The following is a 117,318-nucleotide window of genomic DNA, read 5'->3' as shown; positions in this document are numbered from 1 at the left end:
AAAGAAAAGGAAAGAAAGAAAGAAAGAAAAGAAAGAATTACAGAGAAAGAAAAAGAGAAACTAAAGGAACAAAACTGAGGACAAGGATGAGATTTGAGATCTGAGAATAACAGGACACAGGAGGGTTTGAGAGCTGGGCCCAGCCAAAGGCAGGTCCACATTGCCTTCTGTGTACTGTTCATGATATTTATCATTTCTGAAGACACTCTGGTGTAGCTGTGGCCAAGTGAAACAGCATTTACAGGAAGTCCTCACTGAACGTCATGGAAAGTTCTAAGATTTAAGTGAAACAACAGCACAAAACCAGTTTTTCCACAGGCTGCTTGATACAAAAGAGAGGTAAGTTCCTACGGCGTCTCAGCAATGTTGTAACCAAATAACGTTGAACGAGATGATGGTATTCAAGGACCTGCTGAGGTTTCATTCATTCGCAGTGGAATAGAAGCTTGCTGGAAGCCAAATGCCATTCGAAGGAAAAACTAGACAATCACACGATGAGTCACAGAGTGAGAATAGCACAGGTCTTGTCCCTTGCCCCTGGAGAATACCTGTGGACTTTAGTTAGTGCCGAAGAGAAAACAAGTGAACCCTATGTCTTAGTCATGCCACTTCTGTACAGGTCAGAGACGTTTGAAAATGAACCAAAGAATCATGAGCAGCCTTATGTGATTTCCACCAACCCTGTATGCTCAGGCAGTGCACACTTGGAAATTCACGAATGCCCCCATTTTAATAGGTGAAATATTTAAATAATTATCTGATTGATTTTTTTAAACAAATAGGAATTTAAGCTGATGCTATTACCTCTAATGGGATAAATGATTTGGAATACCCTCATTACTGTAATATTTACAATATTATAGCAAAAATAATTAGTGAAATGAAAATTTGTTTATGCCGTTACCTATAGAACTTGAATGTGTATAATAGCTTTATTTGTAATCAAAAACTGGGAGTAACCCAAATATCCTTCAACTGAATTAATCTTGGTAAAGTCATTCAATGGAACAAATTACTTATACCCGAAACCACATGGATGAATGTCAAATGACTTCTGTGAGTGAAAGAAACAGTCTCAAAAGGCTACGTATTGTATGCTTCATTCATACAACATTCTGGAAAAGGTCAAACTGTGGAAATAGAAAACAGCTCAGTGGTTTCCAGGGGCTGGGGACACAAGGTGGGATGGACTGCAGAGGAGCGTGGAGAAATCTGGGGGGCGATGGAACCGCTCTGTGTCTTGGTCGTGGTGGGGGCTACACAGCTGTATGCATTTGTCAAAACTCGCAGAACTGCATACTAAAAGGGGTGCATTTTACTATATGTAAAATGCCTTTGAAATGAAAAAAATGGGAAACAAAGCAAATGCTCAGCAATACGGAACTTACGACACGTGGAACATCGTGCAGCCGTTAAATATTTATTTTTAGTCGAAGCATATTTAGGGACATGAGAAAATGATCGCGATCAAATGTTAAGAGAAGGAGCAGGGCACCACACTACACTGACAGTACGATACCCATTTTATAAAAACACATACACTATGGTGACAGTGACAACAAAACACATGTACATGTGTATGTGTAGGAAAAAGACTAGAAAAACTACAGGACCCCAGGCGTCAGCAGTGTCGCCTCCGGAAGTCAAGATAGTGGATGACTTAATGTTTTTCTGAATACTCTCGCTTAGCTTCCAGATTTTCATCTGAACTATTGTTCCTTTTACAATTAAGGAAAATAATTAACATCATTATTTGAAAATATTATAAATGGTCAGGAGCAGCCTGGCTATCCTGACCCAGAAGTGGCCAGTGAGCTGCACACAGTCTGCTGGCAGTCAGTCCCTCTTTAGTGAGTGAACGCCATTGGGCTCAGGACCGTTTGTCTTCATACCTCTTGGCTGGACACTCAGGTTCTGTGGCTGCGGCTGTGGCATCGGCTGCTGCACCTATACCCTTTGCTCACCTGAGTTTTAGCCGCTAACAGCTGATGTTCTCTTCCCCTCAAAAACAGTGATGTTATCTATGCAGTTCGTTTGTTCATCTGTTCCTTCCCCTTACCTTCCCTCCCTCCCTCCCTTCCTTCTTTCATTTTCTAGCCCTTTCCACAAAGGATTCGAAGAGGTCTAAAACAATATGCTGACGTGGTCCCCGAACGACAATGATTCGACTCACAATTTTTCAATCGTCCGATTTTCATCGTCCGATCTGACGATGGTGCGAAAGCCGTAGGCATTCAGCTGTAGGGAACCGACTCGGCTGAGCTGTGCTGTGAGGTGGGTTAGTGCACTAAATGCATTTCCGACTCAGGATATTTTCAGCCGGCAAAGGGTTTATTGAGATGTAAGGTGTCACCCCAACATAAGTCGAGGGGCACCTGTAATCTGAGTTTCATTGAATGGTTCGAAATCGACTTTATTTTTCATTTCTGTTCAGCTCCACGAGCTCTGGGCTAGAGAGAAGACAGGCCACCCCCTGCGCTGAGGTGGCGGGGGCGACAGACAGTGACCAAGGGGTAGGGGAGAGCTGTGAGGCATTGCCCCAGAGCACAGAGGAGGACCTTTCGGGTCCGGCAGCTCCGCAGTGGGGTCAGTGCCGTCACGGTGGGTGTCATTCACTGAGTGCCACGGTGCATTGGCACATCCTCGTGCTGAGGCCAGTGCCCTCCCTGTTCAGCACCATAGCCTAGCAGGCAGGCCCGCACCGCATGGCCCGCATCTGAATCAGGCACGCAGCTGTGTGGCCCCGTCACACCCTGGGCAAGCTACCCCACCTCTCTGTGCCTCGGGCCCCTCACCTATAAATGGAAGAATAATAATATTTACCTAGTCAGTGGGGCCGCTGTGAGAATTCTGTGAGTTATAAATGTTAAAGAGCTCAGAACGGAATCTGGCACCGAGTGAAATGCAAATGTTTACTGCTATTCCATTTTATGGGCAAGCAGACCAAGGCTTAGAGCAGTGAAGTATACTCGAGGTCACACAGCTCAGTAAGGTCACACAGTTGGAGCCAAGTGTGAGTGCAGGAAATATGATCTCACAGTCCATGCTCTTAATTATTGGCTTCACGTTTATGCCTTTGTAAAACTGTCGTGAGATTTCAGAGAAGAAGAAAATCTGTCGTCAGGTCTTGGTGTGGAAAATCAGCTTCCTCACGTAGTTTCATCTGTGGTGGAGGATGTGGCTCGGGGAGCATTGGTGCCCAGCGCCTGGTGGCAGCGCTTGGAGCCTCCAACTGGGCTCTGCAGGCTTTGCGGTAGTGTTGGTTTGAGCTGGGGCGGGGTTCGCGGTGGAGAGGACCTTCATAACAAGGTCCCCGTACTTGTGGGCTTTATCAGGCACCTTCACAGCTGCAACCTCGTGTGGTCATGAGCAACGGGAGACAGGAATCGTTTCTGCATTTTCCAGATAGGGAAATTGAGGGTCAGGGAGATGAAGGGACTCGCCGAGGACACACAGCTCATCATGTGACGCTGGCGGGGTGCTTCTCCCTAGCTGCCACACAGCCCTCCCTGCCCCTGGCATTGGAGTCAGAGGAATGGCCCAGGACGGGATGTCACATTGGCCTGTGTCCTTGCTCCCTGGGTTCTCTTTGTCCATGCTGTCCCTACCTCCTTGGCCGTGGCTGATCAGTCTCTGTGTCCCCAGGGCCAGGTTAGGAGTGTCTGCTGGTCATCTGAACAAACCAAGGAGCATGTGCCAGTATTTTGACTTGCTGTTTGGCCCGGTGGTTCTGAGAGTGTGGTTCTGGAGCAGCACCTCAGAGGACTTGATACACAAACTCTTCCACGTCCCCATCCAGTGGCTCAGAAACTCAGGGACGCGGCTCAGCGAGCTGGCTTGCAACAAGCCTCCAGGTGTTTGGGAACCCGCAGTTCAGACATCAGCACCTGCCATTGGGAGTCAGGCACAAAGTTCAAACCTCGCACCTCCCCTAACTTGCTGTCACTCTACGGCTTGACGCAGGCCATTCGTCTCTGGTGGGTTTTCTCACCTGTAAACTGGCGCTCACAGGCTGTTTGGAGGTGGATATGATCCTTTGCAGGAAAGGTGCTCCACTTAGGGCCTTGCATGTAGCTGATAAATGTTAATTAAGCCCAAGGTTTAATTTGGAAACAGTAGGCTGAGAAGCTACCTGTCCCCTGACAGTGCCAGGGTCAGCCTGGCTCCTGTGCTTGGCCTTGGCCTTGGCCCTGCCTGGCAAGGGATGAGTCTCAAATCTCAAACACAGGACAGGCCATATTCGGCGCTGCCTGGGCCTGCCCTCACAGGGCCGTGGAGCTGCCTCCATCCCCGGGCCGAGAGTGTTCACTGGGGCGCTGTGTCCTGGCCCCTTCTGCTTGCTCCCACCACAGACCATAAAGGTCCAGCCTGGAGGTCCCTGCCCACCCTCCTACAAGAAAACCGATGCCCAGAAAAAGGCACACACTTCCTGCAGGTGTGTGGGGAAGGGGCTGGGGGCGCAGTTCTATGTTCCTAGGGCAGAGCGGGCCGGGAAGGCAGGGCAGAGGAGGCAGCCACCACCCTGGGGACAGCTGGGGCCGTGAGAAGGGGCGAGGGGGAGGTGGGGAGGAAGAGGTGACTTTTAGGCACCTACAGGGCAGAGACTGGCCTGGCAAGGTCTCCCACTTCCGGACACCCCTGAGGTCTTCCTCACTTGATAGACACTGAGGCTTAGAGAGCCTCGGGCACGCACTTGGGCTTCCGGTCCCTCAGGGCAGAGTCCTCCCCAGTCTGTCTGCGGTCCAGCCTGACCTTCTGCCTAGGCAGTGGTGCTTCCTACTGAAGGTGGGGAAAACGGCTAAAGGATTCCCTAGTGCCTCACCGCTCAGGGCCTTGGGACCGGGTTAGGAGACCCCGTCTTTCCTGATTTCCTGAGGCTTGCAGGCAGGCTGCCCTCCAGAATCCACCACGCACACTCTCAGGAGACCATCCTGTCCCTGCTCCCTGGCTGCTCCCACCCTGGTGTCAGAATGACTCCATCCCTCCCTGGCCTACTGGAGTGCCCCAGAGGCAAATATGGTCCCTTCTTCATGTCTGTCCTGGCACCACCAAGTTTTGCACACAGTAGAGGCTCCATAAATGCTTGGTGAATGAATGAAGCTCGGGAACAGATAAGGAGGGAGTGAGCCAGCTGTTTCCTACCTGGAGGGGCTACTCAGGGTCAGGGCTCACTCAGCTCCCCCAGCCACTTGCTTTGTGACCACAGGCGTGTCACTTCTTCCCCTCACTTGGCCTCAGTTTCCTCATGAACGAGGAGGGGGTTGGTCAGGTGGCACGTGGGGGCCTTTCTCAACCTTCCCTGTCTGTATCCTGCTTGTGAGCAGGTCTCCCCCAGGCCCTGCGTCGGCACAGCCCACACCCACAGACCGCCCAGCGCAGGCCAGGCCAGGCATAGGGAGAGGCCTTGCGCATGTTTAGGTGGATAAACACCTAAGCAAAAGCCAGGCCGGACCCATCCTCCATCTTAAGGGACCTCAGAAGGCCCAGTGTTTTAGCTTAAGCTTCGGTAGACCCTGCCCAGGTCACTTGTCCTGGGCTTGCTTGCCCTCCAGGCATTACCAGGGGACTCGAGAGGGAGGATGAACCCCCCTCACCCCAGTCCCTGCTGAGGACAGGGAACTGGGGCAGGCTGTCGAGGGCCCCCCCGAGGGTGGTGCCAATACAGCAGTGATCAAGGGGAGAAGGAGGACCAGCCTGACCTAGACAGTGGCTGTGGGGAGGGGCAGGATGGAGGGGCAAAGAGGACTGGTGGCCAGCAAGGGCGTGGGGAGGGTCCTGGCTGGGGAGCAGAATGCGGTGTCACGCATAACCGGTTAGTTACCACCTCCTGGGTGCCTGTGGCCTTTTACCCCTTCCTTGAACTCTCCAACTGGGAAGGCAAGCACCACTCTTCTGGGGAAACTGAGGCCCAGAAGGGGAGTAAAGGCTCCTAGCTCGCCCCTAAGGGCCAGGAGAAGAGCAGCAGGTGCGCAGTGAGGGCCCTTCGGACTCTGCAGGAGCCTAGGAGCGGACGGGAGGCTGAGAAAAGGGCCTCGCGGAGCAGAGGTGGGCCCACCCGACTGAGGCTTCCTCCCACTCGGCCCCCTGCTCCTCATCGCCCAGTGCAGGGATCGTGGAAGGGCCTGCCCTTAAGAATCCTGCAGATGTGAGTTTGAATGGCATTTCTGTCATGGGACCTCGGGCAATTCACTGAACCAGTTTCCAGGCCTTCTGCGTGCTCTTCTGCAAAGGAGGTGACCCCAGCCTCCACCACAGGCAGTTGGGACAGTGCAGGTGGCCCGGGAACTTGCTCTGAGCCCTCCCTCCGCCCCGTCCTGCCCGTCTCTCCGAGGCTGCCCGGGCCAGCAGGCAAAGCAGAGGCTGGTTCTGCCCCGGGCAGCGGGTAGCGGGCAGCTCGATGGGCTCCAGCTCCTCCTCAGAAGCGGAGAGCAGGGGGCCCGTCACCTATCAGACCGGGTGGCTAGATGACAAAGCTTTGTCCTGGGCCCTTGGTGAGCCGGGCAGTGATGCTGCAGTGGCGGCTGCTCACCTCACCCCTCCTGGTGCCTGTCGAGGTGCCCATATGGGGCACTTCTCTGGGCAGTTTTACCAGGTTGGGTGCGGCAGCTCGCACACCTCCCGTTTCTCGCCTCACCCCGGCCTCCTTTCTCCTCACCCCACCCAGTGAGGGTGCAGGGTCCCGCGGGGTCCCCACAGGTAAGCCTGGCTCTTGGAGCCTGTTTCTTGCTGTCAAACGGAGCTGTAAGAGGAGAGCACAGGGCCCCACGCACAGCACGTGTCCAGGAAATGTGTTCACAGGAGCCAGGTGACAGGTGGTCTCTGGTCCCGTCTTGCTGTTTGGGTCTTGGGGAGGGGGGAAATGCCAGCCCGCTGCCCCCAGCGGTGAGGCCCAGGCCACACGGTGGTAGGGGCAGGGGGCCGGGCACAGAGCCACTTGGGCAGCAGTCTGTGAAGGATCTCAGCTGGGAAGTGCTGACGAAGACAAGTCTACCGGCTGATACGAGTGTGAGGCACGCATGACACAGAGACTGTCATATTCATGAGATCAACTGTTTATTGATTTTTTTCCTAAAATACTATACATTTAAAGAAACTCCTGAACCGAAAAGACGACTATTTTTGGTAATCTGTAGCAAAGGAATAAGGATTTCTGCTGGTAAGTCTTCAAGAGAAACACATACACACATTCACTTTCCAAGCAAGACATCGAGCTCCCTGGAAACATCGCGTTAAATGCATAGCTTGTGATGGCGGTGGCCATTTCACCAACGTCTGAGTTACACAAAATAAAAGTTTTCCCTCCCTCCCATGCCCCGTGAGTTCAGTGTAGCTTCCTGTGGCAGTGCGTCTGCTCCCTGATGACTTAGGGCGCCCAGAAGAGACCCCTGTGCTATGGGGTGAGACCCAGCTTCTGTTTGCTCACGAGGAATACGGATGACTGAAATTTGCAATCACTGGAAAGACCTGGGAGTTTTTCAGTGTTCTGCTACGGAGGGGACGAAAGCTGGTTAGAAGCTGGACGCACAGCTGGCCGGGGAGGACAGACCACCCTCCAACCGTCTTCAGAGAGGCCCATGGGGGCCCATGTCCCGAGCCCGGAGCAGGTCCGGCTGACCCGCCACGCCTGTGCCCGAATGCCACGGCCTTCGAGCAGTTTAACCAATTAAACCCACTGTCAAGAGCCTTTAATCTCATTAAAACAGTAGACAAGCTCTTTAGATTCTCTGAATATCAAATAATATATACAGATATACATGAAGACATGACTTTATGTTTATCATAAAGCATCTTAATCTACAGATGCATTTGCCTGAAAAGTTAGTCTTCTCTCTTTTAACCTCCAAATCACTGCAGAATTGTTAAGAGTTAACTTTTTTGCATGAACAGAGTACAAACAGGTTTTAAATATGGTGACGGGGGGAAGCATGGCATAAGCTTATCTCTGAAACTCATGTCTGGGCGCCCACGGGCACAGAGCACTCAGCATCAGCAGAGACGCAGCCATGACACGTCCCAGAATTCCCTACTGCGAACTCTCGCCTCACACGCCGTCTGGCCAAATAAGCCGGGCAGTGGCGTGGCCAATCGAACAGTACGACACGGGAACAGAGGTGTCACTTCCTCAAGCCTGGTGTACATCAATCTGTGCCATAATTTAAGTGTAAATGAATGGAGGAACAAGTATATAAAAAAGTACAACCGTACACAGTCTTTAAATTAAAAACCTCAGAAAATGACATGTAAATTTGTTCATTTAAGTTGCGGGTGATGAGACGCATTCAAGAAGGGATCAGTGGAACAAGAATCAGTGTAACCCACCATTGACGCGGAGGAGAGGCAGAAAGACAAGGTCAAGAATATACAGATCCATGATAAGCCAACACGCACACCGAGCAGGGGAGCGGGGAGGGGCGGGCGATGTCTGTTGTACTGGGTCTTCCTGTGTTCAGATCTCCGTCTGCACTGTGGGAAGGCTGCAAGTCTCAGGTGAAATGACCGGCTCGTCTGTCTTCAAGAGACACCATGAAGCCAAGAGCAACGGAGCCATCATCTTTTACAGGAAAAAGTGGATGCCCACACAGCTGGCTGGAGGCGCCAGAGGTGCTGCCCAGGCCGATGGCTAACGGAGTTCCTGGGGCCACAGCCTCCACCCCTCCGCCAGCCAGCCTACGGGGCTGTCACTGGATCGTCTCGACATAATTCGCTGGGTACAGGCCAACCTGTCCGTTGTCCAAGCGTCCCTTGCACCAGCCCTGCTCATCCTCGTCCTCCATCTTGGTCAGCTCGTCCCCTGCAAGACAGAGAGGGGTCTTGATGAGCCGGTAGGTGACACAGTGACTACTGGGTCAGTCTCCCTCATGTCTTAGCCCCCACCCCCGGCCCACAGAGGGTCTCTGACTTGGGTAGGAGGGGCAGGCATTCTCCGGGGGGTAAGTGGAGCAAGGACCAGTTATTTCTCTACTAAATTGCATTTTAAGCTGCCTCTGCAGGGGCCTCTGAGAAGTCGGAGACCTCTCTCTCAGAGTGGCTCTCTCAGATGCCACAGCGGCTCCCGGAGACTCTGAGGTTCACGGCTGCCTGTAGTTCTGTGCCTTTCTGACCACCATCGCAGACTGGACCGGGTCAAAAGAATCCTTCACAGGGTCATGCCACCTCTCCCTCCCCCTCCACTGCTGTCCTGCCTCCCCTGGGCCCAGCCCACCCACTCTTATTTCTCTTCCGGCACTTGTTGCCTTGGCCTGGGCCGTCATTTAATCCGGGTCCAGACGGCAGGCTGTGGGGTGGGCAGCACCATCATTCCATCTCCAGTACATAGCTGGGGCATGTCCTCTGGCTCAAAGAATCAACCCTTCCTGACACTTGGATGGAAGCCATTGGCCTCATTCTGGAATTTTCCCATGGCTCTGTGTGTTAGGCGGTTTGATTTATGTTGTTTGTTCAAACATGAAGGAACCTCTACCATGAGACAGGCCCTGGGTGGCAGACGAGATACGGAGATGAGAGACAGATGGAGCCCTGGGTATTAAGGAGACAGACAAAGGGACAAGGACCACAGGTGTGATCGGGGCTGCGGTGGGGGAAGGGCCAGATCTGGATTTCCTGTTGAGGGTGCACAGAGCAGCTCAGAACCAGGGAACAGGCGAGGAGCCGCCAGGTGCTCTGGCCAGTGAGCACCCTGCAGAGAGGGCGTGGGAGCCACCAGCTCAGGCTTCTCAGGGGCAGGACAGGGTTGGTAGCCCCGGGCATGGTTTTGTCTATTGTTCTGTTTGCCGCTTTGTATTTCTCGTTGGCATTTTGGTCCATTTTTCAGGCATTAGCTGCAATTTTTCCAGGCTGTTATGCCTCGTTTAACAACACTTGCCTGACTGTTTTATGCTGCAGCAATACTGATGAAGATGCCTGGGGGCCAGTACCCGGGCTGCTAGGCTGCCGGGCTGGAATTCCAGAGCCGCTGCTCACGGGCTAAGAGGCCTGGCAAACTGCCCAGCCCCCTGGGCCCTGGTGGACAAGGTGCTGTGGGGACCACGAGTTACAACATGAAAAGACCCAGCACAGTGCCCAGCACGTGGTGGGAGCTGCCATTACTCCCTTATGAGATGGTAATTCCTCCTGGAGCCAGGGCCCAGCTGGGCCCTGGGCCACCTCCTCAGCCCCGGCTCGGCTCGTGTGAATCAGACTTAGTTAGCAACAACCTAGTGCCTGCAGGGGGCCACAGGGCGAGTGACACGAGGGGCAAACCTCTTCTCCGTCCCTTCTGGCCTGGGTGCCCCCGGCAGGGCCCTCGCCGTGAACACTGGCCTTTCTCTCTTCCTGTCCTTGCAGGCCACTAGGCCCCCGGGCACACAGCGAGACACCAGCAAGGTGATGCTTCTGCGTGGTGGAAAGTGCACCTAAGACCCAGAGGAGTGGGAGCAGCCAGAGCCCGCTACAGACAGAAGAAAGCAGCGCTGGCCAGGAAGTAATGTCACATCGTAAAAAAGAAAAACAACACAGAAACCAGACAAAACTGACGAGAAAGCTCCAAGTTGTGAAAATGTGAACCGGTGACTAGAAACGGTCCTTTCAGTCAACTTGCTTCTGACAGTTCATGTGAAGCAGAAGGAAACATTTGAAATCTAAAAAACTGCCGAAAAATCTGATAGGTAAAACTGAGAAAGAATTAGAAGTTAAATAAATAAATCAGCAAAGTAAGGGGCAAACGATACCAACCAACGACAGAAAACTAGGCAGAACTTGTTCAAAAGCACAAGACAACTTCCTACAACTGGCTGGCACGCCTGATGGCCAGCCCTGGGGTCGAGTGTCCGGGGACAGCTGGCTGGCCTGCTGATTGTAGAGGGACAGAGGCTGAACCCACCTCTTCCTTCCCAGGCTCTGTGGGCCCCGCCCCGTCACCGGCCAGCGGCACCGGGGTCAGATGTGGGGGCCTGTCCCAGAGGTGTAACTCGAGCGGAGGGGCATGCGCCAGCCTTTGTGAGTTGATTCTGGCCCAGCTGCCCCTTGGAGGGGTGGATGCTGGATCTGGGGTGGCTTTGCAGAGGGGACAAGGCCGAAGAAGGAATCTGGTTCCCCTTTGAGCCACTGAGGCGCTAAGCGGCTCAAGCCTCTAAGACACGAGCTCTAAGTCTTTTCAAACCGAGTTACAACCCATCTGGTGAAGTGCAGCCAGTGTTGAAAAGTAAAAAGACACAGGACAGAAATCGTCTGCGCGCAGAGCCACGTAACCCGAGCGCAGACTGCTCTGTGAAACCGCGGTTTCGGTGACCGGCACGGAGCTGTGCTAGGGTGAACGTGAATAGAGCGTGGCTGCAGGAAGAAAAGTGGAAGACGCTAAGACGAGCCTCTGCTGGCCCAGGGCACACACTGAGTGTGACTCCGGGGTCTGGACAAGGTGGCTCTGCCACGGGCGCCTGGTTCCAGTGCCCGGCCATGCCGTGCCCTGGCTCGGGGCAGCGCCTTGGGCAAAGGCACAGGGCACCTGTCTTCTAAACTCTGGCACCGAGCACCTGCTACTTCTGAAATGGGGCAGGGCCCCCCACAAATGAAACTAGCCCCATTGTACCAGGCTTCAAATCAAACAAGCCTCCCCCAGCAGGGTGGGAGCATGCGCCTGGGTGCCACTGGGGAGCCCGCCTACCGGCCTTGAAGCTCAGCTCGTCATGCTCCTGGCCCTCGTAGTCATAAAGGGCGCGGACCCGCACTTCGGTCCCCGAGGTGGTGTCCTCGTCGAATGGGTTGGAGTCCCCGTTGGCATCCGTGGAGGAGAACGGGTTGTTAGACTCGTCGTCCGACCAGTCAGTGGGGCAGCTCTGCGCCTTGTCGTAGCTGCTCACGCTGCAAGAGAGGGGACCCGGGGGCCTGAGCGTGGGGCTGGCAGGGCCGGGCCAGGGACTCCTGCAGGAGCGCAGCGCCGTCAGGTCCCCGCAGAGGCAGGGCCGGCCGCCCAGCAGACCTGTCTTCCTGTGCGGGGCCTTGACGGGGGTTAATGGAGGTCAGAGAAAAAGCAACCACAGACTGTTACTGGTGCCCCCCTCCCTGAGAAACAAAAGCCAGAGTGTCCAAAGCTGGCCGCTGGGCCACCGCCTGCGGGCCTCATGCATTGCTTTGAGTGCCGAGGGGCCGAGGCCCCGGACAGAGGAAAGGAGAAAGAGCGAGCGAGGCGGGACCCAGAGGGAAACATTTGTTCACCAACGTTTTGGCCTTAATGTCCTCCTTCTCACTGACGGTGCTCCCCGTGTCGTCCTCATCCTCGAAGGGGTTGTAGCTGGACAGTGACTGCGCTGACCGTGTGGGGTTGCTCGGGACACTAAGGTCGCTACGGGGAGAGAGAGAGCTTTCAGGGGACCCCAGCTTCAAGGCCCCTGCGATCCGGGGTGCTCCTGGCTGCAGGATCATGGGGCCAGGGACAAATCGGATGGGAGGAATATGTTGTTTAAGCAAAAAAGGTTCTTTTGGCAAAACACTTGGCAGTACTTTGGCTATTAAACACGCTCCAAGTGTGTGAGAACGAGACTCCATTCTCCGTCCTTGCGTCTGGATGCCACGTGTCCCAGCCAGGAGCCCTGGGATGGAGCCCACAGGGATTCTCTCCACGGTCCTCCCTACCTGGACCTCGTCACCACTGCTGTGAGCTGGCAGGCCAGACAGCCTGTGGGGCTCTACCTGGGGAGGTGACAGCCTGGGAGGCTCGGAGCCCCACTGATGAGAGCTGAAGATAGGCTCCTGGGGGCACAGCACACCTCTCCTGCTGACTACCAAAGGGGGTGTCCTCCCTGGTTCTTCTGGGCCTAGAGCTCCTAAAACCAACACCAGGCCTGCTGAACAGTGCTTTCTCGGAATAAAGAACCCCTCCCGTGCTCCCGAGAGAGACTGCACAAGTGTGTCAACTGCCTACTGTGTGCCAGGCCCCAGAGGACCAGAGAGAAATTAGGCCCAAGCCCGGCCTGAGGGCTGATGGCCAAGGGCGACGGGACGCAGCGACTACAGGTGTTAAGTGCAGGACAAGACCAGAGAGAAGTAGGACAGGCCCCGCGAGCCCGGCACCCCACCGTCTGACTCTGAGCGGGCGGACCTGACAAGTCACGGGACGGGAACCCCGGCCAGCACCGCCTCTCGCCTTCAGGCCCAGGGCTGCATGGAGCAGGCACTCAAAGTGCAGGACGGATGGCTCGGAGCTGGGGAGCGGAGAGGAGGAGGTGCTGCAAATGCCACCAGGGTGACCCCAGCTGGCCTCATCGGCTTCAGGCCCGGTGAGGGGCACTGGATCCAAACCTGCCCGCTGCCTGAGACCACCAGGCCCGCCCACCTCCTTGGCGCCTTTCTCCAGCTGACCTGCCGAGGGGTTGGTGGAGGGCAGCTGAACTTGTGCAGCGGCCCTGGTGGTCTAGACCCCACCCCCAGGAGGTCCTTAGGGCGGTTTCTCCTCCTCCCCACCCCTGCCCTCAGCCACACAGGTGCTTGCTGCTCTAGTCACTTAACCACACCCACCTGCCCAGATGGTGATAAAGCAGCTGAAAGATGACAGGCCCTGTCTGCCTAGGGAGCTTGGGTAGGGGCTTCAGTGACCAGGGCTACAGAAAGGCCCCCAGAACCTGCGCTGCCCCTTCCTAGGGAGCCACGATCACAAGACGTCATCGTCACACGGTACGAGGTGGAGGCCTCTGTGGGGGAGGGGGAGGCAGCCAGAGGCCACGGTTCTGTAGAGGGCGGCGGGGCCTACGAGGCCCGGAAGCGGGCCTTGTCTAGCACGCACTTTCCAGGAGGTTCTAATGACCTCAGTGCCACCTCTTCAATCCAAATTCAGCTTTTACAAACGTGAGATTAGAAATCAGCAAGGCTCTCAACAAAGAGGTGATTTGAAAAAGAACTGACGATGCTCTCCTGCCCGCCCCCGCCCCCGGCACCTGCACACAGCCCTGGAAGTAAGTACAAACCTGGCCAAGATACCTGAGCTCACCTGAAAGAAACCACTGACAGTGACTTCCACCTGCCTGTGTGTACCACTGAGAACACATGATGACCAGCACCTGACACCAGCTCTTCCCCTAGCTTGGGGCCTGAAGCACATTTGTAGCTAGCTACCCTCTGGCACCAGATGGACGGATGACCCTCCCTGGAGATGCCCTGGGGCCCTTGCCCAACAGGCAGCATGTGGACAGATGCTCACGGGGGTCCCTGGGAGGCCCCTAAGGACTCTCCCGGATGTCTAAGATGGGGGCGCCCCAGCCTTCGCGGAGGGCCCAGGGACCTTTCCCAGGGATGGAGGCCGCCTGGCACCCACCTGCTGGGCTTGTTCTGCAGAGCCTGGTCGCCTGTCTGGTTGATGCCTGTCAGGGTGACCCCATCAGTGGCCTTCTTCTTCTCTCTCCGGCTGAGAGTTCGATTCATGTCAGCAGACCACTCCTAATGGGCCCCAAGGGAGAGAAATTGAGAAGTTCACATGTTTGAGGCCGCATCAGTCTAAACCACCGGACTTCAGAGCTGAAGCCCGTTCCCATCTATGCCCCAAACTGTCTCAAGTTCCCAGGGTGGCAAGAGAGCTGGCTGCGGGCCCTGAGCAAGCCTGCAATGGGGAACTGGAACCCAGGGCTGCAAATGAAACCAGGGGCTGGGTGGCTACCACATCGCCAAAGGGGCGGATAAGCTAACCGACCACTCAAGTCTCCAAGGAGCGGAGCCCCCCTAAACCCGGCGCTCTTCGCTACCCTGGAAAGGTCCCTTTTCAATCTGAGCAGCAGGCTGAGTGGCTAACGAAGCAAAGCAAAGCTCCCAGCATATGGCAGCCTTTTATCAACTGCCCTGAAAAACACTAGGAGCAGAGAAAAGAAGCTCTAGCATGATTTTCCAGAAAAGCATGTGTGGGGGTATGTTTAATGAATTCTCCCTCCCTCGCGACTCCACCCATCATCAGACAGCTTTAACTGAATTAACAGCTGAGTCTCCACCTTTGCTCACATGTAGTTATAGAACCTGAAGGTTAGACTTCATCTTAGAAACATCTAGTCTAACCCGCCAATTTCTCAGATGAGGAAACAAGGCCCAGAAAAAACAAGTGCCTTGCCCACACAGACTGGGTGGCAGACCGGGCCCCTGACTCCAGACCAGGTCAACTATTTTTTTTTTTTAATTAATTATTCTCTCAATTGAAATAAGGTGACTGAGAACTCAACTGGAATTTCACAGTCCCCACAGTGACCTTTTGAATACAAATCGGTCCTGACTAGGTGGCTTGCAAGGGCTGATATGATCAACCCCAGGCTGACTTTGAAAGGAAGGGCCAGCTGTTAACTTGGACAACAAAATCAGCAAGCAGAACTGCTGCCATGGGTCTGTACCCAGCACGTGGTGCCAGAACCAGGCTGTGGACACCACACACAGACCCACATGGGCTGCATGCACCCTGTGGGAGGTTTGGAATTCAATGAGTTAGCCATCAAATAGAAACTTACTTCATCCTTGTGGCATGGAAAATAAAAACAAATAATTTCATTAGAGAAAGGCAAGCATGATCCCGTAAGAACCCCATGTGCCACCTACGGGCACTGGTTCCCAGCCCGAGAGACCCACAGAGAGAAGGGCCACCCATGGGCTCTGGCCCGGAAACCCGCCCAGTGAGAGCCTGTCAAGTCTTCCTTCTTAGATCACTCACTTCCTTTTCTGGGTACTGACTACTGACCCACAACCCTAAGGGATTGGGGTGTGGTGGGGGTTTCGTAAGCGATTCCCTGAGCATTCAAGAGAGCAGTAAACACCCCGTGGACACAAGAGATGTCATCAACTCCCTTCTTCCCAGTGTGGGGGTGCTTTGTCCTCTAGGTCCACTTCCTAGAGGCCCCTGAGCCCCTGCTTTGTCCCAATGCCTCTGTGGAAAGGGCACAGCCTGCTCTGGGCCTCCTGCTGGGAACAGATGTCCTAAAAATGGTGCCGGGGTGGGGGACACTCAGCTGCAGGGACCCGCAAGGTCATCCGAAGCACCTTCTTGAGAAGCTCCAGAAAACAGAGGCTCATGTGAGAAGTGACGATACTGCAGGCCAAGATGGGGCCACACAGGCTTCTGTGTGGTGGGCCCGGGGCCAGTACGCAGCATGGACCAGGTCACTGAACCCCCGGCCACTACTAGAGGAGAGGACTGCTACTGTCTTCCCAGTTCACACGTGGGAAAACTGAGTCACAAGGACAAATGACTTGCTTAGTGTCCCACAGCTGATAAAGGGTAAGGCGAGCCCTGACTCAACCTGGGCTCCGGCTGCTACTGTGTTGGGGAAGCCACTTGGCCCAAGTCCAAGGCAGACAGAGACAGTCGCCTCCAGCATCCTCCCCAGGACAGGCAGCAGCCACGCCCTGGAGGGCCCTCCCAGCCCTGCTTCAACACGAGGAAGACAGAATCCCTTCCCTCGGAGCACAAGGTGGCAGGACTTGAGGCCACTGCCTGCTCTACCACCATCCGGGTGGGAGGTGGGGACGCGGGCCTGGTGGCCCAGTACTAGAGCTGGCAAAGTCCAAGATCCCCAGGTATTTTGCACATAAAGATATTGGAACTTGGACCCCTGACAGTGGGGAAAAAGGAAAGTTAACCCCGAGCCTAAACTGGTTGAATAAACTGTCTGAAATGGAGATAAGTCCCCCAGCTAACACTGAAGCCACGCTCCCCTTCCATCCTGGACCAGAAGCCACTGAGCTGGTGCCCTTGGCCTGCCTGGCCTGGTGTTCACTGAGGCCACTCCCTTCCCGGCCACGCCCAGGGTGGGGCAGGCAACCGGGAGCCCTGCATGTCCTGTAGCTCCTAGGACTCACCGAGAGGGAAATGACAGCACTCAGGAAGTACCCAGCAAAGTCCCCAATGAGAAAGAACGTAACTGCACCTCCCTGGAGGTCCAGAAGGCCCTCGGAAATGCTCGAAGCCCCGAAACAGGGAGCATCCACTCACTTTCTAGCACAGCCGTGAGCAAAGGCCGCCCCGTAAACAGGGCGAAGGCCAACAGAGTTGGAACGAGAAAGACACTGAACCCGACCCTGTGGGCCCAGGCCCCTGCCAGGCCGACGAGGCCCGGCACTGCCTCCTCTTACCTCAAACTGCGGCCAGTTCATGGACATGCCCGGCCCGTGGTTGGCTCTGAACCACTTCAGGTCCTCCGCGGCGTCAGCAGCTTTGATGTTCTGCTCCAGGTCACGGTAAATGTTTTTGTAGCTAAATCGGAGAGAGAAACAGGACTCTTTCAGAAGGCAGGGATGGCCACCGTTCATTTGTTCTGGCCCAGCGCCTGGCCACAGCAGACGCAGAGGTCTGCAGCTGACTTCACGGCCCAGATCAGGACGCCCACCCTGGTTCAGCTGGGTGATCATCTGGCTTCGACATGCACAGACGGGAACAAAGAATAACCATGGTGTGGAGGTCACAGCTTTGGCTTCTGACAAATCAGCTTTAAATCACCGGGGGGCAACAACTTGGCTTTGCTGTGTCAAATAATGCAAAAGGCGCTGGCATCTGGGCCACATGGGGCTCCAGTCTGGGTGGTCTCCCTTAATTAGGTCCAGAGTCGAGTGTCAGGCAAGTTCCCCCTCATCCCTTCCAAAAGGCCGGGAGGTTCATACTCAGTTGCGTGAAAGCTGCGTGCTAAGACCAGAGCAGAGACCGCCTGCCATGGGAGCGGGGCGGGAGGGGCCTGTTTGACAGCTCACTCCAGCTCCCCCGCCCAGGAAGCTGACCGTGAGGAGAAGGAGTGTCCCTGCAGGTCCTGGATTTTTTCGCTCCTAATTCGTATAGCTGGCAAGTCACTTACTCTCTCTGGGTCTCGGTTTCCTCCTCTGCTGAGCGGGCATAATGCCACCTGTCATGGGCTGAATCGTGTTCTCCAAAATAGATATGTTGAAGTCCTAACCCCTAAGTACCTCACAATGTGACCTAATGTGGACACAGGGTCTTTACAGAGGCAATCAAGTTAATGAGGTCATTAGGGGTGGGCCCAACCTATGGACCGCTTTTTATAAAATAGGGGAAATCTGGACACAGACACACACACAGAGAAGATGGCCATGTGAATGAAATGACACGTCTACAGCCAAGGAAGGCCAAGGACTGACAGCACACGCCAGAAGCTGGAAGAGGCAGAGACAGTCTCCCTTAGAGCTGTCAGAGGCGGCGCGGCCCTGCCCTGCCCTGCCCACACCTGCATTTCAGATCCTGGCCTCCGGAACTGCGAGGGAATAAATTCCTGCTGATGTAAGCCAGCCAGTTTGTGGCATTTTGTTATGGCAGCCCCAAGACACTGCTATACCATCTACGTGCCAGGGTGGCTTGGAGCACTGAGTGAGGCCAGGCACAGCAGCCGAGGACAAGCACTCACAAGTGGGGACTGGTCTATGCACAGAAGGGCTTGACACAGGCCTGCCCTGCCCCAGCGAGCTGTAGCCTCAGGCAAGTCATTTAACCTCACCCAGCCTCAGCTTCCCCATCAATAAGAGGTAGAATAATGCCACCTACTTTACAGACTATCATAAAGATTAATGAAGTAGTGGGAGCATAGCTGTACAGTAATTGTTGCTTTCAAATTTTTTTATAAAGGAGCAAAATGGAATGTAATTTCCAGTTAACGAGCCTTGACTAGTGAGCTGATTCTAAACTGCTCTGCTCTATGGAGACGGAAGTCTACGTCTGCTGTTAGCCCAGACCTCTTCCCTGGCAAAGGCATCACAGGACCAAAGACAGAAAAGTACGGAAGAAATATCCCAGCCTCACGTCATGATTCACAACCGAGTCTCTGAAGGTCTGAGCTGCCTGGGCCTAGAACCACTGGAAGGACTCACAGGGAACCTCAAAGTCAGACCAGAAATGCTGGACTTGCGCCAGCTTGATTTCAAATATGCCGACTGTGGTCTGAGCTGCGCCCCACCCACCTTCCTGCCTAGCCCCAGAGCACTGTACACAGAGCTGGCCGAGCATGGCCCCCTTATCACGTGGCATGAGGCTGTCGGGCTCAGGCCAGTGACTGGCTGTTCTGGGCGGCCGCAGACAGGCTCAGCGGAAGGGCCTCCCAGGGCAGGAGAACGTAATGACCTTGAGAAACCCTTCTGACAGACCGCCGTCCCAAGTCTGCAGAACAGCAAGTGAGCTGTACTCAAAAGCAACCTTCCACTTACTTCATTGTGATGGGCTCTGAAGCTAAAGGGACACTTACCTGGCCACATTGGAAAGGTCGAGGTGCTTCTGAACCTCTAGCAAAACTTCCCGGAAGAAGCGCAGGCGCTTCTCCTCAAACTGCTGGCACTGCTCGAACACCTGCTCCATGTTCTCCATGTACTGGGGCGTGCCCTGGTCCAGCTCCTTCAGGGACTTCTCATACTTTTCTTTGGTCTGCGAGCAAGTCCAGATGCCACACGATGAAGGTTCATTGCCACTCAGCCCGGGTGCCCTCTGGCTGAGAGTAAGCGAGCTGGGCTCTCTGCCACCTGGGTCCTCACCCACCTCTGTCCTTCGTCACCACTTCTGAATTCATCGGTACCTAGACTTACTTATCAGGTGGCAATATTAAGCCAGCCCCTCTGGGTGACTTTATTAGGAATAAGCACAGAGAGGAGCTGTGACCCAGCACCTAAGGAGCACCCCAATCTATTTCCTTTGTACCCCCAAGTCCCTTGCCAGTGGCAGCCTCCACCCCCCACCTTTAGAACAGAGCAAAGCAGGGGTGGGGCGGGGACCCAGTGCACAGGCCCACGGCCTTGCCCACGTCGGCCCTCGCTTCCTGGTAACTGCTAAATTGAAAGATGCTGTCTCGTCTAAATCCTGTGGCTCAGGCCTTCCCGGCAGAGTGCCACCTGCATCTGTGGCGCCCTGCACGACCACTGCGTTTGCTCTTCTCACTAACCCACGGTGGTGGACAGTCTCCCCTTCGCAACAGAAGAAACGGAAGAGCACCCCAGATGCTACAAGCCTATTCACTGCCCCTGCCCCGCACCCTGAGCCCCTCAGCCTCTGCCTGCACCTCTTCCGGGCCTTCACTGCCGAGGCTGCTGCAGAAATCTTCTCCGCCCCCGGCCTCAGGGTTCCTGGGGTCCCAGTGCACTGGGCTCCCCCGCGCCCTCCCCCGGCCTCCACCCTCCATGGGCCCTTCGGAGTGGCTCTGGCCTGCACGCCTCCGCCCACCGCACCCCACTCGGGGGCTCCCGGCCAGCAGTGTCTCAAGAGCTTTATTTCATCTGACTTTCAAGGCCACTGGCAGTTTGGGGCCCAGAGCCCCGTGCCAGCTCGCACACCGGCTCCTCACAGCTGACGTGCCCACCTCCAAGTCCTGCATAAGCTCCTGCTTCCCACACCCCGCCTGTGGCAACCCGAGCCGCTCCCACGCTTTGCTCCCAGAGCCCAGGTGTCATCGGCCCCCAGTCCTGAGGTGGGCACACAGCCTCTGGTGAGGTGAGGTGCTCACCGTGCGACCTTCCTGAGGGCAGGAACGTGTCTTGTTGGTGGAGGCCTCCATCCGCCCATGCAACCCAGCGGCAACAGGGGCTCCCCGGGTACCAGGTGCCCTCAACACATACAGACGTTCAAGATTTACCTTGAGAACATCTTGCTTGCATTTTTCTATTTTGTCTTGAAGTTTCTTAAGCTGCTCAGGGTTGAGCGACGGGTCCACTTTGCTGTTGCTTTCTCGCGAGATGGCCAACTTCTCCTCCTTGCAGGCTGCGTGGTGGGCTTTCTTTGCTGCTTCGACCTACAGGAAAATGAGTCCCCGGACATCGTGTTTCTGAAAGTTCAAAATCCTGGCGGAGGCTACGCAGATGAGCAAAGCTGCAAGACCAGCGGAACTACGACCGGTTCCAACAGCGAGGCTCAGGCAGCAGATACTGACCGAACGCCCGCTGCGTGTCGGGCTCTGGTCTCGGCACCAGGGATTCAGCGCCAGACAAAGCAGCTGGGCTTCCATGGGGCTTACGGTCTAGCTGAGGAGGCATACACGGAGAGCGCGCCGGGCAGCGGCAACGGCGAGGGAGAAGCCTAACACGAGGGAGGGGCTGATAGTGGGAGGCAGGGTTGTCGGCCACGTCTTCCATGTTTTTGAAGGCTACTATGTATGTGCAACACACACACACACACACACACACACACACACACACACACACCCCAATGTGTATATTTACTTAGTGGAAGCTTCCTTACTTGAGACAAAGTCACAGATTTCAGTATAAGAGTAGAAATGAGTTTGTAGCCATGGCCCCATGAGGGGGACAGTGTCATTACAAATGGGGCCAGGGATGTGGCAAGAGCAGAGACAGAGAAAAAAGGAATGCCCTTTACAGCCCAAAGACCTGGGCGACTCTCAGGAGGAGGAGGAGGCAGAGCGGCTGCGTGAAGCCAGGTAGGGGAAGGGGGTAGAAGGAAGCGGCACCGCCACCCGAGCACCGGGCTGGCCACCTGCATGTGTGCGGGGGGCGTCAGCAAGTGCTGGGGGCGGGGGAGGGATGTGTGATGTCTGAGCCTCCAGCTGACCAAGGCTGGGCAACTCAGTGGCTTCCTCACTACTTTTGGGAAATCGAATCTCAGTATCATTTACAAATTTGAGAGAAAAACTCATATGAGAGAAAGAAAATTTAAAATTAATCCTTTCTACTAGCTCAAAGGGGCTTTTGAACCTCCCCAGCGGACAGCTGTCAGGGCTGGAGGAGGTAGTGTCAGTGGCTAAGAGCCGAGGTTTTGAGCTCCATCACGAGGGTGTGGTGCTGATGCCCGGTTTCCGCGACTGAAATGGGTGGATACGGATTACGTTTAAGACGTAAACTTGGGCAAAAGCTAGCTACCAAGGGCTTCTGGCCTGAGAGGAGGCCCGCAGGAGTTCCTGGGTGTGGGAGGAGGGGGGACACTTGTGGGACAGGGTCACCAGCGAGAGCGCTGCGCGCCGGCTGGGCGGGGGGCAACCTGCAGGACCCGCGCACCTCCTTCAGCTTCTTGGCCCAGGGCTTCTGCGCCTTCCGGAAGCCGTCCTCGGCCTCCTTCGTCTCCTTAAAGCCCCCCATCATCTGCTTGTGAAAGGCCTCCTTCTGCCAGTTCTTGATCTTCTCGAAGTCCTCGTTCATCAGCGAGGCCTTCACCTCCAGGTGCAGCTCGCTCACCCTCTCGGCCTCAGACATGACGGCCACCCAGGCCTTCTCCACCGTCCCATACTGGGGCCCTGCAGGGAGGGAAGTAGTGGTCATTGGCACTGGGGGTAGACAGGCCCCGGGTGGGGCTTTCCTGTCAGCCTCACTAGACTGTCGGGGGGCTTGAGGCCAGCAGCCCCGCTGTCTGGCTGGGAGGTTTCCTTTTGGTCATTTCAGACATTTTTTTCTCAGTGGCTGTTCCTTTTTCAGTTCCCGGGATGATGAAAAGGAGGAGGAACTGAAGCCGAATCCATTCAGACCCCTCTTATGAGGGACACTGGGGGACTGCACAAATTTCCTTTTTAAAAAGTCACTGGGCTCTTTAAAAACTCAAATTTCTGCATCTTGGGATTTTTAATTTGCGTAAGGCTGGCTGCAGGAGGGGCCTTCTGAAGTGAGCTGGCCTCTCTCCCCGGTCACTGAGCCCGCTCTGGCCTTTCCCTTCCGGGGGACTCCTCAGCACCGTGGCTCGCTCTTTACTGGACCGCACATTCTCCCAAGGGAGAAAGGACGAGGACGAGGGCCGGGACCTCTGTTATTCACCCCCAGGAAGAGCCCGGCTCATTGCAGGAACTAGAGAACTGCCTGTCTAACAGAGGACTGTCTCCTCAGCAGCATGGAGGCTGTGTTTTGGGGGGCTGGGGGGAGCGTCATCACGTGCTTTAGCCATTAAAAACACGAGGGGCAGGAACATGCTCTGGCCCCCACGGAAACCTCCAGACAGTGGTGTGCGGGTGCCTCACTCACCTCGCTCACCCTTCTCAGGAAGGAGACTCGAAATCTGGCCTGTCACTCTGCTGAGGGTGTGGGGTGGTGTGGCATAGGTGAGTGAGGACCAAGAGGATATGACAGAAGCTGGGGATGACAATGGAAGCCCCAGGTCCTGTCTCCGCAGCACTCGCGGGGGATGATCACTGTTGGGGCTGGGCGATGACAGAGAGGAACGGGCAGGAAGTGGGTGACCATGGGACGTGAGCCCCCCTGACCCTCTGGCCCCTCGTGTCTCTGAAATCGCAGCACCCTGTCCTGCCTAGGTGTGCGCCACCGTGCCGGGACCCACGGGGGGAACGGCAGGTGCTCATGAACCTTAAGCTCTTAACAGATAGCGGGGACTGTACTGACAGCTGGATCCTGAGATGTGACAAGAAAATGACAACAGCTACCACTTACTGCGGGAGATGACCCGTCCCCGGCCACCCCCCACCCGCACAGAGCTGCCCCACTCCCTGACACCTACTCCAAACCAACCACCATGCTACGCCCCACAGACCGACCGGTTCAGTATCAGGGGAAAAACAGACAGTTGGTCCCACCCTCTGAAATCTCTGGCTCTCCAGAACCCTCCACCCGAAGACCTAACGTACCCCGGGGGGCCCCTCCAAGGACAGAGGTCATGGCAGAAGAACCTGCCCCAAAATATACCCCGAGAAACTCCCACTAACCCGCTTCTGTCCCAGGAAACCCCCTTATCAATCAAGCTCCCCTCCCATTGCTGAGAAGAGCACACGGCACCATCCATACCCACGGCAGCATTCTGCCACTGAGCTCCAGAATCTTCTGAGTGTTTAGCTAGGTAGGGAGCAGGGCAAAACCTGTTATTCCCATTAAAATCAAAATTAGAAATCTTGGCGGGTATCACCATCCAGTCCCATCTGACTTGCTATGTGGCCAAGCTGACATATCAACAGGCCCCAGTGTCAGAACCATGGCGCTGAGCAGCCGGGCCTCGGATCGGATCAGAGCTCACTCGAGTCTGGGCCCACGGGGGGCTGTTCTGAGTTAAATGGGCAAGTGCAGCATGTCCTGGGACGACAGGGGCTGCCACGGGAGGCTTGGTTGCTGCTTACAGCGTAGACTGTGTCTTAAGGAAAGGGAAGGAAGTCTCAAGCAGCCTGTGCTTATGGGTGACAGCACCCTGCTGCTCCCCCAAAAGAATCACAGCCCTCAGAACTGCGAGAACTACGAGATGCACTCCTGCCCACTTCCTTGGAGGAAACTGGCACAGAGAGGTCACCGATGTGCCCAGAGCGCCTGGGGCCCAGCTGCCCTGGCCGGTGGCCTCCCTACCCTTCTCCACGAGCTGCCTCCAGCGCCGGGCCCACTCGGTGAGCTGCTGCGCGTACGCCTTCTCGATGCGCGCCCGCTCGTGCAGGCAGTTCATGAGGTCGCCGCACAGGCGGTGGCCATCGTCAATCCGCTTCACCGTCCGCTTGTAGTTCCCGACCTAGGAGATGGAAGCACGCGGTGAGGCTTGGGGCTCTGGGCAGCAGCCCACCTGCCAGCGCTACACCCCTACCCCCCAAGCATGGGACAGCCTGACCCTCACTGCTGTACAAACAGCCTCCATGCCAACCAGGCCCCCAGATGCTCATCCCCTCTCCCACTGGAAAGGCACCCTGCACCCTCGTTTTTACTACTAGCAGAAACATACAAAACAGTGATTCAGAGCTTCTCAACATCCACACAGCCAGGGTCCGTGCTCTGACTTGGAGGTCAGGGAGGGAGACGGACCAGCTCGGGAAGGAATGTGATGGAGGGAAGTGAGGGGCTGAGGATGCCCAAGAGGGCATCTTGGGCAGGCTGAGGGGCCAGGGACAGCTTCCCAAAGTAGGTGATGTCTACTCTGGGAACTCAGATTAAAATGATCTTACACTCTAGACTCTTGGCTAAATGATCATCGGGGATACAAACAGATTTCCAGGTGCCTTCTGCTTTGATGTCACCACACACTATACTATTATTGTTCCTCAATTATAGTACGTACTTACTGAGCACCTACTATGTGCCAGGCACCATAATAAGGTGTTCTACACCTTGATATATTGCCACTACCCTAACAAGTAGGAATAATTGTCCCCATTCTAAGGTGAGAAAACCAAGGCGTAGACAAGTTACGTTTGCCGAGAGTCCCACAGTCACAGACTTACTTGCTTTGACAAGGATTAAGATGAGTTTTAAATACTTTGCTCACATGTGAAAGCTGAGACTAGCTCATCTAAATTATAAATAATAAAAGAGTAATTGAGAAAACGTTAGTGGCTGACTTGGAGTGAAAATCAAGTGTTCAGTGTTTCATTCTTTGAGCCACTGATTTGAAAGGACACCATGTAGCTCACACTGGATATCAGAAATACATACTTCTCAGAGGAAACACGACAGAAAAATGGTCCATTGTATTTTCAACCCTTTCTTCTCTCTGTCTTCAAAAATCCTAGTCGACCCTTTGTCAGTTTTACTGGTTCTAAAAGTCTCTTTGTCTGCCCGACCACTCTCATATTCCGTCTGTTTCGAGTGACGCTGGAAGCTCCTGGAGAACAGGGAGTTCCGGTCCCCTCTCCTGCAGGGTACAGAGCCCTGTCTGCTGCGTAGGCTGCAGAGACCAGTGGCATAGTCTGATCGGTTCTGACTGATGAACAGTTCAGTTCAACCATGGGCGTCTCTCTGACCCTGAGCTGAGTTAACCAGGTGAATAGGAGGGCCCGGGGGAGAGGTGGTGTGGTAAGATCCTGCAAAGGCACACGACACACGGGCCCTGCGTGACGATGGGCAGTGGGGGGAAGGGACTCCAGCCCCTTCAGGAAGAGCTGCCCGAGCCCAGGGCTCTAGGCAGGCTGAGATGACCCCACTTCCATGGGGACAGCAAGGAGGCCCAGAAGTCAAGAGAGCCTGAGCGGCCTTCTCCAGAGGCCCATTATGATTTGCAGCAGGCTTGCTGAAGGTCATGAACGTGTCACCATCCCCTCCACAGACCCCTGCAGCAGCGCAAGTAGGGCCTGGCTGTTACTCCTCAGCCAGGGAATCTGAACCTGAACTCTCAACTCCAACCTTCAGCACCCCCATTTTAGTAAGGCAAAAGCAAGCATTTCACAACCAGTTGGAAGTGACACCACATGCTCACTTCCCTTAAAAGAGGGCCTTGCTGTCATTTTGAAATTTACAGCAGGATGAAAAAAATAACCAACAAAACACAACTCAGTACTGCTGAGCTGGGGGCAGGAAGAGCTCACATCACAGTTCCACGCAGACCCGACAGTCCACACACAGCCACCACGCAGAGCTGGATTTCATCTCCTGTTTCCAGCAATATTCGAATTGGTAATCTACATCAAAATATGTTGCTCCCCAGAAACCTGCCCATCTCTCTCATTTTCAAAACCCTTCTAAGATGATTTAGGGAAAAGGATGTTTCAATCCATCAGCACTTATTTAAATGAAACTCTCGGAATCTAAAAGCATCAAGGAATACAGGAAGGCTGTTTCCAGAGGCCCATGTTTTAGGTTTAAATGCTGGCACTGTGACCATTGCTGGGGCCAAGGGGAGAAGGGAATGCTCATGACAACGGGCACTGAGATGTGCCAGTGACATCTGCCCTGCTGTCCTTTGCTCAACGAAAAGGCTCCTTCCATATGGGCTTGTGACAGACCATCACTTTAGTCCAAGCATAAGGACATTCAGATGTCATTGTTCCCATCTCTATAAACCACCCAGTGACAGAGCAACGTGGCTTTCTGGCTCCCCTGAGCAAGACGCTGGCAGTCCTAAGAGCAGGGCCACTCAATTTTTCTAAACTGAGGTAAATCTGCATTCACCCTTTACAGTAAACACCCAGATGAGCTCAGATGAACGTACACCGTGTCCAGCCACCACCACAAGGGACTATTTTCATTTCGCAGCGAGTTCCCTGGCGCCCTCTTTCAATGTCCTCCCCTACATAGTCCCCTTGCAGCCACTAATCTGATTTATGTCCCTTTCTGAAGATACCCAGGGTAAATGGAATCACGCAGCATGTGATCTGGCTTTTGTGACTGGCTCTGTCACATACCATAATTCTTTTGAGACTGATCCATGTTGGTGCCTATATCAGTAGTTCATCCCTTTTTTATTGCTAAGTAGAATTCTACTGTATGAAGAGACTACCGTTTGATTATCCTTCCATCCTGTTGAAGGACCCTCTGTTGTTTTCGGTTTGGGGCAATTATAAATAGAGAAGCTATAAACATTCAGCCACAGGTCTTTGTGTGGAACATACACCTTCATTTCTCTGGTGTAAATAAATACCTGGGAGTGGGATTGCTATATGGTAACTGTATCTCTAACCTTATAAGAAACTGCCTGTCATCCAAAGTGGCTACACCGCTGTGCACTCCCATTAGCAATGTATGAATCTCAATTGCTCTGCATTCTTACTGGCACTTGTCACTGTCAGGTTTTTTAATTTTTTTATTTTAGCCATTCTGTTTAGTAGGTGGCAATATTCATTTTAAATTTCATTTTCTTAATGTCTAATGATACCGAGCAACTTTTCTTACTCCTATTTGCTACCTGTCTTCTTTAGTAGAGTGTGTTCTCTTTTTATTTATTTATTTTTCCCCTCTCTCTAATCTCCCCTCTCTCCTCTTCCACCCTTGACCTTATGGATGTTGCCATTTCCCCTTAAGAACTGATCTCTGAAGGCAGGGTGTCTCTTCCCACAGGCTCGCAGAGTGCACCTGGGGCCTGGTACGGTCTGTGGCTCCACCTGGGGCGTGAACCCAGGACCTTCTGCGTGTAAGGGGCCTCTCCTCCCACAGGCTCGCACAGTGCACCTGGGGCCTGGTACTCCCAGGGTATGGTCTGTGGCTCCACCTGGGGCACGACCCCAGGACCTTCTGTGTATAAAGCAGACGTGCTAATCACTACACTATGGAGCCACCCCCAGAGTGTGTTCTCTTTTTAACACATTTTTTTTTAATTGAGGTATAATGACAACAGGTTTTTTAAGTGCAAGAAAATTAATTTTCAAATATATGACAAATTGATCATACATTAAAGTCAGGATATATCTATTGCTAGCTATTTCTGTTTTATCAGTTTTAAAAAGCTTCTCTCTCGCTTTTCAAAATACTAGCTTGTTTCGAGCTGGCCAAATGGCAGAAACTTAATGTAGGAATTGAAAATAAGCTTTCTTCGAAACTTTATCGTCACTTGATTCATTCACAAAATGCCCATTTTTTAAAACCAGATCTAAAGCCATCTATGTCTCTGACTTCCTTTACATTCAGGCTTAGCCGCTCGGACACCGGAATACTAAAGACAGAGGCTCAACATGCATGCGCCCGGGTGCAGGGCTACGATGCCCGTCTCTTCTCCCTTAGGGACTGCCTGGCCATGGGAGGGGGGTGGAGGGAGGGAGCTATACTGCAAGCAACGTCCAAGCTGAGTGTGCAAGGACGAGTGGGGAGCCGGCCACATCACAGAGGCGGCGAGGGAAAAGGTTCCAGCAGAGAGAACAGCGCTGGCGAAATGAAGAAGGTGACAGCATGGGGACCTGTGGGCAGGTGAGACGGCTGCTGGCCATGGAACATGGAACACAGGATGCAGGGGAATGACTGGAGGCCTAGCCGGGTTGGGAGCAGTGGGGAGGGTGGGAGGTGGGGTCAGACAGCGAGAAATCTCACGGGTCAGGCCTTCGTCAAGGGTGCGGTGCTCGGGGACCAGTGGGCTTCAGGAGGGTAAAGCTCCTGGAGCGAAGGTGTGAGAGGGGCCTCCTGAGACTGGGCCCCAGCAGTGGGGATGGAGAGCCGCAGAACAGGAGAGAGGAACGACCCCGTCCTCCAGGCGGCAGGTGGGGGTGGGACAGAGGAAGCAGGATCCCAGCTCCCACTGCACAGGCTGGACCTCTCAGGCTCGGAAAAGAGCAGAACCTTTTCTAGAATCTTCCAGAAGCCGTGTTCCCACCTCCCTCCTCCCAACTGCCAAGCTCTGCCTTGGGAGCTCCGGAAGCCAGACCTATCGTGATGTCCCCTTAGGAATCCAAATCACGTGATCCCCTTTGCACCTACAACACCCTTCACCCAGGCCCCGAGCCCCATGGCTGGCTGCCTACCTCTCCCCTGCTCTAAGTCTGGCTGTCATCATCCCTCTGGCTGGCCTCTGCCCCGGGCCCTGAGAACCCAGCGTTAGACCAGCCTCGGTTCCAGTCTACTGAGTCGAGTCTGGGCTGGACTTGCAGGCGGTCCCTGCACAGTCGGGGATGGGAGCAGAGACACGGGGATCCGCCTGAAAACCGGGGAGCGTGTGATCACAGGGTGCTGGGAAGGGCTGTTCAGAAAGGTCGCACCAGTTCCTCCTTTGTCCACTGGGTGTCCACAGGCCGGAACTGCCTTTCACAAGGACAATGGAGAATGTTGGCGGCTCTGACTTTACAGCCTACTTATCTTGGCCAGCTCCTTTCTGTGAGACACAGTGGCCAAAGGCAACAGGACAGCTGGAGAATTTGGAAGCAGGCCAGTGAGACCTCTGGGACCCCTGGTGGGTGAGCGGGGAAGTGAATGCAGACCTGCAGCTCCTTTGAGCCTCCCAGCTGTTGGCCCCCCATGACAGGGCTAGGCCATCAGGTCAGGGAGACCTACAGGGTACCACAAACCGGTCACCTTACATACACGTTCCACGTTATTCTTTTCACTCTCCTCTTTGGTTGGTGACCACCAGGCCCATCTCACAGACAAATTACCTGATAATAACCAAAGTCCCACGGTGATCCCAGTGGCCCAAGTGAGAATGGAACCGGGTAGGACACCCCCAAAGCTCCCACTCTCCCACCCCGTGCTGCCTCAGATCTAAGGCACCCAGGAAGCAGGAAATTCTCCCTGCCCAGGGCTCACCACTACAAGGGACCCCCAAGGACTCGGGACTCCCCCGGGAACCCTGAGGTTCTGGCTGTCACAATGCAGACTCAATGCACAACAGAGGGAGGGAGGGGCAGCCATCACACACACAGTGTGCTCTCAGGCCTGTGCCCCAGACCACCCTGCCCTCCCCTAGCCTGGCCCTCTGTCCACACCCCCAGGCGGCCCGCCTTGCAGCCGTCCCAGGCCGGTGCAGACCAGAGCCCAGCCCGCTGTGCGCAGACAACATCAACCCTGAATACCTTCCGACTCGGTCCCAACAAGGCGCGGGCCTTTGTCTTCCTATCTACCGCTCTTTCTCCACTGCCTTCCACGGGGTCTGCCCCACGGCAGGCACAAGAGAAAAATATGAAAGGTAAAACCATAAGGTAACAAGAAGAAAATGTAGGTGAATATCTTTGTGACTTAGGGCAGGGCATGACTCTAAACGAAATTTCAACAGTAAAAGTTATAAGGATACACACGTGTGTGTATATAAAAAATTAATTTTATTACATCAAAAATTAAGGCTGTGTTTAGAAACCAATACCAATGACAAAGTTAACAGACAGAGAGCAAATATCATCTCCCAATCTGCTGTATCTAAATTGCCAAGGGAGTAAAATGCCAGGAAGCTCGACACATCAGCATGAAAAAGACAGGCCCTGTGGGAAGACGGGCAAAGGGTAGGAACAGGCGACTTCGGGGAGAAGGAGCAGTGCGGGGGGCTGAGGGCGCACAGCGAGGTGCCCACACACCTGAGCCTTAGGGGAGTGCCCAGGAGAGGTAGCTCTTCGCCCTTGCAGACGGGCAAACCCTAGAGAGCAGGAAATGCCAAGTGTAGGGCGGAGGTAGGACGAGAGGACACGCTGCTGTGGACGCTGGTGGCAAGCGGACGAGGCAGGTAATTAAGTCGTGACCTGCACACACGCCTTAGGACGAGCCAGCGACCTCCCTCCTGAGTTTTATCTCCATGTAAATGTGCGCTTCGGTCACAGGGCACAAGGAATCTTCTCCCTGGGGAACGCACCAGTGAACATGGGGGGCGGACCCCAGTGGGCACAGGAGGGAAAGTTCGGGACTCGGTGGAGACGCGCCAACCTGAACAGCGCTCGCGAATAGAGCGCCGTGGAGAAAAAGGAACAGAGTGACAGGGAGCAGCCGGTCCTCGCTGTGAATTTAAAACAGCTGCACGTGAAGAACAAGGGCACAGAGTTTACAAGAACGCACGCCGGCGCAAGCCCTAACGTTAGAAAGGGGACAGGGCCTAGGAGAAAGGGAGGAGGAGACGCGCGTCGACAGGAGCCCCATCCTACCTGTCCCCATCTCAGCTGTCTAAGGCTCGGCTCGTCTTCCCCACCGCGGCCGCCCTGACGCCAGCTGTCCCTGCCGGGTGGCCCAGGGGGAGCACCTGTGTCACCTGCACTTGCAGACAGGCGAGACCAATTCCCCACCACGGGCTCCTGCTGGCTGGTCCACCTGGGGGCCACGAGGGCCCTTCCAAGCACTGCCCCCATGCCCTGTAGTCACAGCTTGTGCCACATGGGTAACAAGCGCGCATGTTGGCCTCCCTGCCCCCGTGGACTGGAGGCCTCCTGGCAGCAGGCACCGCATGCTGAATGTCTTTCATCATCAGCAGCATCATAATACGGCATGTCTATGTTTTGCCAGGCAGTATGCTGACAGCTCTACGTGTCACTTTATTGAATCTTGTTACAATCCTAGACAGTGAGTATTATTAGTGTTCCCATTTTACAGAAAAGGAAACGGGTTTGAAGAGGTGAAGTCACCCATGATCATGTAGCCAGAAGGAGGCAGAGCCCATCTTCTAGACCCTTCTTCCGGCCGAGAACAGAGAGGGCATAGGGCAAAGACTTAACAGGTTGGTATCAGGTGATGTGTGTGCTTCCAACCTACCCCACAGGTTCAGGGAAGGCCACAGACAGAGTTCAACTAAGGCAACGCACGTCCCCGCCCCGATCCCACTGTGTGCCAGCGAGGCTCACGCTGGGAATCGCAAACCTGAAAACTACTAGGACCACTTGCCCAAGACGACCTCAAGTTTATCCTCAGAACGCTCGTGCCCTTTGACCTGCAACTCAGAAGGCCCCAGCCCCCTCCACACCCTGGAGGCACGTCCAAGGGCGAGCCAGCAGTGCCAACCTGAGCAGACAGGAGGAGCCCCTGGCGGTACAAGTCCACGGAGCCAGTCACATGTTTCACCCAAAGCTGATGAAGCACGCCAGAGGCTCCAGAATACTCCCAATCAACTTGAAAGACAATATGAAAGGCGACCCTTTGGGGCTTCCTTAATTCCAGTCCTGCAGATGGCACCAGGAGCAGCTACATGAGCTCGTCATCTTGTTGGGTCTGTCAGGCCTCCCTGACGAGGCCGCCTCCCCTCTGCCTTCTCTCGTGAGGAGGGCCGCCAAGGTCTGGCCCTGCTCCCGAATAACTGCCCTTGAACAAGTCTGGCGTCCTGCACGTCTGTCCCTGCAGCTCTAGCGTGGAATCAGAGCTGGCGCTGAGGACCGAACGCGCCGGGGCACGGCGGAACTACAGCAGAGCCGGGCCTCTCCCCGGTCAGCACACTGAGCCCGGCATGGCCATCGCTCGACAAGACCTGGCTGTTTCTTCATCTTGTTCATTCAGAGACAGAATGAAGAGGGAGGGCAGGATTAGATCACCTCTGAGGGCCCTTCTCAGTTCCAGGATTTCTAACTGAACAGTGTATCAACACCACCACCGGGCTGGCTACCCACGGACACTCGTAACTCAATTTTTGAGGGTCTGGCAACACCCTCTTGTCACTCACAAATACGTAATGAACACCTGTGCCAAGGACTATGCGAGGGACTTGGGATATAACGGTGAACAAACTGTCATGGTCTCTACCTTCGTGGGACTGACTTATGGTGACAAGTTCTGGAAGGAACGCCGGGCGGTCGGGCTGCCTGGGGGAAGTGATACTCGAGGTAAGAACCGAGGGAAACGCCGTGGGGCAGGGCCGCTTTCTGAAGGCTGGAGTTGAGGCGGGAGGCGGAGGCCCCGGGGGCTCCTGGGAGAAGGGCAGCCCTCCTTGGCAGCGCCTGCCACGCATCTAAATGCTTCTGCCTCGCCCTGAAGAACTGCAGCCCTGTCCGGGTTCAGACGCTGGTGCCACTGTTCGCTAGCATGTGACTCTGGGCTCAGAGAAGTGAAATAACCTGCTTGGTTACCTAGGGGTAAAGCGGCCTTGCCAGCTCCTACTTCCCAGGCCGGTTGTAAGGATCACCGATGACATCCGCAGGGCCGGAGTCCCAGTGAGTCCCGAGCCCGGGTGGTCTCACGGTGTCACTTCTCACTCTTTCTCAGCCACACACGCATGTGGCACGTGTGGAGATAGGCGAAGGTAGATGAAGCAGGTGGCCTCTCTTCCTGTCGGTGCAGGCTCACTCCTCCCCAACGGCTACTGTTCTAAGTGCCAGATAAAAGGTCATTCCGTTTCTTCCTGGACAGAACTGAGCACTCAGGGTTTTTTGCTGTCAAGCTGATCCTCTGAAGAAAATTTTAATTTTTCTCGTTTGATTTCAGTGATGTCAAAGTAACTCGTTTAAGCTGTGTAAGAGAAAACGCGTTCCTTGCCTACTCAGCAACCAGTAGAATTACATGATTTAGCACTGGAGGGGTCCTGAGTGTTCAGCTGGACTGTGGTGCTGTAGCTCCACTGAGACGTCTGGGGAGGGCATCGTGAAGCTGATGCTGAGGGGCCCAGGCCTGGAGACAGGGCGGAGGAGCTCGCGGTCCTATGCGTGTGTTTGTGTCAGGGGCGTTCACAGGAGTCACGAAGGGGAAACCGGGGATTCTGACGCAGGGGCTGAGGGCGGGCGGGCTGAGGGCAGTGACCTGGTCACTGGACACCTGTCCTTTGCTGGGCACGGGACTGAAGGGTGAGTGTGTGTGTGCACTTGTGCCTGGGAGACTGTGAGCTCCAGGCCGAGGTCTTAGAGGCGGGCGATGGTTCTTGGGTGGGGTGCCCACGAACGAGTCACAGGGCATTGCCAGGCCTTAATGACGTTGGAGCAACATGTGACGAGGGCATAGAGTACAGTGAACCTGGCTGACCAGCCTTAAGGAGTTCGGTTCTGTAATAACTATTTAAACATCCTTCCCCTCTCTCTACGTTATTACCTGTTCTGCCTTGGGAGTAAGATCTGAGCAGGTGCCTGGGCCCAAATCCTGCTCCGCCACCTACTCTCTATGAAGCTGAGCAGTGTCAAGCCCCCAAGCCTCAGTTTCCCCGCAATCTCAGAGGGCAGTTGTGAGGATTGAGAGCAGCCATATAAGCCAGAGCAGGAGTATGGCACAGAGCAGAGTGCGATCATGCTAGCCACGATCAGTTCCTTATTTCTAAACTTTCTGCTGTAGGTTACCATTCCTGCAGAGAAGTACCCAGACTATACGCATACAGCTATGTGCACACAGCTCGATGGCCTCCCAGAGTGTACACAGCCATGCAGGGGATACGGCAAAAAGGCGCACCGCCCACTCCGGCGGGAGGGTCCCCTTCCACATCCTCGGGCATTTGATCTGGACTGTTTAAGTCACTTTGTTTTAGTATTGCTATATGCCCAAGGCCTTAGAACAGGGCCTGGCACAGAGCAGGTGTGCTATAAATGTTTACCGAATGATTTCTGCTCAGTATTATGGCTATTTACATGCACGTTTTAATTTCAAATATTTATAAGCTTCTTCTGAGCAAGGCATGTCTTATTACCAAGCATTAAACCTCATCTTTTCTGATTCACTCATACATTCAATCAGCAATTATTCAGTGTGTCGGGTATACGCAATGTCTCAGACACCCTGGTGAGACTCCATCCTTGTTCTCAGGGAGTTCACAGCCCAAGGAACAACCTGCTGGATGGGCAGGCAGGATGCTGCCCAAGCCTGCCAGGAGGAGTCAGGGAAGGCTGCCTGGAGGAGGAGCTCCCTGTGAAAGAAACAGAGGTTGGGTTGGAAAAAAGACCACCACCCTCCCAGGCAAGGAGGCAACTCTTTCTGGAGCATGGGGGGTGAGGGGCTCAGCCTGGCTGTAGCCCAGGGCAGAGCTCCTCAGGAAGGGCCAGGCGAGGGCAACCCCTGTCTTAGTCATGCTAAAGAGTGTGATTTTACTTTGAAGGTGATGCAGAAAACTAAAGCTTCCCACTCAGGACAGGGAGTCATTCACGTCTGCTTTTTGGATGGGCTGCCCTGGCTGCAGAGTGGGAGAACAGACTGAACACAAATGCATGGGGGGGACCAGCGGCCCAACTCTTGGTCATGGCTCAGCAGATACTAGTTTGCTTGAAAGGACGAGTTACGGCTTCCGTTCAGAATCATTAGTGAACCTAAGGCAGCCTGCTCGGAGCTACGCCCCAGAACAGTGGGATTACAGGGAAGCCGATGCCACAACTTGTGCCTGAGGAGCCCACAGACGAGGGCTTCACACACACTGCCCCCACGGGGCTGACCCCCACAAACAGGCCATCGCACAGGTCTGTGTGTGTGTGGGAGGGGGCGTGCGGAACAAACAGAACGGATGGCGGCAGTCGAGTGTGAGGCGACATTTATTTTCACACTCCTCGTGCTTCCACTCGCAGAGCTCGCCTGTGACCCTGTGACTGCCCGTCACAGCAAACGTTGGCTCTGGGGTCCCAAGACTGTGCACTCGTCTCGGGACCCCAGGACTCAGCCCAGGGCCTAGGCCCTGGCAGGTGTGAAATCAGACGCCATGGAACCCATGAACATGGGGCAGCGGCATCGTCTACATAGTTTACCTACAGCATTGGTCTAGAAGGATGGGAAAGTGCACACCATTCCACACGGACGGCCTTCCAGGCAAAACGGCAACGCACGTGGTCCTGTGCTGTCTCCACAGGGCTCACAGTGAGAGGCGCCTGTAGGGAGAACCTTCTCAAAAGGAGATGGTAAAGACTGAGGGCCAAGTGCCAGTTCTTCAGGGCCGACACCCCCAGCACATTTTACAGCAAGATATTTATGTCCTCAGACGCTCTCATCAAGAGCTCCGTGCACGCAGAGAGCGCAGCACAGGTCATCAGCCCCACCTGGCTGCACCAGCGAGATGTGAGCTGTAAACGCAGACGCTGCTGATGGCGGAGCAGAAGTCCCGCCTCGGGGATGAGGCAGAGTGAGGGTTCCGTTCCTGAAATTAGCTGTTTGCCTTCCAAGTCTGGTCCCCCAAGAGCTCAGAGATTCGGCAGTAGCCCTCAGGCCCACCAGATCGAACCCACCACCATGTGCCCAGAGCCCACCAGGGGCAGAGGAAGTCAGGCTGTCCTAGGAACTGCTGGTGACACTTGAAAAGCCCCACTGCCTGCAACTAGGCTCTCTCTACACACAAGCCCCCAAGACAAAGACACAGAAGCAAGGCCTGGGAGCGGAGAGTGCAGTGGGAGGGCCCATCGGTTCCCAGAGGGAGCCAAAAGACTTGTCAGAAGCAACTGTGCCACCCACGCTCCGACTTGCTGAAGGAGCCGCCACTTGGGGCACAGCCTCCATTCAGCTGTATCCTACCCAATCATGCATGACTTCTCGCCTCCAAAATAGGCCCTGGGCTCCAAAGAGATCAAGGTCCTCAGCCCTCTGCAAGGCCATGCTCGTCCCAACCTCCAGACTTTGTTCCAGCCTGAAACGCGATCTCGTCTCCCTGCTTCCAACTCAAAGCCCAGCCCTACTTACCCCCTATGCCTTCTCTGGTGATGCCAGCCCCTTCTCTGAACTCATGTCACTGAGAGGCACAGCTGTGGCTTGGCCCTACTGCCCTCATACTCCATAGAGGCCACCGGCCTTTCTCCTCCCTGCTGTTATAAACACTTGCATTGTGGGAATCAGATCGCCCTCTTCTATTTTCCAAATCTTACTATAGTATTAGGTAACACAGAAAGTGACCCCTCTAAATATTCCTATTTGATATTCTGTCCTTGCGGGTCGTCTCCACCCTCCCCCACACCCCAAGCTCAGTGCCTGTTCACTCATTCATCTAAGTACCAAGCCTGTGCATCTTCCTGCCCCTCCCCCGGGAAAGCCCCACTCCCCCCCGTGCACCCCAGCACATCCTACAGCACCTTACAGTGATCTGCCTAGTGTCGGTGTCCTTCGAGGAGCTGACCTCCAAATGTCACAGCCAAAGACTCCCAGAGAGCAGGGCCATGCCCCGCCTGTGCAGGCACACGGCTAGCACACAGACGGTTCTGATGGCTCACTCCAGTCGGCTTTGGGTGGAAAAGAGTACAGTTAAGCACAAAAGACTCTTCCACCTTGAGACCATGTGGCTTTCTTTAGATTTGTGCACCCCATTGAGTGTCACATACACCACAGAGAAGTTGCCTTCCATGGGACAGAGGGAACTTGCAGGCAGCTGGTGGCGAGCACCTGAGTCACTCAGAGCCAGAGGGCCGGCTAGGCCTGAGCGATCGCTCCGCCAGTCAGCGAACATCCACAGCAACGGAGGAGACGACAGCACTGCTGATTGACACAGGCTGTGGGGTTAACTCCAGGGAACGCGTCACAAGACGAGCAGAGCCCGCCTGGAAAATAAACCCACTCGCCTTCGCATTCTTCAGGCAAAAGGCGATGTTCTCGTCTACTGACAGTATTGCGGCCAAGATTTCAGTAAGGAGCCTAAGAGCTTAAATCAGTGACTTGTTAAAGCTACTTGATTTAATATATGCTGACAATATGTACTGGCAACGTTCACCTAGATGTTTTTTTTACCAAGTAGCTGAAGACTTCTGTAATAGCACTGTTTAGCTACTTCATTTTTCCAGAGCAGTTTCTGCCATCCACTGGGTAATTACAATGATGTAAACGCAGTCTGCAGGAACAGATTTTATGTCGTGCGCGTGCGTGTTCTGGCTTGGATACTCACCAGGAAGGCTGTCACCAGCCAAGGGGCATCCTCTCTGCTTTTCAATTTACTCCCAATCCCCCAGAAGCCAGCTGCTTAAGGGTAGGGACTCAGACTGTCACATTCCTTGCTGGAACCTCGGAGGGCCTAGCACACAGCAGGTGTTCAATAAACACATACTTAAAATAAAATGATGTATTCAGCTAAAAGTCAGTACTGACCTTTTCCCAATTCAAAGGAAAGAAAAGTATTGGTAGAATTTTGAGCTCCTTGTCCATATTTTCTAAACTTGGTCACCTGTGATCATGTGTCTATTAGACTATGATAGCAGATGGTACTTGAGATCAGACAAAATTATATACCCTATCAGCCTAAGTCTATGAAACTACTCCATGCTTGTCCTCCTCCTCTCCTGCACCTGCTCTCTCGAGCCCCTTGTGTCAGGAAAGCGGCCACATGGTGCCACCGTCTACGTTCTCATTTCATCCTGGCAATACAGATGAAGACCCCGAGGTCCAGATCAGCCGAGCAACTTGCCCAAGGTCACGCAGCTAGTAAGGGCACAGCTGGGATCAGAACCCAGATCTTTACAAACGCAAAGCCGGCGCTCTTTCCACCAAGCCCCCCGCTGCTGGGAAAGTTAGAGAGTTTTGCCACAAGAATAAAATTTGATCAAAAATGGACTTTCCTTTAACCAGCAGGCAGGACAGTAAGTGGGGTGCAGGAGGAATGACTACCAAAACCCATGAAACAATCTAATCAGGAAAGGGGTTCCTCGCAGGCACAGACAGGAAGATGCAGTTTGCTCAGCCCTCTGGCCTCTGGCTTGCAATGTCCAGCATGATGTCCCATCCATCACCATTGTCCCTTTTTTCTATATAATACCCAAAAGCAAAGCTGCTTCTCAGGCTAAGCCCAGTGATTAGTGTATGTCACTCCAAGTCGCATCAGAGCTAAACATGAAAAAGATCAGAGAATGGACAAATTGACAAGGTCTCTAAAATAGCTCTAACCTCTTTGGGTTTCAGACTTTTCTAGCAAGGTGAGTTCACCATCTTCACTGATAGCCCAGCTGTACCTGCTGCCCACAAATGCCTGGCTGGAAAATTTGGGGGGTTTGTTCATCTCATACTCCCTTATCCCTGCCCCCCCAAAAGTCTATCAGCCTGGTCTCTGCACCGTGGAGGAGAAAACATGGGCATTACCTCCCAGAAACTATCGCTGGACACTTCTACTCCAACGGAATCGTCGTAAGTGACAGACATCTCTCCGAACGGTGAGGGAGCAGCAGGGGATGCTCAAATTCAGAGGTCAGCGTCAGATGCTCAAAATCCAGGGACAACCCTAAAAAGAAAAACATATCATTGTGGTGTTTAAACTGCCAAGGTAAAAGAGCAAGCCGTCTCCATCTTACCACTTCCATTTCCATTACTGCCTTCGTATGGAACAGTCTAAAACGTTTCCCTTCGGTGGGAGAGGCCGATAAACTCCAGATTCTGGGCACGGACACTTATGCGTTTGTTACATGCATGTATTTGTGCCAATACCAAGTAAACCTTCTCAACGTCTGGCTAAAGAGTTCAAAGAGCTTTCTGATGAACGGGTCATGTTCTTAGATCAACAGAATGATGCACTTCCTAAATGTTCTTCATCCCTCAGAGAAAGGGACAGAGAGCATGTGAGAACAGGCAGAGTCCCTGAATCTCCAGGCTCGCCCTGTCCCAGCCTGTCCTACCCACCCAGCAGGGCTAGGACCTGGGGTAAGATGTGAGTGGAAATAACCCCACTTCTGACTCCACTCTCCATACGGATTCCAGCACATTCCGACTGTGTCAGGCATTGCCCATCCCATCCTCTAATGACTGACTTGTCTCAGCCACTGAAGCCCCAAATTCAGACCAGTCTGTGTGAGAGCCAGCTAGAAAGAGTAAAAGACAAACAAGCTAGATTGACAATTTGAGTGCAGATTCGATGTTCTCGATCTAGCGAGGGTAACGGGGTAGTTATTCCCCTGCAGGAGGAAGAAGTTGAAGGACCCCCACGAATTCAGAAGTGCAAATCACTTTAATGGAATGACCTGTCCGCAGCCAGATGAGACAACCTGCTTCTTGTTGAAAAGGAGACTCCACCCTCCTTTCCATCACCCCGTGTTCAGATCATGCAGCCAGAGATCCGACTTTCCTAACCACTCTAGTGAGTCCCAAGCCACGGCTTAGAGATGGGAGGGAGCAGGTCAGGCGAGGTGGGGCGAGCGATCTATACGTTACACCTATGAGGTGCGAGACTTTCTTCCAGGTACTTTTCCATATGTTATCACATCTAATCCTCACGATTCCCTGTGAGACAGTCTAGAACCATAATAAGGAACACACACAGGCTCTAGAGTCAGGCTGCCTGGGCTCCAATCCCAAACCCGTGACTCACTGGCTGGGCGCCAGTGGGCAAGTCACCTAACCCCTCTGTGCCCCAATGGCTTTATCCATGAAAGAGAGACAATAAGGGAATCAGAATTGCTGTGAGGGTCAAATGAAGCAATACATACAGGGGCTTGGAACAATACATGGCCCATGGTAAGTGCTATGGACCTAGTAAATAATAATAATGCAATTATTAATATATAGTAATTATTAATATCATTACTTTGATCTCTACTCTATCTTGAGAAAACTGATGCTTGGGGAAGTTAAGTAACTTGCCCATGGTCAAATGGTGGAGACCAGCATTCGACACCAACTCTGCCTGTTGGCTAAAGTAATGTTCTTTCCATACCGAGATGTTTTCTAAAAACTATCTCCAATTTAAATAAATCAGGTATCCTATAGCCTAAGATCTAATTGCTAATTAAAAGGGCTTACTCTGGTGGGATTCAGAGCTTCCAAAGGTGAACACGGCATTGTAACGCCAACAAATTCAAAGTAGAGAATGGACTGTGGAACTTCGAAGCCACCTGCTCGCAAGCCGTCCGCGCATTCTTCCCGCCAGCACGCGGGCTGGATCTCTGCTCTGTGGTCACTAGGGCAGCCGGTTATTCTAACCACGGGGCTATCCCAAAGGCCAGACAGGCTACTCCGGCCTGGCCCTGGAGCCACTCACACTTCACAGCACCCCCTTTTTCCGTAGACTCCTGTGCCCTTAGCCAGGGTCCCCCTGGAAGCACGTCGGCCCATGTCTGCTGCAGCAAAAGATCTCCCCAGAGCAGCAGGTCTCTGCTCCAGAATCTTTCAGGGAATCCAGGCTTCTGGCTCAGGTGAATCTCAAAGTGGCGCAATCAAGCCACTGGGTGGGCTGCCGGGCCAGCTCCAAGGACCAGGTGCAGGGAGGAGTGAGCGCCTGCTCTGGACGGAGAAGCAGCTCGACACCTGAAAAGCTCAGGCAGAGGAATTCATTTCTGCCTGGGTTCAGCCGTGGTTTAGACACTAATGGAAGATCAGTTCTGCACGAGATTTATTACGTGCCAAGAAGTGGTTGCCACTGAGCTCGGCATGAAAAGACACAGTAGACTTCTGGGAGCGAGGACCCGAATCACTGAGAAGAGACGCCCTGCCAAGTAACAAGACCGAGACACACTGGAGCGGCAGAGGGCATCGGCTACGAGGCTGCTCTCAGCTGACCGGAGAGAACAAGGAAAAACCAACTTTCCTCGCCCCAGTCACACAGCGGCAACTTGCTATTTCCCTCAGTCCCTCAGTCCCCACAGCTCTATGCTCAGTGACTGCGACATTCCCAAGATCGCAGCTGTACGAGGGCCAAGCTGGCATCCTGTGTAGCCACAGCCCAAGAGTTGATGACTCCAGGAGGCTCGACTATCCTTGTGTGCTATTTAGAGTTCACTGTAAAGCTGAACCAGCTCCCTCGCACGAATCCGCCCGTTTTTGATCCCCGCCTCCCCACTTATCCATTCTCCAAGCTGACACATGAACATCATCATTAATCTAAGTAAAACCGAATCAGAAAGGCAAATCTCCTGCAAAACTGTCCAAGGCATTCTGGGCTTGACAGAAACGACACTTGGAAGCTCAGTACCATCTCTTCAGTTCTGACTTGGCTGTGGTTCAGAACTGACATTTTCCTCCTGAACCCTCGCAGATTTCACACGGGGTCGCACTGAACTGCTCATTCTCCTCTAAGAGGTCAGAAACCAGCAGACAGAGTCCTATAGAGGAAACTGAGGCAAGGCATGAAAGAACCAAACAGACAGAGAAAGTGAGAGGAAGAACTGAAGACCGCCTGCCCGACGAGCAGGTGAGATACTGCAGATGGAAGCCTCTGGTGCTAGCTCTCGGGCACCATGGGCACCATGACGAGCTGGGTGCCCATGGCAAAGCCACTCAGTTTCCTGAGGCCCCGTTTCCCAAGCTGCGCTCCACCAGGCTTCAGTGAGGGTTCAACGAGATGGGGCATGGAGGCCCAAGGAGCCCCGGCTGCAGCCCACGGCAGGCCTCCCTCAGTGGGAGCCTGGTCCTGGCTCCAAGTGTCCTTGCTATCTCCTTTGGAGCCACATGACAATTACAAGGAAGGCAGGCGAAGGGAGGGCCTGGGGGACAGGGGTCTGCACACTGAGAAAACCCGACTGTGATTAAAGCGCCGGTCCCCCTGAGGACTCATCTTTGACATTCACAGAGCAACACCAACCTGGGGGTGTGGGGGTGGGCTTCAGTTCAGGCTGCAGCCGCCCAAGTGAAGTCAGTATACACCCTAGAGCTCCCAAGGCCCCCTGCTTCCTGCCCCGCTCTGGGAGCTCTGCCTTAGGGCCCTGTCCACCTGCCCCTCCCGTCCCAAAGCGTGCTGCACCAACCCCGGAGATCCCGGTCTGTCCCAGCTCCCCCTCCGTCTGATGAACCCCACTATTCCCTTCTCCCCGTCGCTGGCACGCCCACAGTCCGTTCTTGCGGTCCTTCCTGCACCTCCCAGCAATTCTCATTCTCTCCTGTGACATCGATGTCACCGATAAGTGAGCAGCAGCAGCTCCTCTCTCGAGGGTCAGCCTCTCAATAAATTAAGGATGAGAGTATTTCCCTCACAGGATTAGAGACGAGGAATCCAAGTCACCTGGCACACTGCTGACACCTTAAAGGTGGTAGCCACTGCTCTTAAAACCACCTCCCAGCACCAAAAGGGAGGAGCGACGCCAGCGACAGGCTGGACGTGCTTTCTGTTTTCCCACTACTGTTGCTAAGCACTTTCGCCGAGGCTCCCCCACCACCCCAACACTGAGGAGGCCGGTCATCGCCTACCGCCAGGCAGCCTCCTCACGAACCAGACGCTGCGCTAGGGGCTCTGTACAGGCAGGCAGTCCACACGGGTGCTGGCCCTCCGACGAGGGAGGCCCTTCTGTGGGCTGCTACCTGGGGTCCTAGGGCCTTCGGTGAGTGCTAACAACCACTGTATGAAGGGACAATTGGCACTATGCTCCTGTTAAAGCTGGAGAACTGAGGCACAGAAAGGCAAAGGACCTGGCCCTGACAAAGGCAGGCTGACACCAGCCATGCTCGTGACCGCTGGCCGAGATGCAGTTATCAGCGCCAAAGGCGTGCATTTAGCTGGGGGCTCCCCCATGGCATGGCAGTGAGTGGGAACGGGCCTCGGCGCCACTGCTGTGGACTCATTCATCTGTCCCCTCCAAGAGCCCTGTCCTCCCCTGCGAAGCAAGGACATCACCAGCTCCTTACCTCCCAAGGTACGAAGAGGCTCGGGAAAGTGCAAAGTGACATACGTGAGTCTGTACTGCTCTTTTCAAGGATGGGGACGGAGTCTGGCACTTCTTCAGTAGATTTCACACTGTCTACCACCCGGCAGTTATCGGGTTGTTTCTTCCTAAAGAAACTGAACCCCAATACTCAAATATAATGCTGAATGAGTTCCATTAACTGAACAAATGCAACACACAGTGAATGTTCCTGTCGGATGCTCCTCCGGTGCAGGCTGGTTCCCCTTGGAGACCTTAAAATTCCAGTCGCCAGAGGGGCAGGGACGGCGTGCTTCAGCCTGGAACCTTGTCTGCCCATCAAAGGTGGATAAGCAGCAAGCCTGAGACTCGAAAGCAAGACAAGGCCAAACAGAAGGATGTACAAATCACCGCCTCTTCCTCCTGCCCTCCTGAAAAATGCATTTGCAGCCCCCCAGGTGTGTCCTGGCACACAGTAGACCCCGGGCCATATTTGCTGAATACACATTCTAAGAGGCACTTGTCAGCAATCCAAGAACCCAGGAATGACTGAGGTAGGGAACATGGTGCCAGATCTCTGGGTTCTGGCGACTTCCGCCACCGAAGTATATAAACACCAGGGAGTCAGAGTCACTCCTAAAATGGTGCGCTGAGTCTCAGAGGTCAGGGGAGGTTGACCTTGGCCCATGCTGGGAGCCAGTATAACCGCCTTCTTCCCCCGTGGGCCTGATAACCAGTACCAGGCGAACAAAAGGTACAAATTACATAAGTACATCTAGCTCCCTCTCAATGCCCTTAATTTATTCCAAAAAAGAAAAAACAGAACAGGTCATTGGGCCAAAAGACTACACTATAAAGCAAGGACATTCTGAGTGAAGGCACCATGCCACTTGGGTCTCGAGAGCAAGCCGTCTAGTCCTCTGCACCCGCACAAGGCACCCAGCAGCAAGGGTCCTCGCCACCCCACATACAATGCTGGCGCAGTTGTGTGCTGCCCCGCAGGCCTCAGAGTGAGCACACACTGGACCTCAGGTTAGTTTCTTCTTCATTACCGGGCGGGAAAGTCTTCATTAATTGGGAAATGACTTTAATCTCGGCTAAGTTACTGTGTGGCCTGGAGAGAGGGGAGGATCATTCCTTAAGTGGGGACTTATTTATTTACCCATTCATTCTACAAACACATGTCTGAATACCTACTATGTGCCGGGCACTCTTCTAAGTCCCAGGAGTGGGCCAGTGAACAAGACAGACATGGTCTCTGCAGGCCTGGGGCTGACGTCCTAATAGGGCAGACTGACGCACACTGGTGGGAGAACGGGAGGCTGGTGCTAGGGACCCCAGATGGATGGCAAGTGGGCATGTGAAGGACAGGGGAGGGGCCTGTCCAGCAGAGGGAGAGTGACAGCAAAGGTCCCAGAGGCGTGCTGGGGCCATCCTGACAGCACTGATAGCGTCGTGGCAACTCAGATTCTTGTATCTGCACTACTGGTTGGAAAATTCAAGCCTCAAGTACTTGTAAGATGTGCTATTAAGACCAAGCACGTGCATGCATACTTGTCCTTATGCAGTGTGACATGCCTCTCAATATGTGATAGATTTAACAACAGAAAACACCTAGCCTTCGACCCAACGATTTCTTCTAAAACTTTATCCTACAGACAAACTCACCCAAGAGTCAAATGGTAGGTATTCTCAGTGGCAACAAAATATCAACACTGAGAACCACGTCACTGTCCATAAAGAATAAAAAATGCCAGTGCCAGTCGGCCTCCAGAGAGGAACGCAGGCAGCCAGAGGAGGAGGGTGGGGAGGACTGTGTGTGCAGACATGAAAAGATGTGCCCACACATCGGTGAAAACGGGGGCGCAGCACGGTAGGCAGTCTGATCTCGCTATTAAAAAACAATTAAATGCCCACAAAAGCCCGCCAGTGCACAGAAGGTCCCAGTGGGTCTCACGCTTCCTTGGGGTGGGGGGCCGTGGGGGTACGGAGAGGACCTTGGCATTTCACCTCATAACCCTCTCAACTATTTGAAAATTTTGATTATTGGCATATATTTTGAGAAGATAAAAACTAGTTAATAAGAATGCCGCACTTCATCTCATTAACAGGGTCCCTCTGCGCCACGCGACTGCACCACAGCTTGCGGAGGGAGGGCGTCTGCGCACGCGCCTCCAGGACGCAGCGCAGCCCTCCGCCGCACCTGCCTGCCGGAGGCGTGCAGACCCGCCGGCGCCTCTTCCTCACGTGACCGCTCTCGTCACCCAGCGCTGCCCCGGCCCTGCAGTCTGTTCTCAACAGTGACCCTTTCAAAACTCAGGTCAGACCACATCGCCCCCCTCACGCCGAGTAAAAGCCCCCCGAGTGCGCACCTCCGCCCTGCTTGCCTCCCACGGGCCGCCCTCTCCCCCCGCTCCCCTGGCTCCAGCCACGAGACCTCTGCCGAGACCTCTGCCGATTGTAGCACTGCCAGGCACAGCCATACTAGCTCTTTGGCCTCCCGGAACTGTCTTCCTCCAGAGAGCCCACGGCAAGAAGCTGGCCTCCTTCTGCCACTCAGGCCGGTCCCCTCCGACCGGTCCCCCAGCCCCCTCGGCACTCCCAGGCCCCTTCTCTGCTTTTTCTTTCTCTCCCAAGCACTTCCTTCCTTCCCACAGGCGCGTCATTTACTTAGTTGTGCTGTTCACTGTCTGCCTCCCCCGCCAGAGTGTAAGCTCGGGAGGGCGGGGGTTTTGTCTGCTGTGTTCGCTGCTACAGTACCACATCCAGTGTCTGACATGCTGCAGTTACTAAAACCTTAGTGGATGAATTTAGGAGAAAAGACTGGGTAATTTTGATTTATACAGACTAAAGATCTACAGATGAAAAGTAATCAGAGCATTTACATGAAGATGTTGTAACCAACTGGTTAGAATTCTTTTACGAACACTACTTCACATGTTAAACTAAACTGCACATGGGTTTAGCAACCATCGTGAGGACGTGTGGCTCGGTCCCCAGCTGTCTATCAGCAGCCACACAGGAAGCCTGACCACTGCTAGGGCCCACAGGCTCCTGGGTGCCCTCTGCCTCCAGCCTCAGCACCAGCTATGCCCATCAGTCCCCTGTGAGAAAGGACAGGTCTGCTGCTAAGCCTCAAGCCGTCTCCCACATGGCGGGGACTCAGAGAGTAAGGCCTGCGGGTAATCCACTGCTTCGTACCATCGGCAAAGCAGGAACACTTTTATTTTTTAAATAGCTCAGATATCTGGCACAGCCTATTTTGTTTCCAGTGATTTCATCTGGAAAAGTGCACATTCCTCAAAGGAAGAGATAGAGATCAGCAAATAAAGTGACTTATGTCTCTGGAACATCGTGTAGTGCGTTTGCTTCACCAATGGAAAACAGCTCAGGCGTGGTGAGATGCTGGGCTTTGCAGGCTGCCCCGCTGGAGGGGAGCACGAGCCTACAGCTGGGTGAGCCCCAGGCCCCGGCCAGACGGGACCGGTCCTCAGAAGCACCCACCGCCACCGGGTGGGCAGTGCGGGCCAGACATACTCAAAGGTGCTTCCAGAGATTAAAAACAGTCACATCTCTCGGCAGACAGAGCGTGGGGTCGCCATGGAGACCATCTCCTGAAACCGCTGCCGGACTCCTGGGCACTTCACGGTGCAGAACAACACGCGGCTGCGAACTGAAGAGCTGGTGAGAGAGGGGACGCTAGGGACCCTATCAGGACAGAGCCATGTCACTGAAAACAAACTGGCTCACTCTTAAACATCACAGTTCAAAAGAAAAAAGAGTAGGGGAAACACATCTTACTTTGTTTCAGCCAACACTACAGAACAGCCCTCTTCCTCCCACGGGAAAAAATCATGTTGGGGAAGGTTAAAAAAAAAAAAAAACAAATTCCCCTAAACAGACCAACCCCGGGAAGCTATTCCACAGCGCCCGACACAGCGGCACTGTGGTTGGGCACAGCATCGGTGTGAAGCGGGCATGTTCCCGCTCAGGCGTCACACGCAGCTTCCTCTGCTTTGCCCTTTCGACGCGCCCCAGATGGCTGAGCCCACATCAGTTTGGAGTCCAAACATCTATTCTTTTGGGTCACAGAGGCTGTCAAAATGAATGAGGGCTCCTCCTGGCCGGGCTCTGTCCCACCAGCCTTCGTTCTCGCTACTCGGCCCTTTCTCCTGTCACCTCCGGTGGGTCCTCGCTGTGATGACAGCAAAGGCTTTTCCCGCTGCACAATAAGCATGTCCCTGTTGTCTCTTGTCTCCCTGTCACTCCTAATAGCTGTGTCACTGCGTCAGACCTCAGGGGCTGGGGTCTTTCCCGTTCACAGCCATGGTTGAGGGACTGTCACGGCACACACGGCTTCCCACTTCTGTCGGGGGGGCTCAAGGAATCATGCAATCCAAAGACTGTTCATGAACCACTCCATACCATTTAAAAAGCAAGATTCAACCTGACATCCTCAATCTGCATTTAAGGGACAGTTTACACAACCATGAGAAAGGAGAGAAACACACCTGGGAGGCAGAGGAGAAAAAATGACCCCGAAAACACCCATCGGCAGAAAAATGTTGCTGCTTTTGGGGGTCCTGTTTGTTTCACACGATGAATCAGAATATTTCAGGTGAAATAGCACCTGTAATATTACATGTAAATAAGAAATGGGCAGAAAAGGGGAAAAAAGAATGAGGTCCCATGAAAAAGCAGACTTCAGCTGTAGTGGGGACAAGTGAGCCTCATCATAGCATCTGATTTCTCCCTTGGTAGGTACTGGAATCAGGTTGGTTGTTTTTGTTTGTTTTAAGAAACTTCAAATGAATAAACATTTACGCAATTTTAAATATGAAACTCCTTTAATGTGTAAATTTTCAGAGTGTTCAGACTCACTCCAGATTCAACCGTGCGTGGATAGTAGTTATCAATACATGGGTAACCTGGACTAATGTCCCTTCCATTCAGTGGGATGGTGTGACTGTCTACACACAATTACTTCCCCCGAGGGGCAAGAGTGATGGCAGTGATGGTGGCAGTTAATCAGCCTGGCCTAGGGAATCACTGGGAATTGCTAGGAATGCCAATTTTTAAAGAAAAATACACACAGATATTCACACACTCCAAACAAACAAAAAACTAATAAAGCTACATTAAATAAACTTTAACTTTTGATGTTTCAGAAGTCATTTTTCACTCTTACAAAGGGCTCTCAGGGCCCAAATTTGGAAGTTTGGTCCCAAATTTGCCATTAAACAGATATGGGACCTTGGGCATCTTTTCAGTATCCTGCTACCTTTACTTGGAAAGAAGAGTGTGGTATTAAACAAACGCAGATTTTTCTGAGCTTAAAATGTTTTAAAAGAGCCTCCTACTGGCAAGAGATTGTGGGAGAACTTGAGAGGATTCAAGCCAAGTAACTATAAGCACTGTGCATTTGCTCATGGCTGCAAAGGGCTTTCCTCCTCCATCAGACCTGAGCCTTACAGCCGCCCTGTGACCCCAAAGTCTAGGCTTGAACTCATTCTCAGAGGCTCCCCATCAATGTAATGCTCGTGCTTCCTGAGCACATCCACATCACAGAAGTTACACGTAGTGTCGGTGACACAGGATGTCACCTGTGTTACAAGTCCTACACATACAAATCCCACGGTATAAAGGGAAAGTCGACAGCAACTAACGTGCATTTTACGAAACAAGTGAAAAGAGGTATGACTGTCAGTAATCACGGCCTCGTGCATTGTGACAGGCACTCTGACCCTGGGTCCCAGGGCTTCTCACTGAAGACCCTCTGTCAATGGCTGCTGGGAAGTCAGGCATGGGAACAACACTGGGGGTTCAGTGAGTTGTGAAGTATCAAGTGCACCTGCAAATGGCTTAATCCTGCCTCCAAAGTGAGGGCAGAAGAGTGTCTCTGAACCCCACAAATGGTCCCTCGAGGTTCTCTCAGGGTTAGTTTGCCCGCTGGGGTGCTGAGCAAGCCTGGAACAGGATGTCTAGCGTAGGCGGCTTCCAGCCTGGGGACACCAAGCTGAACCGCGAGGAGCCAATGGGAATTGGGCACATACAGAGGGGTAGGAGCTGGTGTCCTGAGGGGAGGGGGAGGCTGGGAAAATGGGGGTACAGAGAGGGGGTACAGGCCAGGGAGTGTCAATGGGGCCACGCAGCACGGCTGGGTACCCGCCCTCAAACAGGAACAGTGAGGAAGAAAGGAGGAACTGATGTCAGGCTTCTACACAGAAATCCCCATGTGGTTTAAACTGGACGAATTTCTCATAACTTGTCATCTTCAGCTGCTGGCTAGGCTGAGAACTATTTCACACCCTACTAATAGTTACAATTTTTAATTGACAGGACCATGTAGAGATCGTTGTTATTAGTGTTGTTAACGACCAGCGTACTTAATATATGCAATACCTCAAGAGCCCAGAAAATTTCACAGAATCCCAAATCACAAGGGATGCACGTGATATTACATAAATTGTAAAAGTTCAAAGCTAAAATGAAAACAGAAGTTCAATGTCTTCCCAAAAGAAATCCCAATGTTAGGTAAAACAGAAAATCCACCCTTACTTCTACTTTCTAGTCTCTGGAGGACATTTTTAAATACTTAAATCGCATCACTTCCCTGCTCCAAAGCCACTGCACTCAGAGTTAAACCCTGACTCCTAAGCTCTGCTGCAGGTCCCATCATGATCTGGCCCCTGTGTGTCCCCTTCCAATCTCCCTCACTGGCTAGACCTGTTCTGCTCCAGCCACAATGATTCTCTCACTGTTTCTCAAACACACTCAGCTTGTTCCCGCCTCAGAGCCTTTGCACATGCGGTTCCCTCTCCCCGGAATGCTCTTCCCTGAGATAACTGCATGGCCAGCTCCGTGACTCTGCCCGGAGATCCTCAGAGGAGCCTGTCTCCGCATCCTCTCTCATCCAGCTCCACCTCCCACCACCTCCACCTCTACCCCGCTACTTTCCATTCTCTTTGGATATTTCTTCAAAACATACATCGCTACCTGAATTTTTTCCCCATGTACAGTCTCATTCCCCCTCTAGAAAGTCAACTCCACTGGGGTGTCTCATCCACAATAGGTCCTCCCTCACTTCTGTTGAAATTGACAGAGACACACGCTGGGATCTTTGAAATAATGGCAAAGAAAGTAAAGCAATGACTTTATAAAATGATATCGAATAAGGCCTTTACAATAATGTATTGCTGTTAGCAATTTCTTTCGTGAAACTGTGTATATTGACATCTCTTGGATTACAAAGGAAAGAAAAAGACTAGTTAGTCAGATGATTAACCACAGTGTTTCTTAGGCTGAAAACGAAACTAATTTTTCAGCAATTCTTAAAGTCGATTCTTCCACAATGATCAGCTCGTACAGCCCCTCAGTTGAAAGATCTTTCCCCCTGGCCTCCTAGGGGGCCTCCATAGCACCCAGAAACATGTTTCATTTTGTTTTAGTTGATCAAAAAGGGTCCTCTCTGAACCAGAGGATGCAACTGTGTTAGGGGACAAAAGCTCCAGTAGGTTATAACATCCTTTAAATTCTCCAGTATCAAGAACTGCTCTATCACTGAGTCGGCATTTATATTTACAGTACAATCTGAAAGCATTTGGTCAAGACGAGTCTCCAACGTTAAGTCCCATGCACACACCCAGAACCTAGTCTGATGCTATATTTATGTGTCAGAGGAAAACCTGGTTAACCCCGAAGAGAGGAAGAGATCAAAGACTTTAAGATACTGAAAACAAAATATCTCTATGATTCCATATCGCTTTAGGACTTTCTTTAAATCCTGAACAATCCTTTAAGAAACATATTTCTCAAAATATGAGTGAAATGCAGTGAAATGCAGAAAAGCATCTCCTTGAAAAATGCAGAATGCCAGGAAGAGAGAGCAAAGCAAACTTCACCAGTGGCCGCCAGGACCAGCATCGTTTTTCTTTTGACTGCAGATTCTTGAAATAAGAGACTGTCCCAAAATGGAAGCCTCAATCAAGTCCAAAAATAAATGAATAAATAAATAAGAGCAAGAGAACAAACACACAGTCACACTTGACAAGGACCAAGAACCCAGAGTCGGTGGCTGTCTGGACCAAAATGTCTAATGCCAGCACTTCCAAAGTAAACGTGGCAGTCTGCCCATCCTGTACCCTTGACTGTGGGCTCCACGCAGATGACACTGGTCCCCTGCTCAGACTGCTGATGGGAGCCCCCGAACAGCCCCCACCCACCCCACTCACAACATATGTCCTTCACATTCAAACTCTCTTCCCAATGGGTAAAACGACTAATTCCATTTGGGGGGAAATGTATTTTAGAGAAAAATGCTATTGCAGCTGGAGAAACATTCTTAGATATCATGAACAAGATATTGTGATTCTAAGGAATTGTAAATTTGATGCTGGAGTGTGTGAAAGTATGAATAAGCGGATTTGAGGAAATATTATGGAGCCATGGTAACAGAAACCACGGAAGAAACTCCAGTTGTACAGAACGATTTAAAAATAAACTGGATACGAAAATACCAGCAAAAAGCTATAATGACTCACACTGTTCTCCTCACTTATGAGAACAGCCAGTTCGTTGTCAGTCTTCCAGGCTTTCTCCCCATCGGAGAAATGCGAGACAAAGAAAGTAAGAAGAGGCAAAAGAAGCTTTAAAGATTTCCTCTCATTTTACCAGCAGCTTGATATGAATTAGACCTTATGTGTGTGAGAGTTTGATCCGAGTTTGGAAATGTACATTCAGGCAGCAAGAACAGCTTTGAGGCTTTTCATAAAAGCCGAACTGACTTCAAAAGGCTAACTGAGGCTCTAGAGTGTACTAAACTGAGTTCCCAAATACCGGTCAATGTGGCAAAGAACCTCGGCACGATTTCCACCATCAGTACAACCTTTAAGGCACTTCGTGTGTGCGCGGTCACCTTTTCCTTCTTCACTTGGACCCTGTCTCCACGGCGTGTCCTCCAACTACACTTACAAACCTTTTAACGTGGCAGCTGCACACAGAAGACCCTCTCACGTTCCCTTGTGGAATAAACCCACAGGTCTCAGCCCTGGGGGTCCAACTCTGGGCTGCCCTACCTGCCCAGCCAGCCCCGGCCTCCTGCCAGGCCCCAAACAACCACATGAGCAGGGCGCTGCTGCCTGAGCCAGCCCTGCCTCGTCAACTCTCACCCATCCCGAAAGGCCCAGTTTAAATGTCACCACCTCTGAAGAGCCTCCCCAACCATGCCAGACCCTCTGCCCACCACTGTCCCCTTATTGTTCCCCTATGGTGCCATCATTTGGCTGCATCTCTATTTCCCCAGTGAGGCCGTTAGCTCCTAGGGAGACCCTGGTGCCTAGTGCAGTACCTACAGCTGCTTGGTGACAGTTGCTGAAGGCAGAAATGGAGCCAGGGAGTGGATGTCTCAGGAAACCTCAGGGTCTTGGGGTACCCTCATTAGTCCGGACGTGCCTCCTCCCTGTTCCCCATCTCTTGCCCTGCTCACCGTAACCCTTCTCTCCTCCCGTGCGCACTGCCACGCTCCCACACGCCCAGACGCCTGTTTTGGACACACGACATACTCGCCTCCGATCCTGTCTCGAGTCAGAGGATCCACACAAGTCCTCTGTGAGAAAGCTTTGCGGCCAGTTGGTGAAGTTTCAACAATGTGCCTGTACTTAGGCGACTCCTTAAAATTTACTTTGTAAGGGCTAGTTTTTAAAACCTTTTGCAACATAGATTATTCAAGTTATTCGTAATCACTGAGATTTCAATTTGGTTTGTTACCAAAAGCCCAGAAGAATCACCCACAGTACCACTGAGCAGGGGAAGGTGCTGCCCGTGCAAAGATGGACCTGAAGACGTCCTCGGGGCAGGAAAACGCACCGAGCCAGTGGAAACGTGGTTGACCGAGCAGCAGCACCTCCAAAGAGCACGAGCTCAGGAAAGCCGCTGCAGTCACTGCCACACGGGGGAGAGCCCCGAGCACGCGCTGAGGGGCTGAGGGGCTGCACGGGTGGCCCCGGGAGCGGGAGCGCTGGAGAGGAACGGGACTGGCCCGGCTCCCGGGCCTTGTGAAACACGTGCTCTGTGCCTCCGGTTTCCACTCACAAAACGGGAAGACGATGCCCGCCCTGCAGACTGCGTAATAGGGACTGGCTTGGCGATGCAAGGAAGCCCGTCCCATACACAGCAAATCTAATGACATGAAGCAGATGACCTTGGACTAGCACAAGACTCTTTGGGCCTTCGGTGTCCTTATTCCTAAAGCAGGTGATCTTTAGCTCTGTTTAGACTCTGACATGCTAAGGGGAGACAGGGTATGTGGGCAAAGGGTAGACAAGGCTGGCAGTGCCAGTCCCCGGTTCAAAGTTTTCAGTGAAAATGTGCGTTGTACAGTTTGTGTCAAAACCAAAAAAAAACATGGTTTTTTAAATAACGCAACAACCAAAAGAGGGTTTTGTTTTTATTACATTGGCCTCTGTCCGTTGGGAAGCAGTGGTAACCTACCCACTCCACTCCTTATTTTCCATTCTTCCAAGACCCGTGTACTGGGTGCCACTCAAGTCGCACGATGTTCTCGTGCCGAGGACTCTGACGGGGTATCAAACAGACATGACCCCTGCCCTCGTGGAGTCTGTGCTCTAGTGGAGGTGACTGACACACGGAATCGATTAAGGCAAAGAAAGGGGTGAGGGTGGAGGCAGGAAGGACACTGGCTGGGGAAGGCGTCACTGAAAAGGGGACAGCTGAGGAAGAGGGAAGCAGTGGGACAGGTGGGCCTCCAGGAAGGCGCCCCGCGACGGAGAGCACGTGTGGGGGCACGAAGGCCCGCCCGGCGTGGCTGAGGGACATCGAAACAGCCACTACGGTATTCCCCAGGGAGAGATGGTGGCCGAGACCAGGCGGACGGCAGTAAAAATGACAATGTGTGCATTTGGAAAGAATACTGCGGATACAACAAAATGACCTCATTCTCTCAACCTGTATCCCACGACACCCATCCCCAACGCCATGACTAGGTTTCCTGGCTCAGCCATCGAACAAGCACGTGCTCAGTGACCCCCAGCGCCCTAAACATTTAGACACAGGGTCCCCATCCTCAAAGAAGAGTTTTGTACGAAGCGTCAGGCGTGTAAACCAATACCTCCGATGCTGTCACTTACCACCCCGTCACCTCATTCTGGAGACGCACTCCCTCACCTAGTCACGAGGCCTGCACTGCCACCTGGACTCAGCTCTCCCTGACCTAGACTTGCCCGAGGCCCACCACGGGTAGGGAGCAGGGGCGGCCCTGAGCCCTTTCCACCGAACGCACGTAGCTCCATGAAACAGGAAGTCTGGTACCCCAGGAGCCCAAGTGGTCTGGGGGCCAGCTGCTCAGACATGGAGCCGGAACAACTTGTCCTCCGCACTCAAGCGGTCCTGGACCCCCATCTCCAGAAGGCTCAGTCAGTAACTTCAGAGTGAGGCGCTCAGGTGAGAAGCTGGCCTGTTCCTGCCCGGCAGACTTTTCCCAGCTCACTTCCTCACCATCCCCTAAACGCACGGAGCCAAACAAAACCTTGCTAAATGCTGGGTTCAAGCCCACAACCCTAAAAAGTAATACCATTTAAACTAAGCAGACTGTAAAATGTGTTTGAAACAAGCCAAGCAGTCACTTTAGGTAAGACGGGGAAGGTCTTTTGAAATCACTCACGCTCTATCTACGTTTCTAAATTTCTAAATTAGGGGTTTTAGAGTTGTATATAAATAGCGAATACTCAGCAGTGAATTCCTAAGGCCTGAGAATGGAAAGAAAGATGGTTCTGAAGATCCCAGAGAAAGGTGTGTCAGATTATTTTATTCTTAAAATTGCCCCGAAGAAAGGAAAGTCCCAGGTGCAGAAAATGCTCACTAAAGCCTCCGCCTTTGAAAGGCTTGAGCTCTCCTTTCTGATGATCTCACAGAGAATGAACTCAAACCTTAAAACTGGCTGTTCTCACACAGCGCACCTCCGCAGGCAGTTAGTTGGGGGAGCTGTTCTCTCCGAAGGGCTCACTGAGTCTGCACTGTGTGTCAAGGACCACCCTGGGCAGAGGGGGTGCAAACAGCCCCAAACAGGCCACCTGGCAACTCCTCGGCGTCCTTTAGGACAGACAGCCTGGCGAGTCAGCACTCCCGCCATGCGTTGCCCGTGCGGGCTCACGGAGGCCCTCCTCCTGCTCCTCCTAGAATTCCACAGGGGAAGGTCTCTGTCCCTTTAATCTACGTGCAACCCCAAACGGGTCTCAAGAAATGAGACAGGACCACAAGGTAAGGAGGAGGAGGAGAGGGGGGAGGTACTGGGACCCTGAAGGCTAGAGAGCGTGACAGATTTTCCACGGAAGAAATTAGCCATTTAAAAGTACTTAAGCTGGAGTCATGTAGTAACCATCAAAGTGACTAGTTTTGCTCCCGGTGTCTTTCACATCCTAACAGCTCAAAGAAAACAAGTCATGGCAGGCCCCCGGCCATCTCCACTCAGATGGCTTTTCTCGTTCTGGGGGATAATCGCCTCGGGTTACAGAGAATCCGCAACAAAGGTAGGTAGGATGAGACCCAAAGTCTCCTGGTCTCAGTCCAGCCCATCAGCTGTTAGTTCACCCACGTTTTAACGAGAAGCTGGAGCAAATAGCATTTAGAAATGTCCCCAAACTCATTTTTCTTATGTAATGGAAACATGTCAGCTGACAGGTCCAGGCCTTGGACTGACTTTTACAACGGTCCTTTTTTAGACTTCTGGTTGGCAAGCACCCTGGGAACATGGGACTAGGCCGAAGAGCTCCCTAAGCTAAATACTGAGTTGATGCTCCACAGGTTTAAAAATAGAAAAAGTTACTTTAAAAAGGACAAAAATGACACATTTTCCAATCTGATATTAATGGAGAATGCAAACAGTGCAAGAAAATGCACAGGAAGAGTCCCACGATTTGAAAGAAAGGCTGAGAGCAGGCCTAGCGGAGCCAGAAACAAATAGCCTGACTCCAGCTACGCCCTCTCCTTGCAGTCCCTACGCGGGGCCAACCCGCTGTAGGAATGGGACCCACTCCCGCAGGGCAATATTTTTATGAGAAATATGACACTTTTGTTTGCAAGGTCGGGGTGGGACTAGAACATACAGTGGGACCTGGATTCTGGTGTTCGCTCTGGATTTAACCTCCACGAGCCACTTCCCCTCCAGCCTCAGTTTGCTCGCCTACTGAAGGAAGGACATTCCCTTAGATCGCTGTGCGAACGGTGTCACTGCATCCTGGGGCAGTCCCTCTAGTCATTCACTTTCACTGACGACCCTACCTGGAACACCCACTATGGCCCAGGTGTGGAAGATCGGTGAGCAAGACAGTCCCTGACTGACCTCTCGGAGCTTGCACTTCATTGTGATTTGCATGCATCGGGCCTCCCCTTAAGCTGCAGAATGTGGGATGCTCTACCTAGCACCGAACACAATTACCAGATTCCTAAAGCCAGATTTTTTTCTAACAGCTCAAAGTACAGCCTGCTGCAGGGAAGGTGGTGGTGGTGAGGATTGAGTAGGACAGTGCTATGATCAGACAAATATTACCTATTACTATTATTACGTAGTCAGCCATTAAAGAATAAGAATTAAAACGAAGTGGAAAGAAATAACTGACATAAAAATTCAAATTCCTTCTTAACTACTCGGTAATTAGGATAGCATTTTGCTCCAAAAGTAGATTTTTGTATCCTATGCAATGAAGGCAAAGATGTGCATCGCAGAGTAAGCTGTTAGACTGTGAGCTGCTCAGGGGCAAGCCCATTTCCTCTCCATCATCTCCAGCGCGTGCACAGGCAGCTGCGCGATAGCAGAGCTTCAGGACAGGTTTGCTGATTGAATAACACAGGCTCCTGCTGACGACAATGAAGGATGCACAGAGGCCCTGCGCTGCTCCAGGAGCTTCCCACATCCACGCCTCCTTTTATAGAGGTGGGAGGGGAGGTGGAGAGAAGCCCAACCACTGAGGTCAGAAAGTTAGGTAGGAAGCGGTGCCACCAGAATGAGGACAGGGAGACTAGCATGGCCTGGAGATGGGGCACGTGCCAGTCCCTGGTCTTCCCATTTCTTTCCCCTCAAGCTGGCACCCCCCACCGCCTACGTCTCCTCCAATAGCCCATTCTGTGAGCTGTCTTTCCACTTTCTTGATAGTATCCTTTGAAGTAGAAAAGTTTTAATTTTAATAAAGTCCAAGTTACCTATTTTTTTCTTTTGTTGTTTGTTTTGGTGTCATTGCTAAGAAACCACTGCCTAATCCAAGGTGATGAAAATGTATGTGTGTTTTCCTCTAAGAGTTTTATAGATTTAGATCTTATATTTAGGTCTCTGATTCATTTAGAGCTAAGTTTTATATGTGGTGTAAAGCAGAGGTCCAAATTCATTCTTTTACATGTAGTTATCCAGTGGTCCCAAAACTAATTGTTTAAAACATTATTCTTTTTCCACTGAATAACTTGGCATTCTTGTCCAAAATGCACTGACCATAAATGTAAGGAATTAGTTCTGTCTTCCTGATTCTATCCCATTGATCTGTGCCAATACCACACTGTCTTAAATACTTGTAGAAATATTTGAAATTGGGAAGTGTAAGTACCCCAATTACGTTCTGCTTTTTCAAAATTGTTTTGACTATTCTAATGACTTCCCATATGAATTTTACAATCAGCTTGTTGATTTCTACAAAGAGAAGGCAGCTGGGATTTTGTAGGGGATGCACTGCATCTGTAAATCGATTTGGGGAGAACTGCCATCTTCAGAATGTTAAATCTTCCAGACCATAGATGTAGGGTATCTTTCCATGTAATGAGGTCACCTTTAATTTCTTTCAAAAATGTTTTGTAGTTTTCAGTGTACAAGTTTTGTATTTTTTTTATTAAATTTATTCCTAAATATTTTACTCTTTTTCATGCTATTATAAATGGAATTGTTTCATAATTTTATATTTGGATTATTCATTGCTAGCTTACAGAAATACCATTGTTTTTTCTTTACGCTTAGTATTGAAAAGTGACTTCCCACATACATTATGTTCATCAATCATCTTTCTTACAGTTTCTACTATTAATCATTAATTCTGAAACGTATTTCAAACTTCTCATGAGTCACATTTATAACGTACTTGTCTTGAACCTACAGGATTCATACCCACATTAAATGCTTTTCCACATGAAGTATTTCTCTCTTTAATCACTATTTTCAGTCTTGATTAATTTAAGTTGCCTAGATTGTTGGTCTTATATGTTTTGGCCTCTCCAGACTTCCCTGCATCTTCTTCAACCAAGGAGTCACGACATTCATCCACTGAAGGATGTTCAAGTTGTTACCATGTCGTGGCCACTGTGAACAGTGCTGGAAGACTTTGGATTGAGAACTCTGTAATGCATGGTTCTTCACCTTGCTCCAACGAGGAGATCACATTTGGTTTGGTTCGAGAGACCCCACTGAAACCAGGTTTTCGTAGCATCACAACCCTATATAAGATCTTCTGAGCTAAGTCCAGCCATTGCCTCTCCACCTGGGTGAAGTTGACTGACACATCCTTGAATAACATTAGTCCGTGTGATTTGTTCGTTTCCTGTTGCTCTTGGAAAACTGACAAGAACTGTAAAGGTACAGCTGTCACTCTATCATCGGGTGGCACTGGCCCCTGCAGGGTGCCTAGCCGGGACTACCCGGGATACCCACGTGAGGCTGTAGGCTGGGGAAAGACAACTTACAGCTATGGGCAGGAACACCGTGATCTTCATATACTGACCCTGAATCCCGCAACCTTGCCAAACCTATTTGTTAGTTCTAGTAGTTTTTGAATGGAGTCCTCAGGACTTTGTACATGTGAGATCATATCATCTATGAACACAGACAGTGTGACTTTTTCTTTTCTGATCCAGATGCCGTTTCTTTTTCTTGCCTCACTCCCTGCCTAGAGCCCCCAGTGCAGAGTGAACAGAAGTGGTGAGAGCCGTGTCCTTGTCCTTTCGGGTCTCTCTCTTCTCGGCCCGGTGAGTTTCATTCATGCCCATTATCGGGTCGAGGAAGTGCCTGTCTGTCGAGTGCTCTTATCATGAAGGGGTGTTGTTGCACTGTTGTGTTTTTTAATGTTACAGAACAAACAGAGATCACCGAGGGCCAAAGTTAACTTAGATTAAAACCACTTGACAGTACATTATCTATTTGGATAAGTTTGAAGTCTCATATGGAACCAAATAAAAATCCATTTTAAGCAACTCAAAGAAAACAGCTTATTCTCTGGTTTTGAGAAGAAGATAAATTGTGATTTTAACAAAACAAAAGATACCAGAGAAAAAGATGGATGTGCCCAAAACTTATGCAATTATTTAAACCTCTGCATGATAAAGTGTCACGTGGAAAAGGGATCTGACACAACTGACAAAAATCTTAGGACAGGAAATATATGAAGGACTGTTAGGGAGACTGAGAATCCAGTTCCACTGCACGAAGAAGTCGTCACAGATGAGCAGACAGGAGAAAGGACAGGTGGGGCACAGACAGGAACGCGCACTCAAGTTCTAGCTGCCAAGTGAGACCACATGACTAGTGAAAAGCAGCGAAAGTCTCCAGCCCGCTTCTTTCTGCTTGTCATCCACTGGGAAGCGTCACGGTGCAGCTACAGGAGAGCGGTCACCTCGACCAGCCTGGCTCCAGAGCGACTGTGGAACTGCACCCCAGCACCCCACGAGAGATATGCAGAGTGAGCAAGAAAGACGTCCTTGTTTATGTTCAGCCTCTGAGATCTGGGTTCGCTGGTTACTGCAGCATAACCTAGTCAGGTCTAACACAACGAATGACTGTGTGGGGAGAAAAGCTGAACTCCCTTAAAAAATGGAAATAACTTGTAAAAATAATAAAGTCAAAATGATAATACTAGTTTGGGCGGGGCTATAGGAAAACAGAAATGTACTCTAGCATTGCCAACAGGCTTCATGGAAAAATCTGGAAACACAGAACAAGGAAGATAACAGTTACCAACCTCTGACCCTGCCGTCCCACTCTGGGGAATATGCCTCAAGTGGATAAACTCAAAGAAAAATAGCTTGAACAAAATGTTCATTTCAGTAATATTTTTAACAGCAGAAACTGAGGACAAGTCAAACGCTCACAAACGGAGAAAACAATGGGGAACTGACAGAGTGGACAACGCGGCCACTATAAAGGACAAGTAAGAGAGCCATCTGATATTCGAAATGGGGAACAAGCCTAAAAAGGGGAGTGAAACAGCCCATAGCCACTGGTCACATAGAAACTTTAAAGGCGAGCACTGGGGATTTTCACCTCTGTAGCCCCAGTGCTTAGCGTGAGGTAGACGCTGGAATATTAGCTAAGTGACTGAATGTCTGAACCAACAAATGGCCAAGTACGGCGGGTGACGAGATGGAGGAGACCGTGGTGATGTGGCCATCCTCCTTCACCTCATTTCCATAAAATGACTTCAGTGTGGCATCTTCAGATGCCTGTATTTGAATGAGGGACAGGGAAACGTGTTCTTCCTTCACATGCCAAAGCTGGGTTCGTGTCTTAAGGCGACGGGTTATGACTTTTCACAAAGAAAGACTCACAAAACTCCCAGCTCTCCAACACTAAGGAGTCCTCAGTAAGTGTGGCCCCTGAAGTTCAAGGAGAGGCCGGCGGGCCACCTGTCGGCATTAGGCGGATGGAGCAGTGGGATGAGGCCGCTGCAAGGTCACGCCAACGTGCTAGAAGAGCGGGGGGCGCACACGAGGGCGGCTTCGTCACCGGACACCGCCGCTGACTTCCAGTTGACGCCTATTTGTAATCAGAGGACCTCCCACAACTCTAAACGCCATGTCTCCCCCCTCAGACTAATATTCACATTAATGAAAAATGTTCACCGGAAATTCAAAGAGCAGTAACACCGACTTGCCCTTCGTCCGACAAACCCTTCTCGCTTCTCAGCCCTGATGCCTCCCACCTCGCCCCCTCTTCCCCCTTCCCTTTGTCTGGGGCTGGCAGCACTGTCAGCCCCCAGAGTCTGATTGTCCCGTCGCGGCGGCCTGGCAAGAACACCCCCTCTGCCTGTCGCACTGGCCTCCGCATCCTCCACAGTCACAGCAGGCTGCTGGGTGCCGGAGGAAACGCGCCCTCCTCGGGGTCCTCCGCACTGCCTTCCGTCTCCCTGGCCACCTTCCTCCCTCTCACCCTCAGCAGATGACAAGTCCCACCTCACAGAACATGGACGGACAGGTGGGCAGTCGGAAGCCCCTCCACTTCTTGCCGCCACTCGAAGGTCTGCACCCACAGGCCGGCCTCTCCCCACACGCCTGTGTGAGGCCGCCCCTCGCCCCGCTTCCTCTTGCGGCCATGGGACCTCACTCCGCCCAGCGAGCCCTCTCTCTGGGTCTTCAGCCTTGACTCCTGACCCCCCCAGCTCTCGCTCGCCCTAGTGTTAAACTGCACAGCCGTGATAAAGCCTAAGGACACGGGGAAGGAAGCGCTGGCTGAGCACCCCACGTCAGAGCTGGGCACCCCATGTCAGAGCTGAGCACCCTACGTCAGAGCTGGGCACACCATGTCAGATCTGAGCACCCCACATCAGAGCTGGACACCCCACATCAGAGCTGAGCAAATGTCTCAGGTCCCTCCTGACTTCTGACTTGGTGACAGTGATAACGCACTGTGTGCCCGCCACACTCCAGGCCGTTCTACACGTGGCCCCCCGATGCTCACTGCAGTCTGCCCTAGGCCACCTTTGAGTCACTCCCCCCAGGGTTCATCACAGAATGGGGAGGGAGCCGGAGTCATTCTCGGGTCTGTCTCCACCCTCCTGACACTCATTCTCCCCTTCTCCACAATGTGGGGAGTGGGCTAGATGAAAAGGGTCTTTGTAGTTCTGATATTCTACCATTCTAAATGTGGAAAGGGGTTATGACCTCCAGTCACCAAAGTCTCAAGAAAGTATCTATCGACCACAATTAAACTTATTCAACAGATGTGGCTTCTTCTGCCCCACAAAGGTAAGCATTCTACTCTGATTGCCCAGGCAGTCACACTCAACAAAGGCTCATTTTACACTCCAAAGAACAAGCGTCATTGATTTGCCACCATGTCAAGTCATCAAGGAGCCCCAGTTACGCCACAACACGTAAAGCCGCCTGCCAAGCACAGAAACGGTGTTATTCCCGCATAATCTCAGAAGCCGTCCACACCAGCGGCATTTCTCTCGCCCCGCCTTCCTCTCCCGACTCTCTCCGTCCGTCCGCCTGTCCGCCTGTCTGTCTCCTGGAAATTCGTCGCTCCTCTCTCATGTCTAGCTGGGGGTCGGGGCAGGAGAGCCCGTGGGGACGCGTCGGCTCCTCAGCAGCGCTTCCTCCCCCGTTCACTGCAGAGTGTCCTTCCATCCTACCCGCAGTAGCCAACACGTGACGGGGGCCAGACACAAGGGACGTGTCTGACGAAGCCGCCGGGGACTGGGCTGTCGATGCGGGCACCGCAGTTCTGCCTGTTCCCGGAGCTCTCTGCGCGGCTCTCATGCCACCAACCAGCAGCTCTCAAGTTACACCTAATACTTCCCGAAGATTCCTTTTCTCAGGCAGAAGCATTTGCCCAGCGGGATACTTCTTCCTTGAGCTGCAAGTTTTCTAACTCAACATACTTCAAACCTCAAAAAGAAGTCACATAGGCCCAGGCCCAGATGAGACAGAAAGGTTCTTCTGGCAAAAGTAGAAGGAAAAAATACAAAATGTGTCAGGAGGTTGTCCCTTGTTCAGGCAAAGGAAAAGAAAGTGGGGGCGTTCAGCAAGGGCAGGCGTGCTGGGGAAAGAGCGGGGGACGCGGCCCGGCAGCTCCGAGGTCTGTAAAGCAGGTTCCCAAGACTCCACAAAGGGCTTTATTGACAACACTCATGAGTCAGAGTGGCCTCAGGTCAACCACTTCAGCTTCTCGCAACCCCTCCACTTTGAGGCAGCCCCTTCTAGAAGCAGGACTTCCTGTCATACAAAGGGCCTCTGTGGACAGTCCCCCGTTGACTCTTTTCCTGTGCACAGCGGGGGCCCGTTCCTTCAAAGTCTGACTGCGCACACCACCCCACTTCATCCTCTAGAAGGACTGCAGCCCTGTAGAAAGGGTGAAAGTCACCCACCTGAACACTGTAGGCAGCGAGAGAGAACACCACCAAAGAACATGGCGCTCCTGGATAAATCTAGAAGGCCTCTAAAATCTGCATCCATGATTCTTCATAAGACATGCTGGTGTGACCACTTAATGGCCCAGTCACCTCAGCTAAAATACTTAAGAGGTCTGTGATTGACACTGCTTATCTGTAAGATAGAACCCAATCTGCCTTAGAGGCTCTGAGGATCAAATGATATCTGTCTGGGACCTGACACAGGGCCAGTATGGGGACTTCAATAATTGGCAGCTGGCAGAGTAATGCTGACTTGGGGCCAACCCCAGACAAGCCTGGCACAGCCACTGAGGCATTCCCTTTCCCAGGGGGCTGATGGTCACTTAACCTCCTCCATGCCAGAGAGTGCCAAGTACGGGGAGAGGATTCTACACAAAACACAATGGGAACAGACAGGAGGGCGCAGAAAGGGTGCACAGGGCTGACATCTGCATGGGAATCCATCAGCCAGAGAAGTAGGGACAGGCACCCTAGGTCGAATAACCACATGGCAAAGAGAAGGCAGTGTAAGCCAGCACAGCGCGAGGTCACACAGGTCCTGGAGGCCAGCCCTGGCACAGGCTGTGGCTTTTAGGGAGAGGAGAGAGATGATTTACCGAGGGAGCCCGTGGGCACGCAGATCTATAGTTGCCAGCCTGAGTCACTCACAGCACTGCAAGAAGAGAGACCCACCCACGATGAAAAGCAGCATGTCCCGGTAAGCTGCCCGCCACAAGAAGCCTAGGAAACCACCGACCGCACCTCGTGCCCATCAGAGCTGTCAGGAAGTGAACTGTTCAAATACTTCTCAAGCAGTGCTATGAATATGTGCCTTTGAAGTTAATAAAGTCATGTAAACCACAATGAGATTTGGGTTTTAAGTATTTTATAGGTCTATGCACTCAACTATGATGCCAGTTTCTCGAGAAACTATTCCATTTCATTCAAATGTACAAGCTGGAGCCAAAGTCTTCTGTTCTAGAGAAGGACACAGGGACAAACTGACAACTCAGTTCTAACTAGACAGTAATTTTATTTTTTAAAAAGTTCACATACCATGAAGGACTATCTAGTAATTTGAAAAAGTGAACAGGGAACTCACCTATCAAGCAAGAATCTGAAACTAATGGGCTAAAACCAAGCATAAAATTAATAGCAAAAGTTTCCCTTAAACAGAGAGAGTAGAGAGAGAATAGAGTTTGAATGAGTTGTGATACCACCAAGTTTTAACTTTTAAGCCTCTTTCTTCTTATCTGTAAAATGAGGATAAATGTGGCTGACCTACCTCAGGAGTAAGTTATGAGGAATTTAAATGGCACATTATAGGTGAGTGTGTGAATACAATAGGCACTTAGTAAATGTTCCTCTCTACCAGCTGGTCCCTAGTACAACTCTTCCCAGTTTCTCTGGCCACCACCCACCTTACAGGGCAGTGTCACTTTGGCAAACAGGATGTACACGCCCATTTCTCAGCTGTGCCACTGAAAACTCCAGGAACACAAAACAAACACCTGTAAAGTTCAGCCTCCTACATTTTTTCATGATGCTACCTGTCTAATGAATTTCCAGTTATCAGATTACAAAGGAGAAAAATGAATGATATTTCCACTTATGATAAAATGCTCGACTACCATATGTATCATCTGAGAAGCCCTGAAGAAGACATTTTGGTTACTGTCTTAACTTCAATTATAATACGAAACACAGATATACACAGGCACACACATGCACACCACACACAAGTGCATGCGCAGCACCCCACACATGCACACACACATACTCTTTCTCCCCTACCCTCCTCACGTGCATCCCCGCCTCCACACACACACACAGCACGCAAGCGTGAGCCTGTCCTTAATAAAACATTTGTCAAATGGCTGGCTCTAGAAATAATCTGTGTCCCAAATTTTTAAACATTTTTAAAATATGTAGTTTATTCTGAAAAACTCAGTAAAAGATGAGGTCAAAACAATGATGTTTTTATCATTTTATGTATATTTACTCCAATATTCTAAAAACATTTACTTTTTGAGCGCCAGAAACCTTGCTAAGAGCTGAGCGAAAGGAGTAAAATAAATTTATAATAAGACCGGGCCTCGAAGGGGAGCACACAGTATAGGAGCAGGAAAAATAAGTCAAGGTCATACCTGATTAGGCTAACAGAGGAGGGAGGGAGGAGGAAGGAGGGAGAAGAGCAGTTTGGAAGAGGGAGGGAGAGGTCTGCTGCCCGCAGCCCAGTGAGAGTGAGCTCGGGCGCTCCAGCCCAGGCGTGGGTTGCTCTGAGAAGCTGCAAAGACGGACCAAAACCATGCCCAAGGTCCAGAGTGCACAGACAGCTTTGCAGTAAGTAGCATGCTTAAGTCTAAACACCAAACACTTTAGCTTAGTTAAAAATGTGTTTAAAAGTGGGTGACTGCCATGCCATCTGACCCCGGCTTCCAGTTCCGGTCTCAGCTCCTCCCAATCCCCACTCCTGACTCCTCCAGTTCAGTGACGTCCCTGTGGGTCTCCGAATGCACCGGGCGTAGGCCCCCCTTTGTACCGGCTTCCCTTCGGCCAGGAGCACGCTTCTTCCATGGTCTGCAGGCTTCGCTGCCTCACACCCTCAGACACCTGCTTACATATCACTTTCTTCCTAAGAAAGCCTTCCCTAACCATCCCCATTCCCTGACACTCCAGCCCCTAACTTGGCTTCATTTTCTTGATAACGTGCTGAATTATGTATTTATACCTTCTCTTTCCACTCGCAGGAATGCAAGCTCCTGAAGAACAAACACTTTGTCTTGCTCATCCTCTAGCCTGAGCACTGATGTGTAACAGGCAAGCGCTAAACTCGTCTGGAAAGAATGAGTCAACGAACGTGCGAGGCTCTGGCGCAAACGCACAGTAAGATAGACCAGACTTCTCGTTTCAGCAGCAAGGCACCAGGTACCTTAATAACTCTCCCGATGCAAAATTTAAAAGCTGAATAAAATCGAATTGTGGCACTGAGCTGACAAGAAATAAAGAAAATTAAAGACACCCAAAAGGCAAATTTAAAGAACTCCTAGAATGTAAGTAGATAAATCAGCTTTCTCTCTAAAGTAACAAAGAGAGACAAAGAGAGAAAATATAAAAGAAAAATTAACAGATTTGGAGGAAATAGTGAAGTTTAACTTACATCTAATGAGGTTCCAGAAGGGGAGAAGATTAAGAATGGGGAAGAAGCACTATCTAAAGATAATTTTTCAGAATGCCGGAAGATGTTAAATCACTGAGTAAGGAAGCCCCATGAACTCAAACAAGATTTTTAAAAGAGAGAGCCATACCACTACATATTAAAGTAAAACTGTAAAACCTCAAAGTTACAGAAAAATCATAAAAGCAGCCAGAGAGAAAAGATCGTGAAGAATGCTAACTGGGCTGAGAGCACCGGTGAAAGCCAGAAGACGCTGGAATCATATATTCTAGGTGCTAAGTAATAATAAGCGACAACTAATAATTCCATGCCCAGCAGAAGTAGCTTTTAAGAACAAAGAACTAGACTTTTTCTGACAGATAAAATATCTACCACACAAAATACCCTCGCAGAAAAGGAAATTCTAAAGAATATACTACAGACAAAAAGAAATGATCTCAGACAGAAAGCTCAAAGCACAAAAAAAGAATGGTAAGTGAATACACTGGTAAATATGTGGGTAAATCTAAATAGCGCTGACTGTATAAAACATAATATCTAAGCTGTAGAATTAAAAATTTCAGAAAATACTGGACAAGTTGGAAGGGAGTGTGGAGTTAAACCATTTAAAATTGTTTAAATCCTTCCATTAGTCAAGAAAAAAGTAAAAACATTACTTTAGACTTCGTTAAGTGTTTTAAAATACCTAGGAGACTAAACAGAGAATTTAATTTCTAAATGAAGAGAGAATACAACAAAGTGTGTGGGGGAACATGATGAAACTCAATCAAAACAAAACAAGATTAAAAAAAAAAAAAAAACCTCACCAGCAAATCTACAGCAAATAGAAGCCACGAGAACAAGAAAAAGCCGCATCTATTCAGTACTATATTTAAATTGTACTAGAGGCACCAGACAATGCAATAAGAAAAACAGTAGAAAGTATAAGAATAGGAAAGAAGGAAGAAAACATTATTTGTAGATGACGTGGTTTTGGACACTGGAAAGTTATCTGCTGAGAACGACCGCTCTCAGCTATGATTTAAGAGCTCTCTATGCACGTTGGTGCTGCGGCCTCTACGCATTTGGTTCCATTTACCACGAGGGAAATCCCACTGCAATCCTCGTTTTACAGATGAGGAAACTGAGACTCCCCCTCCCTGGCGGTCCTGCTGCTTGCTGCTTGCTGCTTGCTGCTTGGCAAGCCAGGTCTTGCTGTATCATGTTCTCCCCGTGCGTGAAGGTCAGGGCTGACTGACTACGGGACCCTGAGCTGAGCACCTCAGAGGTGGCACATTCATAAAGTCAGTAGGTAACTTAGTCCCCAGTCCACTGTGTCCTGTGCCGCTTTTTCTTTATGTGTCTGCTCACACTGGAAAGGAACCATGAAGAGACCCTACGTTGTCCCCAAACTGCACTGAGCTTCATTTATTTTGCTGAACGAGCAGTACCAACACATGGAACCTGAGAATCAGGGAATTCCAGACTGAGAAGGTCATGCTTTTAGCCTGTCAATTACATCTACGACATCTTGTCAAGTAAGCGTTTCCCAGCAAGAATCATTCTCCCCTGATCTCCCTCAAGGACTCTGCTGCAGGACAAATCCTGAAGGGAAACGAGACTGAATATGAAATTCAGTCTTCACGTTAACAAAAAGAAAATTTAAATCCCGTACTGTTATGATGGCCACTGACACACATTTCAAATTCAGAATAAGTTATCCAAAAATACAACAATATGCTTTGTGAATCTACATCAAGATTCATGTCTTATGATTCAGGTATGACGGAGTCTAATGAGAAAAAAATTCAAGCCATGTTCCCAGGGCTGGAGGAACTGTTAAATATAGACACCTCGTCTGTCACCTGGCATCGAGGCAGAACTACGAGATGCGAAGGCGTTTGGACCAGCGCAGAGACATGGGACCGTAGTGCCTTCCAAAGCACTTGCAAAGTGGAAAGGGGACCGCTGCAAATCATTCATTCATCATTCATTTGCTCAAATAAAGGCCCATGCCTTTCATTGTTACCATCTCTCCATCCTCGCCCACACACTCCTCCTTACTGGGCTCTAGGGCCTAGGGTCTACCTGGGACCTTGGAACCGTTTCTTCAAAGCTGAGATGTGGTGCTAAGGCCACCACTAGAAGCTGGTCTGGGAGCCCTGCGGAGAGGGAAGTGAGGAAGGCCCAGATGATACCAACAACACAAATTCTCAGAGCCCGGGGGGCTGCAGCGAAGCCTACACCACATTCCCTGCTCACGTCTGCAAATTTCACAGGCACACCAGCATTTTTATTAACCTGGGCAGAAGGTAGGGGCAAATAGGAATATCAAACATTATTTACTAACTGGTGCAAATATATGTTAATTATATATTTATATTGAAGGAAATCAAAGTTTTGTCACCCTGAAGCTGCTTTTTTGGGATATCGATTTTAAGCTGTTTATTAAGAAACGAGACTCAAAGAATCTTTGACCTTCCCCCGTTCCGGCCCAAGAGATTCAGAAAGAAAAATCTGTTTCAGGAAGGAAATCTTAAGATGTGTGCCTTAGCCTAATTTGAATTAAATATGGTAACTAGCAGGGCTTCAGGCAGGGGCCAGTTAGCTAGATAGATATCCAGTGTCTCATTGTTTCTGAGTTGCCCAGCAAGAATTTGTTCTGCCATGTATATTGGCCTCTTCCTCAAAAACCTGTAAATCACCCATTCTTACTTCCGAAATCTAACAGCCCGTCCCCCCGTTTTCCCTTTTGTCGAAAAATGTCATATATACCCAATGTTGCCTCACTGTCTTTGGGATTTTCATGCTTATGTGAATTCTCCATGTGCATTTAAAAATGTGATTTTATCCTGTTAATCTGTCTGTTAATTTGATTATTAGCCCAGATAGAAGAACTTAGAAGGTGGAAGGAAAAGTATTCTTTCAGCCCCCACACATGTATGTATATATTTATACATAGAATTATAGATTAAGAAGGCCAATTATATATAACGTGTACTTAAAATATAACAGTAAGGATTTAATTGGGGAACAAAGGTAACTAAATTACGGGAGCAGTGAGCCTCCTCTCCCTGAAGCGGGCTCCTCACCTTCCTCTGGCCCCGGATGTTGTCCTCCAGGTCGCCGACTAAAGCAGCAGCTTCTCAGAGGATGATGACAGTGCGGACCAGAACACCAGGAGGAAAGGCACAGCTCCAACTTACTGCATAAAAACACTGCTTGTGTATCCTACTCCGTTCTCGGGTTTTATAACTTCAAATAGGTATAAAGCGATTGACCACAATTTCAAGTACAATTAAAATATTTATGAAAATGCCTGTTTTCCTATAGTATATTTGATTCAGAAATTCCTCAAGGCATATATACTTCAAATTCTTAGTAAAACACAAATAAGTGCTACTCCATGAACCTCCCGCAAAGCACTTCAAGGTGACTGGACAGCCGGTGGGCACCACATCAAGGTCTAAGAACAGTCGCCCACTGTTCTCAGCAGGCCTCTGTTTGCATCTAATTCCTATACTCAAATTTCAGAAAGATTCAAATTCGGTTTTTAGGAGGGACTATTTTTTTTTAGGAGGGACTGTTTTTACTTGATTCTGGAAAGCTGTGGGTAAATTCCATTTGTTTATAAATTTAAATCATTTCCCGTTTTATTTGTATCATAATGTATTATTTTATAAGCCTTTCCTTTCCAACGTCTAGACTAAGAGCTGGCAAGACTTAAAGTTGTCAGTACCCCTAACGGGCTCTGTAAATGTCCCCAAAGAGTTCGGGTTTTCCTTTCGCATCCCGAAGAATCCTCTTTCAAAGAATGGACCACTTTTACCCACTTTTATTAGTTGTGATTTTATTAAGTTTGGATTTCTCATTTGCAGATAATCATATAATGATGTCCGCTAATAACAATAACAATTGAGTAAGACCTAGTTTAGGGGAGAAGCAAGAAAAACTTTATAAAATAGAGAAATTCTTATTTTTAAGAAAAATCTTCCAGAGGGAGACACGTCAATTCTTTTTGAGCTTGAGGTAATTCAATGCAGACCTATGCCACTTAAGAAAATTATTAAATAAAAGCTGAGTATTTGAAAATGAAATGAATGAAACTGGACTCATTAAAAGAAAAAAGGCCATTCTTAACTAAGCCCTATTAATCTTGAGATAATATGTGGAGAAAGCAGATAAAGGAAAGGCCAATGACCCAGAACAGAAGTCAGGAGACCTGAGTTCTACACTCGCAGCCACTAACGAGCTGTGTGACCTTGGACAAGTTGACAAGGCATTTCGCCTCTTGGTCTTAATTCTTTTATTTAAAAAAAAATGCTGGGGCCTGGCTATATCCACACCAAGAGCCATCACAACTCTAAATATCATGTCCTCTCCCTCCCTTTTTAATTATGCCACCAAATGAATAATACAGAATTATGTAGCTGGAGAAAACTGTTAGCAAATTGACAGTATATAAAAAGAAAGAGAAAAAAGAGAGACTCATTCTTCCTGCTGGCGTAAATCTCAGGCCTGCAAGACATGCTTCAGTTTGAAGTTACATATCTCTTTATTATTCTCATAAATGCGGCATTTAAAGTTCATCTAGAATTCAGTAAGACAGTGTAGTATGAAAAAGAAAGGATTTAAGGAGATATTCAGAGTTACAAGAACAAGAGCAAAGCTGATGGACCTGATTACGGTCTGAGAGAAATATTATATATTGGGGGGATCCCTAGAGAATAAGAAAATATGCAACCCTAAAAATATTAGAAATACACAAATCACACTAGGTAACGACCTAACAAGAAAATATGCTTCCCTATGTGGCAAAGACTGTAGCAGTGTGGCACTTTCTGGAGAACAGAAGAGGCCACTGCCTTCTAATGGTCACAGCGATAGGTAATCCAACAGATATGTATTCACTTAGTGATGGGTCACTTAAGTTATCAGGATTTTAAAAAAAAGAATGACAGTATTACATAAATAAAGAGGAGGGGAAAAGGGCCACAATTTTCAATTCCAGATTATTACATCCATGATAAGAAACAAAACGTGTAAACCTGCTCAGTTATTGAAACAATAAATAAAACTTTTACATTTTGCTATCTAATAAAAACAAAGTGTCTAGTGACAGCAGTCAGACAGGGACAAGAGTCCAGGGTCCAGCTGAAAAGAGCAATAAGAAAAGCCAGAAAGGCAGAGGGGGGCTTGGAGTAAGCACAACTAATTTCAGTTTGGGGTCTGGAGCAGACGGTCCCGAGACAGCAGTGACAGTCAGATGGAAAAGCTACTTTGTTCATTTCCCTCACAAGTCCCACTGATGTGTTTGTAGGTTAGATTGGCTGTTACGAAAGGAAATAGCAGCATGTAATAACCATAAAGCCTGAAGGTAGGGGGAAAAACAACCCTCTATTAACAGTTAACTTAAGTAACTCGTTTAGCTACTACCCAGTAAGAAAAAAAACACAGCTAGAAATATGTAAGCTAGACTAAAATATGCCAAAGGTTCTAATCAATTCCATCTATTTTGAAACGAAGCATGTACATATGTTCTGAAACCAGAGTAAAAATTATAAAGCACAATCCTTCATTTGTTTGGGCCAAAATCTATACACTGAGAAAATTGCTTACTCTGACATTTCTCTCAAGGCATTTTGGATAAAACATTCCACACTGTTCGGTTAATACCAAACTGCCTGAACTAGGTGTGCTGCAAAGGTGAGCTTTCTGTTAAAGCGATCACTCAGGAAAAGAAAAAAACGAAATCAATGAAAATTCTACTTTCAAAAAGGTCTCCCTAAAGGAAATGTACGCCTTAAATAGCACACTCACGTTTTTCTGTCAAATGCCAGCTCCGACTGCCTAACTTTGCAGATCAGCTTCCGTACCTGCCTCCTTCCGACCCTGCTGGTATGTCTGACCTCCAGCTCCCAGCTGAGTTCTCCCAGCGCATTTCATCATTTCCTGTTGGCTGCCGACTGCTTGCAGCAAAGATAAGTCCAGTCCCCTACATTGCTGCATTCGCCCTGCAGGCACCAGGTTCTCAGACTGCGGCCCAGGGCCTTCCCGGACCAGCACAGAAGAGCTTTCTTTTCAGCAAGTGACCAAATAGAAACCTCTGTATTCCACGGAAAATCAGAGAGTTGAGGTCTGAGAACAAAAGTCGTATTACCCCACCCCCTCCCTAAAATCAACTGTAGGACACACACTAACTTACACCATATGTGATAGTCTTAGAGTCTTTTCTTGTATTTGCGATCCTTCTACTTAGGAGAAAAAAGACATGCTCTGTATCTAAGGAGCCGAGAGTCACAGGAGTTAACGTGACAGGGACTTACTTGCATGAGATAATCTCACATTGTCCCCACATGTAAAATGCAACTCCTACCTCCACACACCAAAGCCGAGCCCCTTGTGAGAGGGAGACACAGGGGAAGCAGGCTCACTGCTTGAGACGGCCAGGGCGCCCCGGTCCCCACAGCATGACTGCACCCTAAGAACTGGGGCACCCAAACACGCAAGTGTGATCGCCCAGAAGTAAAAACCAAACACAAAACACCTTACTTCCTAGAGCTTTACAAAGAATTGAAAGTGAAGGAAAAAGAATAATGTACTTTTGGGTGAGGAAGAGATCCTCTATCTCCTCATTTAGAACGTACGTGTCCCCAAGAATATATGCTGTACACTTCCCTTAGACAAAGCAAAGAGGAGGCACAACTAATCCGCTGCCTGAAGCCCGGACAGGACAGAGTGGGAAGGGACAGGGCGGGAAGGGGTCCCGCGAGCACTTCAGAGCAGCGCTCTGTCTCTTGAGTTCTTACAAGTGTGCTGTGTTTGTAAAAATGCACTGATACTTATAAAATGTGTTCTTTAATGTATGTATAACTCAGTAAAAAGTGTTTGAAAAACGTATGTGATAATATCAAAAAATATAAATACTACAGGAAAGAGCAGATATTGAAACTAACCTGCAAAAACAGACAGGAAACAAATATTTCAAGGGCTCAGTTTCCCCAAAGTGTCCTCCCAGAAAATACATGTCCACTCCTAACTGCCACGGCAAGTTGGGATAGCGGTGGCCAGAAGAAGGCCAGCTGGCTTCCTCCTTGCAACATGGGCCTGAGGGGAAGTCTGCGGCCAAGGGAAAACATGCAATTGACAAAAGAATAGATTGCGAGGGGAAAGGGGATATTATGCTAAGTGGCTATACACTGTTCAGCAGTGTCCTTACTATTCACCGAAAATGCTGTTAAAAACAGCCACCTAGTCGGATCTTGTAACACAAAACAGAATAAGCTAAAAATCTTTCTAAAATATGTGTTTAGAAATTCCTTAATGGAAAAACACCAAGAAAGCAAAGACCATAGCAATACAAGGCTTGATTACTTGACATATGAGAAATAATAATAATTAACACTACTTGGAAAATTATTATACCACCTTCCTCCCTTCCCGCCCTCCCCGCGAAAAAACCAGAGAAGTCAACCCAATTCGGCTCAATGTAATCAGTTCTTCCCACACAGAGGGGCGCACACAGGAGTACCAGGCCAGCCACACTCGACCGACAGCACAGAGGCACCCCCATTTCATCCTGGGGTCTGCTGTAGGACAGACAGGATCAGGAGCTGAGGGCCTAATGGCCCTAGCGGTCATTTTGTCCAGCGACAGACACCCCGGCTGAAAAAGGCTGAGCCGCAGGCCAAATACTGTTTCCAGCAACTGATTTTTACTGTCCTTGACCATAATGCACACAGGCTTTCTAAAACTAATGGTCTGGCAGTTACTTTGCAAAGCATTTTAACTAAATTTAAGCAGCAGAAAAATATGATCACAAAAGCCCTTTTCTGGGAGTATCCTCTTCCACTAAGAAAGAATAAATGCCTGAGTTCTGACTGTCCACCTTCATCAGCGCGCTTGACAGGAAACTCTTCTTCACCCCAGGCCCCACTTAGGGCTCTCGATTATGGGAGGGGACAATTACAGCACTCACAGCAAGGGAGATGTATTCATTTTGTTTGTCCAAGACCCTCACGCGCTTTTTTTTTTAATCCAACAAACAGGCTGATCAATAAACATTTAGGGTGCTTACTTTATTCATGGTTAATCACGAGAATAACCCCAGGAGGGCAAGTGCTATTGCAACCTCCATTTTCCAGGTGAGGGAACTGAGGTAACGAAGCGGTTACGTTACTTGCCCAGTGGGCGAGCCACAGCTGACACGTGGGGCAGCCAGACTTGCACCCAGGCGGTCAGCCTCTGGAGTCTGGCCGTCAACCACCACCACACTGTCTGTCCGTCTTGGCCCCCCTGAAAGATCACGACTGGATCTTAATAAAGGTTTTATTTGAATTAAATCGAGAACACAGACAGCAGTGAGACTATGAAGTCATGAGACCAGCCTTCCAGAGTGGCCAGGGGCACCCTCTCCCTCCCCATAACTTCGGCCACCTCGCTGGTGGCAGAGGACAAGACTGGCTCCTGCAGTCCTGAGGAGACACTGGGACAAAACACTGCTCCAGGAAAACCCACCTGCTAAGTCCAGCACGCGGTGCCTCGGCTGGTTTTTCCAGTTCCAGTCTGGCTTCCGGCAGCAGACTTAGAACTGCTGGGCATTCATTCAACAAACATCGGTGCCAGGCACAGCACTGAGGGCCCCGGGGTCCCTGCCCCAAATTATGGGCAGGGCAGAGGTGCAAATAAATAAAAACGGCATGAGCTGAAAAATGCTGGAAGCACGGGCTGAGGCATGCTACAAAGGGAGCGATGGCCCAGGGTGGCAGGTGGGCAGGGAAGGCTTCCTGAGGAGCGGACACAAGCTGGTTCTCTAAGAACTTGCCACTGACCTACTCTAACCGTGTGGATTAAGGCAGAAAAGATTTCAGGAACGGAGAGAGTCTGGCATGTTAGCTAAAGACACTGGAGTCCTCAACACCCGTCGGGCGGGGCCAGGGGAAAGGGGGACAGTCCAGGGAACAGTCATTAACCTGGCATAAATCACAGCTGTCAGGACAGCTGACCAGGCTGCCACTCCCATCTAATACCTTTGTTACACAGTTGTCACATGTTGAAAATAGCCACCTTTTCTAAGCTCGCTTTAAAAACTCCATAAGCACTACCAGCCCCGTTTTACACAAGGGAACCCATCAGAGAAGTTAAGCAACCTGCCAACGTGACGCAGAATGACGGCAGAATAGGGTTCTAATTCAGGTCCGCCAGATACCTTCAAAGCCCATCCTCCTTCTATCATACTCTTATGACTCCCATGGGACTAGGCCTGTGAGGGAAATTAAGAGCACCTGGCACAGGTCGTGTCGTATGGGGAGAAAAATAGAATTTCTATGACGTGATCTTTTCCCCCATTCCTCTACTGGTCTGTCCTTGCTCTAACACCACGCTTTTTAAAGACCAGTTTTATTGACATATAATTCACATACCATACAATTCAGCCAATTAACATGTAAAATTCAATGGTTCTTAGTGTATCCACAGATGTGCAACCATCACCTGAGTCAATTTTAGGACATTTTCATCACCTCAGAAAGAAACCTCGCACTCTTTAGCTATCACTCCTCTCTCCCCCATCCTTTCCCCACCTGAGCAGCCACCGCCTCTTACAAGGTGACTCCTAAAGAGGTTAAGGGCACACGGTAATCGGGTTGTTAAGAAAACAGTGAAAGCTGCAGCTCTGGGCTTCAGCTCTCCCCGCTGGGCTAACGCCAATAGCTGAGCCAGCCCAGGGCAAGGGAAAAGCCGGACAACTCAGGGACAGGTGTCAGGATGACAGGAGGGAGTACCTGGCAGCCGCACGCTAGACAGGCTTCACGGTTCAAATGTCCCTGATCTTCGCAAGCCCTAAACGCAGAGCTGGGAGGTCCACCGTTGGCAGGGAGGGCAGAAGTCATGCAAAAACCCAGGAAGTGTCCCTTTGGTCACAAGGCCTTATGCCATGAGAAGTGCCCACCTCCCCATCACCAGACAGGCAAAGACCAGAAGACATGGGGTTAACCAGAATGGAGTTGTTCTGAGAAGCCAAACTATTCAAGGACTTTGATGAACAGGTGACTCCCTGGCCTCGGTTTATTTGCTCCCTCGGCCCTCCTCAAGTCCTGGGGGAACGGGAACTACAAACAAGTCACACGTGTACTCCCGCAGTGGCCCATCTCTATCACACTTCTTCATACAGGACATCAAAACCCAATTGCGCATGGCATCCCACGCGGTGGGAACCGCTCAGCACTCAAAAGGAATGAGCCACTGATAGATGCCGCTGGGTAGATCACAGAAACATCATGGTGAACAGAGAGAACTCACTGCGGGTCTCTACATGAAGTTCTAAACTGGGCAAAACTAATCTACAGTGACACATCTATGTCTGCCTGGGGCGGCGGGTGAGGTGGGGGACTGACTACGCGGGGGCACAAGGAACTTGTTGGAGTGATGGAAATGTTCTGTCTTGATTGGAACTGTGGCCACAAGGGCCTATCCGTTTGTCACAGCCCCTGAATGAGTGCATTCAGTTGTATGTAAATCATCTCACTAAAGAGAAAAGGGAGGGGAAGGGGGAGGGAAGGAGGAGACAGGGGCAGGAGGGCAAGACAGGAGAAAGGAAGAAAACCCTCAGCAGAACTTGAATAACAGGACTCCCACTCCCAACATCCCTATGGGCAGTACGACTGTCAATCCAATCGCCCAGAACGCACTGCAAGGTGCCTCTGATGCAAAGGCTGAAATGACTTCTGTGTAATGTTAACACCAAGTGGGTCTCAGTTCTTAGAATAACTGATCTTCTAACATACACAAGCAATTCTGAGGAACTGGAATGGTCCACTTTCTAACCAGGTTAACTCAGCTCTCTCCACTATCATGTAAAAAAGTATGACAACGCCAGGCAGCAACTTAAAAATGGCAGCTTTCAGTGACAGGTTTCAACGACTGTTCAACAGTCAGTAAACACGTAAAATCTAATATGATAATTACAGGTATTAGCTTTTCTTTGTCTTCAAATGATAAGTAAATCTTAAATTCTAGAAACCTACCATATTCCTAAGTAGGATATATAAAAACATTCTGATATGATAAGTCAAATTTTTTTTGGGGGGGGCATTGAGGGACAGGGTGATAGCTATGTTCAAATCCTACTTGTTAGCCTTTCATATTTCTCATGAACCAAGCCATAAATAAAGCTATCTTGCCTTTACCCACATATATATATAAAAAGGAATAAATCAAGCCAAATTTCTAACATTCTCTATCAAAGAAAAAGGTGCCAGGACAAGCTGAGCTAAGTACCAGTTCTATCTTTGGCAAAGCAAAAAAAAAAAGTTAAAACCCTTTATATAAGCTTCTTAACGCTTTCTGGCATTTGCCCAAAAAAAAAAGAAAAAAAAAAAAAAAAAAAAAAATGAAGCCAGACAAAGCAGAAAGCCCACCTGAGAAAACTCCAATGCACCAATGTGATAAAAAAAAAAAAAAATGCTTTTTTTTTTCTTATGCATTTTATAAAAAGCCATTGTGCGAAATAACACCTGAATCTCTAACACATGTCTTGGTGGTGAAGCTCTCACATAGCCCCCAGAGTCCTGGAAACAGGCTGAGCCTTCTTTGGACAACATACTGAAGACGAACAATGATCCTAGAAGCAAGGTCTGAATTCAGAAAGGAGCAGTAAGCATGGTTTGCGGTGAGCTGGTGGGTACTTCCAAGAATAAAGTTAGAGATGCGCTGTGTTAATGCCTCAGTGGAGGTGTCTTTGATCTGTATGCACCCTCTACGCTGGGCTCCGGGAGTTACAAGCTAAACAATGCACCACACTTGTCCTTAGAGTCTAGTAAGACAGACAGACAAGCAGCCAGAGGACCACATGTAACAGACCTAAGCAGGGAGTGCAGAAGGCAGGTAGGGACCAGGGGCTGGGAAGAGATGTGGGGAAAGTCCCCAGGAAAGCTGGGCACTGAGCTGGGTCTGGTAAAGAAGGAGTGTGTCACTGTGTACCTCTGGCTGTCACCTCCTCCCTCCGGCTGTGGCTTCCTCCTCCCCCAAGGCCAGCAGGACACCAGATGGAAGCTCTCGACTTTACAGACCAATGTCTTTTATTAAGGGCAGGAGAAGCGCCCAACACAATGCCACAAACTTTATTTTGACCACTAAGCATTAAAAAAAGAAAAACTTACCACCTCCCATTATTTCATTTCGAAATCATTTTAATAATAAAAGACATTTTAACATTAAAAAACAAGTGATACAACTCAGAATAAGCAAAAAGTCTCAAACTTAATATCTTTAGCTTTGTAAAAGAACAACTATCATTGATATTTTGGCTAAGTGGCAACAAAAATGTCATCAGGAACTGGTGTTTAGAAACTCTGCAAACAGTTAATAAAATTAGATATTATTTTATGATTTTATACATACTTGCCAGGATCTTTACACACAGTGATAACACTGAAGAGTAGGAGTATTGCCCACATTTTTCAGATGAAAAACTTAGCTCAGGAGGAAGTGGCCTACCCATAGTCACACAGTGGTGGCAGTGCACAGAGCTGCTACGCCTGGTACCCTCTGACAGCAGAGCCCATCCTGGCCGCATAAACATGCCATGATGCATGGGAGGGCTCGAGGTTATCTCCAAGGTCCTTATCAGAAGTAAACACCCATTTTTATTGTTGTTGTTTTGGGGATGACAAAGGGAAAATTCTGTTCTGCCACCTTTTTTTTTCTTTGTAGACCCAAACAACCAACTCAAATCCTTTGTGAAACTGGAAGAGGTATAAATATGAAAATAAATGAAATTGTGATCCCAAGCATTCCAGAATGCCACCATCATCTTCTCCTTTCTCCTCCATTTTTGGACCAGTGCCAGGGAAAAATAAAACGAGGAAGATGGACAAGAATCAAGAACTTCTATGTGCCAAGAAGTAGGAAACATTTGAACCCTTATCAAAATTTTTCAATACTATACTTCAATTTGGCATGTAATAAATACACATTAGGTGCTTAATAAATAAATCTAAATCCTGGAGACACTATTGAGTGTTATTTAAATTTAATTGAGAAGACATGGTCTCTAACCTCCAAAAGCTTCCATTTTTGGTCTGAAATATGGAGCTGATTATAAATAGAATAATAACTACAAACTTAAATGCATACCTCAATCTACAAATTTTATGTTCTTCTTTTACTTTTACCATTTAAAATTAAAGTCTACTGTTCTTAAACAATCTTTTAATACAATGTTCCCAGTTGTACTTCAGCATGGGATGAGATCCCGCGTGTGAGGACACGGGCCAGGTAACCATTAGAGACTGGTCCCCTACAGGACCCTCTACAGACATCTGTAAGGAAAAAGCAGGGCTGATGGGGCCAAGCAACAAAGAGGGACAACACAGTCAGAGGATGCTCGACCTTGGCAGATTTCTAAGCATCTGGTTCCACTACCTGTAACGTGAAGGTGGCCTCAATAGCCATCTCAGGAGTCGTGAAGATTAAGTGCGAAAACATACAAACAGTGTGTTATTAAATGGCCACTATGATCATCTCCTAATGACAGAACTGGAAGCTCCCAATAACGCTAATCACAACTCAAGTCACAGAAGAGCCCAAGGGGCCTACAGGTATGACAAACACAGGAGGATGCATACTTAGGTGGCAGCAGCATCAGGTTAACCCCCAGGAAATTCAGAGGGCAGGCAATTGTTAAATGTCAGAAAATCAATGAATCGATGCCGCAGCAATCCAAACAGAAGTGACTGTTGGTGGGCACTGTGACCGCAAAGAGCAAAGTCTAAATAAGGATGGGGCTGGCTCAGAAGGGCTCGTGAAGGAAAATGAAGAGGGGACTTTGCCAAGAGGCCGATTGGGCTGAGCGCCACAGACTGCCAAGTCCAGAACGACTCTCGGGCTGCGGCTTGGACGGTCAGGTGCTGCTGTGGACATGCTGCGAGCAGCCTGGCTCAGCCTGGCAATGGTCACTTTGCACTTATGATAGGTGACCTCGCTTAAGAAGTACTATAGATGAGGGACATGTATCTCCCATGTGTGAAACCAAACTAAAGATGGACAGGTTACAAAACAGTTTAAACAGTATGGTCCCATTTGTTTTTAAAAATCACGTCTGTCACATGTGTGTCAATAAAACCACCTGGAAAAGTGCACATCAAGGTATCGACAGTGATTTTCTTCTTTTGAATATTTGTATTTCATAAAGTGCATGAATTAATTTTATAATGAAAGAATAAACTGAGTCCCTTCGAGTTTTGAAACCTAGGCAGATAACACCACAGCAGTGGAAGGACTGCGGAGCGCCCCATGGCTGTACGGTATGGTTGGGACCACAACACTCACACGTCCCAGTAAACCGGCCGACACAGGGAGGTGGTGGGCACATCCCTGCCCATGGGGCTTTTATAAAATCCCTCATCCTGAATAAACCCCAGAAGAAGCAGCTATCAACCGAAGCCTGCCTTTCCCCTGCCTCAACCTCCAGAGGGAGGCATTTCATCCCCTGCAGCTGGCTTCCTAAATTATGCAATATTTCACGTGGCAAAGAGAAGGGATGTGATTCCTGGGTGCTCCACACAATTCATTCCCTAAAGTCTGAGACTGTACGAACCATTTCTGTAAAGAAACCCAAGTTCCAGGAAGTCATGCCGCTCTAAAAGCAGAAGGAGTTGCCCACCCTCAGACCAGCAATCTCATGCCCCGTGTGCAGGTTCCTTAAAACCTCAACATCCCATGAGCTAATTCCATGCAGCAGTGGGTTTAAGGGAGATATTCCGGTGAGTCAATGAGTCCTAGTTTGCTGGGTGAACAGAACTGAATAAAGGACAGGCCCTGGAGCCAGTGCCATCCACATGCGGACAACAGGACACGCCTCAGGCTCTCGCAGCCAGGCCCTTCCTATAGATCACCCAGAGAAAGGGGGGCCAGCAGCCAGAAAGCCCCGTCCCAAAGAGAGGACAGAGATCCCAGTGCCCTGGACAGCCCACGTGACCCACAGAGCTTGGCCACCACCCAAACCCGTAAATGACACACACACGTGGAGCTGTTACAAGGGCCTACAACAGGTAAGCAGGCCGGACCTGCATCGAGGAGGGCTGGGGGATTTCTAAGCTGTTGAGTTAGTACTGACTGCAGAGATAAGATCTTCTTAAGATGTGACAACATCCAGCGTACCCGTTCTATTTTGCGACTGCATGTACTTTCACAACTCATGACTCTGTGACTGTGTCTGCAGGTAAATGCGGGGAACACCAAGACAGAGCAAGCTGACCCGGCCCCTGGGCGCTTTGTGCTGACTCCATCAGTGCACGCGGTCACACCCCTCATGACCTTGTCTATTAGATAGTGCCTCGGGGTCGGGACTAGGATCTTACATGGCATCAGTATTTCTCTGCTACATTTGTTGAAAGACCAGACTCAGTTTGTGATGTCAAAATATATATTAGGAACAGGCCATGTCTGCGTTCATTAGATTCGATGTTTTTTCCAACAAATTAATGTAACAATAAGTGGTAAAGATTTTCCTTCTATTCCATAAATGTATCCCAACTAATGTGCGGCCTCATTTTAACCGGAAGTCTCTTCTGATGGCACACCAACGACTTCTCTTCCTCAAAGATTTTAAGGACTATTGTTACAAGTTATCAGCAGAACCACTTAACATTAGTTCGGGTGCAAGTCTCCTTCCCACGAGGCCTTCGGGAAGGACCAAAAACGTTTAAGGCGAGTAACAGCCTGAGTGGCTCTGGCAACAGCCAACATCGAAGCACCCACACTATCAAAACAAGCTGTGATTCACTGCATCTGTAGGTTGGAAATCTTTTTCTCTTTATTTTTTATGGAAAATGTCAAACATAAGAAGTAGAGAGACTGAAATAATGACCCTTAGTCTCAACAGCTACTGGCACACAGTCCATCTTGTTTCACTTGTGATTGTGAAAACTGTCGAAGGCTCACAGGATCATGTGACACAAATGTGTCTTTACATGACCTGGAGGGTCCACCTTGGCATGACACCGCACTCTGGGAAGAGGCGCAAAGCAGGCAGGGCAGGAGTCCTGGACTGAAGGGACTAACAGACTAACGGAGAACCAGAGCCACTTAAACATGCATGAAACCAGAGGCTAGAAACACTAAGCCTGCCAGGTGAACTCAGCAGGGGCGAGTCATGCGGGCGTCACTGCGCTCCCTGATGAGACGTGATAAGGGGGGCACTTCACCCCTGCAAGATTCTTCCCGAAACTCCTAAGCCCAGTCTAATAATGTGAAAACACATCAGGCAAACCCAAATCGAGGGCCACTCCACACATTATCCAACTAAGCACTCTTTGGAACTGTCGAGGTCATGACAAATAAGGAAAGACAAATGCACAGAGGAGACTGAGGAGACACAAGGACTAAACGCACTGTGATATCCTAACTGGATCCTGGAACAGACAATCTCAGGGGAAACCCTGGTGAAACCTGAATAATCTGTAGTTTAGTTAATAACAATGCACCGTGAGTTTCTTAATTTTGACAAATGTGCTATGGTTTTGTAAGGTGATAACATTAGGGAGAACTGGGTGAAAGCTATATGGGAACTCTATTATCTTTGTAACTCTCCTGTATATCTAAAACTTTTCCCAAATAAAAAGTTTACTACAGAAATAATAACATAAAACTTGTAACTGATAAATATTCATTATATCCTTCACGAAGAGTCAGTGACAAAGTGGTCTTCGTTTTAAAATTCAGCCAGGAAAGATGAAGCCTAAAGAAATAAAGTGATGGGCTTTTTAAAATCTCGAAGTAAGCAAGCACCTCGAAACGAAAGCAGGGCCCTCTGTGAGCCAAAGGCCATCACACAAGGTGACAGACGGCAGTGTGCCGCTGGCCACTGAGCGTTTGACTGTGGTGATGAACTGCGCTGGCAGCGAGAAGTGACTTCCGAACCACAAGGCCGTCCCTGCCAGGTCTCCACACTGCACCCCACCGCAGGGCCGGTCTCCCTGTGGCCCACCCTCCCGTGCCGCCTCCCGGCTCTCCAGTCCACCCCCTTCCAGCCAAGTGAGGTCCCATGCAGCACAGCACCCCAGTTTATTCACTCAGCAACGTCCGCGGGCTCCCGCTAGGCTGAACACAATAAAAGGAGGTATTACAAACCACCATGTGATAAAGCATTTTTTAAAAAGGTTTTTTGTGTATGTAGAGAAAAGGAAGAATTGAGATCAGACGCGTGCGCCAGGAACCCGGACGCCGCAGCTGGGTGCGGGAGGGGCGGGAGGCAGCAGAGGGCTCTACCGTCGGGCTTTCTGACCCGGAGACCACACCTGGAACCGCAGAACCACCGCGTCACAGCGACTGAGAAGTCACTCGTGCTTTTCGATGGCTTTGTAAGTACTTCTTTATAACAATACCCTCTTACGCTTTAAACAGGACATAATCCTAGAAATAGAAGTACACACCTGGATTATCAAATTAAGAACAGCATGTGGGAATTGAATTCTGAACTGGATTTGCGAGGACCCCTGTGGCCGCGGTCAGTGCACAGCAGGCAGCTTCGACAGACGGCGGCCCACGCACTGGGGCAGACACGCGTACGCCTGAACGAGAGCCACTGACGACTTTACGTGGAACAGCCCTGCCCCAAATGCCTTGCAATGGAATTACTGAAAGACAAACAGAGAAAACCAGCAGTGATGCTTTTTAAATAACCTTTAAACAAAAACAGAACATCCTAAAAAAGGCTGTAGTTCTCCAGAACAATAGCTTGAGAATGACAGAATGTGCCGTGTTCCTGGTCCAGGAGACACTTTTTCTGGAGCGGCTTCATCGCTTCTACATACCCAGTAACTGAAGCGTGTCCTGCAAAACACGGGCCAAAACTTCCCCAGCACTGAGTTATGTGACTGAGAATCTGTACGACAGTGTCCTTGCCCAGCAGCCCTCCACTGAGGCTTCATCCTTCAACTTCACATGGAGAGAAAAGCTACAAATGCTTTTTCCGTTTATCTTTATGTCTTTTGTTAAACTAGAAACTCTCCAACACACCTTGGGCTTTATGTATCTGACAGCTGAGAAGTTCGTGGGCAAGCTCTCGGGCCACAGGCCTGTGCCTCAGCAGCTTTGGCAAGCCACACATTGGTGGCTAGGAGTAGCTCCCTTCCCCAGACACCCAGTGAGGTCCCCTAAGCTGCCACAGAAGTTGTACTCCATCCAATCTTAGGCCTGTGCCTGTCCCCCCAGCCCCTTCCCCATCAAGTCCCGCTGCCCTTGTTTCTTTGGAAAGCACCGAGGCAGGGCTTAGCACCTAGGGGCACAGCATTCACTGAATTAAGAAGGCAAAAACACTCTGAGAGAAGTGGCAGCCTCAGCTCTGGGGGGGCTCAGGTGCGAATGCCAAGTCTCCAGAACAGAAGTCTGAAGGGACGTGCGGCCTCAACGCGCAGCCCACACCTGCGAAATCGCAAGTTGGTTTCCCTCTGAGTCTGTTTCCTCAGTTATGAAAAGAAGACCACCACCTCCCACCTCTTCTCCTTCTTTCTCCACCCTGGACCAACACTAGGCAGCCACCCGGAGCACGTATGTCTGCTCTGCGGACCCAGCTGATCTTCAAGGAGGCTGTGCCAGGGCCCAGAGGTGGGTCAGAGAGAAACAGCAAGTCCACGTTCCTCGCACCACGTGCGAGCGACACGGCACCGTATCCGCCATATCTGTTATATCAGTGGTATTCGGGTCACAGTCTGACTCTCCCCTGCAGTCCTCTCATAGGTGGGAACCTGAGTGCATTTGACTTATTAACTCTCACGAACCCAATGCCAATGGTCGATCCCACCATATGCTCACCACAAAGTCAAGTGCTTTTTAGGGATACAGAAATCCACCAGGACAAAGTCCCCATTCTTGTGATTTACTCATAAGGAAGATAAAACTAAAATACTTCTATTAAAAGGCAGAATGGAGGGAGGGAGGTTGCCTCTTCTGGTGCTGCATCGGCCAAGTGCAGACCAGAAACAGGCCCGCCGGGCTGGGGGCAAGGAGGAACAGGGAGTTGTTCAGCGGTACAGAGAAAGTTCTAGAGATGGATAGTGGGGTGGCTGCACAACAATGTGAATGTGTCTAATGCCACAGAATTGAATATTTTAAAATGGCTAAAATAGTAAACTTTATGTTATGAATAATTTTACTGCAATAAACAAATAAAATTTAATTTAGGAAAAAAGAAATAGACCCACACATATTTCTAAACTTCCTATATGACAGAAGTTAAGTGTCCCAAAGCACAGAAGGGCCACTCAGCAGTGATGGTGACTCAATGACCACTTGGAAGAAAATAAAACTGGATTCCTATTTCGCACCAAACGCAAAAATCAAATACAAAAGTCAACTCCAGACAGACTATGAAAAGCAAAACTTTAAATTGTTAAAAGGAAAAAAATATAAAAATATCTTTATGACTTCAAGGCAGAGAAGAATCTCCTTTAAAAAGCCATTATAAATAGCTACCATAAAAGAAAAGATTAATATAGTTAACCATATTAGAATTAAAAATGTTTAACAAAAGACAACACAATGAAAGTGAGAAGGCGTGCACAAACTTGGACACAGTATCTGTACCTCACATAACCAATAAATTGATTGATATACAGAATGTATAAAGAATCAATACAAATTAATAAGAAAAATACAGACAACCAAAGAGAAAAACAGAAAAAGCCCTGACCGGGCACGTCACCAGAGAGAACCCACGAACCTCTAATTCCCTTGTGAAAAGATGCTCATTCTTCTCAGTCACTGGGAGAAGTAAATTAAGGCCAGAATGAGATAACATTTGATATCCACTAGATGGGTACAATAAAGAACTGTGACAATAGCCAGTGTGCGGGAGGACGTAGACAATGGAACTTGCGCCCATGGCAGATGGGAGAGTAAACCGGCACGATCACTTGAGCGTGACATTTCTGCATGTTGCACACACGACCCCCGGAGCCAGCAAGTCTGCTCCTCCAAGTAAACCCTAGAGGACTGAGTGCACCAGAGGCCCGTGTAGAGGGCTCAGAGCCGCAGTGCCCACGATGGTCAACAAACGGAAGCAACCGGTATCTGCCGGCAGGAGAATGACAAAGTGTGGTCTTGGCACGTGATGGTTAGTTTTATGTGTCAACGTGACTGGACTCCAAAGTGCCCAAATATTAGGTCAACCATCACTCTGGGTGTTTCGCCAAGGGTGTTTGTGGATTAGATTAACGTTTTAATTGGTTAAGTAGATTGCCCTCCATAATGTGTGTTTGGGGGACGGGATCCAATCAGTTGAAGGTCTGAACAGAACAAAAAACCCAACCCTCCCCCTGGAAGACGGAATGCTCCACTGCCACCCTCGTCCTTCACCTGCGCCGTCAACTCTTCTGGGTCGCTTAGCTGCCAGCCCTGGGCCCGGAACTGCACTATCGGCTCTCCCGGGGCCCCAGCCTGCTGGTCGGTACTGCGGATTAGGCTTGCCAGTCTCCACAATCACGTGAGCCAATTCCTACAAATAAACCGCTTTCTCTATATACACACACATCCTAGCAGAGAACTCTGACTAATACGACACACGCAATGGAATATTATTCAGCAGTAAAAACGAAGGAAAAAAGCAACTGGCGAATTACTTGATTCTCTTTTTATAAAGCTCGGAAACAAAAATTGAATATATTAGTTACGCACATATATATGTGTGAATGTAAGTATTCTTAAAAAAAAAAAAAAAAAAAGCAAGGAATGTGAAAACGATAAAACATCCTGGAATACCCTACCCCAGGCAGGATGAGCCCACTAGGAGCTTCTCTGTGGTGCATGATGGTCTCAAGCTGGGAGGCTAGCTTCGAGGTTGTTATAATTATGCTTGAAAACTTACACAGCCATCACCCATTGTTTACATGAATTTTAAGTTATCTAATAAAACATTTCTAAACTAGAGGTAGCCAAGTTAAGTGCCATAAGAAAGACACAGGAAGAAATACGTGTTCACCAAATGCCAGGCTAAAAGCCGGCCTATGCTGAGATTCCCCCAACCCCCAAAGCAAAGAAAAAGGCTCCCCTGGCCGGGCTGGAAGGCCGGCTCCGACCCGAAGCCCTCCCGTGTTCGGAGCATTTGGGCCTTCCCTCCCTCTCTCATTTCAAGGACACTGGTGCATTTATTTTGCATGTGGAAGAGGAAGGGAGGTTAGAAATTAAGACTGGGCTAATTCCTCACAAAGCGAACAGAGCTGCCAGCACCTGCCAGGTTCACCTGCCTGTTGCTGACTCTCAGCACTCTTAGGTGTCACACTTCATTACCAGTGCTACCACGAAACTGCTCCCCTGGCCAGTTTGAGGTGGCTTGTTGCTTTAACAATCCTTTTCCCCACCCAACCCCAGGAATTCACTCCTGGTTCCTGCAGGGTGAGACCTGGAGCCACCCTGGCCTGGTGAAAAGCCACTGAGAAGTGCAGGCCTCAGGGACAGGCGGTCGCACGCTCCAGACAGCTGAAGAGAAACACGGGGCCAGCTCAGGCTGGACAGACACTGCCGCAGCCGCTCCTCTGGCCCCTCTCCCCACGAGTCTGTCCCTAGGATCGTCTGGGGGTTCACAGATGTGGGGGGACAGTGCTCCATACGGGCCTCCCTGTCATGCCTGAAGCCTAATGAAGTGGCCATTTAAAGTGCTTGTTGCTGGGTTCCGGTACACATGTCTGCATTTATGTAGATTCCTTCTATGATCATTTTACTTAGATTTGTATTAGGATTAGCTGCAGAATTTTACTATATGCTTTTCAAACATCTGTTCGTATATGTCAACAGAGGTTTTCCTATTAATCTATTAATTTTATGTAACGAATTGTTAAGCATGGCATTAACTGAGCACTTACTACACACCAAGCCCTGCTCTAATCACCTCACGTGCATTATCCCATTCAGTCCTTACATCAACCCTGTACGATGGGACTAGTCTTGTCCTGCTAATCTTACAGATGAGGAGATTAAAGCTCAGGGACATTAAACAATTTGACCTCAGTCAGAATTAGTAGACGGCAGGATGAGGACACACTATGCTCTAAGCCCTGAGCCAGAACTTCCTCCAGCTGACACAATTCTTCAGGTTAGGCTGTCCTTGTGCTTCTGGAATAAACCTTACTTGGTCATGGAGTATCTTTTAAGAGTAGTATCTTTTAAGATACTACTGTATTCAAATAACTTTATTTGGAAATGTTGTAAATATACATATAAACATATACTTGCGTACGTGCACACACCTACACAGGAAATTGATCTATAGTTTTCTCTAGACCGTGGATGGAACAGGAAACCTAAACACTATAAAGAAAGAGACAGACATATTTGACTACTTAAAATGTTTAAATTTAGTGGGAAAAGACACCTAAACAAAATAAAAACAAATTATAGAAACAAAAGCCAGGGGACATACTTGCAATACATACAAAGGATTTATAGCCTGACGCACAAAGAACTCCTAAAACTGAAAAGAAAAACAACCTAATAGGAGAAAAAACAACCTAATAGGAGAAAAAAAATAGGCAAAGGATATGGATATAGAATTCAGAGAAGAATACAAATGGCCAATAAATATGTGAAATGATGCTCAACTTCAAAAGTACTCAGGAAAATATAAATTGCAATAACAATGGGTACTATTTCACCCATCAGATGAGCAAGGACACTGCTGGTCTAAGTATGTCCTACAAAAAGGCTGAAGAGACTGAATCTGGGGCAACTACCAAAAACTACTGACTGGGGAAACTATCTAGAGTACAGCGCTCATCATTCATTCAACAACGAACACCTACAACACGCACAGCACTCTGTTAGGTCTGTATTCTCAGAGTTTCAAATCAGGAGTCTGTAAGCCAAAGGGAAGTGAAAACAGCAAGTTGCTGAGTGATGCCTGCAGGATGTTCTTCCTTTGACTGAAACATGCACTGATGCTCGTGAGAGCCTGGGGAAAGCTGTGGAAGGCTCTGCTACACCATCTCAGGGTGCTGGGCCGGAGGTTTATCACCGCTCTGCTGTGTATCCATCTTTTTGTTTCACTTGGCCTGAGCATATGGTAACAAAAGCAATAACCGTAACTTTGAGAAATCTAACAAAGAATATTGCAAACAGCTTCTGTTCACACATAAAGAAGAACACAAGGTTCCCATCAAGTTGGTGGCAGAGTGTGCCCTCCATCTAGCTGACTGCAAAGCTAGGCTCCTTGCTCCCAGATGACATTCCTCCTCACTTGAGTCCACCCACCCACATGGGCCAGAACTCGGGTCGGCTTCCGTGCTCATAGGGACAGCAAGCTTGGGGAGGCAGTCTGGCATCATTTCTTACATTCCTCTGAATTGCAGTGCTTCTTGAGGTCCTATGAGTGATGTGCTATGCTCTTCAGCCTCTAGAAGTCCAGGCGGACTCACTGGAGACACACGCAAAGTGCACTCGCCTCCCAAGTGCATCCTGGCCTCGGTCGATGCATCACCCCTTTCACGGGGTGCGCTACTAAGCATTTCTGAGCGGGCTGCTCCTTGCCCACCACCCATTTCTCTTCCTCGTAACAGCATTCCAACTAGGCTTCGGGGATCCCCCTCACCCCTGTGAAACAACTGTCCCTCCCCCGGCTCCTGTTCGAGTTCCCTCTGAGTCTTGAGCCCACCCACCTACCGTCTTCCAAGAAGGTGCTTTTATGCCCAGGTTAGCTTAGGACCACACAACCATGTGTGGCCCGCTGCTTCCTGACTGAATGGAACACTGTCCCTCTCGACCAGTCGCCTGCAGCAGACCGCAGACGGCAGAACGACGAAGCTTAGCCAGGAGCCCGCAGCTCTGTGAAAGACTGACCCGCAGAGGCTTCAGAAACCCATCAGGTGTTCCTACCACTGCCCGAGGCCCAGTGATGCTGATGTCATTTACACCTCTACTTAGAGAAAAATATTCAACTACACACAGAAAGAAATGAATAGCCTAGGTCAAATACATGCTCCTCCATGAATTCTCTGATCCCTTCCTGCTGGGAGTACCAGTTCTCTCTGAAGGCATCTGCCACTTTTTAACTTGTGTTATAGTTACTGAAACACAGATATTGCCCTCACTAGGCTGGAGGCTTCTTGACGGCAGAATCGCTGTCTAATTTGCTAAAGGACCCCTCTTGGCATAGTGAAATGTGGCAAACAGACCCACGCACTGCCCAGTGTGCTAAACAATTGTTTGTCCCCAAACCTATTTCTGCCAATTATACATATATTTATGTATCTATAAACGTACACATGTAGGTATAAATTTACATATCCATACATATACATGTATATACACATATACACACAGTTAACTATATAGACCTGTAAATACACAGTTGTTTCTATGAAAACTACAAGCTGCTAAAATTTTTTAAACTTTGTAAAAATCCTAACTAAATAATAGGTGTAAGACAGGTAAGACAAGTATAAAGGATTGAATGAAATTTTGTAAAAATCTAGGATTTAGCAACTCAAGTTGCGTCACTCATCTAAGTTCTCAATCCTCTTCAAGCAAAAGCCAAATATCAAACACAATAAATGACAGATGTGGTTTATGCAAGAAAACAAGTGACAATTCTGATCAAATTCAAAGGAAATTCAAAGGAAAAGGTAAATAAAACGTTGGCACATGAGATACACTGATTTTTTAAGTTAAAAATAAAATGCCTAAACTATGTATTGTTTTTTATGATTCTTGCTTTATCCAACTTTTTTAGCTATCTCACTGCTGTCCAGTCCCAGTCCCATGAGGCAAATGCTGAGTGACCACTGGTCAGGGGTCACGTCAAATACTGGGACAGTGCTGCCTCATGGAAAATAAACTAGTGTAAAATTCAGCTGAATGAGCTACATACAGGCTGAGGGTCACAGACCTTAGCAGACCATTAGAACATTCTTCTTTGCCATCAGGGAAAACAGAACAGCTATATAATTTGCTTAAAGACCAGGACAAATTAAGAAAAGTACCTCATTCGGAATTCTCAATTTCCAAAAGAAAAAGCCCCGGGCTTCCCTGAAGATACTCTGATGCTGACGTGTTAACCTAATAAAACTCTGCTCCCACCTCCTGCTGGCCCATCTCTCCAAACTGAATCTGGAGATGAAGTGAAAACCCACCTGCCAGGGACAAAAGCCTGGTGACTGTGATCTCTGTGCCTAACCTAGGACAGCTGGTTAGAGACACCTGATGAAATAATGGCTCCAAGTAGAAAAACCACTCCCTCCCCCTGGTGCTTCGGAGCATCTGGGAATAAGGAGCAAAGTAAACCAGAGGAAACAGAAATTAAATTTCTCTTACTTCACTGCTGCCAAAAGGTTGCAAAGCTTCGACCTATTTGACCATCATGAGATGAACTTAACTCAGAGCGGGCAGAGCGGCTCCCCACTACAGACGCACAGGTCTCCTCCCGTTGGCACGTCAACAATGCCACCGATTTAATAACGACAAGACTGTAGAGCTAAGTGGTGGTGACTGACTACTTCAAAAGAAGCAACTGCTTGCCCCCCAAAAAAGCGGGAGGTGGGGGGTAGGTGGTTGGAAAATAAAAGTGGAGATGACACTTCATTTTTCTTATTCAAAATTAAGCCCTAGAGATGGATTTATGTTGGTTTCTTTGTTCTGTTTGGTGACCAAAGGTCAGAAAGCCGGCTGCTTCCTATGAAAACGAGACCGGGAAGTATGTGGGGACAATGCGACCAGAGAGGGGACTCTCCTTTCAGCCACAAGCCTCTCAGGTGGGGTGCTCATCCCAGAGGCTGGCTGGCTCCCCGGGGCTGCTCCTCGCTCTAGGACCAGCAGATGAGAGCGCCTGGAGGCCCCGAGGTGGTCCCAGCCTCCGGTCCCCGCAGCGTCCGGTCTCCCCAGTTTCACTCCCCTTCACATCCAGACCCAGTTCTAGGGCTCAGCAGGGTCACCCTTCACTAACCAGTAGCCCCAAGCGGCCACACCATCCTCCAGCCCTCGGCCAACGCCTCAGAAGGGCCCCGCTCAGTAAAGAGAACAGCACGATGAACAGCCAGCTCCCTGGTTGTCGCCATACCATCCGCCCCCCCGCCCCCCACATACACGTCTGTCACCCAGCTTCAGCTGGTTTAGCCAGTGTCTGCCTCTGCATCCTATTCTGGAGAAAGGGGTTGAGTTTGAAATGTGAAAGTGCCCTGCCATCCCCACCCAGAAATCTCGGGAAAACCGTTCGCCCAGACTCTGGCACTATCACCACTTGAGTTCCACCACCCCCACCCCACTGTGCCCCCCATATGCTGGCTGCAGGGACTGGCGTCCACCACGGTTTATACAGAGCGCCGGCTGCCCGTCTTCATCCCCCACACCACCAGCATGAAGGAGCCTCAGAGTCAGGCCCACCGCATGTCCAGAGGCAGGAAGCTCAAGTTTTAATTTCAAAATCGACAAGTTCCTTGCTCTGTAGTCTTGACAGAGCAACCCGAAGCTGATTTCTCTTTTTCTGGAATTAATACCAAAAAAGCAAGCATGAGACAAGGGAGAAACATGGAAAGAAGACCAGGAGACTCAGAAGAGGGAAATGAGAGCCAGCAAGGAGAGAATCTGCCCAACGGGAAAGCAAAAGCAATCCAGACGAAGCAAAGCGGTGCTGCTGATGCAAGCCATAGCTCGGCCACGGGGAGGTCGGCGAGCCCAGCAAACAACCTGCCACCGAAGAAAAGGCGGCGGCCACCCAACCAAAGCATCGCAAGAACAAACCCAGCACAGCGTTCATCTATCTGGCGAAACAAAATTAGAAAGGAGGACCCCGGCGCCGCTCCCCTTTCCAGCCGTGCTCCCCCGGGGCCAGCTCGGATCCACGGCATTTCTGACCTCAGACCTCGACTGTTCCTCCTCCCTACACGTTCATCGGGGCCTTGCAGCACCGCGCACTGTCATGAGGGGACAACAGAGACAGGCCCTGCTCCCATGATGGCGACAGTCTAACGGAGGGACGGAGGGGACGCACACTGAGACCCGTGTGAGAGCACGATGACTGCAGACATACAGCAGCGACCACGCGGGGGACAGGGAGGGCCCACCGAGGAGGAAGCTTCGGTGCTGTAGCCTGACTGATGAGAAGTAGCCGGCCAGGCACAGGACGGTCCAGGGAACGGCATGTGCAAAAACCCTAGCATGGGGCAGTTGCTATTGCAAACACCTGCCTCTCTACAAACCAAGCTCTATCCTTTCCTATCCACTCCAGAAAACCTTCCTGAAACCCAGATCTGAGTTCACCTTACTCTTCTGCTTAACAACCTTTGTTAATTCTCACTGCCTATATAATAAAGTCCCTGAGAACCGAACTTCTTGAGTAATTTTATTGTATGTAAATTATACACACAGAGAGAGACACACATCTCCACTTCCTCCATGAAGCCTTCCCTGACTACCAACCCCCGTCTGCACCCAGAACCCTCTCCCCTCACACCACTCTGACAGCTGTAGAGTCCACCACCCCCTCGGTGCTTAGTTAATGAGAAGACATTTCCTGTGGCTGGGATGTGTCCGCATCTCTACCCCAAACACAGACCGGGATGGAGCTATGCACATCACAGCATTCAGAAGAACATAGGACAGACATCACCACTGACACTCCAATGCAGAGCTGTGTGAGCAGAGGCCAAGTGCTCAGCCTGGCACAGACCCACTGGACACTGAGTGAAGGGGCTGTACAAAGGAGCTCAAAGGTGTGGCTTACCTACCAGCCCCTCGGGACAGGGGACAGATCTGGCTTCAAATCCTGGCTCTGCACTTACTAGCTATGTGACCCTGAACAAACAGCTTAACTTCCTCTTTCGGCCTCTGTTTTCTTTGTATATAAAGAAGTGATGACAGTGTTGACCTACAGCAGCACAGTGAGTCGGACATCACGATGCTGTCGCATGGTAGGTGCTGGAATACTGACCACTACTGCTATCACATGGACTGGTTAGCACTCCACAGAGAAGAAGTCCATCTCAAACAACCCTAAACACAGCCAGCTCTTCCCCTCAGGGCCTTCGCTGGCCACCCACAAGGGTGGTTCAAGAACACCCACTAAGTTCAGGGACAACCGCTATACACCCCCTACTGGCACCATGTTCAGAAGTCAGGCGTGTGCCAAGAGCAGGAGTGGACCAAAACCAAGCTTCTATTTCTTCCTTTATCTCTCTTCACCCCCAGATATAAAAGTAGACAGGTGAGATTGATTAATCCTGACTCCTAATAACAAAAGGGAAAAATTATTATTCAATGAACTGAAAATTTAATGCAACAATTCATACATATCTCATCAACCCATAAGACTCTAGCCTCAGGGTCCACTGGCCAAAAATCTAAATGCTCTTTGAACTACAACTGTTCAGGAGTAAACCATGGACTACAGTGAAATGCAGCAAAATATTTCTAGATAGCTCTCTGTACTAAATACAGTTTTATGAACATTTCTCGCCAAACCCTTCTCTTTCAAAAAGACTCCAAATAACACTTGATTCATTCTAATCCATGCTCACTCCAACATTCCAAAGAAACATTTTCGAAAACTCAACTTATGTATTGAACTTATCATAAAAATTACAATGGCATCACACACATTTAGGGGGGAGGACTGTAAGAACTTAAATCTGTGATCTGAAAGATGGTCAGAGAAATAGTATGTTTTTTTAAACACAATAGAAAATTCATTCTCCCGGAGGAAAAAAACGATCTATGTAAGCCTTGCTCGAGATTTCAGGGAATCACTGAATGATGCTTTTTAAATGCATCGACATCACTTTCCCCACGAAGCCCTGGGTGCCTGGAGCCACAGACAAACACAAACCAACAACGCGAGAACTGAGGCTCCTCACTGTATTCACGCCATGTCTGCTCATCGCACAAACGTGGGCCTGTCTATTAGAGTGCATTTACGTGGATTCCAATTATGTGGACTGTGGATGCCGACATAAAAGGCAGTCCCTGCCCCCCACTCCACCTAGCTCCCAACCCAGAGCAAGAGGAACAGCAGGTGGCCGGCCAATCATACCTTACGTGAGGAGCCCTGGGACAGGTGTGGACGTTGCACCCTGCAGGCCCAGAGGCAGGATGCCACGGTGGGCGGAGGGGCACCGGGGCGAAACGAGAGCTGAGCTTTAAAGGATGAGCAGGAGTTCAGCAAGCAAAGATGGGCAGAACGGGCATTCGCAGCAGAGGTAACAAGAAAGCACATTTGAGGAGAGAAAAAGAGGTGACGCTGAAGGAGTAAGCGAGGGCCAGATCGCAAGCCAGCATTTTACTGTGATGGCAACAGGGAGCCACTAAAGAATTTTAATCTGATCGAAGAGCCCAACTGTTCCCACTACTGATAAGGAGATGAAGACTCAGAAGACAGTCACCAAAATCACTCCTATTTTGGCTTATAAGAGTTAGTGAAAAATGTTAAACCCAACTCCTCCTCCAACATTCAGTATGGAGGGCATGGTCCAAAGACTTCTTACCTCTGGCCTTCTCTGTGCCTCGGTTTCCTCATCTGTAGAATGGGCTGTAGCCGCCCCACAGGGCTGTGAGGACTGAATGGGTAATCCGTGCAAAGGGCTTCGAGCAGAGGAAAGCTCCACTGCTGTTGGGTGCTGGTGGCGGTACTAGCCGTGCTAGTGCCAGCCGTATCAGCAGCATGAGTCCAGACCAACGGCCCAAGGTCCAAACTCCGACGAAGACCTCAGGGCCTCCATGAAGCAGCTCTGCAGTGGTACAAAGGCAGAGCTGCTCAGACCCCATTGTGACTGAAGGGAAAAAAAGAACAAACACCCACACCCTGCACACACGGTCACAAAGCTGGGCCAAGGGGCTGAGCCCAGAGTGCAGCCATGTTCCCTCAGTCTGAGGGCAGGTCACACCGCTGCTACCCACACAGGTGGCAACAGCCCCTCCCACCTTCCTCAGATGCAGTCACATCCCCAGCCTGGGCCACACCCCACCCACCCAGACACAGAAGGCTTATTGTCCCCCTCACCTCTCTGTACCTGGCAGGCCTCCACGGTCACCTCCGGAAATGAGACACTGCCCAGAACCCAGCCACCAGAAAGTCCTTAAAGGCCCAGAGTAGAGGGACAGACCACAAGGAATTCCAGCAGGCATCTCCCAGCCCTTCTCACACGCTGCTCAGTGACAGCGCCTCTGCCATCAAAAGGCTTACGACACATGTGCAATAAAGAAAAGGCCAGGCTGTGTGACACTAATGAGAACAGTAAACAGTCATGAAACAGAAGAGGGCTATGGCCTGAACCGTAATTCCTAAACTGTTGGGTTTCACTAACTAAAAAACTTCCCTCAAAATTTGGGGGACTTTTCAACAAATAGTGCTGAACCAATTGGATATCCATAGGCAGAAAAATAAACTTCGATCTTCACCTCATACCATACACAAAAATAACTCAAAATGGATCAGACCTAAACACAAAGCCTAAAATTATAAAACTTCTACAAGGAAATGAGAAAACATTTGTGACCTTGGATTAAGCAAAGATTTTAGCTCTGACACCAACCAAAAAAGCACAAACCGTAGAACAAACTGACCATGAAACTTTTTAAACTTCTGCTCCTCAGAAAGCAGTGTTAAGAGAATGAAAAGACTGAGAGAAAATGTCTGCGAATCACCTATTTGATAAAGGACTCACATCCAGAGTATACAGAGAAATCTCAAAACTAAGTGCAGATAGTCCCTGACTTACGATAGTTCACCTTACAATTTTCCCACTTCGCAATGGTGTGAAGGAGACACACATCCAGTGGAAACTGTACTTTGAATTTCGACCTTGTTCCCGGGCTAGCGATGCTCCCCAGAGATGCTGGGCGGGGGCAGCCAGCCGCAGCTCCCAACAGCCCGCACGGTCACAAGGCCGAACCCCGAAGCTCTAGAGCGCGTTCGTGGTGTGGGAGGTTCTGCCTGATCACGGGGAGATGCACGTGTCCTGAGCACGTTCAAGGTGGGCCGGGCTGAGCCACGATGCGCAGTAGATTAGGGGTCTTAAATGCATTTTGGACATTGGATGTTTTCAACCTAAGATGGGTTGATTGGGATATAACCCCACAGTAAGTCAAGGAACACCTGTAATAAAAGATATAACCCAATTTTTTAAATGAACAAATGATTTGGATAGTTCACCAAAAAGTAGATATACAGACAGCAAATAAGCATACAAAAGGATGCTTGCTCTACATCAGTCATTAGGGAGATGCAAATAAAAACCACAACCAGACACCATTACAGACCTACCAGAATGGCGAAAATTAAAAAGACTGACCATACCAAGCACTGGTGAAGACGTAGAGAAACTGGAATTCTCACGCACTGCTGGTGGGAATGCAACGCGGCTAAGTCAACATGAACATTATTACATCACCCACTCCAGAATTTACTCAAGAGCAGTGAAAGCATATGTCTCTACAAAGACTTGTACACAAATGCTCGTAACAGCTTTTATCTGTAATAGCCCCAAACTCAAACAGCCCAAATGTCCATCAAGAGATGAATGGATAAACAAACCACATGTGCATGTGGCATATCCATACTCTGGATTAAAAAGAATGAAATAGTGACATATGCTACAACATGGATGAATCTCAAAATAATATCGCTGAGTGAAAAAGCCAGACTAAAAAATGCACAGTCTGTATGATCCCATTTATGTACAATTCTAAAAATACAAATGAATCTACAGTGATGGAAAGTAGACCAGCAGTTGCCTGGGAGCAAAGAGAGGCAGGAGGGAGGGATTATAAAGCAGCTTGGGGAAACTTCTGGCCATGACGGGTATGTTCATTATCTTGATCGTGGTGATGGTTTAACGGGTATATTCATGTGACAAAACTTACCAAATTGTACACTTTAAATATGTGGGATTTCTTGTCTGTTAATCACATTCAATAAAACTGTTTAAAATTTTGGAGAAAAATTATATAAGGCCGCTAACTTTTCATTTTGTCAAGTAAGAATACTCTTTCAAAACTACCGGCTTTTATCACCAACGCTAAAATGACATTTTAAAACTAAAAGGTCACAATTTTATAATAAAAGAGAGTCCTTCCCAAGAAAGACAGAAGATTACACTGTCCTTATTTTTCTCACATTGGTGAGAGCACCATTTCAGACCCTCTGGGCTGGGGACACCGTAGAAGGCTCCACACTCCTCAGGTCGTTCCCCTACGGTCTCTGTCACCAACCTGCAGTACCTCCTGGAGGGGCAGCACCCAGGACAGTCATATGTACTGTGGGACACTGCAACTGTGGCGTGGCCTGACACAACATCCCTCCCCTCCTGAAGGAAAAGAAGTCACAAGAAGAATGTGCCTGGAGCACTACTTTGCTGAAGAAGTGACCTAAAGAACAGTTTTACCTTGGAGCCAGAGTATCTGTGCTTTGCTACAAAGAAGGTTCCATATGTCAACGGTAAACCGCTCACTGGGGATCTTTCAGGCTGACATCTATGGAGCTAAAGCGAAATAAAACGTGAGCTCTAACAAAGACCACGACAGAACCCTTCTGATACTGTGCCAGACACTAACGAAATACAAAAGACCTCAATCGGCCGAGCCCTAGAAAGAGACTGTGTAAAAGGCAGCAGTGCAGGTGGTCCTGCCCCCCTGTGGCTGGTTTAGTGGTGAGAACAACTGGGCAAGGGCCAGGTCTGCTCTGGAACCCCCCTCCGCAAGCCCTTGCTGTCAGACAGAGAAATACAATGCAAAGCTCTGCAGGGTGCCCTGAGCAGAGAGAGCATGGGAAAAGCACACTCAATAAGTAAGCACAGACTTTGTTATTTCAAGAAACCAAATATACAATGAATCTAGAGCAGCACCCTGTAGCACAAAGACCCCCACATGCACTCATGGGGACACTCCAGCCTGCACCCCCAAGCTCCATCCACACACACAACCACTGCGTGGCCACCTCTCAGCCTCAAGCATGCACACACGGTGACATGGTCCACCCCCAGTGGGCTGCAGCCAGGGAAGAGGCTTACACAGGTCTCGTATATGAGCAGCTAGGGGGTGACTGGGACAGGGAATTCCCATGAAGAGAGTCACATTGGAAAAGGGCCCAGGACAAAAGTCCGATGTGGTACACTCACCTCTAGTGCCACAGCCCTGCAGCCAGAGGAATAAGCCACACAGCTAGCTGCCTTCCCCAACCCGCCCCACTCAGAAACCCTATAGGTTCTCTCTTGTCAGCCACTTCATCCCCACATCCTTAATCTCAGCCATCTTATCGGGCTTCAAACCTAAATGCCCCCAATTCTGCTTTGCCCCCTAGGACTGGAAGCTCCATTTAGAATGCCTCCCAAACTCTCTCTGAGGACTGGCCTTCCAACCATCGCCCTTGCTCACATAACAAAAGAACTTCCAGCCTCGGGGCTTCTCCCGACCCAACCACCCAGGAAGACTGACCCAGGAAGACTGACCCGGCAGACGCTGAGCCACAGACCACCCCGTTCCTCCATATGCGAGTTTGCTGTAGAGAAACGTCCATTTAGTCATGTTTCAGAGTAACTCCAAAGGTGCAGTTTTGTGTTTTACACAAAGCTGTGGCAAACCTTACAAGGAAACAGAGCTGGCTATAAAGTTATTAAATGTAAATATTTAACAAACTAGCAGCTGTTGATGCCAGGAGGATGCCAGCTTGCAAACTTGCAGTCAGAATAATGATTCTGTTATGTCAGGGGCTGAGTCAAGATCACAAATGCTGTTTCATTCCACCCTCTACAGAGGATACAAAGTTTTTTAAAGCAACTTTTCAGGAAGTTCCTCTGCACAGTGTGCAGTGCCTCGAAAATTAAAGCAAGAAAACAAGTGTCAGGTGTGGAAAAACCAGTGTGCATATAAATCTTCAGCCAAGTGTGCATTTCAAATGTCATTTGTTAGGCAATTATTCGGGACTGATGATGCGATCCAGCAGTTCTGCTAACAGTAAATACATGTATCTAGTAACTTCAGGTGTCTATAATGTCTACCACGTCAAGGCCTGAAAGCGTGTTCCACCCATTTTCCATCCTGACAAGGCATTATGACGTGACTGTCATGTAAAGATTAACTTTCTGGCTGCTAAGGGAACCAGAGGATGGAGACGGTCTAGAACAAATAGTCACATTTAATTTCTGTTGGCATTTCTGATGATGTCCTCAGGCCTGGCCACCAAGCAACACACTAACCAAAGGTGCGCCCCATGCTTCGTAGCTATGAGGCCTGTCACTGCCCCTCTCAACACCCAGCTTTCCATCTGCAAAACGAAGTCGTCAGAGGATAAGTGCGATCATGCATGGAAGAGTAGGGCACCTGGCACAAAATAAGCCTCAGTAAATATTAAATTTTTTAAATCCCTCTGATAACGATGGTGAAGTCAAAACCCAGATCGAGAAGGTGAAAGCTGGAAGGGAACGGGGAGGCTGGCAATGAGCCTGAGCCCCAAGCAGGCAAATGAGGCCTGGCCACTCCAGCCCACTGAGGCTGGCCTCCTCTCCACCCTGGGATAGGGGTCGTCCAACCATGCTCTGTGGACCGCCTCCCTCCCCCACCAGAACGGAAGGTCTTGGTCTACTGTGTTCCTGCGGTAACCTCACTGCCTAGAACCTTACCTGGCACATGACATTCAAACATTTGAATAAATGAACGGGGATTTGCGAACCTGTTGGAATTGCCTGCAAAAATGTTTGTGCCCATTTTGGCAGGGAGAGAATCTGTTTTCATGAAACTGTGAAGAAGATCTGAGACCCAAATACAGCTCAAGAAACACTGCTCAGAACTCCAAGCCCAAGGTTAGGTGAGTCGGGCAGTAAAGCCACACAGTGAAATCTCACAAAGAGGACAGAGCTTTCCTAGAAAAGAGAAGACTCTCAGGGGCCAGCCGCCATGCCACCGCCACTCAGCCACCGGCAGGCCCAGACTTCAGGTCCGCGGTTTGCATCTGGGAATGTACTTTCCAAACAGGGCCCCAGGTTAAGGAGGGAGTGGGATTTATTCGATTAAAACAAAACAAAATCATTGTGCACCATGCAGGGCCCCCAGGAGCAACCAGTGAGGGCAAGCCAGAATCCACACCTCCAGGAAGCCAAGGCATCCAGCAGACGTCCTTCGACGCCTCTCGGATGTAAGCACCTTCTTGGCACCCATGGGGACTTCAGCCACTCCTGTTTGAACCTACTATGAATTCTGAGCTCCCAACCTTGCTTCCAGTTCACAACTCAGCCCAGCCACACTGGGGGCTCCATCATCCCCGCGTGCCCTGATCTGTGAGGCATACACATGCCAGACAGACAGAAGGGCATACACTAAAATACGGGGCAGAAAAAAGGCAGCAAGAAACATCTACTAAACTCACAAAAAAAGACTCTTTAGGATCAACAACCAGGTCCCTAGCTCCCTAGATGATGGCACTTTCAGCATTCAGTGTTTAAAGAAATCAAGATGACAAAAGGCTGAGTATAAATTCAAGTTTTAAAATGAACCGGTATTTTATGAATCGTTAAGTACAGCATCATTTATACACGGTAACATATAAATGGTGTCTGTGTGTGTACAGGGCCAGTAAAACTTCTACCTACAAACTACTCCTGGCGAGCACAGCCCTGAGTGAGCAGTCCCTCCGCAAGCGCCCCCCAGCATCCTGGAGAGCCAGGGCCCTGTGGGGGACCACCAATCCACTAAAGGGAGAACGTAAAGGCAGATCCAGTCTGAAGAGTTACTAAGCTTCTGCGAGCCTGTTTTCCTCAACTGTAAAGTGGGAACCAAAGAGGCACGTGGCAGGATGGCTGGGAGGCTCAGAGTCACACCCATGGCTGCACTACATGGGGCTTTCCAGGTGTGGCACTGTCTCAGGTGTGGGGCGCAGTCATTCACCCAGTCTTTACAACAATCCTATCCTCAGCCCCACTTTAGAGGTGAGGAAACTGAGGTGCAGAGAGAGGTGGTAATTGGCCCGAGGTCCCACGATAAACTGCAGAGCTGGGTTTCCAGCCCAGGCGACCTGCCTGCAGAGCTCCTTATGTAATAGTGTCTCCTACACGTACCTACAGCACAGGCACACGGCAGCTTCAGACCCACACCTGCGAGAGCAAAAAGGAAAGTGAGAAATCCAAAAGGAAATCAAAGTAGCATCAAAGATAAAATAAAGATAAGTACGGAATTTACTCTACCAAGTACTTCAGTCAGTTTCACAAAAGCAGACACACTCCAGCACTCCAGTGACCCAATCACATGAATATTTTCCATGACTTATGTGTGGAAAGGACAAAAAGAAGCTAAGAGCCTGTGCCTCGGGCTTGGTCGTTACCATCCGGCTTGGCTGAGAAGCCTCAGGGATGACTCGGGGCCTCTGTCCAGCCCCGCCAGAGCCTTCACCACACACACAACCAACAGCTCAGCCAGTTGCCTAGGCAACAGCCAACCTAGACTTGTTTAGGCATCGGTGGAAATCAGGGCAAAGTACAATTTCCATACTTGTGATACAAACACAGACTGCCAAGCACAGTAGAGCAAAGCGCTACTCTAAAATTTGGAATTATTGACAGAATAAACACGGGCGGAGAGGGGAAGCAGGAAGCGAGGCAGTGCCGGCCGAAGTTGGACTAGCCCCACGGTGCTGGCACCAAAAACCCACTTGTGCCTGGGAAACAAAACTCTTGTTGTGCTTCTGTGTTGCTTGTGATCATTTCCTCTTATTTCTACCTTACTGTGTAGTAATGTCTTTTTTGTTTTGCTTTCTTGTGAATGTCAGCATTTCTTAGCAAGGATAAGAGGAACCAAGAAAAGAGTTTTTGTCTGTAGTGAGGCCAGAGAACTAAAGGGGAAGCAGCCCCCATGGGGGAGGGGGCATGATGGAGAAACTGCTGGGATCCAGGGGCAGGAACCCAAGGGTGAGAGCTGCTCCCCACCTGAGCCCCCTTCTTATCTCTCCTAAGCATCGTTTCCTTTGCAGACCCTGGAAAATGAGCCACCAGGAAAACAGGACTCCACTCGGTCTGAGGGTGAATACCTAAAGGACAGCAGAAGGGGGAAAAAAGCCAATCTATGGTGAAGGGACACAGGGAAAAACACGGTGACTTCAGAACAGTAAAACAAACGAGCAAACAGAAAAAGAGAGAGAGAGAGTAAGCCACCAACGCTATGAACCTCCCAATATGTTCTTCGAGGAGTTTGTCTAGCAATGAACAGAGTTAGGAGCATCCGTGAGAGCAGCATCTATGAGGTACTCAGGCAAATCCGAGGATCCCAAGATCCCACATCCGTTGAAAGGAGTGACCCGGGGCGAACAACCTTGCATAGTCTTTCCCAGTATGGAGACTGGAAGTGACGAAAACGATAATGAAGTCTAAGAAACACTGATTCGGAGCACCTGGCGGCTGAGCTGATGGAAGCGGCCGCAAACATTCGCGACCCTGGGAATGGAGAACCTTAGCTCAGGTGGCTAACACATTAAGTAGGAAGGACTTTTTCAAACACTGTTTCTTGCTTATAAAAGTAAAGCATCTGATTCAAGTAAAACGATATCCAGAAACTTAGGAAGGAAATGTGACTCACTTAAGAAACCCTCACGAAAGTTTCTTATCTCACAGATACTTGGAAGTTCTAAAGGCTAAGGCATCTTAAAGAGAAAGAATCCGTCAACATTTTTACCCATAGATATCAGAAAAATAAACCCACAAGCAACAGAGCAGGCTTTCAAAACCCTCTAAGATGTGCAGATCCTTTAATCCAGCACTTCTATTTCTGGGAATTTATCCCTAGGAACTAGTTACACAAATTAAAAAATAAAAATGAAATTGTAAAATAAAAATTCACCTACAATTGCAAAAAAAGTAGAAATAACCTAAAATGTCCAGGATTGGGGGGTGCTGTTTTAATCTCATTATGGGATTATGCAACCATTAAATCTTTTTAAAGACATCCGTAAAAGCATGAAAAAGTTTGATAAAATTTTTAAGCAAATTTGAATCATACAATCATAACAATGTAGTCAGTGCAGGTTTTGAAGCCCCTCCGCTGTCTACAACCTGAATGACCTTGGACTAAGCACAGGATCTCACTACCTGCAGCGTCCTCATGTTCAAACTAGTAACTTCGGTGGTGGACAGAGGCAACACACCTATCTTGCCTCTTCTGAAGCTTGGAACAAAGTAGGCAGTTGGTAGGTGGCAGCTATTGCTTCTAAGATACATAATAAACTCCTACGTGTGTGCAAGGTAAAATACAAAGAGAGTTCTTTCTCAGAAAACCATGTTCTATGTTGTACGTTCAATATTTAAAAGACCTAAAAGACAAGAAAGCAAAACACTTTCAACAAAAATGATTATCCCAAACATAAAAACAAGCATCGGCTCTAATTTACCTACACAAATGATCTTCATTTGATACCACGATGTCAACAAAATGTGTAGCTCTTTCACATTTTTACAAAGTGGGGCGCAAAAGCAGTGCTCTACAGAAACGGAATGCCTTCTCCCTCGGCTAACTGCTTTATAATAGCACGTGACACCTTTCAAAATGCAGCTAGTGGAAGGTGAGGCAAGAGCACTCCTGAGCCAGGACCTCTGCATCCCCGGGCAGGGGCGGCAGGGCAGACAGGTGAACAGGTGGACAAACCTGACCAGCGCCCCACCCCGGTAGCTAGGCTGCCTCTCCCTTTCTTCCCTTATCTCCCTGCTGTATAAACTATTACAAACTTTCAGGTTATCTTAACCAAGTTAGTTGCAGGCATAGATTCGATCTTAGATAAAACAAAAGACCACATGACTTCCCTTGTTTCTGCTTCTGAGAGGTGGGGAAGATTACTTTTTAAACATTATTTTCATATTTGCAGGTGAGTGACTCAGAATTCACTTATTCAAGGCAGCAAGATAAGTGAAATGAGTGTGCCTGGGAGCCAGGCGGAGGGTTAGCTCCGATAGCATGCCTGAGAAGGTCACGGCCTCTCCCAGCACTTCAACTTACTCATAGGAAGGGCGGAGTTAACGCTACCTTGTGCAAGAATTAAATGAGGAGGAATGTAAAGCTTCTTGCTTGGTCTCTTAGAAACCCCCGAACTCGGAGGCCTGTCCCAGAAGCCCTGATCTGCCCCCCACTCCTGATCCGCCCCACTCTCGCCTGGCCCCCTCACTGCCCAGGCTCCTTAGCTGATGATACCTGTGCTGGTGTAGAGGTCACAATTGCTTCCCTGATTAAAACATCGTCATGTCCATGCTAATGGGCAGTCAGGCAAGCCAGCTCCATCCTCCAGCAATCAGTCAGCTATGAAACCCACTAATAGCGGGCTTGGAGGTCCCAGCAGGGAGCAGGGCCCGCTCTGTGGTTCCTCTGAAGACCACAACTCACAGACTTGGCACGCTCAGTTGGCAACAATATAACTGGATACCATGGAACACAAACGTAGTTTAAAACATGAAAATGTTCACAAACTATGGTTTGGGCATCAGTATATAATAATAAAAGTTCATTCAGTGGAATAGGAAACTTCAAAACACTAGCCACAGTTTACTCTGCATGTTGAAGACGGCCCGCCAGCCCCAGCAGAGGCCCCATAACTAGGCTCCCAGGGAGCTGGGGACTTGGACTGAGGCCTGTGTGCGGTCTTGGCCCACCAACCTCAGGCAAAACCACCCATCCTCTAATGCCCTTCTTTTTCTCCTCTGAACAATGAAGAAGGAAGCAAACCAACCAGCCTGCTCTGAAAACAAAATGAGGGCTATGGAAAGTTCTCGGTAAACTGCAAATGCCTACACAACCAACCTGGTTTTATATACATTTATTCTAATTATAAAGTCAAGTTATCACTTAAATATTCATTCCAAAAGTAAAAGGGCAATGGTATCGCCTGGAAAACAAGAAACTTTCCATCATTCTACAACCTTGACATTGTTGCTGTATATTATTTTAATAATATTTTACACGTGATCGGTGTACATATAGCTTTATCATTTCCTTTTCCAGTCTTCATATTTTTTATCACCTGAATATGAGTTACCATCTCATATGCTCCCTTCCAATTCTAAGAGTCACTAAGTCTAGTCACAGTCATATCCCATCCTCAGGGTCAGGCTTTCTATAGCCTATAACATTGAACTCAGGCACAGAATCGCCAACCCAGAGAGAGCAAGGCCTCTGTGTGACAGGTAGCCCTCAAAAACCCGAGAGGCTATGACCACCCTCAGGCCTTCACCCCAACAAAGAGGGCCTAAGAGGTGGTAAGAAGAAAGGAATCAGGCCAGTAAGGGCCTGGATGCGGGGTACTCCACACAGGGCCAGAGGCCTCACCCATATCAACAACTCTGACAGCATTCTGTGACCCAGATCACCAAGGAAAGGTCCGAATACATAAATAGACTTTGGCTGGAGAATAACACGTTTCAGAAGGATTTCCAATAGAACTGGACAACATAACATTGATTTGGGCACTTTAAAGGTGGTATGGTTCACCTGATTAGCAAATTCACTTAAGTAGACATCGCGCTTTGAGCAATACCGAAGTTACTGGGACTAGCGCCACGGGCCAGGGACAGGTGCTGGGCTCTCGGGTCCATCGCCTCTCACTGCCCTCCATCAGCCTGTCAGCGTCGGGTTTTGGAGATGTTGAAGCATTTAGCCAAGGAAGACCACACAGTCACTTAATGGTGGAGTAGAACCCCAACCCAGAGCTGTGTGACTCTGACCACCTTACCTCCTTCCTGTACCTTCCTGTGACATCATCTTTTTCCTGCAGGAAAGGCAGGGAAAGTTACATACTGACTGCATGGATTTGTGAGCATAAATCACATGGAAAGAGAAGTAAAACCCAGGCAGCTGCCGTATTACCAACCAAAAATGTAAATGCAAAGAAACAGTCAAGACTGATGCCGAGCCCGCTTGGGAGCCTCTTTTGTCAGAGTTCAGCCACTGCTTCCTAGGAACATTGATATCAATTCTCAAGTCTCTGGGGACATAGGTGACTTTTGTTAAAATGAGCCACCTGAACCACCCCTCCGCCACTTGCATCCCCAACCTGTCAACTGCCTTCTCACTTCTGCACAGAGTTTCCACCTGCTGTGTCTACTACCCTGAAACAGCTCAGCATGGATCTTCATCCTTCTAGAGGGGGCCCAAACCTGAGCCTGGCGTGCCAGGCAGGTCACACAACCTGAGCCTGCCTACCAGCTTTCCTTCCCTCCACCCTCGGTGGCTCCTCTCGCACCCAGCCGCTTACACCCGAAGGTGCTCTGCAGCTCTGCGCCTCTGCCTGGCCTCTCCTTCCGGTCATCGCCGCCTGGAGAATGCCTGTGGGCCTGGCAAAACCACTCCTAAGTCACCTCCCTCGAGGTCGGCTCTCTGCAGAGTTCTAAGGACAGGCAATCGCCCTTCTCAGTCTCCTCTACTATGTACACACTATTTGCTACTATCACTATGAAACGTGATTGCTTCTAGGCCCGCCTCCTGACTGAGCTGCCTCTACAGCGTTCCAGAGTCACCTTAAGCTCGAAACCCCAGAGCTGTGGTTGGAGCCAGGTGCCAGGGGCACTGCACACACAGTGGCCAGGATGGTCCCCTTCAACCCACCTCAGTCACTTCCCTTTACTCACATACACTCCCTCTAAAGCCTCTCAGCCCAGAAATTAAAATAAAAAGCTGGTACTTCTACAAAGCAGCCTCACTAAAGGCATTCCCGAGCTCACTACTGACAACCCTGCCATTCTATCAATATTTAAACCGCAGGCCGTAGGCCACTGGTAGAGAAGGGCTGACCTGCAGATGCAGTCTCCCGGTCAGAGTCAATGCTCACACACACAGTCACAGAGCTAACAAAGGGGGCTTCAAAGCAGGTCTGTGGTTAACTGGACGCCAACCCTGCACATGGCAGGAGCTTACACGTCATCGTGGGCCTTCCCCTCTGACAGCCTCATCTCTTGACCAGGCTTCTACTTTTAGTGACTTTCGATTGCTCAACAAAGAATTCACTGACTGCCTCTACACCTCCACCAGTTCCTCTCTCTAGCCAGCAATTCACTTAGGGAAGCTGACACATGACATCAGGCTTTATTTTATATGCAGTGTCAGTGAGGCTGTGCGTGTCCGCCTCACCCTCTCGGGAAACCTAAAGAAATGCATCGTGAAATGAACAAATGCATTTCTTCATGCCTGGACAGCGAATGATGTTGGCCCATCTCCTTACAGGTATCAGATGTAACATGACAGGAGGACATGAAGACAGGAGGACACATGGACACACACATACGCCTATACCATCCTATCACCCCCATGTCAAGTATGTGAAACATCCTCATGACAGATGATTCTTTTCATCGATAATAAACCATCTAACATCTATGAAGCTTTAAAGTTTACTGTTAGTATGTAGGCATGAGATCATTAGCTGACACTCTGTACTGTCAATAAACTGGAAAAAAAATCAGTCCTTAAAATATTCGGAATCTAGCCAGAAGGCCACAAGAAGCCACTGTTGGGACAGTCTTGGTCATTGGCACAATGCATACCCAGTTCTCAAACCCACCCAGCAGCTCTGGTCCAAGGGAGGGGCCTCCAGGCTGCAGGGAACATCTTGCCTGTGAGGACATATTTGGATGAAACAAGTCAAAGATTTGTAATTTTCACTTAACATTTATTTCACAAGTTTCTCAAGTGCTAAGCAACTGAGAAGTAATCATTTCAATGTACTCTTTAATCGGTAAACATTAAACAAGTCAGCTCAAAACACCCAAATATTACAAATGTGTCCCTACAGAAAAAATGGCAAAAAAAAAAAAATAACAAAAACAAAATGAGTAGCCTTTTGAAGGCTAGGCAGAAAGGTGTTTAGTGATCCAAATTCAGACAAAAACAGTCCTTTCAGCGGATGAACAAATAGTTTCCTCTGCAAGTGACATTCTGGGATATTTGCACTGCCAAACATAACTCGTAATGACAACCACCTAGGAAACAAAACCTAATGGAAAAAAACCCGAGCTGGCAACCAGAAGCCTCCATTCTGGTCCCAGAGCAGTCCTCTGGCTGTGTGATCCCACTAAAGTGGTGGCCTGCCTGGTACCCCTTTCTTCAACACAAAAAAGAATATCCCTCACCACCCGCACCACTCAGAAAAGTGGTGATGACCAAAAAATGAGAGGTGAGAATGCTTTGGAGCGTGTCCTCTGTAAATACAACTCATCGTTATTATTAGCTGAAAGATGACCGGGAAAATAGGATTACAGAATATCAGAGGTGAGTAGGAGCTTAGAGATGAGATAGATGATCCAGGATTGTTTTATCTGGGTCCAGGCCTCTGAAGCTGTCCACATGTGTGCTTGCTGGGCTGGAGCCCATACTTAACCAGATTCTCAAGGGTTAAGAACCTGTAAGTCCCTCATTTTACAAATATGAAAACTGAGACCCAAGATAATGTAATCATCTTAGGTCTCAGGGTTAGTCAGGGAAGGGCTAGACAGAGTCATCATCCATGTTCCTCCCACTCTACCATCCCACATTTCTAGAGAAGAAAAAAAGTCACATAAACCTCAAGTAGTCATACAGTATATTACACAAGCCACCATACATGTGGTTTCCAACATTACAGCAAAGTTTCTATCCTTATTTTTCCTTCTTAAGGCTTCTTGCGAAGGTCTGTGATAGTTGAGAAACTTGTGAAATAAATGTTAAGTGAAAATTACAAATCTTCGACTTGTTTCATCCAAATATGTCCTCACGGGCAAGATGTTCCCTGCATTTTATTCATTTCTATATTCTCATTCTGTCTAGTTCAGTGTCTGGAGCCAGGAAACAATTAAATGATTTAATATTGAAATTTTTAAAAAATTACATTTACACACTGTCATATGTCAAGTATATTTCAATTTTTAAAAATAAAGATTTTATTCTAGGAAACAAAAAAGACATGGGACTCTTTTATTAAGCAAACAGATATGTGCAAACATGAGAATACACAAGTCAATACATAATTAAAGAAAGGGGTTTTTGTTGTTGTTTTATGTGTGTTTTTAATCAAAATACCAAAGCTTGTGCTTTTAGATGGCAGTTTTCCCTCATATAGTTACCTTTGGAACTACGCATACATCAAGAATGTTGCATTGCACAGAATACTTTCAGAATTCCTTTAAGACTGTCTCCAGGAAGCAGACAGAGCATAATCATCTGAATACTAAGGAATTCCTTTAGTATTGATGCTAAATCCCGAAGGAATTCCTACACAGCCATCCCAAGGACCACCACTGGGACCAATCAAGAGTCTAATTTCAGGCACTGACAATGCTTCCAGGTAAGTGAAAGATTACTGCAAGGGCCAGAAAGAAAGGTAGCTCACCTGTGGAATGCAAGCTGATGTCATAACTAAGGCGTTGCGGCCTTCAAGTATGCAGCGCAAACTCCAAGCAATCTAATTGGAAAGAAACTGAGCCAGCACTATCACTCGAGTGAAGGTGGTCATTACTCCTATAATCTGCAGGGTGGCCTCCACAAAGCCACCATTACAATGTGATGGCAGATAAGAAGGCAGGCCCAAGTCAGCGGAGAGGTTCAGGTGAGGATGGCCAGAGAGCATTTGGTAAATACTAGCAGGATCTCTAAACACAAAGGTGCTATTATTATTATTAAGGGATCTATGCGATCTTTTTGATATTCTATAACACCCTGCAACAACGGATGACCTGAAGGAATCAGGAAGCCTGAATATCATGTTTTTAACTTAGTCTGTATAGATTTTGAAGTGAATAGAGAAGAAACAAAAAAATTAAGGACAAACACCCCTCAGCGCCCACCCCCAAAACGGCCGGGCCATCAGAGATCTGGACTGGGCACCGGGACTGGGAAAAGCCAACTTATTTCCCAGAAGCGGGCTGTGTTCAAAACCCGGAAACTGTTTTTACATATGTATATTTTTATTTTACTTCAACGTCACAACCTTATACATTTGAGACTAAAAGCAATAAAGTTCTAGTTCCCAAACAGCATGAGCCATTCCCAAACAGAATGCCATTTCCATTCAAATGAGTTTTTATTCTCCAAAAAAGTGAATAAAGAGTCAGACCTAATCACTCATCTACTCTGTGTTACATTACTTTCTCAAGTAATAAATATCATCAGCCTAATGGCCAGTTTCTTTGAAGCTTCAAGACAATTGTTAAAAAACACACCACGGAAAAGTTTCTGATGGAGTAGCCTCCTATCTCAACTAGCATAACCACCAAGGAGGTTGCCAGACTCTGGAATTAAGTTTAAATGCACAGAAATGAGAGTTCCCCAAGTGAATCACAAGAAACCCAAGTTGCACTGGCTCCCATTCAATGCCTCTGTAAGGAGGCTGCAGGCAGGCTTGTGAACGGAGTGGAAAAGAACGTTTAGGGCAAGGCTGGGGAGGGCTGGCATTCAACAAGCACCCACCTAGTTGTTCCCTTGTCCTGGGCTCCGACCCCACAAGGAGGGTTAAAACAGAACTTCAGCATATTGGGATAACTGCAGAGGGAGGAACCGCAAAGGAAGAAAGGAAGGTGTGAGCTCACCGTCTGCAGCTCACGTTTAAATTCTTTGAGCTCGTCTCTTGATTTTCACCAGGACGGCCAGGGAGTGTTTGGTAAACAGTGTAATGAGTAGCCCTGGAGACTCTGAGCAGCCTACCAGCCTCCACCCCCAAAACACAGGACAGTTGGGGTAAAGGAGAGAAGGCCCGGGGATGGCACCCACTTGAAGACCACCTTCTCTCCATCACCCAACCAGAGAGCAGCATCCTCAAATGCTGCAGCTGTGTGGGTCTCGAGACGACAGCACAGCTCTCTCCCCTGACCAATTCCTTCTGAAAAGAAAACCGGTGGAGCCGAAACCCAACGAACCGCTGAAATTCAGCAACAGAAATCTCTCCCTCCGCAATCCTGGACCTCTCGGGATAGTCGGGCAGGCTCGGAAACCGAGGAGCACGCCGCTCACGTTTCTGAGAACCAGCGACAGTTTGGGAAAAGTCCGAGGACAGACGGGCCGACACCTCCAGCCTCTCCTGCCGGTCCCCCAGTCCCAGGACCTGCTCACAAGGCAGGTCTTTGCCCCCGCCCCCCAGAGAGAGCCAGGAGAGGGACAGGGAGGGTGGGGAGGAAGGAAATGGAGGACGGTCATCAAAGCGCCCCAAAGAAGCGCATCCGCGTTTGTGTCCTGCCTGCTCTCTCCGCCCCCTCCGTCCAGGCCACCCTCGGACCGAGCCCTGCCTTCTTAGTGGCGCTTCCCAGCCACAAGTCTCCCCAGCCGCGCTCGCCTTCCCGCGCTTCGCCCGGGGAGCCTCTGCACCCCTGGGCTCCCCTTCAGACCGTGGCCCGCGCCCCTCCCTGAGTCTCTCCCGAAGTGGCGCGCCGCCCCGTCCGCGGCGGCCCCCGGACCCCCGCGGGCCCTGCTCCCGCGCTCGCCCCACCGCCTCCCGCCCCGCCTCAGGCCCACGCCACCGCCCTCCGATCCCCACCCCCAGACGTCTCAGCCCGCGGACCCCTCGGCGCGCGCTTCGGCCGTGAACACACCCCCTCCCCGGCGACAGGAAGTTCGCGCGCCAGCAGCGCGGCCCCGGAGGCTGCCCTCGGAGCGGAGCGCGGCGGCCTGACAGGGCGCGGGCCCGGCCGCGGACCAGCGCACCCGCGTCCGCTCGCGACGCCCCAACCGCCGCCGCGCGGCCCTCACCTCTGCCGCCGCTCGCCTGCTGACCCGCCGCGCACCCCGCTCCGGCCGCGACGGCGTCTTCGGCCCCGGCTCCGGCTCCGGCTGCGGCCCGGCTCCCGCTCTCGCTCCGGCAGCGTTACCCGGCCTTACCCTGCCCCGCCGCGGCCGCTTCTGCCGCCAGCGCCGAGCGCACCGCCCCCGCCGCGCCCGCTGTGCTCGTCCCATTGGCTCCTGTGCGCCTGGCTCCGCCCCACGGCTCCTTCGGTGCCTCTGATTGGTCCAGGGGAGCGAGGGGTGGCACGCCCTTAGTGCTCAAAAGGGCTCTCCCTTGGGCGCCATTGGCGACTTCCCCTGTCAATCAAAGGGGGAGTGTGTACTTAACCAGCTGAGAGGACGGTGGTGACCCGGAGTGATTCAGGGTCTGTGGGCTGCGAGGTCTTGCATCTTTGCGAGCACCCCGGGGGTGGGTGGCACGGCAGGACAGCGCTGCACTTGACTGGGAGTTCGGAGAAGTCTTTCTAAAAGTTTCCTCTCCCTAGGGCACTCAGAGAAGCCCGTGCCATCTGGGCTTCCTCAGACGCATGCCACAAGAGTGTTTTCCACTGGAACAGACTCAGTTTAAGGAGGGCAGAGAGGTGTGTGTGTGGAGGGGGCGGTACACCCAAGGGAGGGCTTTGGATACTGATGCCAGGTAACTTGCTGGGGGGTAGCCCGGAATAAAGAGTAAACGGCAGAGCCAGGATTAGAATCCCGGGTCAGCCTGACCCCAGGCTTGTTTCACAGCACCACCTTGAAAATAATCATGAGGACGGTGTGACAAAATATGGGGAAATGCTTAAACAAAAATGTTAAAAGGAAAAAGCTGGATACAAAATGGTGGGGACTCTGAAACTGTGACTCCTGTGCCTGTGGGTCGAGGCTGGAAGAGAGTCCACAAGACAGCGTTTTTCCCTTCCTAAACCTTCTTAAAAATCATGCTGTGCCAGGACAAGCCACTGCCAAGAAGTCCCTGCCAGTCTCCTGGACTCGGCCCACAGGGACCACTCTGCCACCTAAAAACACCTCTGGAGCATAAACGCTGAACCCAGTCGTCAGCTGGGGGGCTGGCCCCCTAAGATCTGGGTGAGTCCCACCCACACTGCAATTCCAGAGTCCTTCCCCAAAGGTTCTGAACAGTGTCTGTCACCTCTGCCTTCACCTTCCTGCTCTTCCCCACATGCCCACTGGTCCTCAGCATCATTGTCACGTCCATTTACATGGTCACACCAACTGCAAGGCTAGCAGGAGGTTCCTGCAGACTGGGTGCCAGGGAGCCTTTGAGCCTGGTACTGCCTGGCAACACAACCCCTGAGCCCTTTTGGCCTCCTGGCTCAAGAGGTCACTACCTTGCCACATGACCCATGCAGCACTCCCTTCTTTTCCCTTCTTTCTTGGGGCAAAACCCAAATTCTTCTCGTTTTCTTACACACAGCCATTTTGACACCGTTGCTGAGCACTTTGGGTCTCATCTTCTGTCCCAGCTGCTGACCAGGGCATTTTTCCAAAGAGAGCTCCCCTTTGCCAGCTGCGAACCAACTTTGGTCCCCACAAACATTTCACAACGTTGCATCCAACCTCCTCCTTCAATCATATTCAAAGCAGCCTGGAGCCCAATCCTGCCTCCTCCCCTTCCCCACTGAGGGGCACTGAGCAAGTCACTGAAGCTCTGCACCCCTGTGTCCCAATCTGTGACACAGGGATGTTGACAGAGCCCTCCTCCCAGAGCAAAACAGGTAAAAGCGTGCAGAGTGACTTGGCGCGTAGGTGAGTGCTCAGTATCTGAGCAGTTAACATGTGGTCACACTTTGTCAACTGCTATTTTGCTCCCTCTTTCCCATAAAATGTGCCCATTATTTGGGTCTGGAACCAGTGCTGAGCAGGTTAGTCTTTTATTGGCCATTTCCTACTAAGCAGCCAGGAGAAACAGACAGCCCAGGTTAAGATATACTATCACACTGAACAAAACATCTTCAAAAAATAAAAATATCCAGATATAGTTGTATTGCTAGTAAAATAGTCTTATACAGTGATATACATGCTTCTTTCAATTAAAAAAAAAATCAAAGTCTGTTACAGACATTCATAAGATAATTAATTGCTATGTGCAGGGTGCGGAGGTGGGGTGGGGGAGAAGGTCAGGGAAGGATGGATCTGGGTCCTGCTCCGGCTCCTGGGAAGACCCTGCACGGACAGAGTCCAGAAGAGCCAGAGGAAAGGCCTCCCACTGAAGGACAGCAGTGATCCCAGCGGAGGACATTGAAAGCAGTGATATCTAAGTGAGCCAAGGCAGATGGAAATTATGAGAGCAAAGGCCCAGTGGCAAGTTATCCTGCTCTCCAAGGAGAGAGGAGGGTTCCGCTTGGCCGGCGCATGGCGGACGTGAGAAGTAAGGCGGAAAACGGTGGGGATGGCAGCTGGGCAGCGAGTAGCTGCGCGATGCTGGCGAGTTGCTTCGCCACTCCAGGTCTCACATTCTCTCACCTGGGAAATGGGGCTAATCACAGAATCTAGTGCTCAGGGAAAGTCGGAGGATTCTTGAGATCGCACCTGTAGTGCTCTTAGGAAATACTTGGCCCAGTCTGTGGTTGAGTGCGTCCAAGGATCTGTAAGCATTTTACAAAAGTGCTCTTAAAAAAAAAAAAATCCAAGAACGTGCTGTGCACCATATTTTGGAGACACCAAAGTATTAACTGTTGATCCCAGAGGAGTACATTTCTGCATATACCTCAGAATGAGGCTCTCCCTTGCCAAGTTGCTTAAAGATCTGAATTTCTTGTAAATGTGCCATTGATTCAGAGGCAATTACCCCAGGCTTTCTTGCTTGGTTCTATTTTGTTCCATCCTGGCCTGCGCACATCTTCTCATGTTAAATTGTACCAGTAAGAACACGGCTCTACTCACGGGTACCACGCTGTGCCATGTCCCACTCAAAGCCACTGGGCAAGACTTGTGGTCCCTGAGCCTCCTCCCACACAGGATATGGTCACATCATCTGGACAGCCATTTCCCAAAGCAGGCATCTCCAGGACACCCTACATTAGGATCACCCCATTTTCTACAAGTTCCTCAATTGGTTCTTATGCCTCACACATTTTGAAAGCATTGCTCTGGAGGGATACTTCTAACTTATACTAAGTGGAAAAGCTCATTTGGGGGGTTCAGGGTTACAATGTTGCCATTGGTATCAAAGTAAAATAAGTGTCGACAATGAAATTGATACATTAAAGTGACTGAAACTTTGAATGAAGATCTAAAGAAGCCCAGACTTTATGTGATACATTGTAAAGCATTTTCTGCCACATGGTAAAGATAGAAGCTCCCTCGGGAACTCCTTGCTTGAGTTCCCAAAATTCAGGGGGATGAGGAGGTCCTGGGATACAGATAGCGATTCCATTCTGAAAACAAAGTGTCATCTTACCCTTCTTTGTGGGCTCCTCAGATCAGACAAATTGAAAGTCATCTCATGATTGTAAAAGATTTTTTTGTTTTACGATGTTATCACATGCTACTATTTCTATGAATCCATATTTCCTTGATACAAATAAAATTAGCTATTGAAGCTAATTTTTTAAAAAAACCGCAACAGCCTCAAAATGTGAATTCATCAAAAAAGTCAATTTGCTTTTATTGGTTCACTCTATAACAAATAAATGTTAATAAACTTGAACTTATAAAAGAAGTCGTACACCAATACTTACATTATAAAATAAATGTATACCAATAAAATGCTGCTACTGATTACATGCAAGATGTCATGGAAAGTGTTACACAGTTAAAAACAACAGTTTAGAAACCATGATTGAAGACAATGGAGAGCCATCAAAGGCTGCTCTTGGACCCCAGACCAGCCGTCACCAAAGGTCCTGCTGACTAGGAGGGACCTCCGTCCCTGTGTGTGTCTGTGCTTACCTTGTTGAATCACTACCATCTGTGAAACGCTGGACAGGGGCTCTGCCTCAGGGGCATCCATACCTCGCCCGGGGCTGGGGGGAATCTCAGGATGGGTGGTCTTAGGCTCACCCCTCTC

At 49.8% G+C, this 117,318-nt stretch overlaps 1 protein-coding gene across 2 annotated transcripts; it reads right to left on the bottom strand.

Moving 5' to 3' along the window:
- Positions 1-7,036: 7,036 nt before the first annotated feature.
- Positions 7,037-113,424, bottom strand: PACSIN2 (protein kinase C and casein kinase substrate in neurons 2). 2 transcript variants are annotated; one of them, XM_039863272.1, is made up of 11 exons: positions 113,274-113,424; positions 38,869-39,007; positions 24,196-24,352; positions 21,925-22,160; positions 20,550-20,705; positions 19,176-19,351; positions 17,068-17,188; positions 14,282-14,403; positions 12,194-12,316; positions 11,639-11,835; positions 7,037-8,791 (listed from the first exon to the last, which is right to left on the bottom strand). In XM_039863272.1, the coding sequence occupies exons 2-11, from the start codon at positions 38,926-38,928 to the stop codon at positions 8,679-8,681; spliced, it is 1,461 nt and encodes a 486-aa protein (XP_039719206.1). In that variant the 5' UTR covers positions 38,929-39,007; positions 113,274-113,424; the 3' UTR covers positions 7,037-8,678. The 2 variants fall into 2 exon arrangements, with proteins under 2 accessions (XP_039719206.1, XP_039719207.1); XM_039863273.1 differs by lacking the exon at positions 113,274-113,424 and adding an exon at positions 72,456-72,617.
- Between the last annotated feature and the right edge of the window lie 3,894 nt (positions 113,425-117,318).

Source organism: Pteropus medius, unplaced genomic scaffold (genome assembly GCF_902729225.1).
Source record: "Pteropus medius unplaced genomic scaffold, Ma_sr-lr_union100, whole genome shotgun sequence".
Classification (NCBI taxonomy): Eukaryota; Metazoa; Chordata; class Mammalia; order Chiroptera; family Pteropodidae; genus Pteropus; species Pteropus medius.
Note: the sequence above shows the minus strand (reverse complement) of the source record. Positions and strands in the feature narration are given on the sequence as shown.

Excerpts from the sequence above, each read along its gene's own strand:
- PACSIN2 (XM_039863272.1), bottom strand. The coding sequence starts at position 38,928 with ATGTCTGTCACTTACGACGATTCCGTTGGAGTAGAAGTGTCCAGCGAT. Across the intron at positions 24,353-38,868 it reads CCAGCGATAGTTTCTGGGAG|GTCGGGAACTACAAGCGGAC; the intron begins GTAATGCCCATG and ends TCCATCTCCTAG. Across the intron at positions 20,706-21,924 it reads GGGCCAAGAAGCTGAAGGAG|GTCGAAGCAGCAAAGAAAGC; the intron begins GTGCGCGGGTCC and ends ATTTTCCTGTAG.